Source organism: Peromyscus eremicus, chromosome 3, assembly GCF_949786415.1.
Source record: "Peromyscus eremicus chromosome 3, PerEre_H2_v1, whole genome shotgun sequence".
In the NCBI taxonomy this organism is placed as follows: domain Eukaryota; kingdom Metazoa; phylum Chordata; class Mammalia; order Rodentia; family Cricetidae; genus Peromyscus; species Peromyscus eremicus.
In genome coordinates, this window is record NC_081418.1 from 127,874,788 (window position 1) to 128,018,478 (window position 143,691).

The 143,691-nt window shown below is 46.6% G+C and overlaps 3 protein-coding genes and 1 long non-coding RNA gene across 5 annotated transcripts; 2 read left to right on the top strand and 2 right to left on the bottom strand.

Moving 5' to 3' along the window:
• Positions 1–2,928: 2,928 nt before the first annotated feature.
• Positions 2,929–41,139, bottom strand: Rassf4 (Ras association domain family member 4). Of its 2 annotated transcripts, none has more exons than XM_059258448.1 (11): positions 41,052–41,139; positions 26,082–26,175; positions 24,235–24,310; positions 12,056–12,198; positions 10,310–10,401; positions 9,557–9,714; positions 6,469–6,570; positions 6,188–6,239; positions 5,077–5,198; positions 4,234–4,331; positions 2,929–3,117 (listed from the first exon to the last, which is right to left on the bottom strand). In XM_059258448.1, the coding sequence occupies exons 2-11, from the start codon at positions 26,141–26,143 to the stop codon at positions 3,057–3,059; spliced, it is 966 nt and encodes a 321-aa protein (XP_059114431.1). In that variant the 5' UTR covers positions 26,144–26,175; positions 41,052–41,139; the 3' UTR covers positions 2,929–3,056. The 2 variants fall into 2 exon arrangements, with proteins under 2 accessions (XP_059114431.1, XP_059114432.1); XM_059258449.1 differs by lacking the exon at positions 41,052–41,139 and adding an exon at positions 32,554–32,656.
• On the top strand, positions 16,399–18,415 carry Depp1 (DEPP autophagy regulator 1). Its single transcript, XM_059258450.1, has 2 exons — positions 16,399–16,549; positions 17,359–18,415. The coding sequence occupies exon 2, from the start codon at positions 17,361–17,363 to the stop codon at positions 17,976–17,978; it is 618 nt and encodes a 205-aa protein (XP_059114433.1). The 5' UTR covers positions 16,399–16,549; positions 17,359–17,360; the 3' UTR covers positions 17,979–18,415.
• LOC131907327 (uncharacterized) lies at positions 40,656–46,716 on the top strand. The gene is made up of 3 exons (XR_009378368.1): positions 40,656–40,777; positions 42,158–42,415; positions 45,358–46,716. It is a non-coding gene; the product is annotated as an uncharacterized LOC131907327 (long non-coding RNA).
• Positions 46,717–58,436: 11,720 nt separating this feature from the next.
• Positions 58,437–80,297, bottom strand: Tmem72 (transmembrane protein 72). Its single transcript, XM_059256855.1, has 5 exons — positions 80,228–80,297; positions 63,279–63,345; positions 62,256–62,327; positions 60,253–60,392; positions 58,437–58,918 (listed from the first exon to the last, which is right to left on the bottom strand). Exons 1-5 carry the CDS (start codon positions 80,295–80,297, stop codon positions 58,437–58,439), a joined length of 831 nt encoding a protein of 276 aa, XP_059112838.1.
• Positions 80,298–143,691: the final 63,394 nt, after the last annotated feature.

Sequence of the window (143,691 nt, forward strand, 5' to 3'; positions counted from 1 at the left end):
CTGGAAGGCACGGAGCCCTGCCTCACACTCTGTGAGGCTCCTAGCATGTCAACAGCTGGCTGATACCCAAGTATAGTTCTTGGGGCCTAAATATAGTACATGTACCTGTTGTTTTTGTGCTTGCTACTGCCTGGCTGTGACCTGCCAGGCTTCCTGCTTGCCACTGATGAGAGGCAGGGGGATTGAGGACCCCTCATCACACTACCCCTGATAAGGCTAGCCCATGACCTGCTCTATCTGCAGCTGTGCCCACACAGCACAGCTGGCATAGTTCCAGTTCCCTACCAAATCACCTGGGTAGACTACATAAGTCCCTTCTCCTTTCCCTGGGACCAAGGAGCCAGATGTATCCTGGGAGAAGGCTTTGTTTGTCACTGAGAATGTCTAAAGGTTATTGCTTCAGAAAAACAAGTCCTCCCCCACCCCCGCCCCCCTCTTGTTTTTATCTGCGCGGTCATTTGTTCTGGACAAACAATCCTGTTTATCCTGAGCTCAGGACTTTTGCAATCAGGTAATCATGCTGATTTCATCCTGTGCTGTTTTTATTCTGAGCTCTGAGGACAAACCTATTTTGGAAGACAGCGCTTTCTGACTGGGATCTTCACTTTATCTCTAGATACCTTTATTGTCTGAGATTCGGAGGAAGGCAGGAGAAAGGCTGTGAACTCCACAGCAGATGATACCCCTAGTGCACGGGGAAAGCACAGCCTCGCAGGCTGACATTCGCCTGTTGCTATGCCCTGCCTGTAAAGGCGAGTTTTCCAGCTGCCTCCAAAGACAAGTGTGGTACTGTCGGTCTAGCATTTGTGAATGCTTCATAGGGTGCAGCGGAGGACGTTTCTCCTTTTCTTTGCAACTTGCTAGAATTTCTCCTGACTCTGTTATCCAGAAATTAGTTTTGATAATATTTCAAAAGTAACACATGAAAGGAAGCCTTAAATAATATTTTGACAGCTGTGAGATGCCACTGAGCTGGTTGCTGCTCCCCGGGTTTCCTGTTTCATGGCTCCCCCAAAACTGAAGTCCCTCTCCTGCCTCAAGGATGGAAGATGTCTCTAGGCCTTCAGCATCACTCAGTCTTAGTTATCTGCTCAATATCTGGCCTTCTTCTCAGGTACTTAACTGTTTCTCCAGAGTCTGACTGGAGGAATCACCATGGTTCTAGCTTCGTTCTTCCAGGATCCAGCACAGGCCTGGCATAACACAGTCAAGTTGGCTAATGACTTCTGAACAAAGGCCAGGCAGATGTCCTAGACCCAAGACTATAAATCCAGGCAGCAAAACCACCTGGAACTCCTGCTGCATTTGTTTTTGACCCCTGAGCCCCTGGTTAGACGATTCCTGTTACACTTCTGATGCTACAGTTCTGAAATTCAGGGTGATGCTGTTACTCAGGCTACCCATGACCATCACCAGTGAGACCTTTCCTGTGTTCTCAGGTAGGGCAGCCTTGCCTCAGGTCTCACACTAGTCCTCAGCCCATGCATGAAGTGATGGAGTTCTGTCAATATCAAGGGTGAGTGGCTTCTCTGCCAACTACAGCTCTTCATAGTGTGGTATAAAAGCTTCGGAGATCAGAAGAATGGGTCAAGACAGTAAACACAAAAGGAAAAGGCACAAGGAAGCTTGGCCCTTGCAGCTTCTGTTCAACACAACCGATCTTTATTAAGCACCTAAGAAAGAACAATGCCAAAAGGGAGAGAGAAGGCAGGAGAACTTAGCCGAGTCTCTTGTGGCGGCTAAGTATCTCCATGAAGACAGAGCTGGGTCTGGAAGATCCAGATGTGACATCTACCCTTCCCAGGGGCTCCACACTGCACAGCTGTTCTCAAGTTTCACTCTTCAGGGTTCCGTGAACAGCTTCCACGGGCACTGCATGGAAGACAGAACTCCACCTTTGCAGACCTTCCTCATGCTTCTCTTTAAATACGTTGTCCACAGACCTCGGAGAAGAGCCTGCCTTGAGTTTGCGCTGTTACACAAATACTTCCATGGCTGACGGGAACTGGTGCACAGTTTTACAAACGAAGTTTTCTCATTCATTCCAGAAATTTCCATCAGTCAGCAAACAAATTGTTCTGTATCTGGCCCAGGGAATTAGAAGCCTTTTTTCCCCCAAACAGAGATTTTCCCTTATTGCCAGGCTTTGATGGGAAGTATTGAGAGCCGGCCCTACCCACTAGAGAGAAGCTCAGTCCTGAAGAAGGAAAGAGGCATGCAGGCATCCACAAGATGGCAGTGAAGGAAACAGAGCACTGCCTTCTGGGGCCACTGGCAGCCAGAACTGTTTCAATGTTACAAAATCAACATCCCAACATAATTCCGTTGACATATTTCTTGAAGACAGCTCCTTTCAAGGATTTCTTTGGATCACATTCAGAAGTTAAGGCTGATTTCTGCCAAGAGCTGATGGGATCTTGGTAGTCCTAGTCCTGATCTAACCTCTGGGACAGGAGTGTTGGCTACGAAAGGAGGCTTGGAGGCCAGGACACCACGGCGAAGTGGTGGTTAGAATCGGGACATGTTTCACAGCTGTTGGCAGCTCCTGCTCCAGCAGAGATCCTGAGTAGCAATAAGAGGCAAAGGAAGGCAGGAATGTCATGGTCCACATGGATGATAAGGGCGGGCAGGGACTTGTGGCCATGCAGAGGCTCTGGGACAGGCACTTGCACAAGCAGATGAAACCCATTCTCCAGGGACTGGGTGTGATACTTCTCTCTCTCAAGCTGGAGATATGCATGAACAAGGGCTGGCTATGCTCTTCAACCATGCAGTGTGGCTGGTACCACAGTTCCAAAGCTCTTTACTACCTAGACCAGCTTTGCACATAGAGCCTACCTAGCAAGTGCGGGTGTCCCCGTGCATGCTCACTATGGTGCCAAGACTAGAGATGCGGGGTGCTATGTAGTTCTGTAGATAGGCTACAAGAAGCATGAGTACTGGAGTCCTGTACCATGAGTACAGCAGCCATTGGTCAGCAATCAGTTAGGGCTGGGTCCCTGGAGCTCCATGCATGCTTGCTACCACAGGCATCCCCCAAAGCAAGCACTGGCTAGTTACTTGGCCTCCACCAGCTGCTCCAGGCGCTGCTGCATGGTCAGACGCAAGGCTTGGAACCTGGAGAGAGAGACAAAGCCAGGGGTCTCATGAAGGCTGGAGGGTAGAGAGGTGAAAGCAGAGAGAGCAGAGACCACTGCTCCTGGTTGGCTGACCAGAAACTGCCATCTCTGTCCTTCACCAAGGATGCTCAACAAAGCTGCAGATTGTGCAGAGCCTCAAAGACAAATCCTGGCAATTCCATTCCAGACTCTCCACTAGGGACAAGGGTGTGCTGGGATGCTGATCGGGACTATAGATCAGGTTTCAAGAAGACAGTGTCCCAGCCAGGGCCATGCAAATAACCTGAGCTGCATCCTAGCCTGGGCCTCAGATTGCTCTCCTCATACTGAATCTGCTGGCCGGGTGGATTTCCAGGTCCCGTCCATCTTGAAAACCCTACAGTGACACAACCAATGGGCAGCAGCTCACTCTAGAGTCTTCACTGAATCTGAGGGAGGCCCAAATGCCCAGAAGGAAGCCCGTGGGTAGATGTGGCTTTCCAGAGATCATTAGTATGAAGCCAGACTCCAAACTGCTCCTCGCCCAGGCATGTCCCAGAGTAGAACAGCATGTCCTTCCCTGCCTAGCCCTCATGAATGTTCTTCATACATCCTGCCCTGTGCCACACATCTCTGCGTACAAACAGATCATTGGGACCCAAAGCATCATTAATGTCACAGCCTGTCCTGATGCAAGCTTCACTGTTGACCCTTGTTCCCCTCAACAGCAGCCCGAGCTTGAATGTCAATAATCACCGCTTCCCACTGGGCTGAGATTTCCTGCCAGTTCAAAACCCTTGGACTAGGCTGAGCTCCACCCAGCAGACTCAATGTGGTTGCTTTTCCAGAACTTGGTCATCAGTAGAACTTGAAACCCAGGCCCCACCATGCTCCTGCCTCCGCCTTCCCTGCCCAGTTTCTTACGGCCCAAGTCCCTCACTGGAGAAGAGGCCTGGGCTGAATGGGTGTATCCTCTAGTTCAGTAGGGAGACAGTACTGGGCACCACGGTCAGCAGGCCTCCCCACGGCACTTGGTGTCCACAGAAGGGAGAAACCTGCCTGCTTGGACAGAGGTATGCCCTGCAGACGTCCTCTAATGGCCAGGACCATGTCTGGCTGATGAAGAGCTGCTTACTTCATGGTCAGTTTGATTATTTCTCTTTCCTCCTCTTCTTTTAGTTTTTCAACAAAACTGTCCAGCACCGGCATTTCAAACTTAATGTACTGGGCCACCTAGAAAATCCAAGAACATTAAAACTTGCTTTAGCTGAGCAGTCTAAGATGTGTTTTCTTCTCCCGGTGACTTCCATGGCAGTCCGGCCGATGCCCTGCGTGCACAGGCGACGCCTCCTTTCCCACCCCTTTCCCACCCTGCTGCTCACATCGCTCTGCTCGGCGTGGTGGGAGAATGGGATCTGCTCTGATCTCAAAGGCAGCAGCCGTCCATTGGAGGAAATGCTGAGCTGAATATTAGGAAAAGCATTCAGGCCTGGGGCATTGTCACACCGAGTGCTCTTGGCATGGGTGGGGAGTGGGAATATCATTGTGTTTAACAATGGAATGAAGCTGGACCGGCCCTGGGAAGCTGGGGGAGATAGCCACAAGGTCTTCTTGGGGACCCATACTCCATAGGCCCTTTTGTTTAGGGTCTGGATATATGCTTATAGTTTGACCATTGAGACTTAGCTGCCCTGAGTTGGCCCTAGTTAAGGAGCCCTTCTGTGGGTCTTTGATGTGACAACAACAAAAGCATGCCACAATGAAGGAAAGGACTTTACTTATGAGGAGAAGGGCAGAGCTGGGCTCTCCTAGGACCCCAGTCCTTCTGTTCCCTAAGCTGACAGGTCAGCTGTGGGGACCTGAGATACATTGCCTGGGAGGACTCTGGCCAAGAGCTCCTTCAGAGCCCTGAGGAGTCCCCCTCTTTGCCTCCCAGTCCCTCCCCACGGAGCAGGCTTTCAGCTTTGGCTCCACTCACATCATGGGGCACTTCCTCGCTCAAGTCGGCTTCCATCAAGAAGATCTTGACAATTTTCTCACAAGGTCCATGCAGGATTCTGGATATCAGCGGGTACTCAGAGTCTTTTAATTTTGTCTGCTCTGAAACAGAGGGCATTTTACAAAATTAGTGGGATGTTCGGATCACCCACGGCCTTGTTTATTTATTTTACCAGGACAAGGGCATGATAAAAAGCAGATGTTCAGGGACTCTTTCTCAGACCTCCATGGGTCTGCATCTTGGGAGATGTGTGATCTCGCTGAAGGGCAGAACTGACCACCCTTGGTCAGCTCCCTGGACTCAGGATTGCGCCTGGCTAAGGCAAGTGAGAAGAAACAGATGCCTTCCCTCACTTGTCTGACAACAGGACATAAATCTGTTGAGGCCTCTCATCTCCTTCCAACCAAGGACAGAAGTTAACACCAGACACAACTCTAGACCCCTGTTAGCCCAGAGGCAGGGACAGAGAAATCCACACAGTGACTGCTGCTAAAAACTGTCCTCACCATCTTAGCCCCAGACACTTGGCCTTCCCCTTATTCACCTTTCTGGCTCAAGGCCCCTCCCACCCCTCGCCATCTTCTCATTCTCTAAAAGCTGATTTCCTTGCTATGGCAAAAGAGTTCTGGGCACTCCTTCGAGTAATTCATCTCTTCCATGGTTATGTGCAATGACCCATTAACAAACTAGTTTGTTTTCCTCCTGGAAACCTGCATTTGGTTCATGTACTTCGTAGGCCCAGCCAATGAGTGTAAGTAGAGGAAAGATAATTGTTTTGTCTTATAGCATCACTTAATAAAGGCTCAGCTCAAAGAGGAGGGGCAGAGTAGACATAGACTTGGGGATACAGGAAGCTGCCCATGGACTGCAGAGGGGCCCAGAGGTTCCACAAGAGCAGATCTAGGTTGCAGCCAGACCCTACCTTCCTAACTGAGCTACATGATGGTTCGCTAATGGGAAGAGCCCCGAGAGGGTTCATCTACACTGTTTTAGAGGGAGTCTCAGAACGGAGCCAAGTTTGATGGTGGAGAGGATGGTGTGGCAAGAAGATGGCAAGTGTGCCAAATGAACACCAGAAGCTAGCACTTACCCCCAGACTCATGGACAATGTAGAGTGCGAACTCACTGGGGCCATCTTCTACCTGCACAGGCGGCACAAGAAATCAGACCACAACATTTTTAATGAAAGGAAGCAGACCGCCCCATACCCTTCCTTGCCTAAAATCCCAGGGACACTGGCTCATCGGAGGAAATCTTGCTAGACTTTCCCCCCAAGAGCCAAGGCAGCTAATCAGCAATCCCTGTCCTCCCACCACTCACCAAAGCACTTCCTGCTTCCTGGCAAGGCTGCCCCCTTGTGGTCACACTTACCCGGAACTTGTTTAGCAGCAGGGTAAGCACCTGCTGGGTGGTCATGGTGCTGTTGACCCGGACATTGGTCACGGACCCATAGGCAGGAGTGAACACGGAGGTCTGTGTAGAACAGATGGATAGCTCAGGGCAGGCCCAGAAGAGACACAGGCTAATGTTAAAGTTCTGAGAAGACCCAAGCAATGGGGGACTACTTCTCAGAACACCCGTCCCTGCCCATTTGTGCAAACCCATGACTGTGATGGTTGTTCTTAGACCTGGGGACACTCAAGGGAGCAGTTACAGTATGTGTCCTTAGAGCACTCTGAAGAAGATGCTTAACACTCATCTATCAATCACAGTGCTCTGGCTCTTGGAAACCAGGACCCCAGAAGTAATTCACTGGGGCAGGACATGGGGCTCTCCTTCACTCTTCCTGCTGACTCCATCAGCACCACAAACATCTGTGAACTTAGGCTGAACACTTCCAAATCTACCCACTCTTCCCCAAGTGCTGTCCAAGCAGAGGCCTCCGGTCACACTGTGCAGTTTGCCTGCAGGCCCCTCCCTCTCACCTTCTAGCATCTTCCAAACACTGCTGCCCATGGTACCACCTTTTAAAATATTCTAAATAACAAAGCGTGGCCTGGTCCAGCTTCCTGCAGTCCCACCTTGGTCTTCCTACATCTCTCCTTCTAAAAGAGACCTGCTGGTTCAGAAACTACCTTTGGAGAAGAATGCCAGGCCGGCAACCTGTGTAGTACAATATCAGAATCCCCTTTTATAAAATGTGCAAAGGCTTCCTTCCCATGGCCTGAATAATGCCTCCGATCATCAACTCTCACTCTGGGCACAGATGATGCCAAGACCCCACCACAAGACCCCACTCAAGCCACGTGGTTCTCTTTACAGTTCTTTATGTAAGCATCTGTACATACTTTTTGAGACAGGTTCTGACCATACAGGCCAGGTTGGCTTGGAACTCTCAAGACCTTCTTGCCATAGCTTCCTGAGGGCCAGGATTACAAGTGGGTATCACTATGCTAAGCAGGTAACTTTTATTCTTTTGTGGTCCTGGAAATTGAAGCCAGGGCCTTGCACATGCTAAGCACTTACAAGTACTCTGCCACTATGAAGTACATCCCCAGCATTCTTTTTTTTTTTATTTTAAATTTATTCTTAGGTAAGGTCTCACTATGTGGCCTTGAACCAGGTACACAGCTAGCTTGGAACTATATACTGTGACTTGGGAGCTAGATACATTTTCACCTCATGCTTTCCACCTATGATGAGCTTATCAGGACACAACCTGACAGTAAGTCAAGGGCTTCTGTGTAGGAAATGAACCAGGACACCATCCGAGCCTTGGGAAGCCTTATAAGCACTACAGCCATGCCCTGAACTTGGAAGCATCTTATGTACACTCTAATTCTCACAATGGCCCTCTGAAGTACCTACAACTGTTTTCTGAGAAAGGAAACCTGTGGTTGGAGGTTAAATACCCAGTCAAGCTCACCCTTCTGGAAAGGACAGTGCCATGATGGATTCTGCGATGCTTGAAAGCTTATGTGCTACCTACCCCGTTCATGCTGGTGCCTCCCAGCCAAACTGACTCCACTGCAGCGGGCCTGCTAAACCCAGAAGCATTCCAGGTTACAGACTGTACACGAAACAGGCCTTTAGAGCAGTGGTTCTCAACCTTCCTAATGCTGCGGACCTTTAATACAGTTAGTTCCTCATGTGGTGGTGACCCCCAACCATAACATTATTTTTGTTGCTACTTAATAACTGTAACTTTGCTACTCTTATGAATCATAATGCAAATATCTGTGTTTTCTGATGGTCTTAAGCAACACATGTGAAAGGTTCCCCTCCCCAAAAGGGTCATGACCCACAGGTTGAGAACCACTGCTTCAGTGCCTAAGAAACATGGAAAGTTCATTCAGCTACTTCAAGGAGAAAAACAGTCTTGTCAACAAGGCTGTGTTTGTTCTGTGCAAAGCCTGTCTTGGACATGAAACCAACCAACCAAGTAGAAACAAAGGTCCTTGGACTACTTTCTTATCCCAGTGGACCACATCTGAATCCATGTAGCCAGGGCAAAGCAGTGAGAATACCTATGATTCGATAGGTCTGGGAATAAAATCGTGTTATTAGTCATAACAGTCTGGGGGAATGCTAGTGTGAAGTACTAGCACACAGTCCTCAGAAATACAGTCTGGAACAAGTACCCCAGAAAATCAAGGCTGGGATTAGTAATTTTCATTGTCATCTGTGGCTTAAGGAATCTGTACCCCAGTTTCTAAGAACATTAATTGCGTATAGAGGTAAAAGGAAGTGAAAAAATGTGCTTTTGTCTTGGTTAAAGACTCTCTCCGCAGTCTATGTGTCCTTCCTGTGAGTCACCCTTTGAGAAGTGCAGCTGCTTCAACTGGAAGTTTCCCTCGTCATCCCCAGCATTGCAGGATACGGCCTGTCACAGAACACTCCAGGCGGGGGCCTCACCCGGACGGCCACACGTTCCATTTTTAGTAACAATCAACTTTTCCTTTTATAGTTCATGTGTTAATAGAATGATGTAATTAGGGGAAGGTGATCTTTTCCTAAGGTCAGTACAATACATACTTGCACAAAAGGTGAACTGCTGGGAACTCGGAGATCCCCAGGTTCTCTGGGAAAAGACACACATGCTCTGGGCACCCCTCAGCAAGCCAGCTTAATTACCCAGGGAGAGGGGCTGCTGGGTACATGATGTTCCCGTGGAATGTTCAAGTGACCCTGAGTGTAAGCCTTACAAGAATGGGCTCATTAAAAATAAACTTGGCATTATTGTCTGCTTAGGGCTTTCTTGCCCCAAGTCCATACAACTTGGAGAAGTCAGATAGTGGCTGTGTGGGGGAGGCCCTGGCTGTGGATGGGAATGTCATGCTGTTGTGGCTGCAGCTAGTCACCCTCTTGAGCTTTCAGCACAGGCCACCAGTGGTTATCTTGAAGGCTATGGGAGGATTGGGACTAATGCCCAATGTTATGGGGGCTGCTTTTCTGTGCTGGGAAATAATTCCTGTTCTCTCTGCCTCGGGGCCCAGGAAAGAACAGACGGAGACATCACCTTGTGGTTATAAAAGTGCCCATTGATGGAGAACCGGTGCCGTCGTATCTTCTGGGCTTCACTGGGGGCCCGGGACTTGGGCCTCCTCTGGATTATACAGCTGGCATCACTCTTGGTCCGCATAAGCTGTGGGACCTCCTCATCCTCCTCTAGGGGTCCTGTGGAAAGAAATAGAAGAGAAGGTGGGAGGGTGGAGGGCGGTGACACTGTCTGTTGGGTTTTGTGGCTCCCTGGAACCCTGTAGTCACATCACACTGTAGTGCATCGTTCTGGTAATGCTGATCCTTGGTTGGACACTGAGGTTCTGTCAGTGCCACAGTGCATCTTATGGTACCCACTGAGGTATGTGGTCACTCTAGCCCCATCCTCTGAGCACTCAATCAGGGACAGGTCTTTCACTAGGTGCTAAGGAAAGGGGGCAGAGACCACAGATGCATGATCACTGATCTTAGAGTGTGAGGATGAGGTCCTAGAGGCTTGGGACAAAGGGGAACAGCATCCACCATTGAGCCCCTTCCTTTTTATATTGTAGCTCTTTGCAGGAGACTCAGGCCCAGGACACAAGGTGACATTTCTACAAGCCTCTGCTACCATTTCCATAAAAGGCACGAACAAGAGTGTGCCACACCTATCTCCTGCTGACAGATGCTTAGCAAGGGTCTCTCATGAGACAGCATGGCAATTCTTCCACGTGGCTGTTCTTCCAAGACTGCATGCACCCCATTAAGACAGGGTCTTCTGGGCTTTGCTTACCTGAGCTATCCCTAGAAACCTCAGCCTTGTTTGCAGGCTGAGCACTTGGCTTCTCTGTAGTGACCTTGCTGTCCTGGGGTAAAGCTTCCTTTCTGAAAAGAGAGAAGCATAGTTCTCAAGTGGCTGTGGGCAGAGAAGAGCCCCACTGCTTTACAAGCAGGACACAAGTGTGGGGCAGCAGAGGTTGAGTGGAGTGGAGTGTATCAGTATAAGAGAGAACTCCTCACAGCATCTATTGGAAGGACTGGGAGCCTGGCCCTTAGAAAGAGTGATTGTTCTGGGCTGTGTCACAGACCATGTGCAAAGCCTGTGCCCATGCATTCTTGGGATGCAGGCTCAGCCAGGTTAGTGCCTGCACAGCTGTGTGCCATTACGAGCTTGCTGGGTTTGTTGAAGGTGTTGTGAGTCTAAGGAATCAGGCAAGGTTAACCCTGGGGATCAAATCTCCAGGCCTCTTGGCAGGAATGATTCTCACCCCAAGCCAAAGAAGGTAGCATCAAGTTAGGGCAGGAACAGGTGTAATGGGAGGTGGGTAGCATTCAGTACAGAGGAAGCAGAAAGAATGAGAAAGGAGTACTCTGGACAACCGGGGCTGTGGCTGGGATTGCTGACGGGACTGCTTTTACCTTGAGGTGGTGAGGGGGGGGGCGTGGGTCACACTTGCAGCCATTCCAAGGAACCCTTATGCCTTAAGTCTATGTGGCTCAAAATTTTGTACCAGTGACCAGGGACACCTACCTGGTTATAAGAGCTGGTATGTCAGCATGCTCCATGTTCCCAGAGTACTCATTTCATCTGCATGTATTATCTTTTAAGATCTATTTATTTAATGTGCATGTGTATTTGGCTATGGGAGTTTGTGTGCACCACATGTTGGCAGGAGCCCATAGAGGCCAGAAGAGGGCACTGGATTCCCTGGGACTGGAGTTATGGGCAGCTCTGAACTGCCACATGGATGCTGGAAACTGAACCCAGGTCCTCTGCAAGAGCAGTAAGTGCTCATCACTACTGAGCCATCTCTCCAGCTCCTTCATATTTTATTATTTTTTTAAAGTAATGTCTCAGTATGTAGCCTAGCCTGGGTTCAAACTCATGATCTTCCTGCCTCAGTTTACCGAGTGCTGTAATCTCAGGCACACCTGTGTCACCATGCCTATCTCACCTGCATATCTGACAGGAACCAAATTCTAAATGTTTGCCTCTGAAAAGTCATTACACGAAGAAGCAAAACGCAGCCTAACTGCCTTCCTCCTGGTGGTAAAATAAATCTGAGCTTAAATTTTGGTAAGTTTATCCAAACAGAATCTGTCACTGATGTAAAACAGTAGTAGCGGGGAGATAAATTTGTGTGAATACCTAACATTTGCTCTGAGGAGATAGATCCCAGTGGGCTGAGGACATAGCCCGTTGGTATAGTACTTCGCCCTGGGTTCAGGCTCTAGTACCGTAAAACAGGTGTTGGAAGCAATGACTGTTCTGGAGGAGGGAGAATGGGCATATAATCCTAAACAGGGAGGGCACCCTAAGTAGGACTGCATGTTGGGGTGGGCAAGGTTAGAAAGGACCTGAGGTAGCCACTGAATATGAGAGGGAGATTGATTTACTCCCATGCCCCATGCCGAAGCTCCACACAGCAGTAGGGCGTTTACCCCAAGGCAGGGGATACTTCACATATAACCCATGTGGTGCTCATGATAACGGGTGTCATGGAGGCCCCTGGCTTTCCCCCACCTGCCAGGCACTCACTGGAGGTGGCTGGGCCGTTCAGGCATCCATGAGGCAGACGGCAGGTGCACTCGCTCCCGATCATCCTGCATCTGGAGCCGGATGGGCCGTCTGAGTCCCCAGGCGATATTGAGGAGTCCTTCGATGATCAGAGCCCCTTCTTCCTGTGGGGCCCACACGGGTCAGTCTCTTCACGAACAGCAGCTTCCCTAAAGACTGCTGTTCTTCTTCCCTGTGACCCCTCAGAAACAGTGGGTCCCGCCCCCCATTTACACTTCTCCCCCAGGGAAGAGCGAGCAGTGTGCACATGCTTCAGTGCATGAGGGCAGGGACCCACAGGAGGAAGCAGGAGGTGTTCTTTCCGCTTCTGAGCCCAGGCCTGGCCACGGGCAGAGACGGAGCCAGCACGGAGCTGCTGAGTCAGGAGTCCCCCAGGACACTGCAAGTGTCTGGCAGGCACGTCCACACTGCCGGGAGGAAGCATGGCCTGGGGAAGCATGGTCTGGCCACTTGTGCTGGGCGAGGCTCCTTGGCTCAAACTGTACTGGGACAGAGAATCCCTCAGTCACCAGGTTCTACTGGACATTGTGCCCCCCCTCCCCCCTTCGTGTGCCTTGCCTTGTCCTTCTCTCCACACATTCAGACAGTGGCAGCACCAACTGTCCTGGATTGAGCTCACCTCCAGCTACCCTACCTTTTTTTGCTGGTGGTGGGTGCTGGTTTGCTGAACACTTCTGGGACATTTCCATGGCCAGTATTTCTACAACAGTTTTCGTACTGAGACAGACCCAGGCCTGCTTTGACTTCCTTAGGTCTGCAAATGAGATGACTGCTCCCCAACCCTCCTTCACAGTATTCCACTCCACAGGCACCCCACCTGACTCTGGCTCAAACCCCTTACGTCCCTGGTTGTTTGTCTCTGACATACATCCTGCCTCTGTCTCCATGGGACTGTTCCAGGCTCTCTGTACCCTTAAGCTCACTCCACAAGAAACTGAACTGCCAGTGACCTACCAGAAATCTCCAGCACCTCTACAGAGGCTTCAACCTCTCTCTCTCAAAGCTGTCTCACCCAGTATTTTATTTCCTTACTTGTATGTTTCCTGCTAAGAACATTTAACATAAGAGTTCCCCACACCCCTATTCTCTCCTACCTCTTTTCTCTTATTCTCTCCTTTCTTTTGGTTATCTATTCAGTGGTGTTCTGTATCTAGTTATCACTTACACCATAATTAACCTCTTCCCATATCTATTTGCAACATGGTTCCCATCTTGAATTTCGAAGTCAACAGGGATGCCTGGTAACTATGATTCTGAAGATGCTTGTGAACACAAAGGATGATAGTGATGATGTGGGTCCTGATTAAGGGTTCAGGATGCAGCTGGCCTTAGAGCCTGAGTCCTAAGCAAGGTCTGGGATTAGTTTTCCCCTCTGCTACAGAGGGTCCGTCCAAGAATGATGCTCAGGCACAGTGGTGAAGGGCGCGATTGGCCCACTAAGTGAGGGCTGCAGGCTCACACACCTAATGAATGCTTAAATGCACAGTGCAGAGTTGATTGCAATGGGCACAGCACTGCCCTGTGGATCTCTCAGACTCCTGCAGCTTGAACTGCAAGCTTTCACTCATCTAGCAACAATCCCCACTTCCCTACCTTCACCGTTCTTGACAGGCATCCTTCTTTCTGCTTCTGTGAGCTTGATTTATTTTGGATTCCACACAACACTTAAGTGAAAGCATGCAGTTCCCCTCCCCCACATTCTGCTTCTCTCTTCATTGTCATGGGAAGTCCCCGTGAGAACAGCAACGCCATGAAAACTCATTCCTGCATCAGCTGTACCTTCAGTGTGGGTCTCAGGGTCCCTTAACAGTCACGTTCAGTTTCAAACACCTCACTGTCCACAGGAAGAACAGTCTAAGGCTATCAAAAACACACACAGCTTTCTGATATGCAGTGTTTGTCTTAACAGACAGGCAAAGGGCTGGAGAGATGGCTCAGCAGTTAAGAATACTTCCTGTGCTTAAAGAGAACCCAGGTTCGATTCCCAGCACCTGGGTGTTGGTTTGCAAACATCTGTAATTCCAGTTCCAGGGGATTCAGTTCCCTCCTCTGGCCTCTGTGGGCACTGCATGTGTATGGTACACATGCAGGGAAAATCACTCACACATATAGAATAAAATAAATAAATAAATATAAAAAATGCCTTAAAAATCAGGCAAAAAGTAATGTTCAAAAACAGGCTCAGATGTGAAACTCAACTCCCATAAGTAAAAGGCTGGCATCAATCTACAGTTTCAAGTGTCTCTAGGGAGAGTAAGAAAAGCCCCCAGCATACTTGGAAATTCTCACTACACAGCTCTTTCATGGATACTCATCACCCTTAGTCCCACCCAAGGCTCAGAGACTGGGGAGATGAAGAAACCATGGCTTCAATATGAGTGACTTACAGTGAATGTAGGAGGAGCACTAAGGGGGGTGGAGGGGGCCCCTGGAAAATGCATTGGGCCCTGGATGGTAGTAAATGGGGGTGAGACTGAGTGAACAGGTGCCCTAACAGCAGGTCTAGCCTCAGCAAATGGAAGAGGCAATGTAGCAGCCTGAGGACTGTGAAAGCTAGGTACTGCCTGAGACAACAAGACACCCTGGAGAGGCCAGGGCGGAAGAGTGCAATCAGCCAGCTGCTGACAAGGGTCTCCAATGAAATGGAAAGAAAGTTGAGGCCGGGCCAGAGCTGCCAGGATCCAGCACACAGGTGGGGTCTGCTGCCCCCGTGGTGTAGCCAACCAAGAGAGCCTGAACTCACACATCAGGCAAGCATCCTGGGCAGTAAGCTCTTTCCTCTTTAGTCCAGCCTCTTAACTCATCAGCCAGCTGCTAAGAAATTCTGAGAGCCAGAGAAACAGACACAAGTCCTATGGAGTCCTTCAGGTGTAAGCTGGGAACTGCCACCTGACTTAAGCATTGTTCAGTAGCTCCATTGTTCCACGCCTTTACCTGTGGCATTAATGCCACACCTAGGATACATGGACAAGGGACCAGCAGTTCCCCTTGCTGCCGGAGTCTAGGGTCTGTCCAGCCCTCACATATCGGACCTGAGTAGTACTGTCCCCTCTGTGGCTCCCCTTCCTCCCGCTCCTGAGGGCAGAAGACGGATGTGTTCCAGGTGAGCAGAGGTGCTGAGGCCTGAGAAATGCACAGCCAGCTTCTTACGGAGAAGTTTCCCAGGGTTGCCCACCTTGCTTTTAGCGGCTGCTGTGTTGGTGGCACCCCTGGAGTCCCTTAGTCCCCCACAGCCACCGTCATTAGCCTGAGCATGGCAGCTGGCAGAAGCCACACTGAAGCCCTTTATTTGAACCCGCAGTGCCCTGCCATTGCCTTGGTATCTTCTGACCGGCTCACCTGGACCATGCACACAGGCTCCTGTTGTTCCCTGAGTGTGCCCAGCACATCATCATCCCAGGGCCTTTGCATATACTGCCCCATGGTTTTCAGATCTCTGCACCAATGTCACCCCTGAGAGAAGATATTTCGGACAACCCCACCTACAACAACAGCTTTTGGTCCTGCCCCATAACCCTACTGTACTTTTTTTTTTTTTGCGGCCATGGTGAGTGCTGGGTCCCTGCACCTGCCCACCGGTGACTTGTTTATCTCTCTGGCTGGGAAACAAGCTCCACAGATCAAGATCTGTCTACACTGTTTGCTATGCCTTGAGCAGTCACTGGCACACAGTAGTACCACCACACATCTGGTAAACAATACGTAAGCAAATTTCCCCTCGCAAGCGTCTCATCTGAGATGTTTCTAGAACAGGCCAGACCGCCCAGGCTGCCCTGGTGCTTGTGTAAGGGGGTGTCTCACACCTTGCAGCAGGCCCAGGAAGACTCCAGGCTAGAGCCCTGCAAGGCTTATGTGTCATCAAGGTCACAAGTGCTGGCCCCAGCACTCAGCAAAAATTAGAAGGCGGCCAGCATGTCACAGGATCATAGGTGCTGGTGTAACACACAGTAAAAAATAATGTGCTGCACCAGACAGGGCTGGCAGACCTCTGGGCTCCCTGTGAGGGTCCCGTGGTGCCCCTAGGCTCTCCCAGCACCCTCTAATCTGGCTTTGGTCTCTACCTATAGTGAAACTGTCTCTAAGTCAAGGCGAGGCGGCTGCCCCACCCCTGACCCTGCAGTGTAAACATTTCCCAGCTTCCCACAGGCACATACACAAACGCCAGGCTGGCAGCTGGGCCAAGCCCCGCCCTCCACCCTGTTTTCCTCTGAGAACCTTCCTAAGCGCTGCTATTTTGAGCTTTCCTGACAGTGATTGACGACTGGAGGAAACATTTAAAAGCAGCAGTGGGTGTCTGGGTTTGCCAGACAGCACAGGAGAAGAATCCACGGCACACCGCCCTGATTGTTCGAGAGCTAGAGAGGCAGCTGTGACTGCCCACCTCTCGGTGCTTCCTTTGGATTAGACAACCTTTCCTCATCAAGACTCCCCGCCACCCTGTCTGTTGACCCACAGGTAAGAGGAGCAACTGTCCTCTGGTTTGACACTAGTTTGTATCTGAGGGCATTTCTCACCCTGAGCTCTTACAGCCTGGCTACTGGATAGAGACCAGGGTGGTGGGTGCCACTGATGGCTAAGATAATATGGTGTTTGCCCAATGCTTTCGTGCTTACAAAGAACTCAAGAGCTGTGGTGTCAAAGCTATGATTTCATGCATTTTCCATAATATCCCTGCCAGTGGGCTGTTAATAACCCCATTTTTCAGATGGGTAAGTAGAGGTGACATTGTCAAAGGTGTCCAGCTCATTAAGTGACTGAGATGGGTTTAAAAAACTGGGTGTCCTCAGACCCCAATTAGCACCCTCAGTTCTCTTGTTCATTCTTTGTTTTAAATTTTTTAACTAATTTATTTTACTTTATATGTATGAGTGTTTTGCCTACACGAATGTATGCGTACTACATACACGCCTGTTGGATCCCCAGGAACTGTATTTATAAATGGTTTGAGACACCATGTGTGGGCTAAGAATTGAACTCGGGTCCTCTGCAAGAATAAGTACTCTTAATCACAGAGCCATCTCTCCAGCCCCAATTATCTACACTACACTAGCAATGAAGTCTTCCCATGTGGGCTTTGATATTATCAGAAAGGAAGAGCTGGGGGATGAGCCCTGGTCTCAGATCCTCAGGTTTCTTATTGCTTTCTGGGTACCCGAGTCCTGTGTAACTTCTACAGTGACGGGAAGGAAGTAGGAGGGTGTCAGGATGGCATGGCAGGCCACTATTTTCTCTTGGCCAACAGCTTGTTTTTGTTTTGTTTGCAGCAATGAGGTCCCGGCTTCTGCTGCCCGTGCCCCACTTGCCAACGATTCGGGAAACTTCAGAGGAGTTGTCACATGGGGCACCTGAGCAGGAACCCCCAACCTCTCCCAGCCTGGATGACTATGTTAAGTCTATCTGTCAGCTGGCACAGCCGACCTCAGTGCTGGACAAGGTCATAGTCCAGAGCCAACCCCACAGACCCTACCGGCCAGCCTGGACTAGAGAGAAGAGACGCCAGGCCGAGTCTCTAGGAGACAGCCCTCCTTGCTTCAGCAGCCTACAGCCCACGCTGCCCTCTCCTGGCACTGACAACCCTCTGGACTGGCTCTTCGGGAAGTCCCAGGAACAACAGACAGATAGAAGAGACCTACCCAATGGGACCAGCTCTTTTGGTCACGGGGGTGTACACAAGCAGATGGACAAGGACATGGGGAGGCTCTGTGAGGCCAGGGTACCCGAGTACTCCCTGGGAAGGAAATCAGGGCATAGGCAGCAGACCTCCAACCTGAAAAGCTGGACTTCTAGAAAGTCTCACCAGGCCTCGGCCTCCGTCTCCGGCTCTCGCCCCAGCAGCCTCCTCAGTACACTCTACCTGCATCTCCCAGTGATCCATGAACTTTAACCTCTCCCAGCCAAAGTTCATGAAGAATGTTGTGGGTCCCTGTGGCCTCCCCAGCTTCCCTCTCCTGTGGACTCCTCCTGGCAGGTCTGCAGGGACTGGGCAATTCCTAGGGAGACCCATCATCTAGAGTACTGACAGGCTCCCACAATGCAACCTGACTGGTACATCTGTTTGTGACTGGCTGGCTGGTGACCATGAAGGAGTGACTTGGTGTCTCTATTCCTTGGTTTTATCATGGTTAAAATGACTGTGAGCAGAGTGACCACCTCTCAGATCGTTCTAATGGAGAAATGTGTGCTGTACTCCGGGTGTCCGCCAAAGTCTCATGTGAAACCAAGGGTCAAGGGCCAAGGGAGGGGGCGGTGTCTCAGCTCCCTAAAGCAGTGGTTTCCAACCTTTCTAATGCTGTGACCCTTTAATATGTTGTTCACGTTGTGGTGACCCCAAAACATAAAGTTATTTTTGTTGCTACTGTAACTGTGCTACTGTTATGAATCATAATATAAACGTGTTTTCTGATGGTTTTAGGCGACCCCTGTGAAAGGGTTTTCTGACCCTCAAAAGGCTTGCGACCCACTGATTGAGAACCACCATCCAAAAGGCTTCCAATTAAGGGCCTGGTCTCCATCCCCCACCTTGAGTGAATATTTCCTGAGGCCCAACAAAACACATGAGGTCTCAGCAGATTTATCACTGTGTTTCCTATGGACTGTCCCCTAGGCACCTGGGGAATGTGCTGTCTTGGCTCCAGTACCCAAATCTCATTGTGGTACCAGAGACATGCTCAGGGCCAAAACAGAATCTGCAGCACACAGTCTGAAGGCTGCCACATGCCTGGATCTGGTGGCCTAGTCTCTACTTGTCCTTTAGTGTACCCAACGTCTTTACCTGAGCCTCTGCCACAGGAAGGGGTTTCCAGGGGAAGTTATTCAACCACCTTGTTCTAGCTAAGCCTGGAGGTCCAAAGGCTTTGGACCTCCAGGCCAGCACTGGGTCCCCACCCAGAGAGTGCTGGCTCCTGGGGGCATCTACCAAGCAAAAGGGTGAAGACAGGGAGTCGGTGATGGGAGGATTTCCTTTCTCAGAGAGCAGAAGAAAAAAAAGCAGGACTCAAGGCCCAGCACTCGTTCCCTTGTACTGGGCCGAAGCCAGCTGACCACGCTCGGATAGAAGTGTCCGGAAGAGAAGGAGAAGCTGGAGCTGCAGCTGAGCTTGCTTGGTGCACTGCCAATCTCTCTCTCTCTCTCTCTCTCTCTCTCTCTCTCTCTCTCTCTCTCTCCCCTCTCTCTCTCTCTCTCTCTCTGTGTGTGTGTGTGTGTGTGTGAGAGAGAGAGAGAGAGAGAGAGAGAGAGAGAGAGAGAGAGAGATTTTAACCACTTTGCTGTCTTCTTTTGCATGTATTTTCTCAGAAACAGAATATAAACCACATACCAAAAAGAAAATGTTTCAGACAAGCAATTTGTTCATTTTTCTTATTCGTAAAATGCAGGACACCAACATCATCCTTCACCCTTAACAGGATTGGGAAGCTGGGTACGTGGACCTGGACAGAGAGGCAGTTTGCATCAGTCAGCTTGCTGTCTCCTCAGTAGCCTCAAACTATAAGGCAGCCTCTAGGCAAAATGTCCCCATGTGTGATGGGAAGACCGACCTCCTGCTGAGTGGGTACCTGCTGGAGACTAGGTGGGCAAGGCTTGCTTTACCCAGCCTCTCTCTGTCCCCTTCTGCCAAGCACTACGAAGACTGGGCAGGAGGGAGACACCTGGCAATTGGCATGGCTCTATCCCATGTGCTCAGAAGTCAGGCTGCTGTACAGTCACGGAACTTGCTCAAATATTCCCTGATGTGAAAGATGCTAATTGTCGACTTGAGACGGTGCTCTTCCCACCCTACACCACTCCATACTATCAAGTCCATTAATGATCTGGGGAAGGCAATGCCCCCAAGCTGCTGAGACCAGGGTGGTCTAATAGACACTTTGCAGCTCCCAGGGGACAGATATGCAGAGGGTCAACTACTCACTCCAGGGTTCCAAGAGAGGGGGCAGTCCAAGCTTTCTAGGGAAGGATCAGAGTGTACAAGGGGGAGGAACATTGAGTGTTTCACACTTTGTAGATCTAGCATACAGCAGAACTGGATGCAGTGTGGCACACAGCCACCAGGGGGAGACCGTGAACCACTAAAGGTTTAGTTTCAAGGCTGGTTGGGAAAACCTGATCAGACTCCCTGGGTGGGGTTAGTATACCTGCTCACACTGACAGGTTTATACATCAGCATTTCCAGAAAACTGCCAACTTCAAAAAGTACTGATTGTTCTTAGAAGTTACACTTTTCATTGTGGCAGAAGCAAAACTACCCCAAAGGCAGTTTTACAGTCAACTGGCTGACCATCCTCTAGAGAGCTGAATTGCTTCCTCTGGTTCTTAGTAACTGGGAGAAAGGTCATTGGGAAACAGGGCGTCCCCCACCCACAGATGTACCTCATCTCTCTACAGGCTTCCTACTTGCAGTGAGGGAGTTTGTCCCCAAACTGTACACCTAGGCTGTAGTTGCTATCAGCAAGGCTTAGGACAATTGGGAGAGTCTCTTCCAGGGCACACCCAAGTGGTGAGTGCTTCAGGAACTTAAAAGTACCTTATAGCAGCCGGGTGGTGGTGGCGCACGCCTTTAATCCCAGCACTCGGGAGGCAGAGGCAGGCGGATCTCTGTGAGTTCAAGGCCAGCCTGGGCTACCAAGTGAGTTCCAGGAGAGGTGCAAAGCTACACAAAGAAACCTTGTCTCGAAAAACCAAAAAAAAAAAAAAAAAAAAAAAAAAAAAAAGTACCTTATAGCCTGGGGCTCAAGAGTCACTAACTGCCCAGTGTCTGAGACCTGTTCAATGAGCCCCCATTCAGGACTCCAGTGAATTCTAAACTTTAATGCCAGAGATGGCATTGCTGTCCTTACCAGTGGCACTCAGGCTCTGGAGCTGTGCCAGCCTGCCTCGTTTACTCCAAAGTCCTGTGAAGTGAACTATCCCCTCCAGGAAGGGGAAGGGGAGGCTCAGGAGACTCCGGAAGTAAACAAACTGTGCATGCCTGGGAAAGCTGAACCTCAAGCTTCTCCAAGACCCTTCCCAGGGCTATAGATGCGATAAACAGCTGCTGGGGAGGAGGCTCAGCAGCCAGCTGTGCAGGGGAGAGTCTTCCCTACCTGGAACCCATGCAGAGCTTCTGAGGGTACAGCTTCATGAATCGTCACCCATGCTGGGGTGCACTTTCACTGCTCCTGTAAGTCACCCCTCACCCACACTCCTGTTAGGATACCCCAAGTTCACCAAACTGGTCTTGGGTACAATTGTTACTTTGGTCTATAGTGGATTCCTTTTCTGGGGTGAGTAGGCATATGTATGTGCTGTATCTCCCCAGGAAAAGTTGCTAAGACAACACAACTAGGGACTTAACTTGTGAGAACCTCAGGGGTTTTTGTTGTTGTTGTTGTTTTTTTAAGGAAAAGGTCCATGGTGATAACTAGAAGAGAGGCAAAGTGTACCAGATTCCCCATTGTAACTTCCTCCAGCTAGCTGCCTGTCCTTGTGATGCCCAAGGACAGGTCCTTCTGGGATTGTCCAACAGTGAGTACTTCGGACATGGGATCCTGGATGGCCAGCTGCATGTCTGAGACCCTTGTACTGGGTGGTAGGTGAATCTGTGAGGGTCTCTGTGAGATGTCAGTGGGCATGACACCCTAGGAGCCAACCATGACTGTCTTCCAGAAATCTGAGAGTCTGGACCTGCAGGCGTGCTTCTACGGTGGTTGGTACCTTGAAAAAGCACATATTTCCTCAGACTGCCTGCTCCCTGAGTCTGTTAAGGCCGCAGAAGACTCCTGAAAGGTATTTCCCGGTTCCACGGAGGTCAGATCAGTTTGTCCCGTGGGTTTAGTAGGCAAAGCCCCTACTGTGGTTAGCTCCCTGCCAGGAGAGGCTGTCAGGGATGAGTTTTGCCGGCTGCAAAGTTCACTGATTTTCAATGTGGACTGTCCCTCATAAAGACCCATGGCATGCTCAGGGCTGTCTAGCCTCCTCCCGTACAGCTACTCCCACAGAAAGGATTGCCTCGAGGAATCCCAAGTGATAAGATCAGGGTCTTGTCATGTGGCTCAGGCTGACTTGAAACTTACTAGGTGATACAGGCTGGCTATGAACTCATGACAATCCTCCTGCATCAGCTTCTGAGTGCCAGGATTAGAGGAGTGTGTTAATTATTCTCAAACTTAACCTTCTATCAGAATGCCCTGAAAAATTTGCTAAAACACTGATGAGAGAAAGTTTTTTTGTTTGTTTTTGTTGTTGTTGTTGTTGGTGGTGGTGGTGGTGTGTGTGTGTGTGTGTGTGTGTGTGTGTGTGTGTGTATGGGCATGCACACATGCACAATTTCTGTTTCCAGTCAGTTCCCTAGTGCTACTGAGGATGTTGACACAAGGGCCACAGCAGAGAACCACCCCAACCTTAGTAACATCAGTCCCAGAAACATCCAAAGCCAAGGAAGGGAAACCCAGCCAAGACCCACCCACCACACTCTGTGCCTATGCCAGGGATCTGAGGTAGGCACAACTCCCTCACTTAGTGGCACAGGTCAAAAACCAAAACCTCTCTAACCCTGTTTGTCTGCCTCCCTCCCTGGTTGCCCATCACACTGGAGCTTGAGACTTGGGATTCTTTTCTCCTGAATGGCCCGGGTCTACACCTGTGGGCCGTGTACCAAGCCCGACCTGACATATGCAGAACCAGGGGGGCGGGGCCCAGTCCCAGCTCCCAGAAGTTCACCACGAAGGTGAGAAAAGAGCCAGTGGAACCTGAGATGGCAGAGCTCTAGGACCCGAGTCAGGTCAGAGCGGTAAGAGGCTAGGCGGAGCTGGGGGCCTGGGAGTGGGCAGGGTGGGACAGGACGAGACGCTGCTCCAAGGGAAGAGGATGAGAGAGAACCACAAGGTACCGGAAGCAGGAGACGGAGAGGGGAATGAGGGATCGGAGCTGGTGCTAAAGCCCGCGCTGAGGAGACGGGAGGGCACAAGAGGAAAGGCAGAGCGCGGGGTTTTGTTGACGGCATAGACGGCCCTGGCCTTGCCTGGACTAGGAACCTACGGCCTCTCCCACTGCACATGAGTGGAGGTACCAAACACCGCTGTCCTGGCCCGCGGCCTGCCACGCTGCCTGCTTGACATTGGCCAGCTCTAGTCTAGTACCACAGAAGGCTGTGGGCTGATGAATAAGCAAGATGAGGGTGGTTCAAGGACCCAGCGGCTACCTCCCAGCAGAGGCCCCTGGGAGTTTCTGCTGGCCCTTTTCAGACACTGAGATGAGCACACCCAGCAGCCAGGTCTCATCCATGGAAATCCCCCAAATAAAACCTTCCACCAGAGCCTTCTCATCAGACTGTCAAACGTACAGGACTAGACAGAACTAGGGACACAAAGCCACAACTGAGGTGCCCTTGCGAGGTCATGGATGGTGGAAGTCTGGGCATGGCTTGATTTCCCTCAAGTAGATCCCAGCTTGGACCCTGCTAGACACTCCTCAGGGTGTTGCAAGGTTTAATAAATCCCTCGTGAAATTCCAGATATCTAGTCTCTTTTGAAAAACATCAGTCCCCACCAGGGCCACATTTACACGTTGTAAGCATGGGTTCAGATGGGTGGCTGTCACCTAAAATTAGGACCCACCCTCCCTGTGCCCCTTGTCATATGAGGTTGTACCCCAACATTAGTCAAGCGCCACTTCTCAGGAGAGAGTGCCACAGGGAACAGGCACAGGTGAGAAGGCCCAGGACACCTGGCTGGGCTGGTCAGGTAAAACTCGTGTGGCACACTCATTGAACTGAGTGTCAGCATGGACTCAGTGGGAGCTGGCACACTGCCGTCTGTGGAGTGTGAGAAGATCACAGAGGGACCGAATTCCCTTCACTCTCTCACTGAGTGGTATGATGGGCAGAGGAAGAAGGGGGTAGACAGGCCCTAAGCCTTCACACCCACAAGCCCAGCACTACATGTGGGTAGAGGTGATGATGTCCTTGTTAGGACAGGGACACCCCCAACCCTGCCTGCTGGCAACCTGGTTCCTGACCAGGGAGTTGGACAAGAGCCAGCCTGGTACACATGGAGAGTGAAGGAGCTAGGTAGCACAACTACCCTGGAAACAACAGACGCACACCTCCGCAGTCCACACGAGCCAAGCCAAACGATGACCCCACAAGCAAAAAGGGTTATAGGTCTCACCTCACGGTGCCTTAGCTGGAAGCTCCTGCCCTCATGGTAGCAGTTGTAGGTTTTGAGCAGGCTTAAGAGTTCTGACCTAAAAAGACACAAGACACGTGTGTACACTTGGGGAGTGGGGGTTGGGGGTTGGGGCTCAGACAAGGCGTGGCCACCACTGACGTCACTCTCTTCATCCGTAAAATAAATATAGAAGCATACGTTTTTTGCTAACCACGTCTAATCACCCAAGAGATGGAAATTTCATTGTGACACTTGCTCCTTCCTCTTCCAGCAGCCTCTGCATCCGGGCCCTTGTATGAGCTGGAGGAGGAGAGCAGTCAAGGTGAGGTGCTGGGAAGTCGGCCAAACTCCTCCCAGGGAGGTCGCCATCCCACAGGCAGCACCTAGGGGACGTATATATGTTCACTATCGTGTTAACAGCTTTCCTGTGCTCTCCTCTGACCCGCGGCCTCCGACGACCTCAGCGGCTTGGATCACCAGCTGCCGTGGGGCCGCAAGAGAGGTGGGGGCTGCCTTTTTCCTGTCTTGACTGTCCAGAGGTGCAGTTCTGGGATGAGGGTGACAGGGCCCAAGCAGGCCACTCTGCCCAAACACATCAGGAAGCCATTGTGCCCTAGGGATGGTCAGGACAGGAAAAATCAGTGTATCCGTGTAGCGTTGGTGTAGGCTAGGGGATTATGGGGTGTGAGACATGCAGGTGATTTTCAACCTCCCAGTAGGTTGAAAGGGAAAAAAAAGGCAGGTAAAACTAGTATGGCATAATACTGAACTGAGCATCCAGAACGCTTGCTTGCCCATCAACGCGGAATCAGTGAGCGCTGGTACATTATTGTGTGTGAAGTGGTTGTTACCTAGTGTATGTTCTGTCTTCCTGGCCATGGTCCCCTGCTGGACCCCAGTGCTCTGTCACCTTCCCAAGCAGCACCTCCTCCACACACAGCACAACAACAGAACAGTGACATTCTGGGGTTCAGGCGGGTGTGTGTCCTGTGTGTGATGTGGAGATGTTGGGAACCAACAGGCAACAAAGTGCAACTTAGAGACAGCAACAAGCCAGAGAGGAATCCATTTTGCATTTGTCCCGGGCCCACAGATATCTAAAGGCTGGACACAAAATTACTGGGAACTACACAGGTATGTGAAGTTAATCGTGCCCCATTGTAGAAAGTATTCAAAATGCAAGATAAAATGGGGGGGGGGACTTTAAAAATAAAAAAAAATATATATGCTTCTCGGCTGGCAAGATGCCTCAGCGGGTAAAGGTACTTACTGTCAAGCCTGGTGAACTGAGTTTGATCCCTGAGACCAAGTTGTCTTTTGACCTCCACATAATTGCTGTGGCAGGCACCCCCCACCCCAGAAACAGACAGACAGACAGACAGACAGACAGACACACACACACACACACAAATAAGTAAATAAATAAGTATAATAAAAAGATGCTTTTCTTTACTTCAGAGAAACTATTCCAAGTGGTTTTTATGAGACAGAGTGAATAAAAATAAGCAAAGTCAAAATGTATCAATAAAGTACACCTTTTTCATTAAAATCCACAGCCAGATTTTTAAACTGTTTCATTCAGGAGGAGTTTTCATATAATTCTAATTTTTAAGCAAATTAAATACTGTCACTGTGGAGTCCCATGGGCACCCCCTTCTTGTTCAAACCCTTATCCTGAAGAATACCTTGATCTCCAAAGAGGGGTAGGCCCCCCCCAACAAAAGCACCCACCACTGTTCCAGTACCACATCTAAAGAGTTCTAACACCGGCATCCTGGCCTCCATGCAGGGGAAGGCCACAGGTGGTTGTAGAGTGCCCTCCCCCAACACTGCACACTCAAACTTACTTCAGAATGGACTTGCTGTCGCTGATGGGCACATGAGAGCTGGAGGAGCAATCTTCCTTCATCTTCGACTCTTGTCTTCAGACCCAAAAGTCACCTGTCAGAAAGACAGCAAACGGTGGTGTCTTAGTCAGGGTTACTACTGCTGTGGTAAACACCATGACCAAAGCGACTTGGGGAGGAAAGGGCTCATTTGGTTTACACTTCTGTATCATTGTTTGTCATCGAAGGAAGTCAGGACAGGAACTCAAGCAGGGCAGGAACCTGGAGGCAGGAGTTGATGCAGAGGCCATGGAGGAATGCTGCTTACTGGCTTGGCCCTCACGGCTTGCTCAGCCTGCTTTCTTATAGAACCCAGGACCAGCAGCCCAGGGATGGCACCACCCACAATAGGCTCAGCTCTCCCCATCAGTCACTAATTAAGAAAGTGGCTTACAGCTGAATCTTATAGAGATATTTTCTCAATTAAGGTTCCCTCCTTCCAGATAACTGTAGCTTGTGTCAAGGCGACATGAAATTATCCAGCACAGGTGTGCTGATGCCCCAGCCAGTGTTGTACAGCATCCATAGCCCTGGTATGAGAACGTTTATCCACACTAAGGTCATACTTGTCCAAGTACAGGGTGGTTAACATCGGAAGTGTCAGGTCAAGGAGCTAGCTCATCTGTCCCTCTGGAAAGTTCTACAGGCTCTCCAAGGTTCTGGATCAGTTCCTAAGCATTTTAAGTTACCAACTCTTTTCTCTTGGGTGAACATTCTGAATGATGGCTTCTTCTTGACTTTTCTGGAGTTTTCCAAAACTACTCTGGTCCTCTCTCTTCCTTTCCCACTGAGCTGGGGTAGTGATCTATCAATTACTCTGGAGTCTACTCCCGTGGGCCACCTCTCCCCATGAGGACTCATCTGTATCACATGTATTCCTTCTGGACTACAAGCAGTTCTATGAATTGTCTAGTCCTTACAACAACACAATGATGTAATTAGAGTTTTCCTGTCTCAACCACTGGCTCCAAAATAAATGCACATGGACTTACTATTAATATAAATGCTCAGCCAATAGCTCAGGCTTGCTACTAGCTCTTACATTTAAATTAACCCATTTCTATTAAATATGTATTGCCACATGGCTCATGGCTTTCCCTGTCCTCTAGCATGTCTTGTTTCCTGGGTGACTCCCATGACTCCGCCCTTCCTCTTCCCATCATTCTCTCTGTGTCAGGCTGTCTTGCCCACTCTCTTCTTGCCCCATAACAGCAATTCAGTTTTTTTTTATTAACAATGAGCATAATCCACAGCACTGTGAGGCTCTAATCAATATTCCCACTTTATGATGAACAAAAAGGATAGAGGTGAAGCCCCAAACCAACCAATGAACAGGAGTAGGGCACTCTTCAGACACAAGAGTCTGGGTGCCTGATTCTGGCCTCTCAACTCCTCCACTCTATATGCTCTTGGCAAGTTTTTAATCCTATAAGCCATGTGGATCCATGTCCAGCATCCCGTTTCTGTGGTGGACTCACATTTGAAGCTCTCTGTGTCTCCCTCTACCCACAGTCAGGAAGCGTGCCAGCCTTCAGGTCTGCCCATACTGCTTTCATGGAAGTACAAGAACCTCTCTCTATCCTTTTGGTATCTTCTGGATTATAGTTATCCCTTAGCACATGCAGAGGTGTGTTTCCCCCAGTGGGTTCCTGAGATTGTGAAAGGTGCCACACCCTATGATTGAAGGCCTTCTCAGCTTAGCTATGCATCTGTCTGGGTTGTGGCCACATCTTGCAGAATTTCAGGTGAAAACAAAACTCACATGGACTCTTTTTCTGTCAGAAACTTCACAGGCAGCAGACTCATTTTTGCTAGATCCGAGCAACATAGCACATTACTATTTCTTACTGAGTGAAGAGTTTGCTCCCTTTCACTTCTCTTCGATGTGTCTGACCAGACAGCATGACTGTCTGTGGAGCATTGAATAACCACATTATTAAATCAAACAAGCAAAACAAGGGTTCCTTAACCCAAGTACTGATACTTGACAGTCAGGTTGATGACATGATGGCTACTGAGCGACTCTAACAGACATGAGTGTGTATTTGAGGGACACAGGGATGCTCCGTGTCTGGGCAAGGAGAGTTCATCATGCTCCTCAGGATGGCATTCAACTTAAAACTTACCATCTATTTATTAAGATTTTATTTCTAGAATTTTCCACTTAATTTTAGACCAAGGTTTCCCCCGGTTACAGAAAGTAGAGATAGGTTAGAGCTACTGCTTCCTGGCTGAGGGCCTTCCCTGAGGGTCCTTCCTATTTGCTGGGCAGCAAGATGAAGCCCAGTGCACCCTCAGTACTGATGCAAGCTCTACTTGATCAGTCAGTGTGCTCCTACTTTTAATCCCTCTGATCAGTCCAGTGGCTCCTCCTCTCTCCCTGCCTGAAACCCACAAGACAGATATCATCCCCGAACGGCCATTGGTTTGATTATAGAAGCAGGAGAATTACCATTGGCCAGGAGAAATGAAGGATGTAGGGGAGATTTTCAGAATTTTTCCAGGGGCCTGCCCTGAGAAAATCCCTCCTAGAGTCCTAGGGAAGACGCTAACTCTGGCGTGGGGTTATCTGAGAGAAAAGAATCTATGTACACCATGCTTTTTTGTCCGTTTACTTTTCTCCTCTAAGACACAGTTCTCTCTCTACAGTTTCAGTTCCGTCCTGTCACTCAGTTCCTCTTTGTTCTTTCTATTTCTGTCCTCTCATAGCCTAATAGTAAGCTCCTAGCTTTCCATCTCATCTTCATCTTCAGTTTCTCCATCCATGCTCACTTCTTTTCTTCCTTCTCTCTTGACCTGACCCAGTCCTTATTCTCTACAAAAGATCTGCCTTGTTCCTTTCTCTCTGGCCATGCAACTCTGCCCTACCATCCACAGAAACTCTGCCTTGTTATCTTCCCTCTGGCCACACCACTCTGCCTGGGCCAGGAATTCTGCTCCAGTCTTTACTGCACTTGGTTATGGCAAAAGCCCTAGTGTCCTGAGTCAGTCACTCTGCAGTGATACTAGGTCTGAGGGAAAGGGATGGTCTGAGCTTCATTTGCACAAGAAACAAAGCTGTGCATCTATAGTCCGCCTGTCTCCTAGGCTCTGTAGGGATCAACAGTAGGTCTGAGAAGCTTACTCTGTTTGCCATATGGCCTAGTCGTATATGAGCGCACAAGAATTTCATAGCAGAAGACAGCTGATATATATTAAAAGCTGAATAACACCAAATATTCCTTGATAAATGGCTTCCCTCTTGAAGAACTCTTTGGTCGATCAAGGTATAGCTTATTATATTCAGCTGGACTCTTATTTCATATTCTTGTGGCCCATGACAGGAGATGTGCCAAATAGCAACCTTAGAACGATCCCATCAACACAACTCTACCCATTCTAAAGCAAGACCAGCCATGGCCTGCAGAGAAGCCCAGCCCCTTGCAGGGCAGGCTTTGACCTATGTAGTGATGCAGCACTGCCCCTTTGGGATCAGAGCTGGGGACTCCCTGTGTATTCTCGTTGGCCCAGCAACAGGGTTTTCAAAATAGGGCTAGGTTCCTCATGCTTGGCTTGTGGAAAGAATGGATGTACTCCATGTCTGGATAGTTAGTTCCTCAAACTTGCCAGAGCAGAAGTGTTCCACCCAGGGTAATGCCCGGTGGTGGGGTTTCTGGGTCGACACTGGTTCCACAGGCCTATGGCATAACACTGTAAAGTTTTGAGCAAGCTCATTACAGAACGGGTTGCAGTCACTCCAGAATGATGGCAAGTGGGGTTTTCCCTTACTGTCCTCTGCATCTTCAGCCAGCTTTTGCCCCTTTCCTTCACGAAGCCCCAGCTTTGCCCAAGCTTGACACACTTTCCTTTCACAGGGCTTTTGCTGTGTTCCAGAAGAGTCTTCCTCTCTGCCTCTCCTTAGCTGCCCCAGCATACCAGTTGCAAAGCAAGTCCTGGCCAGGGTGGGGTGAGCTGGAGGAGCCTCTCTCCCGGGGCCTCTTTGGTATTTATAATCTCAGCTGACTAAGTGATGCTCCTGGGGGCACCAGTGCACAGTGGGGCGGTTGTCGATGTCTTTCTGCTTCATCTCTTGTCTCTGTGACCAAGAACACCTACTTTGTAGGGTGAAGTGAGTAAAGGGTCATAGGCTCCCCCACAAGTCAGTTCTTTCAGAGCTGTACATTCGGCAGTATGTAAGTCAGGCTCAGCCCTGTTATCCCAAACTGAAACAGGGGGGTCATTGCAAATTGAAGTTTGGCATGGACTCCAGAGTGAGAGTATGTCTCAGGAAGAAAAACAAAAATGTAACTGTGTCCAGGGACTAAGAGTATGGTTTAGTTAGGGAACTGTTATCACAGAGCCCACAGGGAGTTGGGGACACATTCCTCTTTTCAAAGTGTAGATCTTCTGGTTTACTCAAAGGAAACCAGAAATCTGGGGTTTTATGAGTATTTTGTACTTAAAGCTGGGTGCTTCAGGCAGAAACACTGGCTGCCCCCGGAATGATTATGTAAAATGCTTAGTAATCTCCCCAACTCCCTAAACATGAGGCCATGTTACCAATTCTGGCCTTTCTGCTACAAAGGGACACATGTGGATCACCTTCGTGATGGCATTAGCAACCAGTTTCTCCACCATGAGTCTGCACACAGAAAAAGTAGAAACGAGGTTCTGCATAGGACAGCAAACATGTAGCACCTGTCTCCCCGAACCTGGGCCACCTCCTTTAATGTCTGTTTTCCAGTTCTACCCACTTTCATGAGAATCCCCACATATACTGGGTTTTAGAGGCTGTCACGAGTGGTCTCTTCCCTCTTTGGTTTCTTCCTTGGCAAGTCTGCTATGGTTATATAGAAAAACTACTGACTTCTTATGCCTACTTTTTATCCCGTTACTTTGCTGAGAGTCTTGATCAGTTCTGAGAGTTTTCCGAAGGGTCTTTAGTGTCCTTCAAGGACAGGGCCACGTCGTCTACAACTGGGAACAAGTTGGCTTCCTCCTTTCCAGTTCGTATCCCATTGTTTTCCTTTCACTTTTCTTACTGTTCGTTGGCATCCTTGTCTTCTTCCAGATTTTACTGGAAATGCTCTCAATTTCCCCCCATTTGGTACAATGTTGGTCATAGGTTGGCCATCAAGGATTGGCCAACCTATTATTCACAATTATTTCACAATAATTAATATTGTGAAAATGGTTATATTACCAAAGATGATATACAGATTCAACACAATCCTCACTCAAATCTCAATGACATTCTTCACAAAACTAGAAGAAAACAATTCTAACATTGATATAGACCAAAATAGCCAAAGCAATCCTTAGCAGAATGAACAATGCTGGAGGTATAACCACACTTAATCACAGTATATCACACAGCCACTGTGCCTAATCCCAGTATATCACACAGCCACTGTGCCTGATCACAGTATATCACACAGTCACTGCGCCTGATCCCAGTATATCACACAGCCACTGTGCCTGATCCCAGTATATCACACAGCCACTGTGCCTGATCCCAGTATACCACATAGCCACTATGCCTGATCCCAGTATATCACACAGCCACTGTGCCTGATCCCAGTATATCACACAGCCACTGTGCCTGATCCCAGTATATCACACAGCCACTGTGCCTGATCCCAGTATATCACACAGTCATCATAACAAAAATATCAGAGCAGATGTTAGATCAAGGACTGGAATAAATGACCTGGAATAAGACACACAGCCATGGCCACCAAAATTTTGACAAAGGTGTCTATCAAAACCATATATTGCAGAAAAGACAGCCTGCCTCACAGATGTGCTGAGAAAACTAAATTCTCCTGTGCAGAAGAATGAAACTAGCCCTTATTGAGAGCCTGAAACCTGGAAACTGCTAGAGAAAAATGGGAAGAACACCTCAAGTGTCGAACATAAGCAAGGACTTCCTGAAAAGACTTTCCAACTGCTTATGAAAAAGTCCCAGGAACTGACAGATGACATCACGTGACAAAGGGACAGCTGGTAGAGCGAAGGGACCACCTACAGAGCATGGGAAAATCATCGCCAGCTACGCATCAATGCACTGATATCTAGAACACATAAAGAGCCAAGGAATTTACCCAGAAATCTGAATCATCCGATTGCTTAAAAGAAGAAATACAAATGGTCAATAAATACTTGAAATACAAATGGTCAATAAATACTTGAAAACGTATTCAACATTCTTGGCCGTTGGAAAAACACAAACTAAAACTGCCTTAGAGTCCCTCTCACCCCAGTCACGATGAAAGCAAATGCTGGCAAGGACGTGGGGGAAGGGAGCTCATACACCACTGTGGGGATGTAAATTTGTGTATTCACAACGGAAATCAATATGGAGATTCCTAAAAAAAAATTTTAAAAAAAGAAGTAGCGTATGACGCAGCTACACCACTTCCGCGTATATGCCTGAGGGGTCTAAGTCACATACCCATGGATGTTGTTGCTGTTGTTTTTTTGAAGAAAAAGAACCAGTTCCTGTCTATTGCCATGGACCATGGACACAGCGGCACACACAATGGAATTTTATTCAGCTGTAAGAAAAAGATGAATCATGACATGTGAAGAAAATGGATGGAGTTGGAGACCACTGTGTAAAGTAAAAGAAGCCAGACTCAGAAAGACAGTTATCTCAGATTCTCTCAATAAGGAGCCTAGGTTTAACTCTCTCTCTCTCTCTCTCTCTCTCTCTCTCTCTCTCTCTCTCTCTCCCTCTCTCTCTCTCTCTTTCACTCTCTCTCTTTCTGTCTCTCTCTGTTTCTCTCTTTCTCTCTGTGTGTAACTAGAACAGGGATCATGAGGTAGAGAAAGAGATCACAATGGAGGGAGTATACAGAAAAGAGGGTGATAGAATAATGTGATATGAAAACAAAAGAAGAGGGGACTATCTGGAAGAAGGAAGGGAACAGAGGTGGGCGGGGGCAGGAAGCACAAGGGAGGACAGTGGGGGGTGGGGAAGAGTCCGAACAAAGTATAATGGCTTATGTGTTTAGAGATGCTACAGTGAAACCCCTTACCTGATGTGCTCCTCTCCTCTCTCTCTCTCTCTCTCTCTCTCTCTCTCTCTCTCTCTCTCTCTCTCCACAAGAGGAAGCCAGAAGCATCAAATCTAACCAAGCTGTAGTTACGGACAGTTGTGAGCTGTCCAACATGGGTTCTGGGAACTGAACTCCAATCCTCTGCAAGAGCAGTATACGCTCGTAACCACTGAGCCCTCTACCCAACCTCTCTAAAATTCTAAAAATATCTTTAAACAAGTTTTAGGCTTATTTAATTTTATATGTATGTATGTTTGCCTGCATGTATGTATGTGCACGACATGCCAAGTACCCTGGGAGCTCAGAAGAGGGTGTCAGATCCCCTGGAAGTGGAGTTAACAGATGGTTGTGAGCCACCAAGTGGGTACTGAGAATCAAACCTGGGTCCCCTGGAAGAGCAGCCAGGGCTCTAAGCTGCTGAGCCTTCTCTCCAGCTCCCCACACCCTGTAATTTTTTTTTTAAAAGAAAAAGAACCAGTGCCTGTGAGTCGCCATAGTTAGCCAGAAAGCCATGTGTTCTAATGATGCTGAGTGATTCTGTGGGTCTGCATCCTTGACCCATCCACAGTGGTTTGCACTGGGAAAGAGAAGCAGTGCCGGGCTAACTAACACACTGGTGTTTCAGGCATTGCTTACTACAGCAGTCAGGGCTACATAGTGAACTAAAAAAAATAAAGAGAAAGAAATGAAGTAGAGCACACACTTGCGAGAGAGACATGCTTCGGTATGGAACTAGTTTGTGGCTTCGGACTCATGGCCTGGCTTAGTTGACAATACCTTTATTCTCCCTCAGAATGAGAATACCCCCTTTCTTTTACTATGCAATAGGAGCACCTGTAAGTGGAATTTCCTTTAAGTCAAGCAGTGGCTGTTTATTAACAGAAACGTCTTTTTAAGGGGCTCTGGGCTGGGAGCTACTAAGATCTGGGTGGCTGCATATGCATGCCTTGGCTTTTGAGCCTTGATTTTCCTAGTTGTGCAATATGAATATTGCCCTCCAGTGGCTTTGATATTTCCTCAGCTGAAGAACTCTTTATTCAAATGGGAAATTTATGCAGGTAAAATTTAAGGGGACTGCTTTGGTTGACAGAAAGGCAGTTGGCAGGGAGCCAACCCATTAGAGCACCAAGTGACAGTTTGAGGAGACACTGCCTTCCCTTGTCTGCCCTCAGCAGGTCCCTGAGGACACGCCCCAGGAGCTGGTAGTTTCTCTTGTGGCATCAGATGCTCAGAGGAAAAAGGGGTAGAAGCGGGAGGCAGCTGGATTTCTGATAGGGAAGACAGAGCTTGACAGGGAAGGAGTGTGCCGATATCATTCACAGGAGCACAAGCAAGCAGTAATCATGGGGGGCGCTTGGAGGTTGGGGGTGGGAGGGAAGTCAGAAGGGGTCATTTCAGCAAAATAGGCTTTTCCAACTTTCCATAGGCCATAGGTCTTTTGGGGGAGGAGCCTTGGGTCCTTAGAAAAACAGCCTCTGTACTAGAGCAACACATTATTTCATTGTCCTCGTTAGCTAGGCGGCCTTGGGTGAGTCACTTGGTATCCCTGGCGTCAAATGCCTCCTCCCCGGGTGGTAGAGTATACACTATTCCCCACTGAGCTCCAGAGTTTGAGCTTTGGGGTGTCCCACAGAATTCCCCCCTCCTCATTTGTTTAACTAGCCTTGCAGAAATGAAGACATTCTAGAGATACTTTGTGACTTTCAATCTGACTATAGGACTATTGAAACAATGGACTCCAAATAAATGGGAGTTTCCCCAGAAATCTCCTGTTGGGAGAAGGACAAGACAAGCAGAGGGGAAAGAGATTTCACCTGGTCCTCATAACCTGTCTGTCACATACAACCTTACAAGATCAGACAAGGTTGGGTCAAAGGTAGGAGGGACCACACCTTTACCAGGACTGGCTAGATGTGCGTATCCCTGACCCTCTATTTAAACGTCCACTGCACTTCAGGATCCTGGAGCTGTTGTGGGATATTATTTTAACTAGGCAAAGATGTGCTGTATTTTTTTATACTGCAGAATATTACTTTAGCTATGTGAAGGTATGTTACATTTGTTTCTGCTGCCTTTGTTAATGATGTAAAGATGTGTTACATTTGTTTCACCTTGCCTGCCTAAGGCACCTGATTGGTCTAATAAAAAGCTGAACAATCAATAGCTAGGTAGGAGAGGGCTAGGCGGGGCTGGCAGGCTGAGAGAATAAATAGGAGGAGAAGTCTAGAGAATGAGAGAAGGGATGCCCCTGGGGTCAGAAGCCAGGCAGTCACCAGCCAGACAGACAGGAGTAGCAGTGAACTGACTGAAAGTAAGATATACAGAAGGAAAGAAAGGTAAAAGCCCTAAGGCGAAAGGTAGATGAAGAGAAACAGGTTAAGTTATAAGAGCTGGCAAGAGATAAGAGCTAAGCTAAGGCCAAGCATTCAAAACTAATAATAAGTCTCCGTGTCATGATTTGGGAGCAGGTTGGTTGCCTAAAAGAAAGTCTGGGGCTGGAGAGATGGCTCAGAGGTTAAGAGCACTGACTGCTCTTCCAGCGGTCCTGAGTTCAATTCCCAGCAACCACATGGTGGCTCACAACCAACTGTAATGAGATCTAGCACCCTCTTCTGTATACATAATAAATAAATAAATCTTTGAAAAAAAAAAGAAAAGAAAGAAAATCTGCGCCACTGGAGGTAAGAGGGACTTGTGGGGTCACTGGCCTTCTTTGTCCTTCTTCCTAGTGTGACCACATTGAGTATATCTCCTTTTTCTGTTTTCCACTTTTTTTGGGGGGGGAGGTTCGAGACAGGGGTTCTCTGTGAAACAGCCCTAGCTGTCTGGAACTTCTTTTGTAGACCAGGCTATTCTTGAACTGACAGAAATCTACCTGTCTCTGCCTCCCTAGTGCTGGGATTATAGGCGTGCGCCACTATGCCTGGCTTCCGTTTTCCATTTTCAGTTTGGCACTTTTAATTAGCTTGCTGAAGATGGGTGGCCAGACCTGAGTTGGGGCACAAGTTGTGACTACCACTTTGGATAACATGTGAACATTGTTTTGCCTTTAAGACCCTCTACTGGGTTGATCTGAGCCTGCTGTTGCTCATTCTTATGCTCACGGTGCTGTAGTGAGTTGCACAGTGTACCTAAGGGGTGTTCTAGAGACTTGCTGACAGGGAGAGCTTGAAGAGAGAACACTTCGGCTCCTGTCAGGAAGCAAAGTGGAGTGTCTCTCGATTTGGGTCGTTTTCCTGAAGCTGCTTCCCTAGTGCCGAATCTCCCTGTGTTCTGGGCAGGGTGTCCAAAGGCAAGCATCTTCCGTGGTCTCCTTTCAATCTTTTGCAATCAAAAACTACACTCATACTCTTAGCTGGAGCTGAATCTGAGGCAGAGGCTCAGTGTGCAGATAGATGCTCCTTGGGAGAAGTAGACGGGAGAAGATGCAGCTGGCCTGGCCTGGCCTGCCACCCTGGCAAGTCTGAAAAGCAGCCACAGATGCAACTGGACAGCCAGAGTCAGCAGGGCTACTGCTCTCTCTCCGCCTCCCCCAGCAGCCTTTGTCCTGGTCTTGCGCCCCCACGCCCCCCAACACACAAAGCTCAGGCCTCCAAGCTCACTTCTCTGGCTGGTATGGATGCATTCTCTGCTCCTCAGAGGAGCCTCAGGAGGTAGCTACCTGGCTACCTCCCCTCAGTGAACAGACAATGAGTGAGTTGTCCCCACTTTCCGCTTCAGTGACTGCTCTGTTCTGCCAGGCCTGTGGAGGCAGCGACAGCTGGCACACAGCCCGCTGTGCAGTAACAAAGGCCACGGGAGTGTTTACATCGCCCAGGTCCAGGCCCTTGTCTTTTTCTCTTCACAGAGGAAGGCCAATTCCGATTCTTTGGGTCACTGTGGGACCATTCCCTCTGGATCGGTTGCAGAAGGAGCAAGCCAGGGACACCACTGGAGTGGAATACTCAGAAAATAAACTTTTGAGTGTACTGAACAGCCTTTTACTGTGAGCTGATGTGTGACCTGCTTTTCAGTCTTAGAGGATGCTTCCCACACTGGCGAATGGCGAGGGTTCTGTCCTTACTTGGCAATACGGGCAATGGGTCGATGTTGAAAGTAAAATGTAAGTTGGTCAGTGAACCCAGAGAGCTTGGCTGCCTCTGTTTTAACCTTTCCTGGCACGATTCATATTTAGGTGTGATTCAAACCAAACAAGAAACAAAGTGGCTTGACCCGCAAGACCGAAGAGGACACAGCCAGGCACAGCCAAGCACCTCCAGCAGGGCTGCTAGACTTAGAGGAGGCAGGTGCAGGCTACACTGCCCTGCACAACTGCCTCCTAATGCCGGGGCCAGGAGCCCGGGCTCTGAAAACAATGAGCCTCTAAAAGGCCCTCCCAGCACCTGTCAGCCTTCACAGGCCAGAGCTTCCCCAGAGAGAAGCCAGCTGTCTGCTGAGGGGATCTGGCTGGACACAGGCTGTCTGGTCTGGCCGTAGCAATACAGCCACCTAGATCACCAGCTACTTAGCGGCTGCTGTCCTCTCCTGTTGTCCGGTTCCAAGGTCTCCTCCCCTCCCCTGCCATTACCCACCTCTGGCTCAGCCATATTCCCTCCTGCTCTAGTCCTAGGCTGTTGAGTCCCATCAGCTGGGGAACCCTGAGAGGATGTGTACAGTGCCAGTTGGAGGTGATGGGGGTCCAGGGAAGACAGAAAACACACACACAGACATCGCCATCTCCATTCCTACCTGACCATGGCTGACCACCCTAGCCAGGCCATCTCTGCTATATGTCCCCTCCGGTCCTGGTGACTTTATATGAACCTGTTCTGCCAATGTAGGCTTCCTTGGCAATGTTCCCCTTCCTCTGAAGAGACTGGTCCTTGTCCTTGGTCCCTTTGCAGACTATAGGCCAGCGTCTCCCCTCCCTTGTGACTTCCTGATGTAAACTGTAGCCCAGAGGCAGCGCCTCACCCACACACCTGCAGGACTGGTTGCCCTCCAGTGTTCTTTCCTGTAAGCTGAGGCAATAAATTCACTTCCAGCCCTCCCACTCCTCCTCATGTAACACACTCACACTTCCTGGCTCTGTGTCCTCACCCCTTCAGGCTCACTCCCGACCTGTGGAAGGGAGGATTCATGGAAACTGTTATCCACACAGCTATGATTTGGGGGCCAAACAACCAGTCCAATGGCCTGGGTCCAGGAGTGCAGCCCAGCTGAGTAGACCCCCTGACTACTTGGTGCTAGCTACTGCCAGGTTGTCCTGGGCACTCTAGTATCTGCGGTACCCATGCGACCTTTGTCCTAGCCTGTGCGACATGTGCAGCTGCTGGGAGTTTTCTCTGGAGACAAGGTGCTAGGTCCTGGAATCCTTTGGGACATGGATTCTTCTGAAAACATAACACCTTCATCCCAGACTGAGAAAAATGTGTGAGTGTGATTGTGCTCATGTGTGTATGCAAGTGCACACATGTATTGTCATACTACCATAAGTGAATCAGGATGCCTGCTTCCACTTGCACCAAATCCCAGGCTGAAAATGTGCTGTATCCCAGAAAAACATTCTGGCTGAGCTTTTCTTTGAGCTGATGTGTGACCCTAACTGTTCTGCCATCACTGGGTCTTGAGCTAGCCAGTTGTAATGGCAGCTGGTCTAGCGTGTCCCTCCGGCGCTTCTCGAGACTGAAGCTAGGGGATTATATCACAGCCCACATCTCTGATACTAAAGGTCAGGCAAGGGAATGGGCGGGGCTCCGATTCTGTCTCAGGGTATGTCCCAGAGGAAGTCCCTTTCAGCAGGCAGGAGATTCAGGGAACTACAAGTTTGGGGAAACTGCAAAAGCTTTGGGCAAGCAGCCACTTCTGAGCTGTTGGGCGGTTACTTTTAAACAGTTTCAAGGGCCAGCAAGGTGGCTCTGTGTGTAAAGGCACTTGCCGCCCAAGCCTGAGGACCTCAGAACTAATGGAAAAGGGGATGGGGATAACCGACTTCACAAAGTTGTCCTCTGACCTCCGCACGTGCAGCATGGCATTGCATGTGACCCACAGCATGCACACAAACATGTGATTCACACACACACACACACACACACACACACACACACACGATGATGATGATGATGATGATAAAAACAATTTCAAAATGTTTTCTTCAATGTACTTTTAAGAGGTTAAACAAATCTGGGCTCAAAGCTTACCCTGGCCCGATGAATGCACAGACCCTGTCAAACCCTTTCTATTTTTGAACTGGAGTTCCTCACCAGTTAAACAATTATGATCTGAAGGGTTCATCCACAACACACACTGTTGACATTGGGCTTCAGGCGCTGTGGAGATAGCAATGTTCTAAGAAGGGAATGTGGGACTCATAGAGGAGAAATGGCTCCTAAGAGTCAGGAGTCAGGTAGAATTTAGCCCTGAAACCAGGACTCAGGTCCCCAGGGGCATAGTGCAGAGGGCTTCCCGGTAGAGCCAGTAGTCAGCCTGTCTCCTCAGAGACTTGCCTGCATGAGCTGCTACTTCCACACTCAGTTCTGGCTCTCCATCCCACAGTCCCGCTGGCTCTGACTCGGGAGACCTGACTTTAATCCTGTTCTCAACCTCACATCCTCACCCTCCAACCCTCCTGGGTGTCAGATGGACACTCCAATCTGTGCATCAGCCTTCACTCAGCCTCAAGTCTGCAAGTGTGAGCGCTACCGAGAGGTAGGACTCAAGCTGTTAAACACACACAACAGCGTGCTGAAACACACCCTAGCGTAATTTCCAGCAAGCAATAGTTTAACCCAAGACGAATTTCCTCTTCTCTTTTCTCCTTTCCTCTCTCCCTCAGCCCCTTCCTTCCCGCTAAGGTTCCTCTCCCCACCTCCAGCCTCCTGGGGGAACAGGAAGCCGCAGGCAGGTCTGTGTTTACCTGTCCTCCTGTGCCTCAGTTCTGTTTGCTTCCCATGGCTTCTGGCAGGGCTGAGTGATACCCTCGTACCTGCAGGCGAACTGCAGCAAGGGCAGCAGGGTCGCCCCTGCCAGCGTAGTGTGTCACTTGGGCGAATAAGCTGCCTGGGTTCAATTCCTGGATCCCGGCCCTCACCTGCTATGTGACATCCTTTAATTCCCAACGAGGTGGGTGGGATTTCTAAACTCCCTTACTGGGGTTTTAAAGGGTTCTGGCTGTCTTGGCACGGGCAGTCTAAGAGTTGGGACCACAGGCGAACCACAGTCCAAGGAGTGAAGTTAAAGAGGTTTGGAGGTAGAGTTCCCCAACGTTCTACCCCTCAGCTCCCCTCCCCTGCTTTTGTTATGCAACGCTTGGGATGGAATCCAGCCTTCACAAGTGCTACACAAGCACTCCACCAGCTGAGCAAGAGCCCCAGCCTGCGTACGCGTCTAGCCTCAGTTTCACATTTGAAAATGGGGATAAAGAAAGCAATATTGTGACCGCACAGTGAGGAGTGAGTGGCATATTGTATTAAAGCCCTTTGCTCACGGCCGACCATCACAAACAGCGACTGAGAAACAAGTGCCTCTGTGAGCTATCATCCTGGCGTTGGGTTTCCATCTGTGAAATCAGTTTTGCTGGAAGCCCTCTTCCCGCTCTGAGACCATGCCTCTAGGAGACTGGCTGAGAGGAGGGATGAGGTGAGCCAACTGTAGCGGGCAGTTTGGTTCACGTGTCCTGTTAGGATTTAGCCCCTAAAGTGCCTTATCCTAGGAGATGTTAGGCACAGTGCCACTCTCAGCCCTAGTTGGAGGCCCCCAGTGCGCCAGGCTGGCAGGGGGAGGAGACTCGCGCACAGCGGCCGAAGGGCACAAGTGCTCAGGCTCCAGCGCTTTCTGCCTGATCGCCGCCCCAGAGTCGAGGGTGCAGTGGTCCTAGAACGTCCACTACCTCTGCAGCCTAGGCATCACTCACCGTCCAGTCATCGCGTGGTCCAGAGGCCACCAGCAAGGCAGTCCCTCCGCCTGCACCAGAGTTGTGCCTGCACCCGGCTTCAGAGCCGGGCCTCTGCTGCAGGGGGTCAGGTCCGCCCCTGCCCGCCCTAGACACACCTCTTCCCGCCCCCGGACACGCCCCTCTTCGCCCTGGGAACTCCCCTTCTCCCTGGTCAACAGCATTGCCCATCAGTCCATCTCTTCCCTCCTGAGTGCTTGCTACGGTTGCCCCTCAAGAAGACCCCGGGCATCTGCCCCCTTGCTTGATCTCCATGGGCACCACCAAGTGTTCCGCGCGTCACTTAAGTTCCCAATCCTCGAGGGTGCCTCAGGAGGCAGAGAGAAAGCAGCCGGACTGGGCCCTAGGGGCCAGGGATCCTGGGTAACGCAGATCCTTGGGTTTCAACAAAGGCCTCTGCGCAGGCGCTGCAGCTACAACTGTGTGCATCTTGGGGAGGGTGGAGTGTGTGTGTGTGTGTGTGTGTGTGTGTGTGTGTGTGTGTGCGCGCGCGCGCGCGCGCGCGAGCGAGCGTGTGAAACTCGAAACATCTATTTATCGTCCAGGTGGCACCTGCAAGCAAAGGCGTGGCTTCTCAGAAAGCTCCATTAAGAAATCCGAGCTGGTGAATTAAAAAGTTAGCTTCCTCTCCCGGCGCTATCTTCTGAGCACAGATTTGCCAATGCTGAGGCAGAGCCTCAAACTATAGGCCACTGTGGGAAATTAGGGGGGCTGGGCGGCTGGGGTGCAGGCTGTAGAGTAGGGGAGCATTGCCGGCTCTGTTTTATGTCACTGTCCCCAGTCCTGACCTCAGGACCTCTTGGCTGCCCCTGTAATGTAAATCAGCTCCGCTCAGTCCCTGGCTTCTAATCCTCTTAGGGTCACATGGCCATTTTAGAGTGTGGTGTGGATCTTCTTAAAATGTGAGGTTTTCAAGATATTTGAAAACCAGCCTGGGATTTGAGTCCTGGGACTCAGATTGAGCGAATTTTGCTAGTTATTGTGGCTGGTGACTGCGAGCATATAGACTGTACTTTGTCATTCCCTTCCTGTGTGCAGACTCTCCTTGTCAACATCCCTACCTGCAGGGGGCTAAAGGTGACTAGCTCAGCCTTTGCTTGTATTTCTCAAGAATGATCCATTCCCTGCCAACTCGGGGTTTCTACGGTTGCTGTTGGAATACATGTTTCTTTCCCCAGTCCAAATGCTGGGCACCATTAGAACTGAGACCAATATGTGGGTGCTTCTAAAAGCTTTCACAAACCAAATGCACGCAATTCCACCGTAATTCCCAGCTTCTCCAATCCACTACCGCCCAGGTGAAGAGGTAAACAGCACGTGAGTGGGTAAGTCTCCCTGGGGCTCTCTAGTATGAATCACGCTCTCTGCCCCAGTTCATGCTGTGGTCTCATCTAGTTTGGACATAGGCCTGAGGTGTCCTGAGCACTCCTTATACCTTTGACATGTGCTGCTGGTCTGGTCCCCTGCGGCTCCTCGGCCCGCCCTCAGCTGCACTGGTCACTGCTTATATTTCATCTGGAGTAGGGGGGCGGCCCTGTTCTCCAGTGTTGGCTGCCTCTCACTTCTGGTGGGTACTGTGGTTACTGACAGTGCCTACTGGACACCCACTGTCTTGTTTGGAAAAAGGAGGGAAGGAGGGAAGGAGAGAGGGGGAGGGGAAGGAGAGACAGTAGAGAGAAGCCTACTTATTAGGAACAGCAGCATGCTAGTCCCTAGTGACGGATCCTGAACTGCCTGTATTTTTTCATGCTACACTCACAACTCACAAGGGGATGGTGTAACTAGAATTTAAACAGGTAACTGATAAACTATCAGTGTACAGTACACACTGTATGTTGTATTTTGTACAAGTTTGGCTTTGTTATTTATGCTTCAGCGGTGTATATTAGATTGTGATATAAAATGTGTACTACAGTGGGAAAAATAATGAAAACAGCAATTTCAGTCTATCTTGACAATCCTTGTCGTGGCTTTCCTATAACTTTTTTTTTGTTGTTGTTTTGTTTTGTTTTTTCGAGACAGGGTTTCTCTGTGTAGCTTTGCGCCTTTCCTGGAACTCACTTGGTAGCCCAGGCTGGCCTCGAACTCACAGAGATCCGCCTGGCTCTGCCTCCCAAGTGCTGGGATTAAAGGCGTGTGCTACCACCGCCCGGCATTCCTATAACTTTTGAGGAGTGGCCCTCACACTCACTTCTGGGCAAAGAGGGGAGAAAGAATTCATGGAAGAATTTGAAGGGAGGGTGGAGAAAACTTTAGTTTTTATAGTAGAAAGAAGAGCTGCCCCTCCCTTTTGGCCCCTATCCTTCTTGTCTCATGTGGATATAATATGCAATGTCTGGAGCCCTGGCAGCCAACTTGAGATCAGGACACAATATGTCCACATGTGAAAGTTAGTGAATTTATAAAGCAAAAAGGAGACTTGGTCTTTATAAAACATCTTAGAGTTTCTGGCCTCTCTTCAATAAGGCTTCGCAACAGTGATGGTGCAATATGTGTGACACACGGGCCAGTGTGACAGTTCCTTCCCAGCTGATCTTGGGTCCTTAGTTTCCTCCCACCTTCCTCCCTCTGGTCTGGTCGCACTGAACGTGCCTGTCAGCCTTTGCACCTGGTGTTCAGTTGTCCCTCAGTCTCTTCTCCAGACACTGCCAGGCTGACTCCTCACCTTCTTTGGGTTTTCACTAAGAGATCATTGTCTCTTCCAAATCTTTCCTGGCCCCTACTATGTCCCTCCCGACGCACTCATACCCCTCTCTGTGTTCCATGTCTTCAGGTTGGACTCCCTAACCGAGGGACACTCTTCCCTCATCTGCTGAGCACCTGGGCTCATGGTGTTGCATTGGTGCCCAATGTGCTATTGGTTTTCCATCCCTTAGCCAGATTCAGGAAAGATACAGACTCTCAGAAGCCCTAGCCCCATTCCAGGTGAGGCAAGAATAATGCGGCATTGGGGCTTAACTTCTGCTGGCCCTATATTGAGGAGTGAGGCTCGAAGGACCCCTTCAGGTCTCAGGGGATGAGGCCTCACAGAAATCTTAACACCACAGCAAAGGGGGCTTTGAGGAATTCCTGTAAGGAGCTGAGCCCTGCTCACAGTGGGAGGCCCATTCTTACAGCATGCGGCCAGCAGGAAATCTTTAGGCAATGTCACGATTTTCTTAACAGCCCAGGATGATTTGTAGGGTCTGTAAAAAGCAAATGGATAAGCTCCTGGCCCACTCTTTCACACAGGAGCCAGGAAGAAAGAACGCGGGCTCCATTTCTAAGTGGGAAGTTTAAGCCACCAGGGAACTGCTAAAACCCACTGCAAGGTGAAGCCCCCACCCAGGGCCTGCCCTGCTCTAGGCTGCCTGGGGGCATCTTGGCACCAGGCTCTGTTCTAAAGCAACTGGGGAATTCTCTTTGTTCTCTGTGCAAGAGCTCATGTGCTGAGATATAATTTAGACAGACTCATGGATTCTGAAACATAGGCTAATAGATTTTCATATAAGTGGTGTTAAGATGAAAATCACTTAACTTTTTAAAAAGCATTTTATTCTACATTTATTTAGTGTGTAACACACACACACACACACACACACACACACACTACATTCATATACATGCATGGTCTACCACACACCCATGGAGGTCAGAGGACAACGGATAAGAGTTGGTTCTCTCCATCATGTGGGTCCCAGAACTTAGGTTATGAGGCTTAGTGGCAGGCCCCTTCCCTGTGAGCCATCTTGCCTGCTCATCCTCCTTTCCTGAGACAAGGTCTCATATAGCTCAGGCTGGCCCCGAACTCGTTTTGACTGTGTAGCAGGGTTTGGTCCTCTTGCCTCCGCCACCCTGGGATGACAAGTGTGCACCACTGTGCTTGGCTCTGAGAACCGCTTTCAAGGCCATTTTTGAATTAACATTAGCAGTCGATTTCCTAAGGCCCTGGGCATGGCTTTGTGTGACCCTTTCCCCTTATCTCCAACATGAGATTCAGAACAAGTGCCTTTTCTGAGCAATTGCTCAAGAACTCAGTGTGATCCCAAAGGGACTTCTGTGGCTGGTGACGGCACCTGATCTGCTGGAGAGCCAGTCACACATCTCTGCGGGTGCTGTGTGCTTGGGTGTGGTCCCTCTGTAATAAGGGCATTGTGTGCTCTGAATGTACAAGAGGCTTTGTGAGGGCTTGCCCTTAGATTTCAAGTAATCGCTCCAAACTTCGGCACACCATCTATACACCTTTTCTGTGTCAAGGGTCTCACCGACTCCATTTGTTGAATTGCAGATAACAACTCTGGGCTAACGGAAGAGACTCTCTCCCCATCTCAGAGCCAGGCTGGAGATGATCGTATATTCCCCAAATGGACATAAATTTCAATGGCGTATGCTGCACAACTGCCTTCTCATTGAGTGCGCACATGCTGGAAGATGGGATGGTGCTTTGTCCTTTACAGTAATGCTTTGGGAATGACTATGTACCGCAAGCCACAGAACTCCTAAGTGCTAGCACAGGGTTTCCCAGGAGCCTTTACCAGGTCACGTGGCCGGAAGTGCTGCTGAGACTTGCTTCAGAGCAGAAAGACCTGGGTCAATTGGGCCCTTCCCCCATCTAGTCCTGGGGGAGGGGACAAGTGCAGAACCAATAGCTGCTCCCCAAACACGTGGGAGGAGGGAGAAGGGCCTGAAGACACCTTCCGAGAGCACCTTTACTAGCTGCTCACTTTTCTCACCTTCTTATCTTCCGGAGATTGGAAACATGCAGCACATGGAGGGAGAGGCTAGCTCCATCCAAGAGTACAAATTAGAAGGCGGAGGAAGGATGCCATAGCTTTCTGAGGCTTCCCCTGCCTTTGAAGCCCTTGCCTAAGACCATCTGAGACCCCCCCTCCGGACCACTGCCTCACACTTGTGCTACTTCACCAGGCATCCACAACCCCCCGGTGGGCTCCTGGAGGGCTCAGGCAGTGGGGCACTACTGAGTACTACTGAGTACTAGTACTGACATTGCTGTTGCTGTGAGCTGCTGCGTCATAAAAAGGAGATGCAGTAGTGCGGCCGTGCATGGCTCCCCAGCGTGCTGCATTTCAGCAGAACTGTCATTTGAGTGGCTGCAGAACGTGACTTTATGTTGTTCCATGTTTTGATTCCTTCTTCAAACCACTGGGCTCAGGGAGTCACAGGAAACCTTCAAGGGTGGGAAGGTTTGCAGGAGGACACTGCTCTTCACAGATATCTTCAGAGAGCGTTGTTCAGTGCCCCACAAAGAGTCTGGGCTTGCCTGGGAGCCCTAGTTCCTGAGAATAGTGAGCTGCTGCCAGAGAGACACAGGAACCGGGATCTTCCCTCAAGCCAGGATGCGAAGCCGCCAAAGGAAGCAGAGACCTCCCAGAGGGAGAGACAAGGAGCCTCAGGGAGCACAGAGCATTCACACACACAAGGGCCATCTGTCCAGCTCTGAGTGTCTCCTAACACAGAGCATCCTGGGGAATTCACTAAAATTAAGAGTCTTCTGAGGAATGCAAAACATTCCTGGGGCCAGGGGCAGGCTGGCCTCTAGCCTGTGGCCTTGACATGGGAGCCTTGCGACTAAAAGAAATAAAAGATGCCTCAGTTGAGTTGACCTCCCTTCTCTGGCGCTAAAGCCCACCCCCCAAGTTGCCTTTTGAGTCTTTGGATCCCAAAGACTTGTGTGTTGGGAGAAGGCCGGAGCCATCGACTTGCTAGACTTCTAATGCTTTGTCTCCCTTTTGGAATGGGCCCTGGCTTTTCATCGCAGAAGCTCTCTGGGTGAAAGGGATAAACGTTGTCATTACAGCTGTGAGAGCAGAATAAGCAGTGTGTTCATTAGACTTCCCCACAGAAACAGTACGGCTAAGACATGTATACAGCTGGTGGTCAGTGTGTATCCTCCACGTCTGACTAACTGGAGTTGCAGGAAAATCATTGCAACTGTATGGAACTCTGTAGGATTTCCCCTGTTATTAGTCCCTATGCTTTACAGCGTGAGACTTACTTATATCATGCTCACACTGCGAATGGGGTCATTCAGAGTATATAGAAGCATACATGTGACTTACATGGAAATATCACATTCATTAAGGGTCTTAAGTATCTGCATATTTGGGTATCCACAGTGGACTGGAACCAGTTGCCCAAGAAAGTGGCTCAGGAGATTATGGGTTGATGAATGGAATGTCTGTTAGGCAGGACCCACAACTGGAGATTAAGATAAGGGTTGATGTTGCAATCTGAAGTCTGCCCTCCACTGAGCTGAGAATTTAGCAGACTCCTGAGCAAAATGGCAGGCAGAGATGTGTTTGTGTCATAAACCTCACTCAATCTTTTCTCTGAAGGCCACAAATTGATCAAGTGAGACCCTGCCCGCACCACAGAAGCCAATCTCTTTATTTAAGGGCCTATTAAGTTACATGTTAATATCACTTAAAATACCTTCACTATAGCAACTAGACTGGGGTTTGATCCGACAGCTGGGCCCATAGGCTAGCCAAGCTTCTACCTGAAATTAACCATCATAGGCAATGATGACCTATTCTGGAGTGTGAACAATAGTGTGAACACCCATGAGGACAGAACACTCCATGCAGAGTGTATGCCCATAACAGGCCTTCCAGGACTCCAGGATGGAGGCAGCCTCTTTTCCTTGTATGTTGGATAGAGTCTTATTATGTAGCTCAGGCTGTCCTTGAACTCACAATCAGGTAACCACATGCTGCTGGGATTTCATGCTTTAATGTACCCATGTCGCCTATGGCAATTCAGGGGACTTTTGTTCCTCTTCGGACTCATGAGTCTATGTTAGGGCTTGGCAAATATTTTCTGTGACGAGGCAATGAAATTGTTTTCATATTTTCAAGGCACCGCATCTGTGTTGCAACCACTCAAGCAAAAGTAACCATAGACCATAAGGCAATGAATGGGTGTTGCTTTGACAATAAAACTTTATATAACAAGCAGGAAGCCTGATTCTGTCCATTTTTCTCTCTGCCAAACCTTTGGAAGGACACATAAGCTGCACTGTGGCTTAAGATTCTTTTAGGCAAAAAGAAACAAAGCAAAGAAGACTTCATTATCTCACGTAATGAAAAGCCCAGAGACTGATAGTCTGAAACCTAGTTTATTCTGTGTCTCAAAGTCGTCTTTAGGGACTACAGTCTGTTTGTTGTCTGCCATCTCCAGCAGTTTTGGTTCAGCGACTCCTGCTGCTTGCCACAAGCTTCTGAACTTCTCCAAAGACACATTCACATTTTGGGGGGCGGAGAGAAGAGCAAGAGAACGCTGTAGCAGTCTTCCTGTTAGCATTGAGGGCATCTTCCAGAAGCTTTCTTTCATTCCCACTGGCCAGAGCTGGGGATGGTGGTTCACTGAGGCTGAGTCAAGTACACAGCTGCCCAAGGGGTGGGTAAGTGTATGGTGAAACTTAAGACTCCACAAAGTAGTAAAAGCTGTTCATGGGAAGAAGCCCAGCTGGAGATGAGGCTGGGAATCGTGTGGTGCTGAGCAAGCAGATGGTGAGGAGAGAAGAGAACAGACTGGACAGACAGAAATCTCGAAAGGTACTACTCCCTTTGCAGATCACCATGCCCAAGGACCACAGCTCCAGAGAACTGAGAGACTCCTAGCTAGAGAAAGGCCATACAACCATGGGGCACTGACAGCCACCCACAACCACAGCCTTAGGAACTGAAAATGCCTACGGGAGAATGAGGAACAGCCACTGGGGTTAAGGGGAGGCTGTTGGGGTGGGGGTGGAGGCTAGTCTCCTCTGGGGCAGGAGCATGGGGTTTAGGCTGGTGTCTCTGTCAACTTTGCTAGAGATCCCAGGCCTTAGAGGCTGCTTCTTACAGGCATAGGACTGAGGAAGCCTTGCTGAGGCTAGGTTCTTATCACAGGCTTGGAGATGGCAGGAGCGAGGTCTGGCGTAGTTGGTACAACACTTTCTGCCCATATGAGACAGGGGAGGAACTCTAAGCATGTGAGCACAAGGAGGCTCATAATGAGAGCAGGTGGAGGTCTGGTTCTGCTTGTTGGGGTGTAGGCTAACAGGTGCTCAGCACGGCAGAGCTGTGAGCCGAGTTCCCTAAAATGCCACGCCTATGTTGAAGATGCTACAGACTGACCAGCTAGATCTCCATGATTGTGGAGTTTGGCTGTTGCAGCACCAGAGCCCAAACGATCCTGGGCTGTCTGTAATTTCGTTACCACCGGTCCATCTCCTCTGTGTCTGGCTTACCACCACTTAGCGCCGTTATTGGGAGAGCTGCCTATAGTCTACAGTGTGCCTCTATAGTCCGCAGAGGTGAAATAAGACAGAAGTCAAGACTTGTTCGGAGAGCATTCGGCATGCCTAGTTCTACCCAAGCTGGCCTCCTAACCCCTCACTTCCCTCACCCTCCTTATTAACCATTTCCTGTCCTCTTCTCCTTCCACTCCTTGAGAAAAATGGGGCAACGGGTAATTTAAGCAGAGGGGGAAGTGTCTACTCTGGACGGAATGTTTGCGTGCCCATCCCCCCAAAATCATCTATTGAAGTCCTGGTCCCTAGTGTGGTGGTGTTGTGGGGAGGGCACTAGAAGTGACTGGGTTAGTTGCATGGAGCCTGCAGGAATGGAAAGAGAGTCACAGGACGGAGAGATGGTTTTTACCTTGGAAGCTGCGTGAACTAGGAAGCAGGTCCTCCCCAGCCCCTTTCCTTGCTGGAGTCCTGATCTTGAGCTGTCAGAACAGCGAGACGTCAGTGTGTGCTGCTTAAACCTGGTCTGCACTGTTTGTCTCTGCCGCCCAAGCCAAGACAGGACATTAGGTCAAAACTCTCCTCACTTGGAGATGAGAGCAAATGTCTGTCCACCCCAGATAGGATACCAATGGCAGACCATAAAAACAATTCCTCCAAGTTTGGACTAGTGAACCAAGCGAGTGTATAGGGGTTACTGGAGTGTGGACTCAAAGGCAGGTACAAAGCCCAGGCTAGCATCAGTGATGACTCACAAAAGCAAGATGGCTCCTTGCACGACTTGAAGGCAGATTCTCCTCCCTGAGCACCACTACTTCCACAACACCGGGGAGGGGCCTGTGATCCTGGAACTCAGGCTTTCTGGGTCTTCTAAGTTTCCTTAGCTTCTGGGCCTTAGGAGCCCCCAGCCTCCCAGCTAGAAGGGAGTGTTTCAACTCAGGAGGGGTTTCTGAGTGGGCTCTGGAGCCACCAGCAGCTGGGGTCTATGACCAGGCCTCAGCCTTTGGTCCCTTGCTGATGTTAGTACCCTTGCCCAGAGCCCAGCGGGGAAGACATGGGACTGTTTTCAGCCGCAGGCCAATGTGCACATGACTAAATTCTTCATGCTCTGGTTTCCTGTCCACAAGATGGGACTGGAACAGACCAGGACTTCTAGGGCATAGGGACTGAAGGAGATGACATGTTCAAAGCAGGGCACACACTGAGGGCCCAGTTCTGTCGGTGGTTATGGCCATGTGATTTGCCTTATGCTTACTCCCCGCATGAGGAACTGGCTTTGATTTCTGTGGAAGACTCATCTGAGTGCTTCAGAGTATTGCCTTATGGCCACACTTCCCTGGCCTCAGGATTGGCGGAACTGACCAGAATGCCGCTCTTACACTGGAGGAAGGCCGGCCCAGGAAAGGCAGGAAGGAAAACTTTTCCAGGGCCAGGGGAGTTGAAGCTTAGGAGATTCCCCAGGCTCCACTGCAAGCTCACACAAGCAGTTAACAGTCTCTGTGGAAGAAACAGCCCTGGCAAACCAAACTGCCTGAATCTGTGACCGGGAACTCCTGAGATGCTGCTCTGATCAGTCCTCACCCAAGCTAGGGTGGCTTTGAAGTGATGCAGCCTGCTTCTGAGTCATCCATGCTCCTGCAAGCAACTCCCTCCCTGTAAGTAAACCCAATAAACCCACTGACTCACGGGCTAGACCTGTGTGGCATCGCTAGGTTTGTCTGTTGCTGGTACCCTAACTGGAGTGAAGAGACATTTGTTCACCGTTCACCAGGCAAAGCCACATAATAGACACAACCCAACTCTCCTTTGTCCATTTCTAAACCCTGCCCAAATTTATCACTCAACGTAGCACTTGTGACTCCTTGGGAGGCCCTATCTGCCTCTTGTTGGCAGAGTGTTCGACTTAGCACTTAGTCCCAGTGCCTCATGGGATATGTAGTCCACACAATAAGTACTTGATGATATTTGCTGAGCTAAACTGACTCCTTCTTTAACACTGTTCTCGGAGCTTATACTGGCCCTGACAGTCTAAAATAAAGGAACACACTTGTTCCACTCTGGAAAGAGGAACCAGTGCTTGGGGCCTGAAGATATCTCGCCCAGTTTCCTGGAAGCCGGACATTCAAATGATAGTGGTCTGGAGGTGGGGTGTAGCCTCAAACAGAGCAGCTGCTTAGGGGCAAATGAGTCATCTTTCACCAATCTGCTCTTTGAAGGGCAGTTTGATTTGAGACTCTTGGGTGCTTCCATATCTGTGAGCGCATAAACATTCCCTTCAAGACTCTGGAATCAGCCCCAGAAGAGTTTTTACTCTCACAGATTGTCTTAGGAGATTATCCAAAGTCCCAAAGTTCTTGCTATTTAAAAAAAAAATCACAGTTTATGCTAGACTCTGGATGCCTCCTGGGCTTGCTCTGTTGCCCAGTCACAAGTTCCTTATTAATACCCTCAGGTGGACCCCTCAAGCAGTAGAGTGGCAAGACCCTTAGGGATGGTCTCACATGAGGAAGGACCTAAGGCCTCAAATCTTAGCAGATTGCCTTTGGGTGGCCCAGTCTCTCGGCAGCTGTTTTTCTCTTGTCAAACGGTGGAACTCAGATTCTAACACCCACTTAACTGAAATTCCACTTAACCGAAACTCCACTTCCTGTTTCCATGGGCAGCTTAGCTCTTCCCTTTTTTCCTACAACGACAAGACATTTGGTCACTTAGGTAACCATGAGAAATCTCATTCCAGCCATCATGGGCAATCCTTCACCCTCCAGATCTCCCCCTTTCTTCCACCTCCAGCCTGTAAAATACCCTACTGTCCAACAGCAGGCCAGCAACTGACCCCAGGGCTCTAAGGGTCAGGTGATAGGTGAAGCTGTTGTTGACACAGACAGCTTGTGATTCTGTGTACACAGGGTATGGGATGAAAGGTTCTTCTTCCTTTGAGAAGTCAGCCAGGAGCAGGGTGGGAGAGAGGCGCAGCTACTCTCTCAGACAAACATGCCTATTACTGGGATAAAACCAGTACGTGGAACTTGATAGGAAAGCCTTGCAGCCTAGAGAGACAGCTGTGGGCCAGAGAGCTGACCAGCCAGCTGACCAGAAGGGAGCATATTGTCTGAAGACTCCCAAATCCCAGGAAAGTGGCAATCGAGGACAGAGGGATCCTGTGAAGACATCTAAGCCTCTGCCAATCTCAGGGAGAGATGCTACAGTGAAGCCCCCTTTACAAACGGGGAGGTGGAGGCTTAGAGGAGATCCATATACTCTGGCTATATCACAGATACAGATACAAAGCTCAGGGGTAGGGCTTGTGTGTATGATGGGGAAATTCTCATCAACATGCTCCATGTTCTCACAGTCATAGAAATGAGCAAGTGAATGAGTGAGTAAGTGAATGAATGGAGCAGCTCTCTTGGACTCAGAGTAGCTCAGAGCACCCTCTCCCCAGCAAAAATAACTGTTTAATGTAATATGCTTTGATCTTGGAGAAAACCTAAAATATCAACCATTTACATCTCTGAGAAAGGCAAGGGTGCACAGCAAATGGAGAAATAGTCACAAGAGGTCAATGACTGTTGAACCCTGACTCTGAGTCTGAGGGGTATCTATTGCCCCTTCCTTTTCTTTTCTGAGACAAGGTCTCATGTATGCCATATCCAGCTGGACTGGAGATCATTATACAAAGATGAGGGTGACTTTGAACTCCTGGTCTCCGGTTCCTGCCTCCCTGGTGCTGTACCATAAGCATGAAGCCATAGTCATGATTTTATGAAGCGCTGGGGATTGAACCCAGAGCTTCATGCATGCTAGGCAAGTACTCTGTCAACTGAGCTACACCCTGAACTCCCCAGGTCCCCCTCTAAGCTGTGATCCCACTCTGAGAGGAACAAGATGCTGTGTCCCCCATGTCTCTTGTCTCTGTGCTTCTGAAGTTCCATACCAGGAGGTCTAGCAGGATGATGGAGCCTCCCTCGTAACCCAATGCAAGGGATTCACATCTTGGTGAGTACAAAGTCAGACAACCACAGCCAAGACACAGAGTGGAGAAAGATTGGCCCCTGCAGCAGGCAAGGAGAGCATCAGAGTATTCCAAACTCAATGCCCTTCTCAGACCGAGGGACCACAGGACCTCACCCAGGAAACCTACATCCATTTACGTAGTGGTGGACTCATTCCTGAGCATGTTCACTTTAAGGTCATGATTTAAGATGGAAAAAAAATAGTAGGTCTATTTTTAGGGCATGTGTAGTTTAAGGCCATGGTAAGGCAGGACAGAAAGACAGGGAAAACCTAGGGGGACATCAGAAGGGAAAGGTGGTCTTCACCTGGAGACCCAGTTGGTATTTAAAGAAACTCCAATACAACCGATAACACTGAAATAGCTTTCTGAAATGCTGGTGCTCCTAACGACATCTCGGGCAAGCTTGCCATAAAGCAACAAATAAAGCATGCTTACTTGGGGCCAGGGCATTTGTAACCTTGAGTTAAACACTGTTAGCACTCCTTTCTCATCCCGAAACCAGAATGGTACACCCCATAAGTTCACCTTGCAATTTCATCTGCATAAGGGACTTCTTTAACATAAGATAAATAAGTAAACTGGTTTATATGATTTTATTTAAAATTTGAACTGCTTAATTTTTAAACTTAGCTTAATCCTTAAACATTGCTGTAAATGGTGCCCTTTGAGCAGTGTGTCTTAGAGAGTGGTGAGTCCTGCCCACAGCCACTGTAAAGATGCTCAAGTGGGGAGTGGGGTGCTCCTTTTGAGAAGCCCACACCCATCGTGTATCAGTTATGTAATACTTTTCCTAAGACAGTCTCTTCCTCTCCCTTGCCCTCTGCCAGCACTTACATATACATGAAGCGTGAGTCTGCACTATCCTCGTCTTTATTTAATGAACTTGGTAACTTTGCTCCACTCTGATTTGTCCCAAAATCCTTTACCACAGTGAAGTCAGTATTCTGGCTTTACCTGAGTGGAAGCCCCTGAGAGAAGGCACCCCCAAGGGAGGGAGCTATTAGGCCAGGACTAAAGCTCTGAGCTGTAGCCCCCCGCCCTGCAACGTCCCATTGTAGCACCTGTTTAAAGGGTTAAAATGACAGGAATGGAAATACTTCTGGGCACACTCAACTTGTATCATAAAGTTTGAGTTGAGAATTAAAAAAGACACTTTTTATACAGAGCATGTTTTAATATAGGAATTTCCCTCTGCTGCTGCTGCCATCACTTCGTGACATCGTGACAGCCTTGACGGTTCCACCTCATCTGACTCCTGTGGTAGAGGCTCCACGTTGGGAAGGACAAAGCAGGACTGCTGGGGCCTGCTTCCTCCTATGCTTACCCATCCAGGAAAGGTACTCCCCAGGGAAACAGGCAGCCAGCCACCACTCCTCTGCATGGCTGTGGAGGGGTTGTTACCCAGGAAGAAAGAATGAAAAGCTCAGAGCTCTGCCTGGGGGAATGACCTCCTTCAGAACAGGATGTGAAGAATTCCATTCACACTGAGTTCTCAGAAACATTGTAAACACAACTTGGAAAGAATAAATAAAAGGGTGTTCAGAACTCCATGGTGCTGGTAGCAATAAACAAAATGCTGAACCCTTACTTAATAGAGAACTGGAGACACTGAGAGCCAAGGGGAAGCCTCTTGGGATCAGCCTGTCTTGGGAGCCTGGGATGTTGCTGCTGAATGAAGTCTGTACCCGTCCTGGAGCAGTCGGGTCAAGGATGTGTGTAAGCTCACACACAATTATCCCTTCTGCACGCAGATCTTTTAACAAAGGGGCTATGCTCCTTGGACTCAAAAAAGGCTAAGCACAGTCTCTGGCCAAACATAGATTAGGAATAACTCCTGAAAATACAAACCTTAAACCTAAACTGAGCACTGTCCGACAGTCCAGCACACAAGGCCGTGTCCTCTTAGGAGGCAGACAGAGGCCATGGAGCTCTCTGTCCCTGACTAAAGGCAGGGGCAAACATAAACTTGATTTATAACAGATGACTCCAAGCTCCCTCCCCTCCCCATTTCAGCGGCAAAGGGTATCTAATTGGTCCAAGGGATTAACCATAACTATTGACCAATAGATGAGTTTTGCAGACCCAGGAGAAACTCTTAAGTAACCACTCTAAAAGATCAAGGGAAAAATAAATCCAGGTAGGGATATCAAAGGTTGAACACTGTGGAAAAAATAGATTGACTTCATAGAACTAGTCAGCCAAGTCAGTAAACAAATGGATAAAGAAACCAGATACCAGGTGGGGAGAAGGCAGAACCAGTCCTCAGAGCTGCAGCATGCAATGGCCACGAGGTCCAGGAGCTGACAAAGAACTTTCAGGTACGCAAAGAACAAGAAAATGTGATACATGATCAGAAGAAGAGGACAAGAGACAGAGCTTTTAAGAAGCCCCCGGTGTTGGACACAGTTGACCAAGACTCTAAAACTACCGTTACACATTTGTCCAAGGAACTAGAATAAATCATATGTAAAGACCGAAAACAGAGTGGTGCAGAGAGAGAAAGCCAACAAAGACACTGTGAAAGAAAAGGACAGTGTTATGGGGTATTATGTGGTTTAAATCATGAGTGCTTAGAACAGGAAGCCTTACAAAGATACAAGGCAGATGAGTGGCTCATTTGGACAGAAACTGGGAGGTGAGGAGTGAGTCTCAATGGTCACTGGGCTGGATTTCATTTGGGGTGTGATGAGTATGTTATAAACTAGTGGTGTGTATAATGAACTCATTATAAATATACTAAAACCCATTTGACTGTATGCTTTAAGTTGGTCAATTTTCATGACAGCGAATTATATTTTAATAAAGATGTTTAAGAAAAGTAAAACCAGTTAACCAACCAAGCAAGAATCAAAGATTTTTAAAAATATGTAAGAGCTGATGGAATGTCACCCATAGGCTTATGTGTTAGAACATTTGTTCTCCAGAGGGTGGCGCTGTTTGGGAGGAATTACAGAACCTTTAGGAGGTACAGCCTTGCTGGAGGAAGTGCATCACTGGGGGTGGGTTTTGAGGGTTCATAGCCTCATGTGGCTTCTTGTCACACACACACCCATTTCCTGTGTGTGTATAAAGTGTGATCAGCTGGCTTCTAGCTCTTCCTGCTGCTTACCAGACCTTCTCTGTTATCATGGACTCTAGCTCTCTGGAACTGTAGGCTACACCCACTCTTTCTTCCTTAAGACGCTTTTTTTTTTTTTTTTGGTCATGGTATTTTATTGCGGCAACAGAAAATAACTAATACAGAAGCACAGGAAGAGGACACCAAAACCTGGCTCCTCCTGGTTATGGGATTTGTTCCCTCTGGCCTCTGTCTTCTGTCAGTTGGAAGCTCTGTTCCTGGGGCTCCAGCCCTGAAAGCTGGAGTCAAGGTGGTCTCTTGGGTCTGTGCTGGCCTTGCCTCAGACTAATTCAGGGTGTCATGCTGGCGTTTCCTTGTTCTTTCCTCACTATGCGGTCCCTGTAGTAAAGGGACACACCCACCTATACCCACATTCCGTATGTTTTGTTCTCTCCTGACTGCACTATCTGACATCCTTCATTGACGGAAGTCAAAGAAACAGCTTCAGTGCCCCTGTGGTCAAGGGCTCATAGTAACCCATCCGACGTCTAGCTTTTGACTCAAGAGATGAGTTGAGTAGCTCTCACCTACCTACTCCAGGCCTCCTAGCTTGCTTTCTGCCTTTGCTCCCAGAGTCTGAGCAAACACATTCTTACCACAAGCAGCCTTCTGCCCGCCTGAAGCACTGGCTGTGCTAAGCACCAGCCGATACCACCTTATTTGCACACACTTCTAAAAAAAAGAAAATTACCTCATAGGTGCTGAAAATTATACAATGAACATGTTACTTATCTAGACTATAACGTGTGTGCTTTGAGACTCAGCCCTCAGAGAACCCTGAAGTGTGTCCCAGACACAAACTATAGGGCCCTTCCTTCCGGTTGCTCATGCGCTATGGTCAGCTATGAGGAATAACATGTCAGTTCTTCCTAGCAACACTTCTGCGGACCAAACATACTATTTAGAACTAAAAGGTGTGTTGCAAATCTTTTTACTGAGAAGTATCTGACTCAAATTCACCGTCACCTCAGTAGTCCCAGATGGAGAGCTTGCCTGCCTCTTCACTCCCCTCTCCCCATGTGCCCTTCTTTCCTCTTCCCCTTCCCTCCTCCCTGTCTAGAGAAGACATCTGTTTATCACTCATCCTATTCCCAGGTACCTAAGCATGGCGGATGTACTTCCCTGTGCAGTGTGGCTCTCTGGGGGCAGTCTCCCTGGATCCTGACCTACAGTGAACACTCTATGCTATGTCCTGGTTATTCCTGCTACAGGCTCTCAAACTCTTTCAGCTTACACCATCTATTTGGAATCTGAACACTGTCCATATAGTGGGGGATGGGGTGGGAGGAAGCCCTTAGCTATACTTCTGGAATGAGAGATGCTTTTCTGGCCAGCTTTCCTGGCAGTGAGCACAGAGTGGCATTGTTTCCCTGGGCGATTCTGAAATGCCTGCTACCCAGCCCAGGCCCAGGGTATGCTGAGAATGCAGCTCACTGCCAGGCTGTTCTCACTTGAGATCTGAAGCATCCTTTTCCATATCTACCCTGAGCAGTGTTGCTCAGGATTCATGGCCACTTCATCCAATACCTTCTGTTGAGGTGCTTATACTGCCGATGCACCCCTGAGCCTTTAGCACCAGTACGCTGCATCGCACGCAAAATGCACCATAGGGTCTTTGCTGAAGGCTGAACCCTTTGTTGGGTGCAAGGGAAGCTGAGCTGATGTCTTCTGCTCCTTTGGGGCTTAGCAAGTTGGGTCTGCATTCTTGTGAAGAATGGAGCCATGGTCTGTTTTCCCCAGTTTGGCCAAGAAGGAAGAGCCTGCATTGATTCCATATGGCAAAGCCTCATTTGTGCTGTCCTGGAGGTCTCCACAGATCTGACTTGGTACACTATCTCATAGTTCTGAAGCCCAAAGTCACCACTGAGATGCGTAGAGCAGCTGACCAAATGAATACCCTAAGTTCTCTCCAGGGACCATGGATGGCTATTAGGAGTCCTCTGGCAGGCCCATCCATCTGTTGACCTCTAGCTGAGAAGCTCAGAACAGGTCAGTGGCCATGAGAGAAGACAGAAAGAGCGGGGTCTGGGAGGGAGGGGGAATGATGGGGGTCGTGTCAGAGGCAGTTTCCTCCGGCCCACTGTCACTGTCATCCAGACCTTCAGTGAGGGACGGGACGATTCTGACCACATTGTCTTCAAAGTGTACCTGCTTCTTCTTGGCCAAGGAGTCAGCTGGCTCCAGCGCCAGTTCCATTAAGGTATCTTGGGGCTGCAGGACACGTGGCTTCTTGGTCCCCTTCAGGATGCTCTTCATGTGGATGAAGAATGAGCCAGGCCCCTCCTTGAGGGCCCCATGGAAAGTATACGTTTGCTCAGTGTCCCCAGAGCCTGTGGCGCTCACAATGCTGCTGGAAGGGTCTGTGTACTGCTCTGTGGGGGCCAGCACCTCTGGGGCAGCCTTTCTTCTCTTCCGCTTGCTCAGCAGGAAGTAGGCCAGGCCAGTGATGATCAACATGGAACCTGGAAGAGATCTGGGAGGTCAAGATGCTGCACAGACATGCCATGGAGGAAAACTGGAAGCTGGGCAAGCCTCCACAGAGCCACTGCTGTATGTACCATGTTGAACAGCCATGATCAGCACCCCAGTAGGTCCAGTCTTCACATATCCACATCAGACTCAGGCTGACATGATGACACGATAAGGCTAAAAGGTTAAAGTAAGTGCAGTGCTATGGGGCCAGGGTATGAAACAGGGCTCTGCCTGGGTACCAAAGAGGGCTCTGCCTGCCCCTTGGGGGATCATTCTGACCTCTATGCCCCAAGTCCCCTCCCTTCACATGGAGAGTTGGTCCTGATACCGACTGCCGACATCCATCACTACTCTTAGTTTCCCTCTCAGGGTGGATTCTTGGGACAAGGCACGTAATGGCTTTGCTAGATATGGATGCTGCTGTGGCTACTGAATCTGCTGGATGTCTTCTCACTCCTAGAAATGGGGAGACTCCCCAGTTCCCACCCAGGAATCTTGGGGAGACGTGAATCTCCCATGTTCAGGAGCACAGAGAATACTGGCTGTGGCCCATCCGTGCTACCCTGCAGACTCTGCTGTGGTCTCCCACAAGGAGCACAGCCCACCTGTGGGAATCCAGGAACCTGACTGCCAGTTCCAGGGTATCTTAAGTCTGCCCCTTCAAGGGGCGGGGCTTATGGCTCACTCGGTGTCAGGGTGAATCCTCCAGTGACTTTCTTCAGGGGCCGTGGCATATATGCTCAAGAAGAAGACAGCTTATTCTCCTTCGGTTTAGTCTGGGGAGTTTCTTTGGTGTTTCAGATGGGCTCTGGGAGGGGCACAGTGTTTATAGAAATAAGGAGGAACGAAGAGGAGGCTTGTAGAAAAGAAGGTAGGAGACAAGTGCAGAGGCGAGGACGCCACTTCTGGGGTTAGAAATTGAGTCATCGGGCAAGGCACTAGGGGGAGGAATGGGAGATAAGGCTGACATGCTGTTTGGGGGTCCCACAAAGCCTGGAGCTTAGAGCTGAAAGGGTAGGTATTGGGGGGATGTGGAAGGGTCTGGGCTGAGGATTGGCCATCCTATTCTTTGAAAGTGGTCAGTGAGAAGACAACCCAGGGTCCCATCAAGGGTCCAGCCTCCAGATGGCTGTGTCTAGGAAGGCTGCACCTCAGGATGTTGCTGCTGCTTGGTCAGCACAGGGGGCATCTGACAGTTACTCTCACATACTAGGTCAGAGAGGGCGGAGGGGCTGGTGGGGCTCTGGGAGGCAGGACCTGATCCTCCTGCTTAGAACACATCTGTGCAAGGCCCACATACTTCCATTACCCCTGGTGCTCCTACCTGGAATGGTCACATGCCAGACCAGGACAGGGTGGAGGAAGCAGGCCACAGACAGCAGCATGTAGGCTAGGAACTTCTGGAAGCAGCCCAGCCAGTGGGCCTTCTCCCTTGCTCTGTGTGCCAGAGATCCCGGCTGACACCTGGAAGAGGGGATTAGGGTTAGCAGGTTAGAAATTATTCCAGGAAAGTGCCGGCTCCACAGAAGGCTGTGGGAGCCCGAGGCTGAGCCCTGCACTATCCAGCCCCACAGAAGGCTGTGGGAGCCCGAGGCTGAGCCCTGCACTATCCAGCCCCACAGAAGGCTGTGGGAACCTGGGGCTGAGCCTTTCAGTATCCAGCCCCACAGAAGGCTGTGGGAGCCCGAGGCTGAGCCCTGCACTATCCAGCCCCACAGAAGGCTGTGGGAACCTGGGGCTGAGCCTTTCAGTATCCAGCCCCACAGAAGGCTGTGGGAACCTGGGGCTGAGCCCTGCACTATCCAGCCCCACAGAAGGCTGTGGGAGCCCGAGGCTGAGCCCTGCACTATCCAGCCCCACAGAAGGCTGTGGGAGCCCTGCACTATCCAGCCCCACAGAAGGCTGTGGGAACCTGGGGCTGAGCCCTTCACTATCCAGCCCCACAGAAGGCTGTGAGCCTGGGGCTGAGCCTTTCAGTATCCAGCCCCACAGAAGGCTGTGGGAGCCTAGGGCTGAGCTCTGCTGTGTCTATGATCTCTGGAGTGGCTCCTGTCTGAGTATGTGAGAGAGGTTGGAGCCACAGAAGCCCAGGGTCCTCACTGTGGGTTCTGTGGTTAGAACGCTTCCTTGAGTCACTCCAGAGGGTCCACGGGGTTTCTACAGGCTTCTCTGGCCCTTGTTTTTAGCTGTGGTTTTGGCCAACAGGAAAGGAAAGTTGATGGAAGTCTCGGGCTTTTTTGGAAGTCTTCAATGGACCAGTAATGGTGTGCAGTACAAGAACCACCCTCCTGGGACCACTGTGGGGCCTGAACACTGCACAAAGGACAAGCAGGCTGAGATTCAGCTGCACCGTGCTTGCTGAATCTTGCCAGACACAGGACAGAAATGGCCTGGAAAAGCTTCATTTTTTTTACTGACACACAGGGACCACCACGGTAAAAGCAGAGCCCTAATATACTGAGCAGATCTCTTCAGGGATCCTGTCTCTAGGTTTCAAAGTAAGACAATGCCTGTCCTCTCAGAGCATGAAGGGGCCACCGGCACTAAGACCTTGCCTAGTACAGCTCATTGGTGCCCTCTGGTGTCTGTCTGTGGGTGTATGTGTACATGTGCACACATACAAGCGGACATGTCCTTGTGTGGTGAGAGATGATGCAGAGAAGATTCTGAGACTAAAACATCCCTGCAATGTCGAGAATCCTTTGAGGCAGAATTCAGAAGAAGGGGGGCGGGCACACTACTGCCCAAAGGCTGAGCCCAGGAAGCAGCTAGTGCCCCCCCCCCTACACAAGGTGCTAGGTCTACCTAGCTATAACTGAGGTCTGACTCTCGCTGACCATTTGGGGACCAGACTATCTGAGTTCTGCTAGCCACAGTCCAGGTTCTGAGCCCTTACCACACTGATGGCACACTGAGCCGTGCTTGGCCAGCAGCAGGGCCTTTGCGGTGTGAATCCTGGAAGAGCCAGTTCTTACACACTGCTCTGTTCCCCACAAGCTGCCTCCTGCAGGGTCCTCAACCTTAGTGGACAGCATGGACACAGTCCCAGAAACTGAATGTCCTGGAGTAGGGAAAGCTGACTTTGCCGGGGAGTCTGGTTAGAGGCAGGTCCTGACTGGATCTGTCCAGCTGAACACAGCAGAAAGCCGGTGACTGGGCCGAGCTGATCTAAGACCTCTCCAGGCTGGGACTTTGATGCTTCTGGAAGGAGAACCAGTCCACAGTGGCCTCAGAAGCAGGGCAACTTCAGTCATGGCTCCATAGGTGAAGTATCTATCTGGGGCTGGGACAGGAAGTTTGCAAAGATCACTCCTGGAGGCTACTTACTTGAAGCAGATGGCCAACAGTTGTGCCACAAAGTAGGTCCCTTCACACACGGAGATGGTGACTCCTGTAAACCTGTGGATGAAAAAAAAAGGTGACGGAGGGCTCCTTTGGATTTATCAAGGTTGTCTGCTTGCAGCTCCTCTGATTCCCAAACATCTCCACTGGTTGACACAGTGACCATGATCCCCACCCCCATATATTTATGTTTACCAGACATATATGTGTATGTATACATATATATATTCCCTGATCATATTTACATATATACATATATATCTATGACTAAGGAATATGTATGTATGTATGTATGTATGTATGTATGTATGTATGTATCTATCTATCTATCTATCTATCTATCTATCTATCTATCTATCTACCTATGTATTGGTGTTTGCTGAATAAGGAAGTGATTATAGGGATGCCTGGATATGTGAATGGGTGGGTAGATGGGTAGATGATGCATAGAGTTAGTGGATAAAAGGGTGAATGGATGGGTGTGTGGGCAGATGGATGAAATATATGGATGGATGGATGGATGGATGGATGGATGGATGGATGGATGGATGGGATGGATGGGATGGATGGATGGATGGATGGATGGATGGGAGAATAAGTGTTTAGGTGTGTGAGTGAGTAGGCAAGTCTGTAGATGGATGAATGGGTAGGTGGAAAGTTTGGTGGGTATTTGGCTGGCTGGCTGGCTGAATGAGTGGTTTGATAAAGGATAGATACACTGGTACATGGGTGCATTAGTAGGTAGGATGTATGGATGCGATAGATTCATGGGTAGGTGATGGACAAGTGGATATGTAGAAGGGCAGGCAGATGCATGAGTGAGTGCATGGAAGGATATTGGCTGATTTATGAGGTCTTCTCAAACCAGAACTTAGAAGCCTCTGTGGCTCCACCTCTGAGATGAGGTGGAATTAGTAAGGGAAGTGGGTTACTCTGTGTTACTCTGAGTAGTAGACAGACATGGAGTGAGCTAGAACAGAGCAGGCAGGCACAGGTATACATACTCACAGCAGATAGAAGGCCAGGCTTTTGAACTGCCCCCGGAGGAAGGTCTCGGTGCCCACTCCAATTAACACTGCAGAGGAAGAGGAGAAGGAGGAGTCTGGGTATACCACTCCACAGCATTGTCCTATGAGTGCACTTGGCTAAGGCAGGAGTTTCTTCCTGAGATCTGAGGACCAGGATGGTCCCATTCCATGTATACTGACAGCTGTGGCTACATAAAGAGAGCAGGAACATTCCTGGGTGGCCCCTGAAAACCCCAGGTAGAGCACCAGGAACACCACAGAAGCCACCGTCTGTCTGTGTGCCCTAGAGACTGCCTGAGCTAAGGGCATCAGCCCTTCAGACTCATGGCTATTGTCTTTGATGGTTTCCAAGACTCTTGCCATCCAGGCACAGGCCAGGGTATGTGTTTTGTGCCTGGCCACGGGTGAAAGTTGCCTCAATTCCACTCTCTTGCTGGGATCACTGAGCTTGTGGCTGGTGTGCAGCAGCCATAAACATAAGATAGTCACCCTAAAGTCCAGAAGGTGCTCAGCCTAGAATTAAGGAAGTATTCACTCTGAAAGTGGCTCTCATAATCAAGAAAGTACTCACTCAGAATTTAAAAGGATGCTCACTGTGAGTTTAAGGTGATATTTACTCGATGTTGGTCTGAGCCCTCTGAGCCCCTACAGAGTGACAGAGGGTGATACACAAGACATATTGAGAAGGATGGGACTTTTGGGCTACTTTATACTGTCACGGCTTCAAGAAGGATCTGAAATAGGAAAATTAATGAGCAACGTCAGTGAATGGGGAAGGGCTCTTTACCCACAGTGAGTACATGTGTTAATGAAGTAAAATATGAAAACAGGCATGTTCTTTCCTCTTGAGAGGGCTGATAAGGAAAGACTAGCTCTTATCGTAGTTCTATAGTTCCTCACAACACTCTATCAGATATTAAAACAGAATGTCTGTCGCCACCATGACACATGCTGTTTGTCTTTTCCAGAACAGAGCAGAGATGTTGAACCAGTTGGTGTACATTCACTGAGATAATAAGGTTTGTTAACACAGAGGAAGTTGCAGAAGATTCCAAGCATGGCCGGGAGGCTCCCTGTGCGCTCAGGTCTATGCAATAGACATAGGTGAGCCAGGATTGAGAAGCAACATGGGAAAAGGTCTGAATTTGTGGTAGAAATGTCCAGACACTCAGTTGGAAGAGATTTCAAGGAAACCTTGGTATTTATTGTTTAATTCTAATCAGTCTGTTTGGGAGAGAATTTCCCCATGGCGGCAGAATTCACCCATTTTGTACTTGATTATTTTTTCCTTTTCATTCCTCTTTTTCTGTGTTTCAGCACTGGGGAGCAAATCTAGGGCCTTGGATATGTTTGGCAAACTCTTGGCCACTGAATTGCATTAGTGGACCCAATAGATTCCTTAAATATGACCCACAGGTGAAAGACGCCATTTGAGGTGTCTGTTTTGGCTTTAGCTGGTAAAGGTCCTGTGAATAGATTGCAATTATAGCTCTAGCCCTATGCTCCTCTTGGTATCCACACCCTTCATTTGTGATTTCAACATCCCTCGTCTGTGGCAGAGAGTTGTCTCTCTCTGACTCTGGGATCAACAATGTGACTTTCTCTGAGCAATGGGACCTTCTAGACACAATGCAAATAGAGACATAGAATGGACTTGAGAACTTGGCCTACTCTCTTGTGTCTCTGGCACCACCAGTCTTCCCACTGGAACGTGAGAGACCCATGGAACAGAATTGCCTTATCATCCCAGGCAAGGCCAGTCAACCATCAGCTGTCTGGCCTCCAGGCAGGGAAGCATAGGCAGCCAACATTAACAGAGTTGCCTAGCTTACTCACCAGGATGTGAGAACATCTAAGGCTTCCTGCTGTATGCCTCTGAAGTTTTCAGGTGTTTGAAGACATCATTTTAGTAAGATAACACATGCACTTTCAGTGACAGCTTTAGTGAGACATACTTGGTCTCCAACAAATTGCACATGTTTAAAGTGCAGTTTGGTAAGCACTGATATGTCTTTACTCGTGAAAGCATTGCTACATGAAGAAAATGGACATCATAATTATCCGGAAAGTTTCCAGGTACCACATCAGTGAGATCTTACCTTCTCTTCCCTTGGCCCACTCCTAAGCAGCTGGTGATCTGTTTCTATCACTAGAGATTAGTTTATGTTTCCCATGAGTTAAGATAAATAGCATTGAATAGTATATACTCATGTTTGGCTATTTGTTACATTCACACAGTTATTTCCAGATTTTTTTTTCTGTAGTGTGCATTAATAGTTCATGCCAATCTATGTCTGGCTGGTATAGCTGACTGTGTGTGGGGGGAAACACACCTCACTTTGTTTATAATTCACACACTAATGGACAACTGGATTGCTTCTAGTTTTTGCTTATTATAAATTGAGCTGCTATGGGTGTTTATATGCAGCTTTGCATGGCTATGTGCTTTCGTTTTTCTTGGGTAGATAGATGCTTGGGAGTAGAATAACCAGATCATATGGCAGCTGCATGTACAGCTTTTGAAGAAACTGTCAGACTGTCTCAAAGTGAGTGCACTGTTTGCATTCCCACTAGTACTTGGGAATTTCATAGCCTTGCCAGTAATTCAGTCATCCTAATATACGTGCATGGCTTCTCATGATATGGATTTGCATTTCTCTAAGGACTAATGATGGGGAATGTCTTTACATGTTTGCCATCAGCTGTATTTTGTGTTGGCTTCCAGTACTCTATTTCAAAGGGAAATGTTTTAAAATTGTGATGGAGTCCAATCAGAAGAATTTTATTAATTCTTTTACTATGGACTGAACTTTTGGTATTGAACTGAGAAATCTCAGCCTAACTCAACACAGAGATTTTATCCTATTGGCTAAGAGTTTTATTGCTTTAAGATGTACATTTTAGATCTATGATTTATTTTGAGCCCTTTAAAAATAAAATGTAAAGTATAGATGGGTAGTTTTGTAGAATGGATGCTTAATTGCTTATGTATCATGTATTAAAGAGGTACCTTTAATATGCTAGCTGCCCTGTGCTTTGTTCAGGTTTCCTCAGCAAGCTGTACATTCTGTCTCTCTTCATTGCATTACTGTGCTGCTGGAGCTCCATCATGGTGCTGACTCTATGTGATGAGGCTGGACATCCTTGGCTTGTTCCGACCTCAGAAGAAAAGCACCTAGCCTTTAACTTTCAGAGAGCTGCATGTTTTTTGTTTTTCTGCTTTTAGATGCGTTTTTTTTTTTTTTTGGCCTTCAAGAAACATACCTAATGACTACTGATAAACAGAATTTTATTATAAAAGGATGGAAAAGAGTATTTCAAGCAAATTGAACTAAGAAACAAGCAGGCTATTATATCTAACAAAATGGACTTCAAACCCAAACTAATCACAAGAGATAGGAGGGATAGATAGTTTATGCTTATTAGAGGAAAAACCCAATAACAGGATGTTATGATCCTAAACATAGATACGCTGAATAAACATATATTTCTCAATTTTGTAAAAGAAAAACTATTCAATTTAAAATCACAGATTGACTCCAACAGAATGACAGTAGGTGATTTCAATACCTCACTTTCACCAATAGACAAGTCATCTGAAAAAAAAAAACAAATAGAAGATCTGGGGTGTAAGTGACATGATAAATCAAATGGACATAATGTCTACTGACAGAGCATCCCTACCAACAGAGCATCCCTACTGACAGAGCATCCCACTGGAACCCTACGAATTAGAGAATCCCCCCAGTAACCCAAGGAACTTTCTACAAAATAGACCTCACATTAGGACACAAAACAGGTCTCAACAAATACTGGAAAACTGAAATCACATCCTGAATATTATCTGACAACCATGGATACTGGATATACTAACAACAGAAGAAATAACAGTAAGCACACAAACTCATTTAGGCTACACAACACACTACTGAATCCAAATTGGGCTAAGGAAGACATCAAGAAGGAAATGAAAAATGCCTAGGACTTAATGAAAATGAAAATACAACATACAAAAATCTATGGGACATGATAAAGACAGTCATCAGAAAGTTTATAACAACATGTGCATACATAGCAACTTTAGAGAGATCTCAAATGAATAACTTAATGATGCACTGAAGCCTTTGAAAAACAAGGACAATTAATACTCCAAAGTAGTAGATTGGAAGAGATAATCAAAATCAGGGATGAAATTAATGAAACAAATGATCAATACAAAGAATCAATGAAATGAAGAGTTTGACAAACCTTTGACCAAACTAACTAAAAGAAAAGAAACAAAAAAACTTACCAAACTAACCAAGAAAAAGAGAGAGGGTGGTCTAAATTAATCAAATTAGAGAAAAATGGAGATATTATAACATACCTGAGAAAATTCACAGACTTATAAAGACATACTTTAATAATTTATATTCTACCAAACTGAACAAAAATCTTTTAAAAAATGGATGAGTTCTTAAAACATATGATGTACCAAAGTCAAATCAAGATGAAGCTAATACTTTAAGTAAACTTATAACATCCAACGAGCTAGAAGAAGTAATTAAAAATCCCCCAAATTAAAAAAAAAAGTCCAGGGCCAGATGGGCTCAATATAGAATTCCACCAGACTTTCAAAGAAGAACTAGCACTAATTCCTCAAACTATTCACAAAATAAAAAAAGAAGAAACACTTCCAAATTCTCTTCAGAAAGCCAGTATTACTCTGATGCCAAAATTAGACAGCTGACAAAAAGAAAATCATAGGCCTGTATTTTGATGAGCATTGATGCAAAAATTCTCAATAAAATGCTTTCAAATTGAATTCAAGTACACATCAAAAAGATTATCCACCATGACCAATCTTCGGAGATTCAGTGATGGATCATAAACATACCCATAAACATAATCCATCACACACAGAGACTAAAGAATAGTAAAGTAACTGCACGATCTCTCTTTTGATGCAGAAAAGGTCTCTGATAAAATCCAGCACCCCTTTTTGATAAAAAGTCCTGGAGAAAGTAGGGATACAGGAGACATGTCTCAATATAATAAAGGTAACATAAAGGAAGACCACTGTCAACATCATCTTAAATAAAGAAAAACTCAAATATTTCTGCAAAAATCAGGAAAAAAGACATAGATTTCCACTTCCCCCACTCCTATTCAATACAGTACTTGAAGCATTAGCTAAAGCAATAAGAACAAATAAAGGAGATAAAAGGGATATAACTAGGAAAGAAGGAAGTCAAATAATCTTTATTTGCAAATGCCACGATTCTATAAATAAATGACCCTAAAGATTCCACCAGAAGTCTCCTATAGTGGTAAATACACTCAGCAAAGTTAATTGCAAAACTAATGCACAGAGCAGTAGCCTTCCTACATACAAATGGCAAACACACAGAACTAGGAATCAAGGAAACAATAGCATTCATGTTAGACACAGACACACACACACACACACACACACACACACACACAATAAAATAAAATAAAAAGACTTGGACTATGTCTAACCAAGGAAGCAAAAGACTTGTATACTAAAAACTTTAAGGTGCTCAAAAAGTTAAAGAAAACAACAGAAAATGGAAAGATCTCCCACTCTCATGGATTGGTAGGATCAATATTGTGAAAAAATCCATCCTACCAAAAGCAATCTACAGATTCAACATAATTCACACCAAAATTTCTATTCAATTTTTCAGAGAAATTAGAAAAAAGGAAACAACAACAAATTAAATCTCACATATAAACACAAAAGACCCAGCATAACTAAAACAATCTCGGCAAAACAACAACAACAACAACAAACTGCTGGAGGCATCATTATCCCAGATTTCAAGTTATTCTACAGAGCTATAATAATAAAAACAACATGGTATTCAATGAACAATGGAATAGAATTGAGGACCCACATAAAACCTACCTTCTTGCAGCCATTTGATTTTTGACAAAGAAGCCAATAATACAAATTGGAGAAAAGACAACATCGTAAACAAACAGTGCTGGTCAAACTTGATAGCTTCTGCAGAAGAATGAAATGCCATCTTTATCTCTCATCCTGAACAAAATACAACTCCAAATGGATCAAGGACCTTGACATAAGACCTAATACCTTAAATCGAGTAGAAGAGAAAGTGGAGAATACACTTGGCCTCATTGGCACAAGAAAGGCCTTTCTGAATAGGATCATAACAGTGCAATCATTAAGATCAATAACTAGTAACTGGGAACACAAGGCCATAAAAAGTTTCTGTACATCAAAGGGCACCATCACCAGATTGATGAGGAAGCCTACAGAACGGAAAAAATCTTTACCAGCTATACACTGGACAGGACAGAGGATTAGTGTCTAGAATATATAGATAACTCAAAAATTAAACCTACTATAGACACTTCCTAAAATATATCTTTCCACATACATAAAAAGAGTCCAAATGGAGTTATCCTATAGTGAATAAACAATGTCCCTACTAGATATGGGAGCCCAGTGCCATGAATGGACTTATGCTTCTTTTGCAGTTGTTGGTCAGTGAGGTTCCAAAAGTTCACAAACATTACATTCTGTTGCCAGTGTTCTTGTTTACCTCTCAGAACTGAAAACTTGATGGCAAGACCCTATTGCTAAAGAGATCATATGCTTGAGTTATACATAGAACGTGGAGAAATCAAGGTGGTGCTCACCTGGAAGATACTATGCATGCTTCCAAAGGAGAAAAATAATCACCAATCTTACCCAGGTGTGATTTCTGTGGTCCAAAATACCAATAGGCCTAGCAAGGCATGCTTACTGGTGCAATAGTAGTACAAATATTATGGGAGTAACCAACCATTTGATTGAAGGTCTGTTCCAAAAGGTGAAACCCATGCCTGGCACCATTATCAGGCCAAGAACCTCTGTCTAGAGAGATCATTAACCCTAGGAAATAACCTGAAAGTATTATTTTGATAAACAGACACAACATTAAAACAATTCCAATGACATATCATTATAAATACAGATTAAAGAACTGTTCAGTCCTTATCAAGGAAGCTCCTGCTTGCAGTAGATGATGATCAGCACAGGGACCCACAACTTTCAAAGTGCAGAGAATAATAGACTGCAGAATGTCTAGCCCTAAATGTACCCATATGCCACAGCCCCTCTTCTAAAGGCTCGAGGATCAATGTAGAACTGTCAAAAGTGCAAGAGCCAGATACACTGGATGACAATAAGAAACCAGTTTTTCTGAACACAGCAGGATAGCTGCACGTATGAATTCATGGCAGCTGTGACACCATGCACAAGCCCAAAGCAGCCCAAGTCCCAGAATGCAGAGGGGACTTGGGCATGTAGTTCTACCCCTAGCCCAGGAGTTCTTGACACTTCTTAATTTCTGGGAAGGGTCACTTTTCTCTAAAGTATAGCCCCCAGTAAGTCAACGATGCTCCAATGGAAGGAAGGCCATACATATGTGAACAATTTCGGGAGTGCAAATTGGTGGGGGGTACACACAGTTGTATGGGAAGGGATAGGGCAGTAGCTCTGAGAAGAGTTACTTAGGAAATTCTCAGATATAATAACCATGAAAAAGAACTCACAAGAATTAATAGGGGCAGCACAAATAACAGATGGCCAACTATAAATCAATGATTTAAAGGTTAAAACAATCTGTATTTCTACAGCAAGTTTCTCTTGGTTGTGGCATGTTATCCTTCTCATATATTTTTATTTTGTTTGCTATAGTTGTTCAGATGGTTGCTTCTGTGCTGATGCAGGGAATTGGTCTCTAGTTTTCTTATAACATCTTTAATTTTGGTGTCTGTGTTGTTCTGGTTTGATTTCTGGTGATGTTTCAAAAGCAAGACCCAAAAGAAACTTGAGGGGAGAAAGGGGCTTTTTTATCTTACAGCTTGCACAGCATCACTGAGAGACGGTGAGGCAGAGAGTGAAGCAGGGGCCACAGAGGAAGGCTGTTTACTGGCTTGCTTTTAGGCTCATGTTCAGCTATATTTTTCATACAGCCCAGACCCATCCACCCAGGGATGGCACCACCCACAGTGGGTTGTGTTCTCATACGTCAATCAACAATCAAGAAAATGCCTCCCAAAGCCAGGTGGTGGTGGTGCATGTTTTTAATCCCAGCACTTGGGAGGCAGAGTCAGGTGGATCTCTGTGAGTTCCAGGCCAGCCTGGTCTACAGAGTGAGTTCCAGGACAACCATGGCTACACAGAAAAACCCTGTCTCAAAAAACCAAAACCAAACCATACCAAGCAATCAAACAAACAAAAATGCCCCACAGACATGTCCATAGGCCAGTCTGATGGAGGCACTTCCTCAACTGAAGTTCCATCTTCCCAGGTGTGTCAAGTTGACAACTGAGATTAGTTGTCACATTGTAAATGCCAAGTCTATAAAATGATTTGGAAGTCACTCCCTCCTTTTAAATTTCTGTAGGAGTTCACCTGGAACGCATATTATGTCTTCATTAAATGTTGGCAGAGTTCTCCTGTGAAGGTATCTGGGCTGATATATCAGTTTTTGGAGATGAGACCTCTGTGTGAGATCCTGTGTACTACTGAGGAAACTGTCTCATATTAGAACACCATCTTCCTTGTGAGGACTCAGAAAATACTTTCTTCTCAGCCTTGGCTAGGAATACCTACAGTGTATATACTTCTTATTTATTCTCAGTGTTAAAAGACAATGTGTCTATTTGCTCTTCCGAATGACAGTTTTCTTAGTGCTAGAAAATAATGATGGTGAATCTACAGCATGGACATCTTCATCTGACCTTCACCTTATCTATCACAAGGCTTTCTATGCTCTCTCCTCCACCTGGGGGGCTGGTGTGCAGCTGCAAACCTGCTTTGTTCAGACAGCTGAAGGAACAGCCAGCTCAGGAAATGCAAATCCAAACCACATGAAGATTCTATCTCGTCCCAGAGAGAATGTCCATCATCAAGGAAGCAAACACATGTTGATGAGGATGTGGGGAAAGAGGAATGCTTACGTGCTGCCAATGGGGATTGTCTTAGTCAGGGTTTCTATTGCTATTAGGAGACACCATGACCATGGCAACTCTCATAAAGGAAAATATTTCATGGTGGTTTCAGAGGTTTTGTCCATTATTGTTATGGAGAGAATCATGGCAACCTGCAGGCAGACATGGTTCTGGAGAAGGAGCTCAGAGTTCTACATCTTGATGTGCAGGCGACAGTAAGTGACCTGTCTACTACACTGGTGTAGCTGGAGAATTTCTCTCCAGCTCCCTCCACCAAGTCCCGCCAGTCCCAGAGCCCACTTATAAAATAAACACACAAACTCTTACATTATTTAAACTGCTTGGCCATTAGCTCAGGCCTGTCACTGTCTAGCTCTTACTCTTATATTTAGCCCATTTCTATTAATCTTTACTTTGCCACATGGCTCATGGCTTACTGGTACCTTACATCTTCCTTCTCCTGGCGGCGGCTCCAGGCAGTCTCTCTCTTCCCTTCCTGTTCCCTCAATTCTCTTCTCTGTTAGTCCCGCCTATACTTCCTGTCTGGCTATTGGCCAATCAGAGTTTATTTACATATAGCGATATCCACAGCACACTGGGCATAGCTTGAGCATATGAGACCTTAAAGCCTGCCCCCACAGTGACACACTTCCTCCAACAAGGCCACACCTGCTAATAGTGTCACTTCCTATAGGCCAAGCATTTAAACACATGAGTCCATGGGGGTCATTCCTATTCAAACCACCACAGAGATATAAGCCAGTAGAACCACTGTCAAGATTAGTGTGGAGGTTCCTCCAAAAACCCAAAATAGAACACCTTATATCTATTCAGATATACCACTGCTGGATCTACATTCAAAGACACTCAAAGAAACAAAGATAACATATCACGGGTGCCTGTCCACACATGCTTATTACTGAACTACTCACAGAAGTCAAGATATGAAATCACCCTAGGTGTCCATCCATAGACAAACAAATAAAGAAAATTTGGTACAATTACACATGGATTTTTTTTTCAGTCTCAAAGAAGAATTATTTGTGTCATTTGTTGGAGACTATAATGTTAAGTTAAATAATCCAGGCTTAAAGAGAGAAATATGTTTTCATATGGGGGAATCACACACACACAGGCACACAGACACAGACACATACATACACACACACACACACACACACACACACACACACACACGATCGTGAGCAAGCATGTGCATGCATACACTCACACACCTACATGCACAATATAAAAATAGAAGGAGGACTATATGGGGAAATGTAGGGGTTCAGTGAGGATAGAGAGGGGAAGACAAGAGAGGCTAATAGGCAGGTGGATGTGGACAAAGTATATGATATATATATATATATATATATATATATATATATGATGTATGTATAAATGTTATGATGAAACCATCATTTCATGCGATGAATATAAAGGGGATAAAAAGAATTGAAAGTCCATGACAAATAGATCAGAGCTACCCTTTTCTTTCTGGTTTGCACACTGCACGTGGGCGGAGGGGTGAGGTGGTGGTCACACCTCCCAGCACACAAGTGTGATTGCCAGAAATTCAAGTCCAGCTCAAGCTACATAGTGAGTTCCAGAACACCCTGGACTACAGAGTGAGGTCCTGTCTCAAAACCTGCCACCACCCACCTCAAGATGTGATGGGACGTGTACAACTGGATCAGGCCTTTTAGAGCTCACCCTCGCCCTCCGTCCAAGGCTCCTGGGTCACTTGTCGCCTTGCTTCTTTCATTTGATTCCTTCTCATCCTTCAAGAGGGCTCCCTGTTCACAGACTTTGTTTCCTGAACAGGCTTCTGGAATCGACCTGCTCTGAGCTCAAATCGATGGCAGTGGGTTTCCTTCCAAGTCGTGGCTTCACCAAAGTCTCCAGATAGAGCCAATGGCTGTCCCTGCTCTGCAGACAGGAGACTGGAGCTTAAAGAGTTCATGTGGGAAGGGGCGGTACATGTCACAGAAGCGTGAGGTGGTGGGATGTGTTCACTAGCTGCTTCCCTGGTCAGATCACCCTCAGTGCCCTGGGGTGGAGGTCTTGGCTCCTTCATATATGGGGACATATTGCATAAGATGGAAACAGCAAACTTTTGCAGAGGAAATCATAAGTTGCTTTCCATATTCCAATTCTAAATCAAGAAAGGAAGACACAGGTGTGAAGAAAGTCCCGTTGAGGGGCAGGAGAGAGGGAAAGGGGCAGGAAGAATATTCATCAAGACTATCAGACCAGAAAAGAAAAAAGGGGTTAATTGGGAAAAACCTACACGTTTTAACCTCACTGGGACAAAAATCCCCTGCAGACATGTTGGAGTACATGATTTCTTTAATGGCAGGAGGTGGTCATGCAGATCTGCATTTAAAGATGGTTGCAATTAGCATACAGTGGAGGTGGGGAGGCTGGCAGCTAGGAGCACTGGCAGCTTTAGCAGGGGACCAGGGTTTGGGTTCCCAGCATGCACACAGTTCCTTACAGCCTCCATTTCTGTTCTGGGCATCTGATACCCTTTTCTGACCTCCACAGGGACCAGACACACATGTGGTGAACAGACATATATGCAAAGCTAAACATTCATACAATAAGACTAAACAAATAGACAAAATTAAAAGAAAATTAGCATGCAAGGCCCTAGACAGTTACTTAGAAAACATTTATTTTTTTTGAATGCTTTGACTGAGACTGAGTGGATAAACTTTTAGCATAAACCTTGTTGTACCCATTAAGAAATGAGAACACCTGGGCCAGGCAGTGGTGGCACACGCCTTTAATCCCAGCTTGGGAGGCCGAGCCAAGTGGATCTCTGTGAGTTCAAGGCCAGCCTGAGCTACAGAGTGAGTCCTAGGAAAGGCAACAAGGTTACACAGAGAAACCCCGTTTTGAAAAAAAAAAGAAAAGAAATGGGAACACCTGGGACTTAAATGCTGCTTTTGTCCTGATATATATTTGTAAGTCATTTGTATATTTGAAGGGTACGTGGTAAGGAATGCTGCTATTTAGAATGTGGCTATGTCTATTAAATAGAGAAGCAGGTCATAACAAAACAAACAAATAAAACAAGCCCTAAGTGATGCCCAGATTGACTCCAAGAACTTGGTTTGGGAGAAACAGGACATTAGTTTGACAAGTAAGTTGCCCGCAACAGCTTTGCTTGGCTATCTCCTCAATCCTTTGGTAGTTCTGCTGTGTCCAGTCCTTAGAAGGCCTTGTATCACTGCTATGTGCTTGGGTAGACTGGACCTCTGACATGCCAGCTGAATAGTAAGCCTCAGTTTTCCCAATAATTCAGCACTACAGTCTTCAGACATTCACAGGTATAGGCAAGATAGTAACACTAAAGTTTGCTAATATATACTTCTGGACATCTAAGTGGTTCTACTGTAGTTTGCCTTTCTAGAAAGATAAGCACACAGGGCCCAAGAATGGACTCAGCTGGAGATCTTTGGGGTGACCAGATGAATCATGCATGCAGATTATTCAGAGTGGAGAACCAGCAGATAGCTTAAATACCAGTGTCTTCAGCTTCAGGAAGGACTTGGTGTACTTGACTGTATTATTTGCTGCAATCTAGTCACGCCTGTGACACAGCCTCACTCCCAGACTGCGCCTGTGCAGTCAGGACTGACCCAAAGTAGGGTCATAAGAGTAGACAGTGGAGGGGCTCTGACTGGGCCTCTCCACTATTCTTTTTGTTTTTGTTTTTCCTACATCTTCTTAGAGTCATTAAAATACAGAGATAGAAGACTAAAATTGGTTGGGAAATAAAACCACAGTGCCTTATCTTGAATTGCAGCTGCTTGTAAAACTGAAATCTGCAATAATAATGCTGCACTGCTTAGCTATATCCCAGGTAGCTGCAGCTGGACAACTGGACTTTCTGGAGTTTGCTTTGAGTCTGCCAGTATGCATAAAGCTGTTCAGATTCTCCACTCAGTCTCTGGTGCCTGTTCTGAGCGGTGGCGCCTGGCTTTTCCTATTCCATTTCCCAAATCACACTTTAACCCTGATTTAGGCAGAGGACACTGGTTAAAAGTGGGGTCCCATCAGCTGGACTCTGCTTCCCTGCTTCCTTGGAGGAGACCTTCAGCAGAGTGCTGCAGTTCACCAAGCCTTTTTTTCCCCCGATGTACGATGGTTATGGTGATGAGCACAGCGAGGCCTTAACGGATACTGCAGAGCATGGGATGGGGTTTTGCACTGAAGACAAAGTAGCACAGAGCTTGGTCCATGGTGAAGACTCCAACTACCATTACCCAGAGACTGGAGGGTTCAAATAGAGGTACGAATGGGGGCACATGTGCACTTGGGGGTTGGAAGTGGGGAGTGGAAGGTTGGGTGGGGGTGGTTTGAGGGTCTGGGTGGGAGTGGGTGGGGATGGAGGTGGAGGTGAGTGAATAAACTTTTAACATAAACCTTTTGTTCTGAGGTAGGTTGGGAGACCCTAGCAAGTATGGAGGATGACATCCCCCCAATAACCCCCCCCCTCCGCTACCCCGCCAGGGGACAGAGCACTCTTGGGAAAGTCCATGCCCATTTGTGTGTGTTGACAGCCAAGAAAAGGACTTCCTTCCCAGATACAGGCCCAAAGACAGGATTCCCTTCCTTCCCTGAACTCCATGTTGTGGGGACTGGGCAAGGCATCTGCGCATTGCCTGGGGAGCGCTTCTCCTTTTCTGGCTTGTTCAGGGCTGAGAAGACATGAAGAGTCACTGGAGATTTCCCTGAGAATAAGTGTGTAAGTTCAAAGGCGAATAGGTCTGCCTTTCTGTCCAAATGCTGGGAACTAATCTTATTAGACAGCCATTTCTCATGAGGTAGATGAGTGCCCTGCCCTGCTGAGTCCTGCCCACTTAGTATCTATTTACCAGGTCCCTTCTGATGCCCAGCTTGTATTAAAAGCAATCACACCATTGTGAGATGGTACACATCCCAAAGACTAAGATAGGAAGGTGGCAAATTTGAGGCTAGCCTAAGCTAAATATAGGGCCTGCCTCAAAACAAAAACCCAACCAACCCAAACAGAACAGTTTATAAGGTATCACCTCCACTGAGTCTCTAGTTCTCATACAGGATATGTTTGCCACGTTTCAGGTGAATACAGAGAGAGTTTGCTTTTAGACATGGATACACAGATGTTCCCACATCTGCACAGGGTGGGCAGGCCTCTTGGTCGGTGCAGTTTCTTAGTGTGTCTGCTTTGAGGGCAGGGTCTTGCAGCACATCTTGGCAACAGGAGCACTCACACACATTCACACACTGCACACACAGCCTTCATGTCCCTATAACCTAGAAGGCCAGGAAAACACTCTGTAAAATCATGTTAGAGTAGGGTGTGTGTGTGTAATGATTAAGAAACCATGTGACAGTTCCAAGGGGTGGGGTTTTCTTGTTCTGAAAATACTCTGGTTAGCTACTGTCTGTCTTGGGGGCTTGTTTGCTCTGGGTTGGCTGTAGTGTCTGTCCTGAAAACCACTTAGAGTATAGGGCTTGAGCTCTGTGTCAGCAGCAAAACCCATGATGCCTCATTAAGGGAGTCAGGTGGAGGAAGCAGTGTAGAGAGCAGTCCTCTCTGCAGGGCATGCCTCAACCACAGCTACAGGACTGCTGTGTCGTGAGAGCACCCGGAGCCTGTCTCCAGGTCCACAAAGGGGGCTTCTGGGGCAGAGGCTGCCACCTCCTAAGATCTGCACAGTCCCTGGAGGCGACACACTGGGAGGCTTTGCTCATATCTCTGCCTAGCATCTGGACAATCCATGTTGTCTATGTACACAGGGCACCTCATACGCCCGACTCCCCTGGATTTCTGCAAAATGCCAGTCTCTATTTCAATTCTCATTTCCCCTTTAGCAGCAATGTTCCTACAATGGGGCCTGGACTTTTCAACAGAGGATTTCAACAAAAGAGGCTTAAGGGAGTGAAGAATTTGCAAATCTTATGTACTGGACAGAGGCCCGAAGCCAGTGATGTTAGGAGAAACCTAAGATCTGCCAGAGAACACCAGAGCCCTCTCTAGCTTTTCACTTTCTCCAGCACTCTGGAGAGCCCAAAGGCTGTTCTTTGAAAGCTTGGCCCTAAAGATAACTGCAACCTATTTTTAGTCTGGATCTTGTGTGAAAGCCAAGCAGGAGGTCCATCTTCAGCATTAGCAGCAGCCTCTTTACAGAGGTGAAGGTTGTGGTTAAGATGTGCAAGATGCCTTGGTGTGCACATGTGCTGAGGGGTGTGGAGTGAAAGGCCTCCCTTAGTTGAGATAGATCAAACTCACTAATCCATTAGAAGGACAGATATGTGCATCTTAAGCTGCATCCTGGCAGGATGGAGGTAGTAGCTCTATGTGAAGTATGACTGCATTCTAGACGTGAGATTCCTGGTAGCCCGAAGGGTACAATGTATGTATTTAAAACTCAAGGTGCAGAGGGAGCACAATGGGCTTGGAGTGGCAGGGGTAGATAGTAACTCACACGCTCACCATGGAGATATATTTAGGATTACCTTGGGGCCTTTGTGATCATTGCCTGTATGTAAGAGGAGTTGTGGTTCTGAAGGAAGTTAGAGCTGACTCTTCCACCAGACCTATCCACACAGGCCTGAGCAGATCAATTCTTTTGCCTAGGGAGTCAGGGAGGGCTTTGTCTAGTGCTGTTGGAAAAATCCAGGAACCAATGTTTCAGGCTATTGATGCTCGAACTTCTTGTGTGACCTTAGCAAGGTCACGGCTCCAATCTGAGTTCATTTGCTCCAGGAGGGCTGGAATTTGACCTTGCCTGCTCTGACTCATAGTCCTGGTGCCCGACGAGCCTAACAGCTGGTTGACCATGAACCCAACCTAGTAACCTAAGAATGATCTGGATCCCCACTGACACTGGAGTATATCACAAAGGCATCTACCAAGAACTTCTGTCCACATGTTCTTTCACTAAGCACCGCATCTGCTAGAACTCTTGGTCAACAGATCCAACACCACAATGATCAGGAAGCGCAGCTTCAAAGCTCCACAGGGCTGCACCAAGGGTGTACATTCATGAGAGGCCTGAGGCTTAGCTCATATGGCTTTGGTTTGAACTGGAGGAGCCTTCTAATCGGGAGAGAATCTTGAGAAAGGTTTTGTCCAGATGCAAAGAAGGATTTAATGTGTATCTCTTCTCCCCCCCCCCACAAGGACCCTAGAGTCCAGAGCTAAGGGCTCAGAACACTGCTATTCAGTTCCTCAGCACAGGTTCTCCCCTTTTTGGATTGATGGGGCTAAGGTCAGGGTTAGGGTCAGAAGTCAATTCTTTGCTAACCATCTGAAGTCCCAGTTAGCTGACCAGCTCAGGTGATTTCCAGGCCCCTGAGCCCCATGTCAATGCTCCTGAGGATGGTTCATAGCAAAGGGGCTGGTTTTCAACAGTGCATAAGTCAGCAGGGTGTGGGAGGGTCCGCGGAAGCCTGCCATCTTCATACTCAGTGCATCTCCTAAGACAGAGCTGCCCTGTCAATGGGATTCCCTCTGACTGGATAGGCCTATTGTTGAACAGAGCAAGGTGAGCTTAGGTGACATTTTCGTAACTATACGATGGTACAATTCTCACAGTTTTCCAGCCCTTTATACCTTCACCTCCAGTCCCCATCTCAACCTGCTGTCCTCATAACCCTCTGAGGGCAGGGGGCAGAGCCCTTAGCTCATTGTAGGATGCTGAAGGTTCCCACAGTCTCACTAGAGTAGGCTGCCACTGAGTCTCAGCACCAGACCCACGGCTCACTCTTCTTCACCTGCTTAAGGCTTACTCTGCACCTGCCACTTTCCCACAGTACAAGGTTTCTGAGGGTCTTAAAAGAGAAACAGAAGGGCAGATGTTACCAGATGTGCCCACCATCTCCTGACCAGATACCATTTCTCTAGTACCTTTCCCTGTTGGGCCTCTGAACAAGGAGGTGGTAGGTTAGGTCGGATCTTACCTGCAGCAGTGGTGATGCCCAAGAGCCGGCAGGTATATTCCAGCCCAGTCCAGAACACCTGGAGCTTCATGGTGCCTTCTGTGAGCAGAGTCCCAGAAGGGCAGACTGCAAAGATTCCTCTGGATCTGAGATGCTCCGGATGCTTCTCACATGCAGGAGGCTGTCGAGGGTGGCTGGGGGCCCCTGGGCCTCTGGGCTCTGCCTTCTGGATCTAGTTCTCACTGCCACAGCCTGGCTGAGGTGTGAATAGGGCTTACCTTCCTAGCTTAGCAACCTGTGCCCTTGCCAAGTGCTGCTCAGCTTAATCATTATCTTGGAAGAATGCTCTCCTTGCTCCACACAGCCCTGGCCTGGAGCTGCTTCAGCCCCAGCGCAGACTCCCAAGATCATGCCGATTAGGGTTGGGCTGGAGGCAGCCTGGAGCTGGCAATGAACTGTTTCTGGCTGGGAGGAGGGAACAGGAGAGCTAGAGCCCAAGCCCTTCCTTATCAGACTGTGCCAAGAAAGTCACACCCGCACCTCACACCTGCTGGGGTCCTAGAGGAGACTGGGCACCTGCAGATCTGGGGTGGGAGAGAGAAATAATAGAGATAGAGACAGAGACAGAATGGCTATGTTTTTAAATCACCAGTGGGAAGAAGTTTTGAAAAGAGTTCTAGGCTTTTTCCATCTGTGTATAGGTGGACTGAAAACTTTTCCTAATCTGGTAGATTTGAGCTCTGACAAGACCTTCTTAGCTCAGACACCAGCACATAGAGACCCTCTTCTATTTCTTACAGGCATCCAGGATACGAGATGTGAAAAATCACTGTGTATGCTGTGTGAATAATTAACTGGGTGACCTTGGGAAAACCCAAAGGTGTCTGGCCTTGGTAACTGTGGCAAAAAGTAAAGAAGAAACCTAACTGTACTGGTATTCTCAAAACAGAAGAGCCCGTGAGCGCCCTGCTGATGTGCTCGGCCTCTAAGATTGGTCCTCGGTGGCCTTGGCTGGCTTACTTTACAATTGATCTAGTGGATTGAATGGTACTGTGTTTTAGTCTTCCGGTTAGTTGTTTCCTGAAGCCTGTTCCTTGTCTGCTCATGTGGGATGAAAGACAAAAACAAATGGGCGAACGGACCAGCTCTAACAATAGCAGAAACCCTGGTGTCATTCTGCATCTTTCTTTGCTGTTTAATGAATGGACATATTTTACATATTAAAATCATTATAGTTTGACCATTACCTTGTATTCCATAACCCACTCTCTCTTGTAAGAACCTCTGTGCTCATACGATGCTTAAAAGGAGGTATAGAAATGTATCATTCAGTGCTTATCATGTGTGAGACCCTGGGTTCCATCTCTAGTAACACACACACACACACACACACACACACACACACACACACACGGGGTGGGTGGGGAGCACTCACCGAGTATGACTTGGTGTATTTACTTCTCCACTGAACAGACTGTTTATTATCAGATTATTTGTCTATCAGCTGAGTATTTATCTATTCCAACCTTTTTTAAGTGTCAGCCAGCACTCCTATGCCAGATACAGGTTAGGGTGTCGCTGTGGTACACACTGAGTTGATCTGAGGAAGAAGTTGGGGCCTAGGCCAAGGTAGCTCTGTGGCTCACAGCCTTCTTTGAGAACTCTTTTTCTCAAGGAGACTGGAAAGCCCTGGTCACACCGCAGCTGTTACTTGCCTTTCCCCAGCCACAGTGTCTTCTTTTGCTTTGTGTCTCATGCCCCTGTGCTCAGAAGACATGGGCACATGGGCTTCTTCCAGGCCTTGGTTGGTGAGGACGGTTTAGTCCATTGACCATGGCCATGGCCTCCCCTTCCCAGTCAATACTCTAGGATTGAGGAGGTGACCCAGTTCTGGGCCAACAGCCCAGAAGAAGCACGTGCTTTGGGAAGCCCCACTTACTTCTAACAAGGGACTCAGGGGCAGGCTGCACGGTGCCCTTATGGATCTCCTAGTCAGGATACGGCGTGACAAGTGTGGGGTCTGTCCCATGAGACACCCAGCAACAGTGGGGTGGCTTAGGGAGCAGCTAAACTTTCCAGATCTGCTTTGTCATGTGGTCACAGCAGGCTTCCAGTAGTCACAGTAGGCTTCGGGTTACCATGGGATGCACTTTGCCTGACAGAATGGGTGGTTTCTGAACTGGCTCAACTCAGAGTTTTTTCCTAAGTAGAGTTTTCTCTGTGCTCTAAGTTCACAGTAGAGAACTAAAGATTATAAAGTTAGGGTATTCCTCAAAACCCAGAGGTGCCCCATTTCATTGCGATGCCCTCTTCAGTGGTCTGGAAAATGGCACCGAGCTGATGGTGTGAGGAAAGCAGAGTCCATTTCAGAAGCAAAATGGAAGAGGAGCCCCAGTGTGAGCCCCTTGAGAAGAAACCACAAAGTGGGCATACGACCATTAATCCCATTTGTGGAGCCCCATGGGGCAGAGAGAAGTCTATCTTGGCAAAGTTCCCTAGAGCTCTTGCCGTTTAGAGAAAAGATTGCTGGGAAGCAGTGGCTAGACCCTAAAATAGGGCTTGGATGAGAAGGAAATGAGGCCCTAGACACGCAAGTCTGACCCTGCATCACTAATGTGACCAGTGGAAAAATAGAGCAGCGCTTCCTGAGCACTTAGCGGATGGCCCAGGAGTTTCACTTTCAGTAGGCTAGTGAGAGGCAGAGGAGGGAAGGACAGGAGGAAGGCAGAGGAATGAAGTGGAGCGGGATTCAGGACCCTGTGTGAAGCCTGGAAAAGCCCTCCAGGTGACAGAAAGTCTTCTTCCAGCAGGAAGTCATATGGAGTGTGCCAGGCAGGGACCCCATTGCTCAGGACAGTGTGGATAAGGATATAAAAAGAAAGGCCAACGTCAATTTTGATTTTGTCCTGTGGAATGCAGTGAGTGGAAGTTGAACCAGAGAGCTCTAAGCTCCAAGCAGAGAGAAGAGTTCCAGCACCACATCACCCAGGAGTAGAATAGGCACTGAGAGGTGATGAGTGGCCTGAAGCCCATATGAATGCTAGGGTAGGGATGGGTGGATGATTCACGGTCTCCAGATCAGAGTGAGAAATCTGTGGTTCCTAATGACTATTTCCTGAACCCAGGTGAATGCTGTGAGGAGGACTTCCAGGAGGCATTTCTCCAGGGCCCTTGGAATATTCCAGGGATGAGATCTAGGCTTTTGGTCTTATCTAACTCCTCTCCTGCCCCATCCATGGTCCCTGGATGCCAGGCCAGAAAGATGTGGTGTGGGGAAGTTGAGCGGTGGATATAGATTTAAAGTCGCCCTTGTAATCTAAGCATTGGGTGAAAAGCTGTCCTGTTTCTAGGGCTTGTGAAAGGGGCTGGGAGGCTGAGGTTTGTAGTGAGAGCTGGTGCTCAACACACCTACATTCCAGAGTCAGTGCTGCACACATAGACAACCCCATTCTCACTCAGCCTTGTGTCCAACTAGGTGAAGGTATTCGATATCACAAAGGAAAGAAGCGAGGGGACACTGAGGCTGGTCCAGCCTCTAGCTCAGACCCTCTGCTGCTCTTGCAGTTTTTGATTTACAGATGCTTTCATCATGAAGCTGCCCCGTGAGAGGAGATTCTTCCGGGAGCTGTGGAGATGATTTACAAAGATTTTTGTCTGAAATTAGCATGGGGAGCCTCTCTGCTTCTAGATTTGAGGAGTTGGAGGCTGATTCACGGAAGGCTAGTATCTTCTCTGGAGGTGGTCCACAGGAATAGTTTGCCAGCCGTCAAGCTGGGGCTCTCTCTTGACTTTGTCTGGAGCTTCTGTGTGTTACTGTACAGGGGTGCTTTTCAGATACCCCGGCCATATGGGATGGACGTAAATTGTCCATCACTGACAGAAGCATGGAATTTCCAGATGCTGGGAATGGCCCTGGGGAATCTCGAGGATGAGGGGAAGATGAAATGTGAGTATGTGCTACTCTTTGGCCACTGGGCTTGAGGAAGCTTCCTCAAAGTGGTAGAAAGATCATGGGCATAACTCAAACCCAGAGCTGTCCCTGGAGTGGTGTCTGGGCTGATTTAGATGACCCCTTGATATTTTATATCCTTCCTTAGGTTTTATTTCTGTGACCCTCAGATGGGTCAATAGAAGAAAATGGCAGTGAATCACAAGTTCAGTAGCCTAATTCTGTTTCATCTGTCTCCTCCCACTCTTAGACTTATTAGAATAGCAACTCTCTCTGGAAAATCATTGCATTTACACTATCCTTTTGTGTTTTGCATTTGGTTTGATCTGTGTTTATTATGGAGTCTTCTTTGTGTCTCTGTCTGCTGCTCTGGAGTTGGCTACCTCTAAATTTCCTTCGGTGGTCCCCTCTCTTACACTTGTTGTGCTGTGTGGCCCACGGGATAGAAGTAGTAGTTCATCAACCCTGACAGGTTAGAAATGGCCCCCAGACCCCGAGAGTAAGGATAAGGGTGCATATGTGTGCAGTACTGACTTCCTGGACTGCAGGCACGTTGAGCAAGCGCACATCACTGCTATTTTCACAAGTCCTAGAGGCAGAAGGAGGAGCTATCCTCTCAGAAGGAAGCCAGATACCGTGTAACAAAATGGAAAACTGAATGAATTCAGGTGCAAACTCTGGTCCTTGTCAAGTCTCAGATGATTCCAACCCTTCCAACAGCCACCTCTCTGGAGACTGCGCATGGGCCAGCCAGGCAAGTGGCTCTCAGAAACTGTTCCAGTTTCTAGGTTTTGGAGTGATCTGTTACACAGCAACTATTTTTTTTTTTTTTTGGTTTTTCGAGACAGGGTTTCTCTGTGTAGCTTTGCGCCTTTCCTGGGACTCACTTGGTAGCCCAGGCTGGCCTCGAACTCACAGAGATCCGCCTGGCTCTGCCTCCCGAGTGCTGGGATTAAAGGCGTGCGCCACCACCGCCCGGCTTACAGCAACTATTAACGCATCTCCAACAGTCCTCCCTTCTCTCTTCGGCTCTCCACTCTGCTGGTTTCCTTTTCCACAGTGTGAACATCACAAATATGAAGATAGTTCCCAACAAAAGCCTCAGATGTCACCTCCCCTTCCTTATCTATGGCACTAAAGTTTCACCTGTTTCTTTTGGTCACTTCTGTGTCAAAGTCAGTATGTCCCAAACAAACTCAGCTGTCCCCGTCAATTCCTTTCTATCTTCTCCCCGTTCTGTCTTAGATCCCAGCCTCAGTACCACCCTAGTCCTAAAGCTGGGAACACTAGAATCAGGATCGCAGCTCCTCACCTTTCCTGGTTCTGTCAATTCCATATTAATATCTCATTGGCCACCTTCTCACATCTGCAGCACCCATCACCCTCTAAGCCTCCGATGGCGCCCTCTCTCATCACCTGCTGCCTCAAGTTACGTTGGGGAACGTAGATCTCTGCAAGTTCCCTCCTAGCTTAACTTTTTCAAAGGGTCTCCATTTTCTACAGAATAAAGCCTGAATTTCTTAGTCTAGAATTCCAGGCCTTAGTAGCTGCTCAGGTCACTTCTTGGTCCCCTGCCCACTCTGAGCATCAGGGCTCTCAGTCTTAGACCCAGCTTCCTTGCTCTTGTTAAGTTCTCTTGGTTACATCTTTTCTCTTTCATAGTCTCTTCTCATTCCTGTTACACTCATTATTCAAAGTCCAGCTTAGACTCTTGGCTCTGATCACTTGTTCACATCTGGGTTATCTCTCCTCCAGCTTCCAGCACTCATCTCATGGCATCTGAATTCCCTACATCAGTGTTAGCATCTCCTACCAGCTGTCAGCATTCCTAGGCTCAGGCATGGTGTATGATTGGATAAATGAAGGGGACTTGGGGCCTTTTTGTCCTTGAGGTCTCTAGGATGAATTTAGTTGACTTACACAGAGTAGGCAGGCCAGATGCCCAGTGCTAGGACAGGTAAGCATGGCAGGCACATTTCCAGACTGACTGCCTTTGTCCCCCATCTTTTCCTCCTTGTCTGACATAGATGTGATTCACATCTCTTCATACAGTGAAGGCTGAATCCAAGGTCTGCATAAGACTGTGTTCCCAGGAAAAGAAGAAAGGCGATGTTACTGAATGTGGTGACCCCAAGAACTGTACCACCAGCTTCTCAGGGCACTGGAATCTCCCCATGTCTCCCAGTGTTGGTCTGTATGGAGCTGGGTGTGATGAAATACTGTCTTCAGTGGGGCCAGGGGGAGCCATGGAGCAGTCATTTGCCACTTTGGTCCCAGCAGATTGATGGTGTAGTGGTCATCTTGCCATGTTCCAGGTGATGGTAGTTGTCAGTGTGAGACTGGACCACCATATCTTTCAGGTATTAGTTTTGCTGAGTTTACAGAGGACAGTTGGGCTGGTTGGATCCATGTGAATCACAAAAGCCGTGGTCTCTATTACATATACTATATTTCAATTAAACTGTCTTGAAAGAGAAGACTGATAGAGTGAGAGATTGCCAGGTGAGGGAGGGGTCGGCAGGAGACCAGCTCTTTGCTGAGCAAGCCTCACCAGACATTCCTGCCCAGCAGCTTCATCTCCTGCAAGGATTGTCAAGGCACACATTTGCACTGTGTGTCCATGGGCGATTTTCAGCATCCTCTAGGCTTGACCCTCTGGATGAAGAAAGGTGTTTAGCCACTGGTGTCTAAACTTGGGCCTCACGAGGATATAATGAGACTAAATAGCTACACAGGTTTGCAGCATGTAGGAGTTTAAATCCCCAATACTCAGGAGGAAATTCCAAGATAGGGAGGAAGCAGTATTTCAGTGACAGATAGCAAGTTATTGTGGATGGGATGCCCCTCCGTTATTGCTATGAGGAATCGCTTCATTAATCAGAGCCTTGAAGGGTACAAGAGCCTGACTCAGGGAAAAACCCAGGGTGCTGCATGAGGGTCCTGGGTGGATTCTCGAGGAAGGCAAGTGGCCCTGGACTTGAGGACTGGTGTAAAATTAAGCTGTGCCACAGATACTCTGTGCCAGTATTTCCTCGATGATAATTCTGATTACTCTCAACTTTTGGTTTAAATTAACCCTCAAATAACTCTAAGGTTCTATCTAGAGAAAAATAGGAATTCCATTAGTAAATTTTGGAAAGATGTCAGTCTAAGGGTGAAAATCATGTTCCTCTAAGTTTATTCAGCCACCATTGTCCATTGCTAATGCACATCTGAAAAAATACACCTCCGAGCATACCTAAAAACAAAATCAAAACCAAGCTTTATTTTGAAATCACGGGGACTTCTAGATAAATGCGGCTGGTGAGTGGTAAGCATGCTGGCTCCTCCTCAGTGGAAAGGTGTGTGAGAGTTTGGAGGAGGGTACATTTTAGGGACACAAAAGATGGTGGAGGTAATCCTGAATGAGGATGGATGAATGATTGCAAACTATGCAAAACTCAGGAGGTTCCTTCACCTGGCCTGCGGGGGTGGTGCCTGTGAGCCGTGAGGGCTGTACATGTCTGCATGCATCCCACGGGGCTCAGCACCAGGGACACCAAGAAATTGGGAGCCAAGATCACATGGGACTAAAAAATGGCAGACAGTTGAGAGTCTGGGCGATGACTCCTTCTTAAGATGTTGACTTAGGATTTTCCACCTCTGCAGTGGTGTGAAAGTCAGACTCGCATTCAGTATAAGTGACTCTGAATTTTGATTCTTGCTAGTGCACCTGGTCTGTGGTATCCTCAGAGGACCAGCAACTCAATTTCTTCAGAAATCAGGTTGCTAATGCTTGTAAGGTAACAGGATCCAGAGGATCAAGCAAGAGGAACTGAATGGCCTCTAGTGGCTAGCCCCCTGAGAAGCTGGCTCCCCCCCCCCCCCCCCCCCCGCACCCCCGGTAAAGCATGGATGAAGGGGAGGCACCAGAGAGCTGCAGTGGAGATCAAGTGGTGGCTTTCTTCAGGGCAGGATACAGGACCTCTCTTCATGGGGTCCATCCTGCAGGGCAGAAGTCTTGACTCTGGGGAACAGTATCAAGGCAACGTTGCAAATGACTAGTCTAACAATGGCTCCTAATCAGCATGTTAAAAGTCAACAGGAAATATTAAAAAGGAAAATAAAACGAAGAGCTTTCCCAAATCACGAGTCAGAGTCGAAGCTTACAACCCTGTCCCCAGGTGCTTCTACTGAGGCCAAGCCAGCCTTGAAAGTCCCCAGGCTAATAGGCATAGAAGCTGTCTCCTGTGACTGTGTAGAGTCCCTACCATGCAGAGTTGGGACAGTCACTTTTAAATTCCAATACCTGGCAATGCTTGCCTTGTCCTCTACAAATGGGCTCTTAATTGTGTCCAACTCTGAAGCCTGAAACAGAAAGAAGGGGTTTCTGTTTAAGCCCCAAGTGTCACCCCACAGGTGGCCTGGGTAGCTGAGCTTGCCTCTGGACATTTGATTTGAGATGGATCTCATCAGATAGCCCGGGCTCATCAGGAACTTCCTGTGCTGTCTAGGCTGGCCTTAGGCTTGAGGTTTTTCTGGCATCAGAATCCCACATGCCAGCATCCCAGATCTGAGTCAACACATTCCATAAGAAAGTTTTGTTTTTCTATTTTATTTTTCCTGTGGTGCTGGAGACCAAGCCCCACGGCCTTGTGCATTCTAGGAAAGTGCTCTGCTCCACTACTGAGCTGTTGTGTATGCTCTGCATTTCCGGAGATATTCTAAAGATGAAAGTCTGACACTCAAATTTAAACTTTGAAAAGTGATTGTCCTGGTGTCCTTTTGTCTTGCAACTCAGTTGCCCTATGTGGTTCACACAGAGGAAATGGTGACCAGGTGTCTAAAGAGCAGCTGAGGCCCATCGATAGACATATTAAAGGGCCTGAGTGAACAGCGGCTTAGGAATTGGGCAAGCACCAAGCTGAAAGTGGCCAAGGGACCTGAAAAAGGAGGAGGAGGAGGAGGAGGAGGAGGAGGAGGAGGAGGAGGAGGAGGAAGAGGAGAAGGAGGTCTTTATTACTGGACCTGGAAATGAGGCAAAGAAATGACATGGTTGTTTGAAGTGAAGCAGGAGCTTCATCTAGAACATTGCTTACATCCAGGTTTCTGGTTAATTATGTTTAAATAGTGGACTGTCTTTACTGATGGGTTGTTAGTCTCTGGCTGGCCTGAAAGATGGCTTTTTATACTGAGTGTGTTTGTTAGCCACCCTTCTATCACTGTAATGGTAAAATCTGATACAATTAACTCAGAAAGCCTTTATTTTTGCTCACAGTTCCGGAGCCTTTATATTGTGCTGGAATCATTGCTGTTGGGCCCACGACAAGGCAGCACATCGTGGACAACTTCTCTGTATTGCACATCCAATGAGGCATTCATCCCTGGGAGATGCTAATCCTCCTCTCTCTGAAATCATTAGCCGCCTGTAGTTCTCTGTCCAGGAGTGGGTCCCCGTGAGATTTCCTCCTCCCACACCAGCATCTCTATTTACATTGCCGTTGTTCGGATCTTTGTCCTGGTTATGCAGCCATTTCTGCGAGGGACTGTTTCACAGCAGACAGACACCCTGGTGTCTGGCTCTTAGAATCTTTGGTCCTTCTTCCTTGATGCTCCTGAGCCTTAGATACAGGAGCTGTGATGGAGATGTATCCACTGGGGCTTGGATCCTCATGATCTGTTGATCTCTGTCCTGTGTCCAGTTGTGTTTTTCTGTCACAATCTCTATTTCATGTAAAGACAGGCTTCTTGGATAACAGGGGAGAGCTGCATTTATCTGCAGACATAAGGATAAAATTTAGAATGTAGTTAGGAATTATGCTGGTCTAGCAAAATGGCCCCTTATTCTCTCGTTAGCTGATGAAAGATACTTGATGTTTTCTTGCTCTCAAGCCTCACGCAGCAATTACTGCAGTAAATCCAAGCTAGGCTGCCTGAGGAAATGCCTCTCTATCACTGTAACAAAATACCAGAGATAACCAACTTAGAAGGTAGAAAGGTTTATTCTGGTTCACAATTGTAGAAATTTCAGTCCATGACTACTTGACCCCTGTTTTGGTCCTGAGGCAACGCAAAGCATCATGGTGGAGATGTATGGTCGAGGAAGTCTGTTTACCCCACAGCATCCAGGAAACAATGACTTATCTTTCTCCCAGTAGTCCCTGCCTCTGAAGTGTGCCACCATTCCCCAGTAGTTACATGACATAGTGACCAAGCCTTCAAACCTGTGGGATTTGGAGGGCTTATTTAGTATACAAATTATAGCATAAGAGGAAGCAATGACCTGTCCCATCTGTGAGCTTATTCCAAGACTCTAGGCTTCCATTGCTGAATATCCAGCAGATATTCAGGAGTCACTGCACAGCTGAGCCTAGCTGAGACCATCAACCACAGAATTATGAGTAATATTGTCCCTTGGCATGTATGGGGAATTGGCTCTAAAACTCAGACCGCCTAATGAGCTCCAAATCTCTGAGGGCTAAAGTACCTATATAGCATGGTGACGTGATTGTCACCTACCCACATCCTCCTGTGTCTTTATATTATGTCTTGGCTATTTGCAATGTACAGATGATACAGTCTTATAACACATCACTCAGGGAGTAACAGCAGGAAAGTCTATGTGCTCAGCACAGACTCCAATCTTCTGAAGGGACACATGCTTTTGTTTAATGTAAAAATGTGGGGCCTGAGGATACAGACCACTAATCACAACTGTGTTGTAAGTCATATAGCTTTAGATTGTTGGTTATTCAGGCCAGGCTGACACAAGGGCTCCCGCCTCTCCAGTCTCTGCATAGGAAAGATTCCTAGCTGCTAAACCTTGTAGAGAGAAACCCCATTTGCCCACAGAAACAGGAGTGCCATCTATTCCCTCCTTCACAGGGCCCCTTGTCCACTCTCAGCCTAGGCTGCAGTTAGCAAACTAGAGCCGAGAGGGGCTGTCTGTCTTCTGGATTTTGTGGGACTTTATTGTTCTCTGGTCAGGGAACAAGGAGTGGCCACGCTCTCAGGGTAAGGGACATTACATAGGTCAAACTCTGTAGTCCCTACTGTGTGAAGTCAAGCATGACTGCCCGATAAAGCAGGGCATGGTGCCTGCCTGGGGTTGGTGAGTGAGGAGTGACTGTGCTGGTGACTGGTGACTGGTGACTGGTGACTGGCTTTTGTCCTTCTCACTCTTCCTCTGTCCACACGAGATTTCTCCTGCCTAGTGCCTCAGTGGCAGGGACTGATAAAGAATGAGCAGGGGCCAGGGACTCCTGCCCACCTGGGGAGTGAAGCTTGGTCCAAATTCAGCCCCCCCTCCACCCCCCAAGGAGGGTTCCTAGATTCTTAGGGAGTAAGTGCTTGTCTGCTGTCACTGGTTCTCTATCACCTTAGACAAACTGGGGTGCTTATCATTGGGGATGGAGGGTCTATCAAGACCCCGGCATATCTAAATCTTCAGACAGTACTGAGCCCAATACATGCTATGTTTTTTCATACACATATACATACACTGTTTAATTTATAAATGTCAAAAACAGTGCAAAAAAAGCATTAATGACAATATACTGAAATAAAATTGCTAGCACAGCAATTTTTTTTGTGGCCTGGAAGTATTAGTGGGTAAAATGAAACTTACTTGAACGAAAACACTAATATCACGGCAGTCAATCTGATAACCAAGATGGCTGCTAAAAATTCATGGGGCAGTAGTGCATAAATGTGGATACACAGGGCAAGGCGGTGGCGGCGGGGTGTGTGTGTGTGTGTGGGGGGGTGTGGGGGTGGGGGGGAGGCGGGGACGGGACTGAGAAGTCTGGCTATGACTTCAGGATGTTACTCAGAATAGCACACGACTTACTGGCTAGGAGCTGTTTCTTTCTGGAATTTTTCATCTACTATTTTGGCCTGTGATTGATTATTGGTAATTGAAACCATGGAAAGTGGAACTGCTTCTAGAAGCCCGAAGCTTGGCAAAGGGAGAACATGGGATCTAAATGGCCTTGTTGTGGGGTGATGGTGAGTTTGCCTCATTGAGCTTCTTCGTATGAGGCAGAGCTTCAAGGAGTGGCAGGCCTGGTTCTCCAAGACCATGGGACTCAGCCTCAGTCCTCTTAGGACTTTCCTGATTTGAGTGAAACAGAGTGGACTCAGGGAGCAGAGATGGGATGTTGCTTGTGTGGCTGTGGACCTCCCCAGGTGTCATTCCACTTACAGTGTGCAACAAGCTTGAGGTGTGCAACTGTGTGTGCATGGGTGAGCAGGGCATGTGTGCTCTGGCGGAGAAACCTTCTGCAGGAGAAGTTTCTCATGCCTTGCTAATCCTGCCTGACTTTCCATTGAGTTCATCATGCTTGGTTTCCATCTTTGAGACTGCTAGGACACAACGGTATATTTCATACTTCTGCTGCAAGGGTATCCCATATGAGCCCCCGCATTGCACTGGCAGACTGACGTTTTGTTTCTGCCAAGTAAATAAGCTGGGATTCAGAAGTCAGGCTGTGAGCAGACTTGTCAATTGAAATCTCAAAGTCCTACATTTGAGGAAGGACAGGTGTACTCCTTAGTGTGGAAAGATGAGATCCATGGGCCGTGGGATCACTGTGCAGCGGAGCTTACGAGAGTCCAACATCCCTGACCCCTCTCGGTTATTAAATGGAGCACTTACTGTAGGACAAATAACCCGTTAGCAAGGTTCTAGGAATCTTCCCAAATCCCCTCTGAGCCTTTGCTGGAGTCCCTGTGGGCCCTCTTTCACAATATTTTGAGATCTGTTGGCGTGTAACTCATTAGCCAAGGAAAATACCTTCTTTTTCTTCTCAGATGGTAGAATGTCAACATAAGAACAAGCTGGGATTTATGTCCACAGCGTTGACTGCTGTTTGGCCCTTGCTTGGATTTCACACTGTAAATTACACTTTTGAGTGTGTCCTGCTCCAGGAGTTGGGTAATTTATTGTTTGAGGTTATGCTTCATGGAGGATCAGATGTGGGAGACTCTGTGAGTCTGGTCAGGGACATTTTACAGAGACCAGTATTCTTGGCCTTGCTGTCCTCCTTGGCTCTGGTTAGGGCATTCTGGTTTGGGGCACATGGGTATAACAGGTTGGGATAGGCAGGCTGGTGGTGGCATAGTGCCACAACTCACTGTTGGACTTTACTGGCAAATAATGATGAAGGTTTGTAACCAGGCTAGCAGCTTCCTATGTCCTCGGTTTCTGTGGAAGGAGACAAAGACACTTAAAATAGATCTGTTGAAACTATGTTTGGCAATGTCTATAATTTTCCATAAAGTATGGAGGACACAGCCTGGTGTACAGTACAGAAACGAGCATAACACGCAAATGTGTATTTATTATACATGGGCAATAGAGAGCGTGCTGTGGTTTGGATATAATTTTTCCCTAGAGGTTCATGTGCTAGAAGCTGAGTCTCCAGTGTGGTTATTGAGGTGGGGGGAACTTTAGGATGTGAGGAATAGTAGAAACAATTAGCTCGTGGGGGTTCTACCCCTTAAATGGATTGATATGGTCTCAGAAGAGTTAGTTATTAGCCGGGCAGTGGTGGCACACACCTCTTTAATCCCAGAACTCAGGAGGCAGAGGCAGGTGGATCTCTCTGAGTTTGAGGCTAACCTGGTCTACAGAGTGAGTTCCAGAATAGCCAGTGCTGCACAGAGAAACTCTGTCTTGAAAAAAAAAAGTTAGTTATAAAACTGAAAGGCCTTGTGTCTCCTGTATGTGGTTATTTCCCTGATGCTTCTCTGTGATACAGCCAGGGACCCTCAACAAGATGACAGTGGCTGTACTATTGGATCTTTCAGCCACCTGAATCTTGAGACAAGCCTCTCTACTTCATGACAAGTCTCAGGTATAACAAAGACACAGAACAGTTGTCCTAGTTGTTTCCTGTAGCTGTGATGAAACACCATGACCAAAGGCAAGCTGGGCAGGGAGGGGTTGTTTGGCTTACACTTCCAGGTCACAGTCCATCATCAAAGGAAGTCAGGACAGGAACTGAAGCAGGAACCTGGAGGCAGGAACTGAAGCAGAGATGTGGAAGAACACTGGGCTTTTTTAAAAAATATGAGCCAGGACCATCTTCCCAGGCGTGGTATCACCTACAGAAAGTTGGGCCCTCCCACATCAATCAATATTCAAGAAAATGCCCCACAGACTTGTCTACAGGCCAGTCTGGTGGAGGTATTTTTCTCAGTTGAGGTTCCCTCTTCCTGATGACTCTAGCTTGTGTCAAGTTGACAAAAAAACCCAACCAGCACAGCAAAGTAGGTATTAAATGGATACATATGTAAGATGTAATCCAGCAGTGTTTTAAATTGCATTAAAAAAGAATAAAAGACAACTTCACACCCATTAATACGGTTATTATCAGAAAAATGGGAAATAACAAGTGTGAATGAGAATGTGGAGAAATCAGGGCTCTTGTAAATTGTGTGTAGGAATGGAAAATGGCACAGCCTCTATGAAGGAGCATGGTGGTTCCCCAAAAAGCTAACCAAAGCATAAGATGACACCTCTTATGTAGCATGAATCTTAGAGAATCTTATTAATAAAATCAAACCCGGGGCCAGTTGTTGGGATGAAATGCTGGATGGTCAGAGAGACAGAACAAGCCACATCTAACCTCACCTGGCCAACTGCTCAGCTGATCTTGTTTCCTCAGACTGGAAGCCTCTGTGTCCTCATCTCCGAATGGCTCTCAGCTGAACTGTGCTGCTAGAAGCCTGAAAGCTTAACCAGCCAAATGCTTCTAGTTTCTGGTCCTCACGCCTTATATACCTTTCTGCTTTCTACCACCACTCCCTGGGATTAAAGGCTCGCTTTCTGGGCTTAAAGGCGTGTGTCACCATGCCTGGCTGTTTCCAATGTGGCCTTGAACTCACAGAGATCCAGAGGGATTTCTACCTCTGGAGTGCTAGGATTAAAGGTGTGAGTGCCACCATTTTCTAGCCTCTGTATCTAGTGGCTGTTCTGTCTCTGACCCCAGACAAGTTTATTAGGGTGCACAATATTTTGGGGAACACAGTACCACCACAATCTTATGCTATTTTGCCACAGTATTTACTTATGAGAAAGTACGTGGGATCGCCTGCCTGTAGCAGCTCCTAGCTCAGCCCATTTGTGCTTCCCCGTGACACCTTTGGGTAGGTAATGCTTGGTGATATCATTGGCTACATTTTAGAGATGGGTAAATAAAGGCACAGGGACTGTGCCTCCTAGTCTATCATCCCCATTTACTTTCTTTGTGACATGTACATAAGTACTGTCTTTTATTTGCCTGCTATCACTTGTCTCCCACTGGCATATGCACTGTTCTCAAGGCAAAGACTTGTGGGGCCATTCATATCAGTATTTCCAAGGCGTGGCACACATAAAATATTTCTGCTGAATGAGAGGAAATGACCTTCTTCACCTGGCTAGCCTTTGAACTGGCAAAAAGCAGACATCCTCCCACTCCTTGTCTTCATCAGTACTCAGAAGGGGTGGATAATCCCATGAATGTGAGGGTCCTTCCTGCTCCTAGGACAAATGGCCACTGAACAGCTATGGTTGGAGCAATGGAGCCCCTCTTGAGATCACCCTATGCTCTTGGCTGGAACTCCTCCCAGTATCTCACCTGCATCTCACCTTACCCCATCTTAATCCTTGCCCCAGAGACAGCAGGTGAACCTGGGCAGGTATGATTTCTCCAAAAGATGTTGTGCCCTGGACTATATTCCACCTCCATTTCTCACTCACCTTTCCAGCACAAGGTAAGTAAGCTTCTGCAAGGAACATGATGTATGTACACCGCCAGGGCTCTGTGCCACCCGACCTAGCATCCCTCCTGCTCCCTAGCAGCTCCCTCAGAGCTGGAAGGCAGGAACTCTGTCCTGTATCCAGCAGCATGGAGTGGTCAGGACAGCTGGGGCCTGCTCTCAGTGTCTTATGGCATCCTGCAGCATGGCACACATAATACCTGATCTCACTTAACTTATTTCTCAGAAGAAACAGGAAAAGGACACCTGAAACAAAACCCAACTTACCCAAACAAAAGAAGCATGGGATTGGCACATCAGGACAGGCTGTCATCCAGGAGGCTGGGAAGTTGAATGACTAGAGAAAGGAAGAGGGAAGGAAAGGTCCATCCCACCACTGCACCTGTTTATACTGTCAGTTTCTTGGAATACAGTGGTACTTATGTGTCGAGTCAGGATAGTTGGGTCCCAGTGATATCTACACCAGTGAAGTTCAAGTGGATTAAAGCCTCTAAACATGTGGCTTCTTGATCTAACCTTATGCTTGAGCACATGTGGGAAAGCCACACTCTGATTTGGATTCAGTTCACAGAGCCAGGGGAACATCCCAGAGTCTGAGAATCCACAAGAGACCATCTTCCAATGTCAGAGTGAAGAGAGCTATCCACAGAGTTGAAAATCAGAGCATCACGTGCTCAGCCTTGAGTCTTGGATTCAGGCATCTTTTTTCACTTATGGAAACCAGAGAACAGATGGCTTTTGAGAGCTCCTGGAGTCTGATAAAATGTCACTCAGTGATGGCTCTTTGGTTTCCCATTATGAGAAATCCAAGGAATTGCTAAGATTTATGGTAAGCAATTTGAAGATCATTGCCAAAGAATTCTTCTTTGTAATCAATTGACTGTCTCTGTTACTCATTTTAAAGACAGAGTTGAAATGGGAGCAGAGTATTTTGCTGGAGGGGGAAAAACATAACTTTGGTTTTTTTTTTTTTTTTTTTTTTTGGAGTTAGGATGGCAGTGTAAGCCAGTGACTTGGCTTGACCTTTGGGCCAGGATTGAGTCCTTGGCACACCCCCTCAGTGCTCCAGAAGGGTTCTGACCCTTAGGAGACTTTGAAGGCTCTTTGCATTAGGACAGACATTTCCCTTCTCTCTGCATTTTGTATCTTTGCCCACTGGCTTGCACATCGCCACACCTCTGAGCCCTTCCCAGGGTACTCCAGAGACAAGGATGTTTATCTTCTATGTTGTCAGAGGACCCTGTCCACAGTCATTTGATTACCTTATCTCATGGTAGGTGTACTGGTTAGTCTTTTTTTTTTTTTTTTTGTCAACTTGGTACAAACTAGAGCTAGCTGTGAGGAGGGAACCTCAATGGAGGAAATGTGAAATGTCTATCAGATTGGGCTGTATGGCATTTTCTTGAATGTTGATTCATGTGGGAGGCCCAGTATGGTGATATTTTATTTGTGCTGAAATGTGATTTTATTTGTATGTTAATAAATAAAGTGGCCTGGGGATCAGAGCTAAAAGTGAATCATTTAGCAGAAGTCTGGTGGTGGTGGCATATGCCCTTAATCTGCTCACATGGCAGGGAGAGTCTCTGTGTGGTCAAGGACACAGCCAAGCGGTGACACGAACTTTTAATCCCTGTACCAACCATAAAGACCTGGAGGTCTGTATAGACAGGCAGTGATGAGGAAGTCATGTGGTTGGGTTTAGGGCCAATGAGAAGGCAGAACAGAAAGGCAATAAAAAGACAGTCATACAGGAAGAAGGTCTCTCTCTCTCTGGGGAAGTGATGGCAGTGAGTGGTAAGCTAAAGGCTATTCCCTAGTGCTCTGATCTCTTGGGCTTTTAACTCTGTATTTGGCTCTGTGTTTCTTATTTAATAAGACTGTTTAGAATTTCATCTACAGCCCAGTCCCCTGTGGGTGGTGCCACTCCTTGGTGGATATAAGAGAGATATCTGAACATAAACCTAGAAGCAGTGTTCCTCCATGGCTCCTGCATCTGCTCCTGCCTGAGCTCTTGCCCTGACTTCCCTTGATGATCAACTGTGACTGGAACATGGAAGCCATATATACATGTTGCTCCCACGTTTCTTCTGGTCATGGTGTTTAGCAAAGCAATAGAAACAAACTAGGACAGCAGCCTACTGTCTACCCAAGGACAGCAGTAGTAGAGACACCAACATTTCTAGATACAAGGAGCACAGGTTCCAACTTCTGAATGCCCTTTCCTTCTGTTCTCTGAGCACATGGTGGATAGGAACCACGTTTAATACACCCCAATCTCATTGTTCATTGCATCCAGGTTAACAGAAGCTTGATTTGTGATTAGGACCCTAAAAATACTTGTCAGAAGTTGCATGAATTAATCTGTTACCATGACATTTACAAAATCAACTTCGTTTTTATTACTACTTGAATTAAATGGCTTTAGTTGTTTATCCTTTGCAAGCACACCTATCTTTCTGTTGGAGGTTTACCCTCCCAGAATAAATGAAAAACACCCACAGGACACTTGCTATGTCTTCAGCTCAGCTCCTCCTGCTTTTCTGTTGGGCAAAGGTTAGAGGGCACACTGGAGAGTTGTGAGCAGAAGCTCCTTTGTGTTTGGTGACCTCCCTGACCCAGGGGATGGTCATTGGATAGTTCTCCTGGTCCTATAGGCTCCCCTTCAAGCAGTTCAGAGATTACCCTTCTGTAGTTATCATGCTAAGTGGCCATCTGGTCTATTCCTATTACCATAACAAAATATCTTGGATCAGGTATTTAATAGAAAACACAACTTCATTTCTCATAGTCCCACATGCTGCAAGACGCTGGCAGGTTCAGTGTCTGGCAAAGCCTACTTCCAAATGACACCTTTTGGCTTCATCCTCACTTGGAAGAAGGAAGGGCTGCACCGTGTCTCCTCACATGGTAAAGTTAAAAAAAGGGGCGAACACGGTTCCTCAAACATCTTTATAAGGTTTTTAATCCCATTCATGAGGGTGTCAATCTCATGATCCAATCACCCTCAAAGGTCCTCTTCTTTATGCTGCTGCCTTAAGAATTAAGTTCCAACCTGATTTTTGGAAGGACACAAGCGTTCACATCATACTGTTGGATGTCATAAGTAAGTACCCAAACGGCATAGACTAAGTTTAAATACTAACATTTTAAAAAATTGCTTCCATATATCCTCATAATCCATGTGGAAGAAATCATCTCTGACTTTCTGGCTGAAAATGCATTTCTGTCACTACTCCTCCAGCCCTAAGTAACTCTATCCTGTTTAAAAAGTTTTAGTGGATGTTGTCGATTCTCAGAGAGCTGGAGTCTCTTTGTACTGCTAGTATAGATTACTCCAGGCTGTTATCAAGAACAGAACTTTATTTCTTGTACATATGGAGATTGAGAAGTCCAAGATAAATATGACAGCACTTAAAACATAGTCTCTGATTGCCCGGTGCTGCCTTGTCTCTGGGTTCTCTGGATGAGGGCTTCCATGTCTTCATGTGAAAGAGCAGAGTCCAGTCCCACAAGCCCTTCACAGAGGTAGAACACTGATGATCTAGCACTTCCCCAAAGGCCCCATCTCTCAGGGCATTTTGCCTTGTTTCCAACATAATAATTTTGGAAGGAACCACAAGCAAACTATAGAAAAAGCTGGAGAACGCCTATCATCAGGAGTTTCACTTGTCTCCAAAGGGTCTCCTTCAAGTTGTTAAAGGATGCTGGAATCACACAGGCACTTTTCACCCTGACCTATAAGAGAGACTTTCCAGGGCCTGCTGAACAGGTCTTTGGACCCGTGTCTTTGAAGCAGGAGTTACAACCTTCCCACATTTCTCTCCTCCCTGGACTTCTCTGCAAAAGAAGTTTTTGGAGAAAGCAAAAGAATGATGGATGAAAGAGAACTTTATGTGGATTTTTAAGTAAATAATTTCACACAATTCCATACATGATTACAATTTCTTACAGAAAAGGAGAAAGATAAATGAGAGATAAAGAGATAGAGATATATAGAGATAGATAGATAGATAGATAGATAGATAGATAGATAGATAGATAGAAGAGAGAGAAGACAGAATTGACCATTCTCTGTCTTCCTCATTTCTATGCTTTTCACACCCCCTTGAGAGGGCTTTGCATGCATTTTTCCTTTGGTGTTTAGTAAGAGAAGTCCATTTCTCTCACACCACCACTGCATAATAATGTGCTCCACATAGCTAATTCATGCTGATTAACCACCTGGGTGCCTTGCTGTTTATTGGACTTTCTGGGTCAGCTGGTCTTGGTGTTAAGTACTCAGTAGAGTGCCTTCTTCATAGAATGCTTACAGTATGCCTGCCCCAGCCAGGTGTGGGGATTCTCAGGTGAGTGATGGAACTTACTGTGTCTGGGAAGTTTTCATTTGTGAGTCTGAGCTAAGGAGAGGCAGGGAAGGTGATGATTTAGAAGAGGCAGTCCATAGATAGTCTCAGGCTGACTTCAGAATTGAAGTTACAGTTATGCCCACACAGGCATCAGAGCTCCCTGAACAAGTCACAGGCAACTAATTCAACACAAGAGTTCTGCATCAGCCTATAGGGTTGGAACATGGGTTGTATTTGATCTGTTTTAGCTCAGGAATGTTCTTCCACCCTCTATGTAGGTCTCAGGTCTCTGATCTTCACTGAGAAGAAATTTGAACTGACCGATTAAATGAAGGTACCTCTCTATTGATAAAATGAATGATTTAAGCTATCCATTTGGAGAATTTTGCGAATCACCTTTATCTGTAGAAGCTTTGTTAGACATGAAGCACAAAACACCTTAGGACTTCAGAAGAGATGCAGAGCCCTCCTTTGTCTCTTTCCAGCGAGGTACCAGACAGGCTTCTTACTCCTGCATCCACAGACCTATCATAGCATCATTACTGTTGCAGAGTGTATGTGGATGCACTCACTGGGTGTCTGGATGGGGATGGACTTTTGTGTCTGGCTTTTTAAAAACTTAAGATTCGTTTACTTTAGTAGTTATTTATTTGTTGGCATAAAGATTTGATCATCCATTCCAGGGTCATTTCCAGAATAGTTTGTTTGTTTATTAATATGAAGAAAGGCACTATGAATATTCAAGTAGAGTGTTATTTACAGAGGCAGGGTTTTGTTCTGTGGGGACCTGAGTGCAGACTACATCTTAATGGCTCCATAGTGTGGAAAATAGTGGCTTTAACACCACGTGTTGCTTCTTTGAGGCTGTGTGTTGCCTCTGGTAACTATTTCACAAAGTATCACTTGGCTACATTTTGAGTGTAAATTCGGGGAAAGGATGGCTCTCTATTTCACTGTGTATGTTAACAATAGCACTGCCTGTCAAGTACCAACCACTAGACACCGACTGATAATAACTGACTCCCCAAAGCACACAAAACAAAATCTATCAGTAAACGTGAGGGCGTATTATAAACATGTCAGAAAACAAACAGGTGTAAGACCCCATGGAGCATAGCGAACTGAGGCAGACCAGCATCCTCACAGTGACCTGTCATCTGACTACCTGGTATATAGTCAAGAGAAGGGCAGAGGACTTCTGACTTCCCTCAGGGCTTCGGCTCAGCCTGCTCTCCACTGTTGTCTCATCTGTTCCAATCCTATGTTTCACCCTCATGGTCCTGTTCCTTGTATCACGGTTTCAACTTAGTCCTGTGGCCCAGGACCCAGCCCCATGGCCCTGCAGCTGCTCCAGTTCCCTAGAAGCTCTCTAAGTGGTTCTTTATTACCTTACCCACCCCACCCTCTCCTCACATCTGTATCAGCATCTGCCTGTGTCTCTTTTACTCCTTGAACTCTGGTGGGGAGCCATGTCTTTAACTTTTGTGTAACTCTCATGGATGTATCTACATACAAACACATACATACATATGTGAGTGTGGGTGTGTGTTAGTTTCTGGAATAGTGTGTTTACCACAGGGCTGAATACTCACAAGTGGAATTGCTGGGTCACAGGGCAAATGTATGCTCAACTTCACAGAAGTTAACCTACAGTGCTCTGAAGTGGGAAGACCATTGGACAGCTGGGAGCTGAGTTCCAACCTGAGTGTGAGTGGGTGTCTGTTCTGAGAGCAGTTTGCCCAACCAATTTCAACTCAGACTTGTTTAGTACCTCATCGAGTGCCTTTCACATCGCTGGGCCTTGCTGATGTGTGGGCTGTTTATTTTTACAGAGCGGGAGCTGTGGGTCAGGGTCAGCTGGGTAGCACAGGTACAGGCCGCCAGTGTGCACCTGGCTCTGGCTGTGGGATAAAGAAGATGTGCACTCACTTGGTCTTTGTCTTTTGGGTGACACCCGTGGAGTTTCCTGGGGTGCTGGACTGTCCTTATCACTCACAAGGAACTCCCTTTGATCTTCCCAGGTTATGCTAATGAGCTGTGTCATGGTGGGCTCTGGAGAAGATCAGGATAGGAGCCAGCCAGATTTAGTCCTATCCACTGACCTTTCAGGTGGACACATAACCAAAGGGGTTAACAATTTTTCTTAAATAAAGAATTTAGTTTTATAATTTCATATGTCTATACATGTATTTGAGCATATTCATCCTCCATTATCTCTTATTTTCTCCCCATTCCTGCTGACCCCCTTTTTCTTCCCCAATTCTCTCTTTTTACTTTTGTGTCTTGTTTTCCTCCTCCTCCTCCTCCTCCTCCTTCTCCTCCTCCTCCTCCTCCTCCCCCTCCTCCTCCTCCTCCTCCTCCTCCTCCTCCTCCTCCTCCTCTGTGACCCACTGAGCTTAACTGGGCTGCTTGCATGAGCATGAGTGAGGGGTCATTTACCAGACCATGGGCAGCTTACCAGTGGCCACAAAATGACTCCTCTTGGCAGGCAACCATTAACTGCCAAAAGCTCCTTAGAGAAGTGCGGGATCTCATGATCCCCTTCCCTATCCTGGATGGGGTGTTGAGGGGTCCATCTTGGGCAGGTATCCATAGCTGCTATGTGTTCATATCTAGAAGACAGCATTTCACAGCACCCCTTCCCTTCCTCAGGTTCTTCTTACATTCTTTTCAAATCCTTCTTGCCCTGCATCCCCTGGGCCTTAGAAGGGATATGTCCTATATAGGACTGGACAATCAACATCACTTACTTTTAGTGCTTTGACTGTTGTCGATCTCTGCATCAAGCACTGCCCACTACAAAAAGACGCTCATTTGATAAAGGCCGAGAATGGCACTAGTCTATGTGTGTAAGCATAAACATTTACAGGCAGGTTGACTACATGCCGTCTGTTTATCAAAGCATCAGTAGCAAATTCCCTCCATGGTTGGTGACCTCTCCAGATGTAAGCTTTTGATCAGGTTTATTATACCAAGGAATCCTCTTATGAAATGGGCCTCAAATCCAATAAGAAACTGGTTTGTTATCCCCCAAACAGTCATGCCATTATTTCGGCAATGAGCATATCTTGTCTGGCAGTTCCAGGTTGTAGCATGCAGGGTTCATAGCATGGACTTTGAAATGTGTAACAGGTACTTGTGGTACTGAGGGAGCCTTGGCTCTGAAAGGAATAAGACACCACACTGAGTATCTGTTGAAGTTTTTGCGTGGCTAGAAAGAGAAGGAAATCTGTCTTGGGTTTCAGAATGTAGAGGTTTGGCTGTTCAAGAAGGGTTTTCACAAGATGATTAGTAAAGCCCCTTGTCCAGGACCTCAGTTCCTCCTGTTCATTCCTGGAGATGCAACAATGATCTATGCACTTACCCACGTGACCTGTCTGACCTTTGGGTATTAATCTATACTCTCAAATTCATCATGTGTACAGCATCCTTGTCATATATAGATGATATAATCTCACAGCAGACATTCCGGCTCTTACAATCTGCCCAACTCCCAAGTTCTGCAATGTTCCCTGAACCTTAGGTGTAGGTGATGTATTTTAGATGTATCAATTGGTGCTGGGTCATTTGTTCTCTGTATTTTGGTCAATTGTAGCTTTTCTGTTAAGTTCTCTGTTTGCTTCAAAAAGAAGCTTCCTTGATGATAGGTAAGGGTTACACAGTCTTTTCTTTGCCTTTGACCTGGGTTGTTATCTTCTTCTTCCTCCTCCTTTGATTACTCATGGATTTGGCCATTTTCTAGTATTCCAGAGTTCCTGAATGTTTTGTCCCAGTAGTTTTTTTTATATTTAACATTTTCTTTTTTGGGGTGATTTATCTCCAACTTGTCTTCAAGACAATACCTGATATTTCTTCCCCTTGATCCAATCTTTTGGTGAGTCTTTCCTCTGAGCTTTTTGTTTTACTTACTTCCTGGGTGAGTTTTTCATTTCAAATTTCATCTCAGTTTGGTTTTTCTTCAGAGATGCTATCTCTTTATCAAATACCATCTTTATATCTTAAATTGTTTTCATTATTTCATTCAGCTGTTTATGTTTTCACTGTTCTCATTCAGGGATTTATTCATATCCTCTTTGAGTCCCTTGGAAATATTTTTAATTAATATTTTGGAATAATTGTCATGTGGGTTAGCTAAGTTGCTTTTCCTAGAGAACATTATAGCAATGCTGCTTATTTCTGGAGAAGGAGACATGCTGCCTTTGGCATTCTTTGGAAGACTCCTATGTCTTGTAAGTTTTATGATCTTTCTAAGCTTTGTGAGTTTCATTAGCTCCCTATGAGCCACCCTATTCCCTTCAAGAAGGAATGTTTCAACTTGAGGAAATAGATAATACATGTTGTGATACCAATGCAGTCAATCTGATATCTGAGATTGATACTGAGTGACTACTGAGTAGATAGTGTGGATACACAGAATAAAGTGATGATCATGGCTAGGATGATCATAGTGGTGTATGACTTCATCATGCTTTTCAGAAGAATTTATGAATTGCTTACTTGTAGAATCTCCCATGTACTATTTCAAACCATGATTGACTTCAAGTAAGAAAATTCCTAAATAAACAAACAAACAAACAAACAAAACTGCAGTGAGAACAACCACAGCTTGCTTAGAACAATGGCCTCCATATTCGATATTCGATTCTGAGGGAGAAACAAGCTCTATGTTTTCTTAACATGTGCAGTTGCTTTGAACATGAGAAGATGTTTTGGAAGTGAGAGACTGTATAAAAATGTTGCACTTTGATTTTGTGATTGTGTGTGTGTGTGTATGTGTGTATATTATCCTTCATTTTTAATGTGCTTTCTCTAAGTACATGTAATCAAAACTTACCTGGGCCTGACTACCTCACCTTTAAGACATGATCTCAGCACTGTGATATAAAAAGGAAGTAGAATTACAGTGGCAGGATTGTCATAGGTCACACAGAGCTTTAATTAAGCCATTTGGAAGGCTGGCATATGGGGCACACAACACACAGCAAAAGATCTCCAGCCCTCCTTAGGAATGTCCACCGTGGTTCTTGTTGGTATGGCCTCCTCCTTCTCTTTCTTTCAAGGATGACACCCCCTTTCTTAACTCTCCCAAACTTATGGTTTCATGAGTATGTCCTCCCTGTTGTAGCTCTCCTCTGTGTGCATCCCCACCCCAGCTCTGAGATCTCCTTGATTGGACATCATGAGCATTCAGGGTCAAGTAGCTACTGAAATGAAGTAGGAGAAAGGTGATGAATGGTTTGTACTGTGTTTAGTGTTTTTACTACAGACTGCAATCCCATAAAGCACCATTTGGACCACATGCCCTGAAGGTGTTGAACACCATGAGAAATTTTCCGTTAACATTCTTTGTGGCACAAGGTTGGGAATTTTAACCTCATTTACTGAGGAGGAAACAACATTCTGGAAAGAATTTGATCTGCCCAAATCATAGAGCCCTTGGGGTACAGTAGAGAGAACACCCCATCACAGAGTCCTCAGGATATATTAGAGAGACCCCCCTTATCACAGAGCTCTTAGGTGTAGTAGAGAGGCCCCCACTTTTCTTTCCTGGCTTCAAGTTGAAGGTCATGCTCTTTAACTCTCAGATAAGAATTGAGTATTGGTGTTGATCTCTAAGTCCTGACCGGTTCAACACAAATCACAGTATCATGGCATATAAAGGTGATGTGTTTTGTTACACAAATTGGTGGCATTTCCTACTGATGAAGGATGAGCAGGACATTTGAGCTTTTGATCAGGTGACTCTTGTCTCACCTGCACCATCTGAGCTCACACAGAATGTGATCTCTGCTCTAAGATGGCTGTTTCTCTAGTACCAAAAGCTGCTTTTCTCAATGGAATGCAAATCATCCCCTCGCATGGGGCCCTGCCAGGCCTGGAAGGATTCAAGGTGACATTCAGTTCCAGATTAACTGACGTGGGAATAGTTTTGCTGAAGATGAAGAAACCTTCAATTTTGTTGTTTGTTTATTGACTTATCCATTCATTTATTTTCTGAAACTACAACATAGCCTTAATAACAGCTCTGGACTTTTGCACATGGGGCACTTGAGCACTGTGTCTATTATTTACACAGTGGGTCTTCCAGTATTTTTTAATAACAATGGCACTATCACATATTTTGCAAAGATTTTGTCTACAATTTAGGTCTTTATTCCTGGACAGCACTGTCTACTGTTCTGTGTGGAACTGAATCAGGTAAAGACATGTGTAGAAGAAAAACGAAGTAGGAGACAACCCAAGTCAATGCTCCCATTTCATAGGTGTAAAAACTGAGGACTGATGGATGGTAATAAAGGAATGAAGGTACCTAATTTTTTCCACTTGTACAAATTACGAGAATTGTGAACTCTCCCAACCCAGATGGTCCAACTCCTAGTGTTGTTCATTATATTTAGTCATTCCTAGGCAGGACAGGGTGCCATGTCTGTATTACATTGGGATATAACTTAAATGTATGACTATATTTTTGAAATATAATCTTATGAGGAGATCAAGGCTAGGTAGACATTTTTCTGAAGGTTCAAAAGATTGCTTCTTGTTGCCAACTCAGAAGTAAGGAAATCTTCCCACTGTCATGCAGAAAAGACAAGTAAAATCCCTGCATTTCTGTGCTGATTATTCGCGATGCTGCATATCATCACTTAGGGTAGGGTAGTGATGACACCACACAGTGAAGGTTCTTGGCTCAGCCACTGGTCCAAAGCCAAAGCCATCAGCACCAGAGAACTTTCACCAAAAGTTCTCCTATTCTAGAAGTTAGGGATAGAGTGCCCCAGGGGGTGCCATACAAGCTCAGTTTGAGACCTGTCACTATAGGAAAACAGCTCTAGGTATTTGTGGGAGATTGGTTCCAATACTTTTCAGTACTTGAAAGTAAATACCCCAACCTAAAGATGCTGTATTAGTTATTTTTCTGTGACTGTGATAAAACACCATGACCAAAAGCAGCTGGCAGAAGAAAGAATTCACTTGACTTCTGATTTGAGTCCATGATGGTTTGGGGGTCTTGGCAGCAAAGGGTAAGCATGGCATCAGTAGCAGGAAGCTGAAAGTTCACATCTTCAACTCTGAGCATGAAGCAGAGAGGAAACTGGAAGTATGGGAAGGCCACGGAATATCAAAGCCTGCCCCCAATGATATACATCCTCCTGTAAGTGTACCACTTAAATCTCCCCAAACAGTACCATCAACTAGGAACCAAGTCTTCAAATACCGAAGTGTATGAGGACATTTCTCATTCAAAGTATTACAGATGCTCATCATTTACATAAAATGATGTCATATTTGCATGCAACCTGTGCAAGTTCTCTTATATATTTAAAATCATTTTTAGATTAATTACATTAGCTAATGCGATACAGATGGCATGAAAATAGTTGTACTCTATTATTTAGGGGATACTGGCAGGGAAGAAGGTCTGTGCATGCTCAGAACACACATAGTTTTCAAATAAATATTTTCAGTACATAGTGGGTTAAATCTGGATGCAGAGAGCTTACCATTCTGCCTTCCTGGTCTCTAATGGTGTGATGGTTAATTTTATGCATCAAAATGGCTAGGATATGATGTTCTAGTGATTGGGCAAACAGTGGTCTATAGGTTGCTGGGAAGGTGTATTTTTTCAAGATTTAAAGCAGACTACTTTTTATAATGTGTGTGGCCTCATCCAGTCCATTGAAGGACTTAACAGAAATGAGGTAGTCCTCTGGGGAGAGCCTCTGCCTTCAGACTGCCCTGGCGTTCAAGATCTCAGGATTACTTCCTACCAAAGCCTCGAGTACCCTAGACTGCTTCGCAGGGTCGAGCTCGCCAGTCCCCACAGTGTATAAGCCACCCATCTCCTTTCTTCTCATGCACACGAGTACTTCCCAGGAGCTCTGTTTCCCTGAAGATCCTTGGGGTAACGTGAGATTCTGATCTCTGAGGTCTCCTCACTTGCCTAAGCTCAACTGCATGACCTGACTCCAGCTGGGCCTCAACTGGCTGCTGTCCACAGGCAGGAATTAGCACAAACATGAAAATTAATCTCAACCTAGGGCTTAGAGAATTAGTGGAGGATTTGGCGTTTCATAGATACAACTGATTTTCAACAGTCATTTGGTTGTAGATCATTCCTTTTCATTAAGGCCACTTTATTGAAAAATTCTAGCTTTCAGTGGGCAGGGAAAAACCAGATGGGCTTTAACATAAATCCTCACACTGTTGTCCTCTGTAGACTTTGGGGAAGTCACTGAGCCCTCACAAACTATGCTTTCCCTGTCAACAAAACTGTGATTTTTCTTTTTCTAGCTTTGTTTCAGATAGCATCTTGCTACTCATTCAGGCTGGCCTTGAACTGGGAATCTTCTTCCCTCTGCCTCTTGAGAGCTAGGACCGCAGGTGTGTAACACCATTCTTGTATTTCTAGAAGGCATATCCAAAGCAATTATTCCCAGAAGGTTTGTGGTAGGTGTTAGGCAAGTGGTAGCTATTATTACTGTGGTGTCACTTAATCATGGGCACGCAGGGAAGATATTCTTGCTAACTGGTGTTTGCTAACTGGTGTTTAGGTGATGATTTTCTGGTTAATTTTAAGTTTATGCTAGTGTAGCAGAAATAGCACAACCAATAGCAGTCAATATGTCAGTATGATTATTCTAGGAAGGAGCTAAATACAGACTGCAGGCGATAGCCATAAAGAAAGGAAAGAAGGAAGGGAGGGAAGGAGGAAGGAAGGAAAGAAGGAAGGTAAGGAGAAAAGAAGGAAGGGAGGGAGGGAGGGAAGAAGGAACAAAGGAAGGAAGGAAGGAAGGAAGGGAAGAAAGAAGGAAAGTATAATGATATTTTATTTGTACTGAAATGTGATTTTATTTGTATGTTAATAAATAAAGTTGCCTGGGGGTCAGAGCTAATAGCAAGCCATAGCAGAGCTGGGCATTCGTGGTGCATGCCTTTAATCCCAGCACTTGGTAGGCAGAGCTAGGTAGAGCTCTGTGTGGTCAAGGATACAGCCAGCATTGGAGACACACGCCTTTAATCTCAATACCAACCATAGAAAATCTGGAGGTCTGCACAAACAGGCAGTGACAAGGCGGTCATGTGGTTGGGTTTACAACCAATGAGAAGGCAGAGCAGAAAGTCTATATAAAGACAAACACAGGAAGTAGGTCTCTCTTGGCTGAAGAGGATAGCTGCAGCAGACGCATAAGGCTCTTAGCTCTGATCTCTTGGCTTTCTTTTTTGCATTGGTTCTGTGTTTCTTATTTAATAAGACGGTTGGTTACATCTACAGGAAAGAAGAAAGGGAGGAAGGGAGGGAGGAAGTTAAGAAGGAAGGAAGAGAGGGAGGAAGGAAGGAAGGAAGAAAGGAAGGAAGAAAGAAAGGAAGGAAGGAAGAAAGGAAGAGAGGACAGAAGACTTTCAAGGGAATGCAGGCTTCACAGTCTGTTGGAGACTTGTAGCTATGTGTAGCTCTAGATGTTAGAAGGAGTGGCCAAGCTGCAGTTTCCTGTTACTGCAGAAAGCTGCCTGCTCAGGTAGGCAGAGCAGAGGGTGAACAAAGCCAGTGTGGCACTGGCCCCTTCCAACTACTTAACACTAGCTTAAGGTACAATTCTCATATATTTGAAATATAAATGCATTGAATAAAAGTTTGGACTAAGAGTCCAAGCTGATTTCCTAGAACCTTCAGCAAGACTTCAAGTAGAAATTATGTGTGACATTCTCACCTTATTCTTGTACTTAGAGCGAAAGCATTCAAGGTTTTACAAATAATTATAATTTGAATAGATATTTTTTAGAAATCTTTTTTATTAGGTTCAAAAAGCTTTAATTCTAGGTTTACTTTTTATTTCAGAAAAGCCGTTAACATTTTGAAGATTCTTTCCTGTGTTATTGTGATACCTGTGATTTTTTTTTAATTAGAAGAACATATTGAAAAACATGGGTGGATTTCAGGTTATTAATGAACCAGCCTTGGGATTTACCCCACCTAGTCATGATGCATTGGCTTCTATATTGTTGGATTTAACTCACTGAAATTAGGCTTTAGGTGCATATGTGTGTGCACATACACTTAATGTTTATGCTCATGGGATGGCCGGCTGTAGTTTCCATTGCTTGTAATACTCTTGGTTGTGTTCATGGTAAAACAGTCTTTTCCAATGATCTGAGAAGTAGTCTGTTCTGTGTGCATTCCTGGAAGAATTTGTGTGGACTCAATATTAATTATCCTTTAAATATCAGGTGACTAGGCCATCTGACACAGAGATTTTCTTTAAGTGTAATGTATAAGAATAGAGATAGCATTGTTCATTTATTTGTGATTTTTGTTTTTATTTTTGTTTTGTTGATTTGTATTTGTTTTTGAGACAGAGTTTCTCTGTGTAACAGCCCTAGCTGTCCTTCAACTCCATCCCAGCCTCAAATTCACAGAGATCCTCCTGCCTCTGTCTCCTGAGTATTGGGATTAAAGACTTGCGCCCCCCTAACACCCCCACCCCCACCCCCCCAGGCGAGAGAGATAGGATAATTTAATGTGGCGTATTTCATTTTAAGTACAGCTATTTCTTTCAAGGATTTTGCACTCTAATCTCATTTATCAATGTATTAAGTTTTCCTTAATGTTCTCTTGTTTTCCTTTGAGCATCTGTAGACTCTAGAGTGCTGTCACCCTTACTCTTCCTGCTGTTAGCAACTGGACCATTCTTCCCCCTGTTCTTTCCATCTCTTCCCTCCATCCTTTCCATCTCTTCCCTCCATCCTTTCCACCTCTTCCCTCCATCCTTCTCATCTCTTCCCTCCATCCTTCCCATCTCTTCCCTCCATCCTTTCCATCTCTTCCCTCCATCCTTCTCATCTCTTCCCTCCGTCCTTTCCATCTCTTCCCTCCATTCTTTCCATCTCTTCTCTCCTGTCCTTTCCGTGTCTTCATCACCTCTCCCCACTCCTCCAACAGTCACACCAGGAAGTTATCAAGTTCTTTGTTTGTTATTTATTTTTGAGACATGGTCTTTCTATGTAGCCCTGGCTATCTTGGAACTTGCTACGCGTAGCCCAGGCTGGCCTCAAACTCACAGAGATCCACTTGCCTCTGCCTCCCAAGTGCTGGGACCAAAGGCATTCACCCCCATGCCCTGTGGTTTTTTATTAACTGTCTAAAAACAAAATGTCCAGCTATTGATTTCTTTTTTTTTTTTTTTGTCATCTACTCCACTGATTTATGATCTAATTTCGTTTCCCCTTTCCCTCCTGTTTCTGCTTTCTATCTAATTGGCTCTTTGTCCCAGGTTCTAAAGGTGAAGGAGAGGTCATAGATTGGAGACCACTCTTACTTTTAGCCTAATTCAGGACTATAATTTTCTTTCCAAGATTTGTTTCTCACTCAATTGTGTTATACCATGCTTTAGCAATCAGTTCATTGAGCTTCCTGCTCATTTTGTCCCTTGGAGGATGTGGATGCTTTTTTATTGGATGCTATGCATTATTGCCTTTTCCTTGTTTTGTTTCCATACACACACACACACACACACACACACACACACACATCTGAGCTCACTGTGAGTGTCACTCTCGTCCTGACCACAGATCACTCCATCCAGGTCCTGCTGGTAGGATTCCTTGGGGGAGTGGTTCTCAACCTGTAAGTCATGACCCCTTTGGAAGTAGGAGGACCATTTCACAGGGGTCGCATATCAAATATCCTGCATATCAGGTATTTACATTACGACCCATAACAGTAGCAAAATTACAGTTTAAAGTAGCAACAAAAGATAATTTTACGGTCACCACAACACGAGGAATTGTATTAAAGGGTCATTAAGTAGCATTAGGAAGGTTGAGAACCACGGAGTTAGTGAGGACCTGCGTTTACTCTAAACTCACAGCCTTAGTTGAAGCTAGAGTTCCTGATGCTCCAGGGGCCCTGGCTGGAGGAGAGGGCCTCCATTTCTGCCCTGGCTTTCTGAGTCTGGCTGAGTGTGGTTTCTCTTTCCCTCTAGTTCTTTCTGGTAGCCATCCTAGGCATCCCTTCTCCGGCACCTACTGTGCAGTTCAGAGCTGGGGTTACAGAGGCTTCTGCATTTCCCGGTGTCTGCGTGGCTCCCTCTGACCAGGTTCCCCGCCCTGCCCTGGTGGGTGCTCTGATTTCCAAAGCCATAAGCTCCATCACAGCCATACTCTCTGAGCCGTGGATTTGATCGTCTCTGGCCAGTGACACGGCTCACTAACGCGGCTCTTTGTCTGTGCTATGATTCAAAATTTTCTTACTTCAGTAATTATTTTTCTCCCCTTCGTTCTTTCTTAAGGAAAGGTCCTTTTTACCGCATCTTGGCTATTTAGTCTAATGACAATCTTACAGATGACGAGGACTGTTATTTTTCCTACTGTACAAACGAGAAAAACTAATTCTTTAGGGCCCTGTCTGGAAAGTTGAGCCTGGGCAGGAACGTGGCTTTGGTCCTTTTTTGAGCCAGGGCTGCAAACTTATGGCGTCAACAGTGTCCGCTAGGGGGCGGCAGAGGCCACGCGTGCTCTGGTTTATCCTTGGGTTTTCCCTTGCCTCCTCCCTCTGACGCTAATTCTTGCAAGTCCTCTACTACTCTGACGATTTCCAAGCTCAGCCTAGTGGCTCCACAGCTTCGCTTCTTGGACCGTGGGTTGATACACTCCCCACAGCTTTTTGTTGCAAGTAAACAGAGAACAGAAGTCATGGTGGCTTGGCAATGGAGATGTGCAGAGACTGGCAGCTGGTTCAGGATGCTCACTAGTTTTCTTGCTGTCTTCTCTATGGCTTGGATTGTTTTCAGACTGTTGTCCCATCGGCCACCAGCTGCCTGCTGCTGTTCTAGCCTCCCATCAAACATGCAGAGAAAGAAAGACTCTTTCCCAGGCGGTCAAGAAGTCTTGGTTCCTCTTGATGGGATCAACTATGGGGTACACAGGCTTCCTCTAAACCCTGCCCACAGTCATCTACTGCAGCAAGGGTTGGCTTGGGTCAAATGCTGGTCGTAGTCAATGTCTGTGCTAAACAGCATGAGAGGCTGGACTTACAAGCTAATGAGAGCTGACCTTAGGGGCTGGGACGGAGACTAACTCCCTCTACCCACACCAACTGCTGACTGTAGGAGCAGCTGAGGCTTGCCTGTTAGCTTTCACAGATATTCATCAGGGGCCAACTCAGAGTCCATAGAGTGTCAGGATCAGACCCCAACAAGTGTTCTCCGTGTGAGCTTGTTCCTAAGGGTCACCGCCCTGATGCTGAAGCATCACACAGCCACAGAGGGTTTGCAGTTCCTGCCCTGCAAAGCCACTGAGGTGGAGCCTGGGATCTGACCTATTTGCAGTCTGGTTCATTTGTTGTCTCAAAATAGATGAATTATCCACCAGGCATAAGGCTAAGATGGAGGAAGTGCCGAAAGGTCTTCAGAGAACGTCCTGTTTACTAGGAAGGGAGGAAAGCCAATAGATACAGCACAGCACTAAAGAGTCTGTGGGAGACACTCTCTCTCTCTCTCTCTCTCTCTCTCTCTCTCTCTCTCTCTCTCCCTAGGAGACTAGGGGAGCACAAAGTCACAGCATTTTCTTTAGCTTGTGGAGGCTAAGCAGTGCCAGAGAGAGAGAGAGAGAGAGACAGAGAGAGAGACAGAGAGAGAGACAGAGAGACAGAGACAGAGACAGAGAGAGACAGACAGAGAGAGACAGACAGACAAAGAGACAGAGAGAGAAAGAGAGACAGACAGACAGAGAAGAGAGAGAGAGAGAGAGAGAGAGAGAGAGAGAGAGAGAGAGAGAGAGAGAGAGGGAGGGAGGGAGGGAGGGAGGAGGAGGCAGAGAGGGGGAGAGAGGGAGAGAGAGAGAATCTTCACGATTTGGGGCATCTGGAAAATGAGCTAGGCATGGATGGGAAAAGGGTCTGTCAATGGTTGGAGGAAACCGGAGCGAAACACCAGGAAGTCGAAGGCTTGTTACTTCAGTTGTCTCTAAAATATGTATGGATTCATTGATGTTACTTGATAGTTTCAAATCCTAAAATGCTAAAATGGTAAACAAATAAACAAATAAAAAAATGAAAGAAAACTCCCCCAAAACTCACAAAAACAAAACTAAACAAAACAAAAAAGTGCCCATTCCTGTCTCTGCTGAAGGTTTTAGCTACTGGGTCCCCAGGCATGGGGAATGGAGGACAGCTGCTGTCTCAGGCGTGTGCAGGAAAACTTCATTTCTCTTTGTGTAGGACTTCAGACTCGGCTGGCTTGGCAATGAGGTGGATGGATCTCTGGCTCTTCAGAATTCCAGGTTCATGACATCTGAAAGGTAGATTGGTTTCTCTACTTTTGAAAGAAAAGGAGTAGGGGGCTGCCATAGTCCAGTGAAATATATATACACATGGTTCGATGCTATAAGCCCAGTCTCTAAGTTGGTGGCATGGTGAACTTATTAACTGGCTGCTCCGTTGAAAAATCCCTGCAGTGCGGACTCACCATCCACCACCCGCAGAGACAAGCTTTCTGAGTTCTGAGCATTTCCTTTTTGCCACAGCTTTTTGTCAGGCACAAGGACAGACCCTCAAGGGACAAGGCACAGTAGAAGCCACCTATATAGTTTGCCTTGGCGTTGCTGTGACCGCAGTATCTGACAGGAACATCTCAAGGAAGGAAGGGACAGTCTGTTTTGGCTCATGGTTGAGATGTCTGCAGTTGCCTGGCCCCGTGCACTGGAGGAGAACAGCAGTCAGCAGGACGGTCTGTTGGAGACCAGCTGGTGACATTGTGGTGCACCAGGAGGCAGCGAGACTGGGACTAAATGGAGGACCATTTATAACCGTCAAAAGCTCCATCCTAAGGCTCTAGTGAATTTCTTTGTCAATCATGCCCGCCCCTCTACAGGCGCCGTCCTGAGACAAACTGTGAAACATGGGGTCAAAACACAAGCCTGTTGGGGACATTTCAGACTCAAACCATGGTACTGCTGGAGCCTTCATGGAAAGCAGCTGCCTGAGGACACCTGAGTCCTGAGACAAGCTGTCTTCATGATCACACCCGAGATCTTTGATTCCAATGGGGTCCTCTTTGTGTCCTATGGAGCCTATTCATCTCAGAGTGATCAGGAATACATATTCTTGATTCAACTTAATGGGTTAAACATAATATAGTCAATCTTTTGTATCTTTGGGTTCCTTATCCATTGAGAAAACCAACTACAGATTGAAAATATTTGGGAAAAAAAAGTGAACTTGTGCTGAGCATGTGTAGACTTTCTCCCTATCATGACTTTGTGAACAATGGATTACAATAGCTATAACATAGTATTTACACTGTACTAACCATTATAAGTTATCCAGAGGTGATGTGAAGTGTATGGGAGGATTGCTCAGGATATATGAAAACACTGTGACACTTGGTAGAGTGGACTTGAGCATTTCCAGGGCTCAGAACACCTGGACATCCTAGAGCGACTCTTTGGTGGATGCCAAGGGGGATTGACTGTTCCTTCCCTCTACAGCCATGCGTTGTGATCTCAAACACCTTCCGACATTTGCTCTCATTTACTCATTTATACAAAACTTTTTTTTATTGCTCTGTTCTGTTTCTTATTGTATACAATACTGAGTTACATAAGGACATTCTCATCAAAGTATACAATGTACTTGGAGCACATTGTCCTCCACAGCTCACTGCCCTCCCTTTTCTCCTCCTCTCTCCTCTCATAAACAATTTTGATTCTACTGTAATATCTTATTGTATGTATGTGTATGAATCTAGAAATCATAGATGAGGAAAAACCTAATATTTGCTTAAAAATGAATTGTTGCACTTAATATGACCATATTTAGTGCCATCCATTTTTTTTTTTTTTTTTTTGCAAACATTACAACCTCATTCCTTTTTAGAGCTAAAATGATTCCAGTGTGTACGCCACACCACATTTTCCTTAACCACTCCTCTGCTGCTGGGCACCGAGGTTGGCTCCACAGTTGAGCTGCTGTGATTACAGCTGCAGCAGATACTGGCATGCAAGTGTCTCTATGATGTGCTCACTTGGAGTCCTTTGAACAAATTCCAAGGGGTGGTAGAGCTGGGTCACATGGCACATCTGTTTCTACCCTTTTGAGAACCCCCTGTACAGACTTCCACAGTGACTAGACTGTTGACCTTCTGCCCGGAGGACCCAGGAGGAACCCTTTGCGTCCCTGCCAGCCTTGGTCAGTTGTTTTCTCAGTGACTTCCATTCTGAGTGGGGTGAGCGTGCAGCAGACTCTCAGTGTGTTTTAATTTGCATTTCTCTGCCAGCTAGTGATATCGAACATACTTTATGCTAATCGGCTATTGTCTGTTTTACTTTTTTGAGAACTGTCCACTCATTTCACTGGCCCATTTTGTCATTGCATTGTTTGATAGAGTATTTAAGTTTCTGAGTTTGTTGTTGATATTAATCTTCTGTCAGCTCCACAGCTAGCAAAGCTTTGCTCCCAGACTGTAGGCTGACGCTTTACTCGATTGTTTCCTTTGCCATGCAGAAGCTTTTGAATTTCATGAAATTCCATTTATTAATTATTGGCATTATTTCCCAAATGGCCTTAACATAGAACATAAAACTCTGCAGCTCTGAGAGGAAAAAGTAAAGAAACAGTTCAAGATAAATTGAGTTTTATGTTGCATGTTAAGATCTTTGACCCATTTGGAATTTATTTTGTACAGGGTAAGAGGTAGAGGTCTAGTTTCATTCTAATGCATGTGGAAATCCAATTTGTGCAAAATTATACTGTAGTCCCCGTGAGGTCCCATAACAGTGCCCCAAACAGACACAGCTGTGTTCACAGAGCTCTGTGTTAGTCAGGAAGATTGGTTCACAAAGTGTAGGGCAGAAGCCAGGAGCCTTAGCTGGGTTGTGGGTAAGGAAAAGCTTTCTAGAGAACTGGGCTTCCAGCCTGCAGGTGGGAAGAGGCAGCTACTATGAGCAGATACTGCAGAAGAGTGTGGAGGGGTGTGCAGTGGCCCCAAGAGTCTGCAGGTCTCAGGAACCTGTGGGCCGCAGCTACAGCGCTATGGTGTCTGGACTTGGTGTGGATTTTGAGCAGAGAGAGTGTTCATGGGGGAGACTGGGGCTTTTCTTAAGTCTAGGAATGACTTACCTGGGAGGTCTGGAAGGCAGGACACTTACAACAGAAATCCAAGGAAGATGGTCCCTAGCTATCCAACCACATCAGGACCAGTTCTCAGGAGGCCAGAGAGATCTCACAGTGGCACTGAAGCCGGACAGAGCACCAGTTTCTCCATTAATTTCTTTTGTATCCAAGGGTGGACCATCTCAGATGGATCTCACCTGCCCCTGAGTGATGGTTCTGTGCTTCAGGCACATTCCTGAGTTTCAGAGGACAGCGTGATGGTAACAACGGTCTTGAAAATTATGCTTTGGGAAACTTACTGGACCATGTCTTGTCTCCACTGCTTACTGGTTCAGGCTTGCCTCCAGGTCTCCGAAGAGGCAGGGATAACAACAATACAAGCTCCGTGGATCATACGAACATCAGCAGCGTTCTCAGTCTGGTTTACTTAGGTCACATGACTTCCGGTTGTTCTAAACACTGGTAGTAAGATTCTTGTTATGTATTAAAAATAAACATAAAAATCATTTAAGGATTTGAAAACAGAACATAATTGTACTCATCTTTTTAACAAATTGCAGTAGTGTCGGGTGTCGCTAGGAAGAGTCATGTGGCACCAAGTTGACTGGCTCTGTGGTGAAGACCACCCGGACAGAGTCAGGGTCATGCTCAGAGTATAACCTCCTGGACCACAAGCCCCGGATCCTGACCAAGTTTTTGTGAATCTCAACACATTCCAGCAGCCACATGGAGAAGGCAGGGCAGTGCAGGGCAGGGCAGGGTGGGACCAACGCCTCCATCTGGCTAGAGGATGGGCCTCATGCAGACACAGTGGTGGAGTCTGGCAGTCTCTGGTCTTTCCAGGAGGTGACTAGGCCCATTTTACTTTTTTCTTAGTCTTTGGGGTGGTGTGTGGTCCAGAAACCTCTGATGGTTTGTACCCCTAGTCAAGAGGATGGTACCAATGAAATTCTAAGGAGTGTGGATCTGGTGGAAACAGCTTCCCAGTGAGGGTGAAAATAGGAGGGAAACACTTTCAGGGCAGTATGGAGTCAGGGGACCAAGGCAAAAGTTTGGACTGGACATGACAAAAACTTCCACTTGGAAACCTGAAAAAGGTACCAAAGCCTGGAGTCCGGCTGCACAGAGATGGAAGCCCCAGGTCACCGCTCAGCATGCAGGGCAGCCGCTGTGGGCTGAAGCTCGGAGCAGCATCTGAGTTTAAACATTGAGGGTCTGAGAGTCAAAGATGGTCAGCAGTTCCTGGCTTCCCAGTGCCAAGGGCACCGTTCTAAACACTGTTCATCTTGGCTGTCGACTCTCACAGGAGTCTAGGGAGCATTATCTCCAGTAACAGATGAAGGGACAGATAAGACACCTGCCCAAGGGGAGAGCGGAGCTGGCTGCATCCTTGGTGAAGTGGAGGGCTGGTACCTAAAAACCCACGGAGGATGCAGCAGGCATCCTGCAGGTGTTTCTGGCAATTTCTTATTCACACACTCTGAATCTCATCTGAGGTCAGCTGAGTGATAGCTCACCGTCTTCAAAGGTCCATCTGCAGAAGTTGTGGGCCTTTGAACCATCCAACGACCACAGGAGATAATCAGCCTGAAGGGTGTGGGGGGGCGGATGGCTCAGTAGGAAAGAATGTAATTAGCACAGTCAGAAGTAGCCGAGGAAATGCTGTGTTGTGTGTGCATGTGTGCTCACACACTGGGAAGAGACAAGCTCCCTTGTCAAGGACTAGAAGTCAAGGATGCACAGGCAGCCATGCAGACACCACCGTTCATTGCTTGTTTCTTTCTTCTCAGCCGTTTTAACGGAAACAGCACTGTCCCTGAAGCAATACATTTGGAAACAGCTTTTGTGTTGTGTGGTCTTCCTGGCTTTTTAACATTTATGTTTTATTTTTGAGATTATAATGTAATTACAACATTTCTCCCTACCCTTTCCTCTCTCCACACCCTCCCATGTACCCTTCCCTGCTTTCCTTCAGATTCGTAGCCTCTTTTCATTAATTGTTATCACACGCACGTATGTGTATATATACATATACATTCCTAACCCAGAGATTGGTAGACCATGATTTCTGGGGTTGTCTCTGAGGTGGGCCTGGAAGTGATTTGTGTTGAAGCAGTAGGTAAGAAGGAACCACCCTTCTCTGCTGAGGGTCAGGGTAGGACCAAAGGCTGAGGGAGGTGCATCAGCTGCTGTTTGTGGAGATGGAACAGCATCCATCCTTCTCACAGGTCATACTCCTGGTTCGGGAAAGTAGTGGGTTTGGTTATGAGATTCTCTCTCTCTCTCTCTCTCTCTCTCTCTCTCTCTCTCTTACACACACACACACACACACACACACACACTTTGTTCTCGTTCACACCCACTGATGCTTTACTCCATATCTTTCCTCTTGTTGATTACTTCCTTCCTCCATATACTTCTCTCCTGTCAATCATGGGCTGGCTTGAGGAAAGTGAGATTTTCCCAGTGCCTCATGTGTTAATTCCCTGAGCTCGGTGCTCACAACCCCACAACTCATCTGCTCCCCGATCCTCTCCAGGGATATTGCAAATTCACTGTATTAGTTACTTCTCATTACTGTGATAAGACACCAAAACCAAAAGTGACTCATGGAAAAAGGGGTTGATTTTGGTCTATGGTTCCAGAAGGAGATACCATGATGGGGAGAGAGTCATGGCGACAGGCAGCCAGAGCAGAAAGCCAAGAGATCACATCTTCACCCATGAATACAAAGTAGAGAAAGCAGACTGGAAGTGGCAGGAATCTTGAAACTCTCCACACTAGCTGCCAGTGATGTACTTTCTCATCTTAGTGAAGCCCCATCTCCTGAAGGTCCCATAACCTCCCAGACGGCGCCACTAACCACCGACCAAGTGTTCGAATATTTGAGCCTGTGGGGCTCATTGCTCAAATTATCCCACTAACTTAGACCAGGGACGGCTTTTAGACGCTCCCACTAACGCTCCTATCACCTGTCCCAAACTTCTATCGCTACCACAGAGTTCGTAATTCCCCAGCCCCGCCCCCACTCCTGTCGCGTGTCATCAGTGCACACACAGCCATGAGTAAACTTTTGTCCTGCCGAACTGCCCTGATTCTTTCAAAAATCCAGAGAGGGCAATGAAAAGTTCTTTGTAACCCGCACAGTGCTAGGACTGAACCCAAGTCTTTGCACAAAGTAGGCACGCACGTTACCACTGACATATTTCCCCTGATGCTTTCCTATCTTATCTTTTGAGACACCCAGCTTAGCCTTGAATTCACTCGGTAGCCCAGACAGTTCTCAAACTTGGGGGTCTTTTTGCCTTAGCTTCCTGAGCAGCTGGTCCTGCAGATCTGAGACGCCGTTTATTCTTTTATTCACGGTAACGAGCTTTTCTTCCCTCCAGGAGAATGGGGGAGTCTTCCCTTTGTCTTCCTTCCCTTTCCCAGCCCTCTGCAGTTCATGATCCTGACGCTAGGTGGCAGAAGCCCCCTCAGGTCCCACCTTAGTCCCGGGGTCCAAGCAGAAGGTCCATTCACAACTGAGGCTGAAGTCAGCATGTGGCCTAATTAGCGGGGCAATTTGCTGCGTAAGTCAGCGGAGAAGCCCCAGGGCGAGCACAGTGTCTGAGGCGCATTCCTATTTCCTGATCAAGGAGAATGTTTGCAGTCTCTTTCGTGCTGTAGCCTGAGGTCATACCATCCAGACACTTGGCTTCTCTTCCTTTCCCTTCATTCCTTCTGACCTTTCTTTTCATTCACCCTGCTTTGCCTCAGCTGCACCAATGGGTCTAGTCAGAGTGAGAGATCAACTGTCCACCCGAATAAAGACGCTTCTGTCCCCACTGGCTGGACATTGGCCTCACTGTCCACACCCCGTTTCTTAGAAATGTGTGAAGGGTCAGAACGAAAAGGGCTCAGGGAGAACATCTAGTCCAATGGGCTGTTTGTACAGGAGTCAACTGTGTCCCAAGAACGGAGGCACGGAAAGGGGGAGCATTCATTGATCACCTGCTGTTTGTATGTCCTTGGCTAGTTGTTTGCTGACTCCGATTACATCATCTAATAATCCTAGGGAGGGACAGGCGAGGAAAACACATTTCAGATAGACAAGTATTTGCTACTTTTGTGATGATGACTGAGTACCTAACAGAAACAATTTCGGGGGAGGGGGGCTGCTCATGGTCTCAGGGGGTTCACAGCATCGCGGTGGGGATATCATGGTAGGAAAGATCAGTTCATGTCAAGCCAGAAAGCAGAGAGGAGAGAAAGCTGGCACTTAACTGGCTCCCTCTGTTCCCCCTTTCTCCCTTCTGCCCCCCCATAAGACTGTGCCACTTACATCAGGGGCATGTCTCCTCCCTCAAGTTAGTCCTCTCTGGAAATGCCCTCACAGGCATACCCACTGGCATGCTTACCATCTGCTAGGCGATCTAAAACTAGCCAGGCTGACGTGAAGATTAGCCATCACATTAAGGCCACACGGTTGGCTCCAGGATGAGGGCAGGACATTTGGCTCATGAGTTTATTCTCTGGGTAAATGCGCATCAAGGTTCAGGAGAGCTAAACAAACAGGGCTTGGGAGAAGCAGTCTGTGGTGGTCCCGTGGCTCCTCATCAGCAAGCAGACCGGCCCTGTCTACTGAGAGGCTGCAAAGACATAGCAGTGGAACTGCCTATAAAAAAAATACATGCACTCTCAGAAAGACGAATTCCTCCTTCCCCATAAGTTCCCCTGCCGATAACTCCTCAGTAAGGCAAATAGGCGTCACTAATTGGACTAAGTGGTTGTCAAATAAGAAGATAGGAAGGAGCTCGGAAGGGGTGCGTTGTGGGGAATATGGGAGGAGTTGGATGGGCAATGGGGAAGGACATGATCATATTTCATTGTCACATGCACGGGAGTCTCAAGAATAAAGACAATTTATCTTTAAAAGAGCATGCAGATGCTGCATCTCTCACTTAGTGTGTGCCTGGGCAGTACGCTATCACTTCCTAGCCTGTGCTTGTCTAGCCTCGGGGCGTCACAGTTCACCCATAGGGAGTGTGGGCTTTAGCACACACTCACTGCCAGGGCCTTGGTCTTCAGTGGCTGCATGTGGCTCTGAGATGCACCTGAGAGGCACCTATAACTGCTCCTGCATGCCACCACGCGTCACCCCTCCATGGGCTGCTTCCTCTCTTTCTGATGTCTCTTACTCAGCCAGTGGGTCCACCCATCTCAGAGCTGGGGCTGGCTGATCTCCTTGCTCCCTGTGATAAGGGTCACAGGTTTTTGGACATTGAACTGCACTCCAATGGGGCAACAGATGAACTTCTGCCCTGCTGCTAACAACCATGACTGGCACAGACTCAGGACAGGAGGGCTCTTGCACAATGTCTTAGTCTGTTTTTCCCTCATAATACTTGAATGCTACAGACTCAATGCAGGATAGAAGTTTATTTATCTTTCTGGGTCTGGAGGCGGCATCTGTTAGCAAGGGCTCATCCTGCTTCACAGGGTGGGAAAGGACGTCACATGGCAGAATAGAGCAAGGGTCCCAACTCAGATCTCTCTGCTTCTTGTCAAGCTACACAGAGGACCCCACCCTCATGACTTTATCCAATTCCACCCATCCTCCAAAGGCCCCACCTAGCAATACCTTTAAGTTTGAAGATTAGGTTTCAATGTTAGCTTTGGAGGTTCCACACACCCAGAGTACTGCACAGACTCAACAGTACAGTTGGACAATCACTGACCCACTTGGCATACAAATGCTGCTGACTCTCTCCTTGGCTGTAAGACATTTGCTGACCATCTTATGCAAAAGCCTGCAACTCCTTATAGTTCTGTTTACCTCAAGGCAAACAATTCCATATATCCATTTTTTTTTTTTCTTGACATGAGGATGAATCTTCAGGACACCTGCCTCAAACCCGAGTGCTTGTCACAGTCCAGATGCTGAGTGAAAGGAGACCAAATCAAGGTGCTAGTGTGACAACGCATGGGACTTGAAGCAAACACTCAAGGAACCGAGAGGTTTAGGGACATAGTCTGCCTTCCGGGGCAGGAACCCCAGGCACAGGCTGAGTGAGGACTCTGTGAGGGGATGTTGTCCTCTGCATCTCCCACAGGATCACCTTTTTTTTAAAATTTTTTTTATTTTTTATTTTTTAGCTCACTTGTCCTGTCTTCATCTGCTCATCCAGTGCCATTGGTTGAGTCCAGGATGATAACAAAGCTGGAGTTGGTCTGAGGAGCAAACCCAGATATGGCCTTGACCTGGGCACTTTCTGTCTGTTGTAAGAACAGGTACAAGACTCAAGAGATGAGGTGAAGCCAGGCAAGGCATTCTAGGCCACGGGAGCTTCAATTCAAAAGTAATGGGAGCATTTTGGAAGGGATTTTAGGAGGCAAAGCCTATAACAAAGCTTGCATGTTTTGCTGTCAAGTGAATCGGTTAGAAGGGCTATGTAGGCCGGATGCAGGGAGGATGCTGATATGGGCCAGTGTAATTGCAGCATTAGGACATAGATGATGAAGCTAAGGACAGAGTGGCAGATGAAGGACAGCCCTGGAGGAGAACCCTAGAGGAGGTCATTGGAGGAGGTCCCTGGAGGAGAGCCCTGGAGGAGATCCCTGGAGGAGATTCCTGGAGGAGATTTCTGGAGGAGATTCCTGGAGGAGATTCCTGGAGGAGGTAGGTCCCTGGAGGCCGGAGCCCTGGAGGAGAGCCCTGGAGGAGATCCCTGGAGGAGATTCCTGGAGGAGGTCCCTGGAGGAGAGCCCTGGAGACTGGAGCCCTGGAGGAGAGCCCTGGAGGAGGTCCCTGCAGGCGAAGGTGCAAATCTGTCCCTCAGAGTATCTGTTCAATTTACCACAAAGCATGAACTAGCAGCAGCTAATGCTGGTCCTGAGCATTCATTTCAACCCTGCTGTTACATAAGAGAGTCCTGCAGGTGCCAGGGAAGAGGGGTGATGAGAAGCACAGCCAAGGCTCCTTCGGACTCATGGGAACAGCAATGGGGCCTGCCCCTATTCTTTTTGTGTTCTTAGACCAGAAGGCTACAAAGTGGGTAATTCAGAAGCAACAGTCATTTGTTTGACTCATGGTTCTCAAGGCTGGAAAGTCAAGTACATAAAATATCGGCGTCTGAGGAGTGGCTTCTTGCTGTGTCAACTGTTGACAGACAGTGGAAGGAAATGAACACATATAAGAGAGAAGGCTCAGCTTACTTAAAAAAATACTTGTTTTTATTCTATGTGTATGCATGTTTTGCCTATATGTATGTATGTGTACTGAGTGTATGTCTGGTACCCATTGAGGCCAGGAGAGCGTAGGCCATTGGATCTCCTGGAGTTGTAGACAGTTATGAGTCACCATGTGGGTGCTGGGAATTGAACCCAAATCCTCTGGGAAAGCAGCCAGTGCTCGTAACCATCTTTCCAGCCTTCAACTTTATTTATTTATTTATTTATTGATTGATTGATTGATTGATTTTTGCAACAATCCTACTCCCTCATTAAGGATCTGAACCTGATCTCAAAGACCCAGTGACCTCTCACTAGCCCCCTCATTCCAATGCTGATGCATTCCTGAATTTGGAGGGGAAACAGCATGCACTCAGGACAGCACTTTGTGGACAGACAGCCTGCCAGTTCAGGTGCTGGGGCTTGCTCTGGAGAGAAGAGAGGAGAGAACCCAGATCTCCAGTTTCTAGTGACTCAAGACTCTTAGAAGGGGTGGGGAACCTGAGGCAGAGTGGACAAAGCAAGAAGAGGCAGGGTCCCCCAGGCTTTGCCTTCCCTTTCACTGAACCTGCAGTGACTGTTTCAGCGAAGTCAGGAGGGCGGGGAATCTGAGAGCAGCAGGTGGTGCTGATGCAGGTAAGGAAATGCAGGTAAGGAGATGCAACCATGCCTCCCCCCCACTGCTGTTGCTGCCCAGCTGTTCTGCTCCCCCTTCCTGGCACCAAGGGCTCAGTTTAAAGGTCGAGGCTCATCCTTACAGCTAGCTCCTCTGACCACTCATATGGCTCTAAGGGCGGCCTGACTCCCTGCAGTTCTGCTCTTCCCAGCTCTGCTCTTCTGCTCACACCAGCTTCAATGTCTCCATTGTAACAGCAGCTGCAGCCTGGGGGCTCTGGCATTCACTCCCTAGCTGCTCCTGTGGGTTTCCTGGGAGAAGCTTGGGCAGGGTGCTGACAGCTTTTTCCTTCATCTGTGCCCCAGAACCCTGGCTGCCTGGTTTCTGGATCTTCCTCTGCTTCTGGGGACCCCAACTAAGAAAAAGTACAGGACCAACTTTCTATAAGCTGGCCATACTGCACAGGAGGACACAGGTCCACGTGCATACTGGGAAATTCTCTCAGTGATTTCCACACATCTTTGTCCTGCCCATCAGGCCTGGAACTCAAGGGTACCTTTCTGAGAGACATTGGCCAACAACCTTTAGTCCATGTCTATTCATGTCCCAGGCATGGCCCAATTATGTTTTCTGCATTCAGGCTAGATGTGGTAGGACAGGAAGTGATGTTCTGAAGCAGGTGGACTTGTGTAGATTATCACCTGAACAGATTCTGATTTTCTTGCAAGAGCTACTCTCCTGACTCATAGATCTACCCCAGTGTGTGGGCATCACAGCAGTACTAGTATGGGCTGGATTTTGTTCTTTCCCCAAACTCTTAATCATCAACACAGAATGTGACTGTTTGAATGTGAGGGTCTTGAAAGAGGCAGTTAAGTCAAAATGAGGTCATTTAAGTGGGCCCTAATCTTTCTCACAGGATGGTGACTGGTTGTCAAGTGCTTGCATATTAATGCAGAGGGAGGGGAGAAAGGTGACAGGAGAAAGGGCTTCAGGAGGGAAGTGCATCTTCTATCAGCTTCCTGAGCAAGCTTTCCCACCACTGCAGTACATTCTGTTAACTGGGAGCAGGTTACTAAATCTGGAGGTGGGGAGGGCTAGACTCCACCTTCTGACAGGAGTGTCAGGTATGTTTTCCTTACACATGTGTGTGGTGTGTGCTCATATATGCCTATTTGCACTGGTGTTTGCACACCTGTGTGTGTGTGTGTGTGTGTGTGTGTGTGTGTAAGCCCAAGGCTGACATTGGGTCTCTTCCTTGATTTATCTCCACCTTGTGTAGTGAGGAAGCATCACTTGCTGAGCCAGGAAGCCTGCTGTTTTAGATAGACTGGCTGGCCAGCTTGCTCCAGGGATTCCCTGTCTCTGTCTCTCACCACATAATGAGATTGTAAGCAGGTTTCCACACTCGCTTGCATCCTGGGCGTCTGAACTCAGGTCCTCACACAGAAAGAGCTTTATGCTTTACTCACCGAGCAGCATTCCATCCTTTGAAATGGATGCCTTCTGGGAGAGGGCAAATCAGTGTTCTTTAATGGAGTGACACTGGGTATGTCAGTCACAGTCTGGGGCAGGCCCCTAGCCTAGGAGTAGTTGGCCAAGTGAGAGAATGTGAAGTTGGCTGGGTAGGGAGGTGGGGTAAGAGCTGGGAGGAGTTGGGTGAAGGGAATGAATAGGATCAAATATATTGTATGAAATTCTCAAAGAATAAAGAAAAGCATTAATTTAAAAAAGATCTGAATAGAGAGTTCCCAAAAGAAGAAATAAAAATGGCTAAGGAATATATTTAAAAGTATTCAACACCTTTAGCAATTAGGGAAATGCAAATTAAAGCTACTATGAGATTTTTATCTTACTCAAATCAGATTGGCTAAGAGCAAGAAAACAATTGACAAGGAATGGTGGCGAAGATTCGGAGAAGGGGACCCCCATCCACTGGTGATGGGACTGCAAACTGGTGCAGACGCTCTGCAAATCAATATGGAGGATTCTCAAAAAGTTAAAACCTACCCTATGACTCAGCTGTATCACTTCTTGACATATGCCCAAATGACTGGAGACCCTACCCCATAGATACTTGCTCGGCCATGTTCGTTGTCATTTTATTCACAATAGCTAGGAAAAGGAAACACTTTTTAATGTCCTTTAACTGATGAATAGATAAAGAAAATGTGGTACATGTACACAGTGGGATTCAAATCAGTTTTAAAGAAAAATGAAATCATGAAACTTGCAGGTAAATGAATAGAAGTAGAAAATATACCACGTGAGATAGCCCAGACCCAGAAAGACACATGTTTTCTCTCATTTGTGGTCCCTAAGTCTGAAACTTCAGATGCATTTGACCTGGGGTAATTGCAGAAATCAGGGAGAAGAATGTGGGATGTGGGAGGATGAGCTGAGACCGAGGAATAGCAGGATACAGGTACTTCGAAGGGGAAAATGGGGAATGGGAAGGAGCCTGACTTTACCTGGGAGGGAGGGTGGAAAGCAATACAGAGGTGGGAAGAGATGAGTAACACTAAGGATGTTTGAGAAAGCAGTAGGACATCATAGTTGCCTGAAATTATGATCTATATAGAAATTGTATCCTTATAGTCTTTCATCCCTGATCTAAGAAGCTTCTTTTTGCAGCAGATGGAGACCATCGCAGAAAGTCCTGACCAGGATGCAGAGAACGATGACCGTGGGTACCAAGCCCAAACTGATACAACACAACACCTACACCTAAGGCTCAGGGATCCTCATGAAAGGGGGTGGGAAGATTGCAAGAGCCAAAGGACAGGACAGCTCCCATGACATGTGTGTTCTGTATACGACAGGGAACTGCATCTGTGAAGTCTCAGTGACAGGGCTGCCTAACAAAACCTAACAATGGCACTGGCTGAAGTGGCAGCATGAGTGGAGGAAATGTCACCAGGCCACCCCTAGGTGAAGAGCTACAGGCAATTAATGGCTCCAAGAGAGGGAGAATTAGTCTTCCCCAGGGATGAACCCCCTAATTGCTTATCCAATACCAAGTCATCAGCTCGAAAAACGTATATGTATGAACATATGTAATGGAGTCAACAGGTTTGTGTTGGATGCATACATGCAACAATGGATGCATACATGCAACAATACTGATTTTTTCAGAAAGAGAAAAAAATCAACTGTAATTACCTTTGAGCCTCACTCCTGCTAGGTCTGGGAGAAATGTCCATCGTTTCTATCACTGACATCATTTGTCTTACTTAGCCTAAGAGTCTGTAAGCTCAGGGTGTGTATGTGTGTGTGTGTGTGTGTGTGTGTGTGTGTGTGTGTGTGTTACTTTGCACAAGATATATGAGAGGACATTTTCCATGGCTGTACTGGTCACCTTTGTTTCATTTGTCCTATTCTACATGGGCTTTAGCTTGTCCCTTAGTGGATAGAGTGATGTGTCCACCCTAGGCTTGGGTGGAGACTCCTTGCTGGACCTGGATGCAGATAGCTCCCCAGAGACTGTATCATTTTTTCAGGTGTTGCAGGGGCGGGGACCGTGCAGGTTGGTGCAATTTGCCCCCTCTTTCCTTACAAGTGCTCATGGGTGTTGAGAATTTCTCTGGCTACTTGCCCTCACTCCCCTTCTTTCCTCCTCTGGGGTGACCTATATGCTGTTCTGAAGGAGCCATAGATATACATTGTATCTTATCTCCTACCTATATCACTTACAGTTACATTAGAATGAGGAGCCGCATTTACACATGTTTTCCAGTTTGACAGCAAGTTCTGGGCAAGTAGGAACTATGTTACACTAATCTGCAATTACAACAGTTGGAAGAATGCCAGGCACTTGTAAGAGCTGGAGACATTTTCATTGAACAGAATTGACTTGAATATCCTGGTTGTCCAGATGTGTCTGATCCGAGTTGCTCTCTCCCGCTCTTTTGATGGATCTGGTTATTTGATTATGGACAAATGAACACAAGTCTGTCTCAGGGCATCCTAGAAACACGATCTCAAATCTTTGAGAACTGGAAGAACTCAAGGTGAGGGATAACATCTTGAGTTGTCAGAATCTGGGAGGTAAAGAGATCAGATTTTGGCTGGAGAAAGGAAGGTGTGGACAGGCCTGAAAAACTGAATCATGCCCCCAGAGGAAACTAGAATATTAAATCGGAGTCAGCAGAAACCCAGAGTCAGTGGGCGTACTCAGTAGTGACTCTGAGCAAGACAGCAGGGAGACAGTAGATGTCTTCACCCTCATTGCTCTAATTATGCAAATTATGAAAGCTGATGAACCCATTTCTGCACAGGGAGGGTCCCATGGGTCCCACCTCTGCGTGGAAGCAGGCCATCATGGAATCTCCAGGTTCTGCCAAGATGAGCTAACTCTGAGGCCAGTTCAAATGGGCAGCCAAGAGCTTAGGTGAGGATCAAGGAATTAGATGCATATTATGGAAAAACTATGAAGTTAATCTTTAGTTTTAAGCTTTGATTCATCAGTTGCTTGGCCCTAGGATTTCTGATTTTTTGTCTTTGGCTGGTTTTGATAGGTGATGTGGGCTGCAGATATGCCCCAAGTAGATGTTGTGAAGACCACTGATTCATTGAGGAAAATGTTGTACTGTGTCTGCCAAGAGCAATAATAAGGCTTGGCCAGATTTCCTCTTTGCCCTTCTATCTGAGCATGATTAGTGTGGGGCTAGCTGTTTCTGTAATTTCTTGGAGTGTGCGGGTCAATCTTGTCATCAGCTGAGGTTAGGGCCAGAGTTTCTGTTTTCTGTGGCACACATTCATCTTGCTCAAAGCCTGGATGGGACAGAAAAAGGAAGCTTAGTAGGGCAGAGCTTGCTTAGCATTCCTGTAGTAGAATATTATTTTAAGGTGTGTTACCTTTGCTTATGTTGCATTTGTTTAACTCTGTGAAGCTGTTACTGTGCCTGTGTAAAACATCTGATGGTCTAATAAAGAGCTGAATGGCCAATATCGAGGCAGGAGAAAGAATAGGTGGGGCTGGCAGGCAGAGAGAATATTTAAAGGGAGAAATCTGGGAGAAGGTAGAGCTAGGTGTCAGAAAAGGAGGACTCCAGGAGCCAGCCACCCAGCTACACAACCAGCTAGCCACAGAGTAAGAGAATGGGAAAAGCCCAGAGGCAAAAGGTAGATGGGATAATTTAAGATAAGGAAAGCTGGGCATTCATAAGTTATAACAAGCCTCCATGTGTGAATTTATTTGGTTGCTGAGTGGCAGTCCCCCCCAAAAGAATAAAACCCCCCAACAACATATTTCCAAGGCCTTAGACTTGGTATGCAGTACCATAAAACAACACACACAAAAAATCTCTAAACAAGGACAATAGCTAAAAACCTAAACAGCCCCCAAATCAGTCGTATTGATCAGTGCCCTGGCCCTTGTGACATGGAAGATTGTCTACAGATCGAAAATAAATAAACAAAAATCAAAACAAACAAACAAACAAAACAACAACAATAAAAACCTATGAGTGCTGAACTCATATGAAATGGTGCAGTGTTTGTGTATGACTGATGTAAATCTACGGATGACTTGCAATACTTACTAGAGTGTAGATGGCATGTAAGTTGCTGTCATATGTTACTGTTTGGGGAACAATGATGAAAGGTGCCCAGGTGAACATGTTCAGCATAGAGAAAGATTTTTGAATGGGTTTGAGCTCATGGTGTTTATACTCAAATGAAAGTGAAGTGGTTAGTACTAAGTTTAGTTTGAGAAACTAAGCTGCCTGGAGGTCATTCCCTTTCAATACCATGTGACAATGTTGTGTAAAATTTTTTAACACTCATTGCCAAACAATATTTTTTTTCTAATAAGGTTTTCACGGAGTTTAATCAGATTATTTTGCATAGTGAATAGTGAAATTATTGGATTAAGTTTACATAGACTGTTTAAGTTAAACATTGAGCTCTCCTTGGTGTAGACATAGGTGAGCTGGATAATGTGTAAGTTACAGAGACTGACCACTCCACCTTGATTCCATTTTCAGGGTAAAAAGTTAACTATTGGGCAGAATTATAATTCTCCCTTTAGAATAGACTCTGAAAACTTTATGAAAATATTTTATAGTAAAAATATTCATGAATTCATGTTATTCCTATTTCCATCTGTCTAAAGCATTGAAAAGATTTGCATTAGAATAGTTTTTCCTGTTCAAATTAAAAATTAGATGGAGATTTACATACAGTTGTTAAGAACAATACACAGAGATCCCATTTATTCTGTGGCCAGTTCCTTTAACAGTTAAATAAGTTCCAGGACATTCAGAATGCCATTCGTGCACAGTATCAACATCAGGAAAAAGGCAGATAATTCAACAGACACGGTGATTCCTTGACCATGGGACCCCTAGGGTTGCCACCCTTACTTTTTCTCTTGCCCCCATTCTTCCTCACCCACTGGAGTCTACTGTTCTGTTCCTCAACCCTGACATTTTCATTATCCCATATTTGTTCTACAAAACAATGGGTCTCATTATGACATTTTCATGTATGTTTATGCATTCACTTTCAACACATTTACCCCATTGCCCTCTATTGTCTTTCTGTCCCTCGCATGGGTCCCTATTCTCTTCCCAGTACTACTAGTCTTCTTTCATGTCTCACACACACACACACACACACACACACACACACACACACACACACAGAGAGAGAGAGAGAGAGAGAGAGAGAGAGAGAGAGAGAGAGAGAGAGAGAGAGAGAGAGATTTTCTTTATTGCTCATCTGTTCATAACCACTTAGCCTGTGGAACTTACTACTCTGGAATTCTGTAATATACATCGATGTGAAGGTGGCACCATTGAATGTTGACTTGGAATTCTTCAAATATTATCTTAGGATTTCTACTGCTGTGATAAAACACTACGAAAAAAGAAACTTGGGAAAGAAAGGGTTATACTTGCACATTACAATCCATCATTAAAGGAAGTCAGGGCAGGAACTCAAGATAGGAGCTCAAGTGTAGAGCATGGAGAAACACTGCACACTGGCTTGCTCCCCGCATGTTTCTCACTCTACTTTCTTATATAACTCAGGACCACTTGCCCAGCATGAGCACCACCCACAATAGGCTGGGCCCTCCCACATCAATCATTAATTAAGAAAATGCCCAGCAGACTTACCTATAGGCCAGTCTTATGGAGGTATTTTCTCAATTTAAAGTTTTCCTTCACAAATGATGCTAGCTTGTGTTAAGTTGACACAAAACTAAACAACACAGGTGTATCCCAGGAATGTAGAGCTATATGATTGGCAGTTCTGATTGTAGTTTATTGAAGAACCTCCATGATAATTTTCCTAGTGACTACATTAATGTTTATCCCCAGCAGCTGGACATCACATGGTTCCTCTTCACACCAATCTCCACATCCTTGTTGGCATTTCCTGTCATTTTTGGGGTGTGTGTGATAGTTCGAGATGAGATATCTCCCAAAGTAGTTTTTATTTGCAGTTCCCTTTTATGGGTAAGATGGTTGAACAATTTTTTCACTTATTCATTGGGTACTTTTACTTCTTTTGAAAACTATTTGTTCAACTCATTTATCTCCTATTATTGATCGGACAATTTAGGATTTGGGGAATTTAATGTTTTATGTTTGTTTTGGTTTGGTTTTGAGACAGTCTCAAGCTCAGGCTGATATCACACTCTTTATGTAGCAGAGAATGCCTTGAACAGCTGATCTTCCTGACTCCAGCTCCCAAATGCTCGGACCACAGGTGTGTACTACCATGCGTGATTAGTGTTGAACTTTTCGTTTTGAACATTAATCACCTGTCAGGTAGACAGGTGTCAAATAGTCTCTCCCATTCTGTAGACTATTTCTTCACTGTTGTTTCCACTGCTGTGTGGAAACCTTTTCATTTCATGTTGGCCAGTCTTTCAATTCTTGTCTATTATTTTCTTGGCTAGTGTAGTCATATTCAGTAAATTTCCAAGTCTACAATTCTGACATTTTGATATTACTATACAAATGAGGAAGCACAGAATGTTTGGAGATTGTCTGAGTCCACTCAGCACCTTTCTTTGGAGGCCTCTCTATTGGCACATGTGCAGTAAATTGCCCTTGATGATAACAGCTAGCTGTTTCTCCCAGTCGTTCAAAGAGGAGTGCTTTCTACTTATACTTTTAGCACTGCATTTCCTTTCATATTCTGTAGCTCTGTTGTTTGAATCACATGCAGTTCGTGTTCTCAGAAGATGGGCTATTTTACCATTTGACAATATCGTCTTCATAGTTATTTTTATCTGAAGTTTACTTGACTTGGGATTATAGTTACTGTTGCTTTCTCGATTAATGGCTGTGTGAGATACAAACACATCTGCTTTCTAACCAGGTGTGTGCAAAGTTAAAACAGCAGCCGAGAAACACATTTACTCATCTTTGGGGATGACCCATCTCTTGTTCAGGGCTGCCTGGTTGTCCTTAGCTTTGGGCACTGAAGTTCTTCTTAAATACCTTTCACAACTTCCCTCCAGGGAGTCAGTGGGTAATATATGGTGACTCCATGATGAATGTCTGCTTTTCTTTTCTTTTTTCCCACCATCTTTCTGTCTGGATTTCTTTTTTAAATTTTGGTGTTTTCACACATATGATAAATTCGGATTATGCTCATCTTGCACATCCTGTTGTATCCCCTCTCAGCCCTCCTCACCCTTGTATCTGTGTGTGTGTGTGTGTGTGTGTGTGTGTGTTTCATGCTTGTAATAACCATATCATATCATATCCAGAAGACAGCATTTCAGAGCACTTCTCCCTGTCCTCTGGCTGTTACAATCTTTCAACATCCCCTTCTTCAATATGTTCTGGGTCTTAAAGGAGGTGATGTAGATGTCTCATTTATGGCAGAACATGCCACAGCCATTTGTTCTCAGCATCTTGACCAGTTATGAGTACACAGCAAAAAGAAACTTCTCTGACCAGGGAGGCTGAAAGAACTACTATGGATATAATCATAAACACTTAGAAGGCAATTTGACCACATGCCCATTCAGCAAAACATTAATAGTAAATCTCCCACTAAGATCTGTTACTGTAATAGGCTTTTGACCAGACTCACAATACCAGACATGTAGCCCCTCCCATGGAGGAAGCCTTAAATTCAGTCAGAAAGTGGCTGGATACTGTGGTGGTTTGAAAGAAAATGGCCCCCATAAGGAGTGGCACTATTAGTAGATGTGGCTTTGTTGAAGTAGGTGTGGACTTGTTGGAGAAAGTGTGTCACTGTGGGGGTGGGCTTTGAGGTCTCATACATGCTCAAGCCACACCCAGTGTCCCAGTCTACTTCCTGTTGCCTTCAGATCAAGATAGAATTCTCAGCTCCTACTCCAGCACCATGTCTGCCTGCCCACTGCCAAGTCCCACCATGATGATAACAGACTAAACCTCTGAATTGTAAGCCACCCCAATTAAATGTTTCCTTTATAAGTGTTGCCGTAATCATGGTGACTCTTCACAGCAATAGAAACTCTAACTCAGACAGATACCCTCAAAGAGTCATGTCAAAGTTGCATTAGGCACACATTGACTGCTAAGTCAGTACTATAGCATGAAGATGCCATAGCTGGGTGAGATGTTGGTGACTTTTCTCCAGCAGTAGATGCACAAGGTGCACCAGACAGAGAGCAAGTTTTCACTTCAGGCATAGCTTGATTGTTCTGAGTCTTGTCCAAAGTGCACTGTGTTTTCAGCAAGAGAGTCTTACCATTCTCTTCAGCAAGAGAGTCTCTCCATCTAATTCTGGTGGAAACAAGAACAATGCAATAATCTGATTGCTCCAGAAGCCTTGGGGTAGGTGGGTGGAGTACTCTGAAGTTTTCTATGTCTGGCACTGGGACTTCAAAACAAAACAAAACAAAACAAAACAAAACTATGGCTTCTGAGAGGACTGTTAAATAATCCACACAGGGTGTTTCTCTCTCTCTCTCTCTCTCTCTCTCTCTCTCTCTCTCTCTCTGTGTGTGTGTGTGTGTGTGTGTGTGTGTGTGTGTGTGTGTGTGTGCATGTGCGTGCAGGTATGCAATCCCATACCCACACATACAGAGACCAGATCAGACACCAGGAGTCTTCCTCCATCATTCTCTGCTGTATTGCCTGAGACAGGGTCTCTCACTGAACTGGAAGCTCACTATTTCAGCCAGGCTGGCTGTCTAGTGAGCTCTGGGGCTTTGCCTGTCTGTCCTGCAATTCTGTGGTTACATGTGCAGCCATACCAAAGTTATCACTATGCAGCTCTGGCCTGTTACTCACTATGTAGATCAGGCTGGCCTCAAATGCAGAGACCTATCTGGCCCTGTCCAGAGTGCTGGAATTAAAGGCGTGTGCCAACAGCCCGACCCAACCATGCTTGGATTTTACATGGGTGCTGGTGACCCTTGTGCTAGCAAAGTGAGAGCACTTGCTACAGAGCCACTTTTCCAGCCTCTATCTAAAAACAACATTTTTTTAAAAACTTAACTTATAAAGTAATACTAAGTTTCTATATGGCTTTTCCATACATCTTGTTTTAGTTGACCCTCCCCCAACTTTTCCTTATTTCATACCCCTATCTCTGTTTAAAATTTTCTACTCTATTTTCATATCATATATTTTACTATTCTTACATCCTTAAAGACTTTCCCAGATCCATTCCCCTGCCTCCACTCACCTGAATACCTCTCATGGCTTCCTTCTTGCTTCCTGGACTCACTCACTCAAACTTAAACACAGAAATCTGAAATTCAAAGCTAGAAGCTGCATATGCCAGAGAATATATGGTAGTTGTCTTTTCTGAACCTTTCTGCTACCTAACTTAACATAATATTTTCCCATGTCAACTATTTTCCTGAAAATTTCATTTTTCTTCAGTGCTGAATGGAATTCTATTGGGTGTGTACCATATTTTCATTACCCAAATATTAATTTCTGAGGGACATTTATACAAATTCTATTTCCTATCTATTGTGAACAACAGCCATGAACATGGATATGCAGGCATTTCTTTTGTGGTACAGAGATATTTGGATTTATACCCAGGAGTACTGTAGCTGATTGTATGGTGGATCTATTTTTAACTTCTTGAGAAACTTCCACACTGACTTCCACAGTGAATGTACCAGTTTACATGTTTACACCTTTGAACAGACCATTAATGAGGACCCTCCCTTCCCCTACATCCTCCCAGAATTTGTTGTCCTTTGTCATTTTGATAACACCCATTCTGGCTGGATGAGACAGAATCTCAAGGTAGTTTTGATTTGCACCTTCCCAGATGGGTAATGGCGTTGAACGCCTTTGAAGATGTCTACTTAGGGGGTTTCTGTTGCAGTGACGGTTCATTTGTCCTTTGCCACCTGCCTTCACCAGTGGGGCTCTTTGGAAATATAACATCTATGCCCAGAGGTTTGGAGGACTGATATATTAGCCTTTTTAGAGTTGCCCATTGGTTGGGGCACATTTTGTTTTTTAGGTAAAAGTAAAGAACAACAGAAAAATCCATTTGTTAATATTCGATATTGAAAAGTTCTGAGAGTTTACATTTATGGCACCAATGACAGATTTAGATGTGCTAATGCCCAGGGAGTTGAATCTGAAGTTGGTTCTTTCTCTAGAAGACAGCAGTTCTAATATGCATCTCCGGAGGGGTCACTTCCTCATACCTAGGAAGACTCAGCAAAGAAATCCAAAGCAGTCTATAGCCTTAAACACTTGACTACCCCATTCCACACAATTTCATGTGGACACACACAAGACCCAGGATATCCAAAACAATCCTGAGCAATAAAAACACACCACAGATTGGTAGAAGATAAAAAGGGGGCTAATGTCCAAAATTTAAAAGAATTGCAGAAATTAAATACCAATGACATAAAACTGCTAATCAACAAATGGGCATATGACCTGAATCAACAGTTTTTATAAAAAGAAACACAAATAACTAATAACTATATTTCGAAGTGCTTGATATCCCTAGCCATCAAGGGAATGCAAATTAAAACTACTTTGAGATACCATTTCCCTCCCATCAGAATGGCTATCATTAAGAAATCTGACAACAAATGTTAGAGAGAGTGTGGAGAGAATGTGATCCCCATTCAATTTTGTGGAGGAAAAATTAATAAAATCATTGTGAAAATCAGTGTGGAGATTTCTAAAAAATTTGAAATTAGAATATGACCCTGCTCTTTCACTCCTGAGCTCATATCTAGAGAACTCCACACCCTATTAGAGAGATATTTTTCAAGATTATTTGCTTTATTCACTATATAAGTTTTCAAGTTATACTACAGAACTATAGTTATAAAACCAGCAGGGCACAGGCATAAAAACAGACACAGTAATCAATGGACCAGAACTGAGGACCCATGTATAAATCCACATTCCTACCACCTGGTTTTGGTTTTGTTTTACAAATGACCAACAATACATGTCAGAGTAAAGATAGCATCTTCAAAAAAATGGTGCTGGTCAAACTGGATAGCTACATGTAGAAGAATGAAACTTGATTTTTATCTCTCACCCTTTACAAAACTCAACTCCAAATGGATCAAGGAGCTCAACATTAAGACCTGATACCCTGAATCTGTCAGAGGAAAAATAGAGAACACTCATGAACTTATTAGCACAGGAAATGACTTTCTGGACAGGAACTGACAGCTCAGGTATCAAGAACCACAATTAATAAATGAGACCCCATGAAACAAACAAACAAAAAACTTCCATTCACAGAAGATAATCTGAGAGAAGAGGCAGCTGACAGAATGGGAAAAAATCTTTATCAACTATACATCTAGATCACACAAGAACTAAAAATCCTAAACATCAGGGGGCTGGAGCAATGGCTCAGTGGTTAAGAGCACTTGCTGTTCTTGCAGAAGACCTGGGTTTGGTTCTTAGCACCACATGGTGGCTCACAACCATCTGTAACTCCAGTTCCAGGGGATCTGACACCCTCTTTGGACCTCTGTGGGTACCAGGCATGCATGTGGTACATATACCTATATGAAAGCAAAGAATTCATACACATAAAATAAAAGGGAATAAATCTTAAAACAAACAACAACAAAACCCCTAAATATTGGCCAGGTGGTGGTGGTGCACGCCTTTAATCCCAGCACTCGGGAGGCAGAGGCAGGTGGATCTCTGTGAGTTCAAGGCCAGCCTGGTCTCCAAAGTGAGTTCCAGGAGAGGCGCAAAGTTATGTAGAGAAACCCTGTCTCGAAAAACCAAAAACCAAAAACAAACAAAAAACAAAACAAAACAAAAAACCCCTAAATATCAACAAAACAAACAACCCATTTTTTTTTTTAAAGAAAGAATAAGACATGGAACTAAACACAGAGTTCTCAAAAGAGGAAATAAAAATGGCTGAGAAATATTTTTTAAATGTTCAACTCCTTAGCCACCAGTGAAACACATTTAAAGTACTTTGAGATTTCATTTTACCCCAATCAGAATAGCTAAGATTAAAAAAACAAAGATGTCCAATGCTGGCATGAATGTAGGGGAAAGGCATCATTTATTCACTGCTGGTGGGAGTGCAAACTGGTGTAGTCACCATGGAAACCAGTGTAGAGTTCCTAAAAAAGTTAAATGAGTCCTACTACATGATCTAGCTATACCTCACTTGAGTATATACCCAAATGACTCCATATCATACTATAGAGATACATGTTCATACATGTTCATTTGCCTCTTTATTCACAATAGCAAGAAAATCACAAACAACTTAAATATCCATCAACTGATGAATGGAAAGAGAAAATGTGATATGTGTACTCAGTGGAATGCTGTTTAGCTCTAAAGAAAACAAATTATGAAATTCACAGGTAAATGAATGGATACAGAGACAATCATTCTGCGTGAGATAACCCAGGTCCAAATGTCATGTGCTTTCTCTCATTTGTGGATGTGAGCTTTGAATCTTGAGATATGTGTGTCTCATTTGGAATAACCATGGATGTCAAGAAATGAGTAAAGGGCCATAGGGGGGACAATTCAACATAGGGGAGATAGGTTAAGGTGCTGTAAAGGCTTAAAAGGGATAATAGAACAGGAAAGATTAAATTGGGGTGGGTGGTGTGTGGGTACTTAGAGGAGGAATTCAGGGAGGGAAGAATAACAATAAAGATCTTTGTAAAAAGTCACATGAAAACCTACTTCTGAGAGAGAGAGAGAGAGGGAGAGAGGGAGAGAGAGAGAGAGAGAGAGAGAGAGAGAGAGAGAGAGAGAGAGAGAGAGAGGAGGGAGAGGGAGAGGGAGAGGGAGAGGAGGAAGAGAGGGGAGAGGGGGAAGGAGGGGAGGAAAGATCCTGTCCTTGTCTATATGTTAGAATGTAGTAATGTAGTTACACAATAACAGGGCATCAGTGCCCCAGGCTAGCAAACAGTCTAGTGTCAGGATTGGGTTCCCTCTTTTGGAAACTTGACTAGTAAGATCCCATAGAACAGTGGTTCTCAACCTGTGAGTCATGGCCCCTTTGGAACTTGAACGACCCTTTCACAGGGGTCCCACATCAGATATCCTGCATATTATGATTCATAATACTAGCAAAATTACAGTTATGAAGTAGCAATGAAAATTATTTTATGGTTGAGGGTCACCACAACATGAGGAACTGTGTTAAAGGGTCACAATGTTAGGAAGGTTGAGAACCACTGCCATAGAACCTCAAACATCATAGGCAATTGCCCATGTAATGGGTACCCTCAGGAACTCGGCAGTGAGGCCCTATTGCTCATGACTTGGGGGTAGGACTTGAACATATCAAGCTAGCACTGAGCTGCAAGCTTCTTTACTGGTAGCTGGTTGTCACAGTGGTGGATGGTGCTATGCTTGTTCCTGGAGGAGAAAGGTAGTCACCAATCTTACCCAGCTATGAGCCCTGAGAGCTACACTAATGACTGGCCTGGGAAGACATGCCCATGGTGCAGTTGTGGCATGAGCATTATGGGATGTGCTTCCTGATTGGATTAAAGACTAGCTCCACAGATGAAGCCTATATCTGGCCCCATTATTGGGCCAAGAACTTGTGGCTCGCTAAGTCATTGGCCCTAGGGGAGAACCTACTGCTATTTTCTGATAAACATAGTATGAAATTGACTCCTAATAACTTACTGGTGTATCTGCAGATTAATGGATCTCTCGACCTTCATCTAAGAAGTGTCTATTTGCAGTAGATGGTGATTATCACAGACTCAAGACTAGTCAAGGTATAAGAGATGACCAAATGCCCAGCTCTAAATGAGGCATATCTATCATACCCTCTCCTCCAAATACTCAGGAATCATTTCAGAATAAGGGATGGGAAGAGTGTAAGAACTGGAAGTCATGAGTGAACACAAAATACACAGCAAGGCAGCTGTGCACATGAGTTCAGTGTGCACAAGACATGTGCACACTCAAGCCAGACCAGCTGTGGCACAGAGGAGGGAGGTGGGCATGAGGTCCCAGCCCTAGCCAAGGAGTTATTGGTAATTGGTAGCTGCTGGGAGAGGGAGAGTTAATTTTCTGAGTGTGGGCCTTGGTTAGTCAGGAACACTCTATGGAAGGCCACAAGGCTCTAATGGAAGACCTCATATCCACAAACTTATGGGCAGTGTAAATTGGGCTTGATGGGTGCAAAAAAGCAAAAGACACCAAGTTGTATTGATAAGGATTGGGGGTTCAATCTGGGAGGAGCTATGGGAGGAGATAAATATAACCAAAACACATTGTACAAAACTCTTGAAGAACTAGTAAAACTATAAAATAAATCCGAAGTGTCACTCAGTGAGACAAGTAGCAAAGTCCTAGGCCTAGGAAATTGGCTGGTGGAGGACAGAGTACATCATCTTGAGAGAACAAAGAGGATGAGCCAGAGTTGGAATTTAACTACCAACAATAATCTTCAGACAAGCGGTGTCCAAGTCTAGGAGCTCAGATGCCAGAGTTGGAGTCCGCATGCCATCCCGGCCAAGTCGACCTATGAGAGCTGCAGACTGAAGGAGGCAGCTGCATGCATGCACTCTTGCAGCATGGTGACAGGAACATGCTTAGTCTCTCTGTGGCCAGGACCTTCTAGAAACAACTTTCATTGCTGTAGGATTGTTTCATTTATCTAGCCTGTGTATGGTTCTTTTAACTTTTAGAAATCTTATGGGAGTCATAATGGGTGATTGTGTTTACACATTTCTAAAAATCCATTGTCAGTAATTCTTAGGAATCTAGTGTACCATGAGCGTGCCTGGTACCTGAGGAGGTCAGAAAAGGGGGTTAGATCCCCTGGAATTGGAGTTACAGATGTTATGAATTGCCATGTGGATGCTGGGAACTAAACCTGGGTTTTCTGCAAGAAAAACAAACGTTCTTAACCACTAGGCCACCTCTCCAGTCTTCTCACACATTATTAAATTATGCAGTTATACATTTATATTCTAGGTACATTATATTTTCAGTTTGAAAACATACAAAGTTTTCTCTTTTGTTTTCAAAATCAGCTTTGAACATCTCCTGTTGCCTCAGATGAAACTTGAGTGCAATACCACGTGATGGTAGTGCTTAGAGACTTACAGTTGTCCCCACCTTTATATTTTCTAACCTCTAGAGTCAGAACCAATGTCTGAGAATCTTAGTGCTATTTTTATCTCCACTGATACCCTTTGCCATTCTCAGCCTGTGCATAAAATAAGAGGCTTAGATTCATTGCCCGCCCCCCTTTTTTCCAGGTTAAGTATTTATAAGGATGTGATTTAATGAATGGGCATGAGGACAAAGAGGAAGCTTTAAAAAACAAGATGGAGCCTAATTAAATGATAATAAAGCAGAGTCTAGTTGATTTCTAAGCAACAGTTTCCCAGCAATCTTTGGGAAGTCAAACACCCTACCATGTGTAGATGCTAAATCTTACGAGGCCTTTACACTTCTGGAAGGCTCTTGTACCAGACAAACTGATAAACAGAATGTGAGTTTCTTTCCTCTAATCTCATTGTGCTCACTTGGCAAATCTGGTGTCTTAATTGCTTACCGTGGATACCCGTACCCATGGGCCTCCACTGACTTTTTTGCATGTCAATTCACTCCTGCAAGAATGGACAGGGTTTGGTGGGAGGTTGCAGTGTTTGACAGCTGTGCTAACAAACCTAAGGGAGTGAATGATGTAGTACCAATTTAGCCTTCAGTCTGTGTCCTCTGAAGTCAGTTGTAATTCTTTGACCAAATTGTCTGAACAAGGATACTAAGGAGTGTCAGGGAAATGGAGTAGATCAGAGAGTTATGGGGCCTCCACCCACTCAGGAGAAAGCCAAGGGGCCTTGAGGGAGACAGTGATGGATTCAAGCCATACGAAAAAGCATATATCAAGCATCTCACCCTCATCCCTGTCTTGGGAAGATGTGTATAATTTATAGAGTGTTTAAATTAGACAAATGACTCAATCGATTTAGAAAAATGGACAGGAAACACATGTTTCTTTTGCACTAAACTGAACTTCATCAGAGTAGAAACGCTTCTGATCTCCTGAGTTATGGAGCCTGGGCTCTCCATCAAAGGCTCCCAATTGCAGGGACTGTGCCTTCGCGGAGAGGCGATCCATTACAGAGCACGCTGACTGCGTAAAGAGCGGGGATCCACTGAGCTGCTCAAGCTAAGTGGGAATTTATACCCTTGTTTATAGAAAGAAAGAAGAAGGCCGTCCAGGAGGCCGAGGGTGAGAGCAAGAGATGAGAGAAGGAATACAAAGAAAAGACGTTTTAGTGAAGACGGAAATAAACTCGAAATGCCATGGGCAGTGACCCCAGGGGATCTGGGCTGTGTGGTAAGCCACGTTTAGGTGCTTGGATATACTCAGTTTTCTTGCTTTCACTTGGTAGGTGGCCAAAATGAATGCTCTGGAAGCCACAGTGTCGTTTGACGTTTGAAACCTTTTTTTTTTTTTTAAATCAGGAAGGCAGAGTGACCTGCCAAAAAATAATATGACAAGAGATAATTCATTGACAATCAAGCGGCTGAGACTCAGCTCACTGGATAGCCCTCTTGGTGACTTAGTGAAGGGTCCATCCAGGTTCAGCTCCCTCCGTGGTTAGCACGTGCCCCAGTGGGACTTCCCTTCCGCACGCTGGATCTGTTTCCTTAACCAGTGTGTGGGGCTGGCTTTGCCCACGCTTCTCTACCCCTCTGTCTCTACTGGCAAAGCAGGAATGTGCCTTATGCTGTTGAATATTCTCACCTGAAGTGGACAGTGAGTTTTCTTCCGGCAAACAGATTTTCAGTGACCTGGCCTAGTGCCCTCTGTAAGTTTACAGGAGTCACCCCACGCCCAGGCTCACAATCCTTGCCCTATTCCCGCAGGCTGCTCTCTGCCAGCTGAGGAAGCCCAGCCAAGGGTTGTGGGGAAGTGGATTACATCTAAGTGGTGGCATTGGTTGCTACATAGTTCACAACCTCTTGTTAAAGACAGGGACCAGCCTGAAGCATCCCTTAGTGGATGAAGCCAGGTTAGGTGACCCCAATCTTGCTTGCTTTGCAAACATTGGCAAAACTTCCTTTGAGCTGTTTC

Bases quoted from the DNA above. Each gene is read 5' to 3' on its own strand.
- Tmem72 (XM_059256855.1), bottom strand. From the start codon at position 80,297: ATGAAGCTCCAGGTGTTCTGGACTGGGCTGGAATATACCTGCCGGCTC. The intron at 60,393-62,255 runs GTAAGTAGCCTC...CCCCTCTTCCAG, and splicing joins CTGTTGGCCATCTGCTTCAA to GTGTCAGCCGGGATCTCTGG. The intron at 58,919-60,252 runs GTAGGAGCACCA...GATCTCTTCCAG, and splicing joins CTGGCATGTGACCATTCCAG to GTTCCATGTTGATCATCACT.
- Rassf4 (XM_059258448.1), bottom strand. From the start codon at position 26,143: ATGAAGGAAGATTGCTCCTCCAGCTCTCATGTGCCCATCAGCGACAGC. The intron at 6,571-9,556 runs GTGATGTCTCCG...TGTTCTACACAG, and splicing joins GGCACTTTTATAACCACAAG to ACCTCCGTGTTCACTCCTGC. The intron at 5,199-6,187 runs GTAAGTGCTAGC...CCTCTGTTTCAG, and splicing joins CATTGTCCATGAGTCTGGGG to AGCAGACAAAATTAAAAGAC.
- Depp1 (XM_059258450.1), top strand. From the start codon at position 17,361: ATGAGGTCCCGGCTTCTGCTGCCCGTGCCCCACTTGCCAACGATTCGG.